This window comes from Vigna unguiculata, chromosome 9 (assembly GCF_004118075.2).
Source record: "Vigna unguiculata cultivar IT97K-499-35 chromosome 9, ASM411807v1, whole genome shotgun sequence".
Lineage (NCBI taxonomy): Eukaryota > Viridiplantae > Streptophyta > Magnoliopsida > Fabales > Fabaceae > Vigna > Vigna unguiculata.
Genome location: NC_040287.1, coordinates 33,394,715 through 33,518,155, shown reverse-complemented (window position 1 = coordinate 33,518,155; position 123,441 = coordinate 33,394,715). Strand labels below are relative to the sequence as shown.

The 123,441-nt window shown below is 30.7% G+C and overlaps 10 protein-coding genes across 15 annotated transcripts; 5 read left to right on the top strand and 5 right to left on the bottom strand.

The window, feature by feature from the left end:
• Positions 1-7,608: 7,608 nt before the first annotated feature.
• LOC114164240 (WAT1-related protein At4g08290-like) lies at positions 7,609-11,119 on the top strand. Its single transcript, XM_028048830.1, has 7 exons — positions 7,609-7,892; positions 7,987-8,049; positions 8,139-8,255; positions 9,878-10,121; positions 10,220-10,381; positions 10,470-10,621; positions 10,692-11,119. Exons 1-7 carry the CDS (start codon positions 7,708-7,710, stop codon positions 10,858-10,860), a joined length of 1,092 nt encoding a protein of 363 aa, XP_027904631.1. The 5' UTR covers positions 7,609-7,707; the 3' UTR covers positions 10,861-11,119.
• Positions 11,120-33,334: 22,215 nt separating this feature from the next.
• Positions 33,335-36,739, top strand: LOC114196095 (WAT1-related protein At4g08300). The gene is made up of 7 exons (XM_028086619.1): positions 33,335-33,637; positions 33,732-33,794; positions 34,888-35,004; positions 35,392-35,644; positions 35,823-35,981; positions 36,079-36,230; positions 36,313-36,739. Exons 1-7 carry the CDS (start codon positions 33,426-33,428, stop codon positions 36,527-36,529), a joined length of 1,173 nt encoding a protein of 390 aa, XP_027942420.1. The 5' UTR covers positions 33,335-33,425; the 3' UTR covers positions 36,530-36,739.
• Positions 36,740-45,728: 8,989 nt separating this feature from the next.
• LOC114164467 (DNA ligase 1) lies at positions 45,729-51,623 on the bottom strand. Its single transcript, XM_028049154.1, has 9 exons — positions 51,358-51,623; positions 51,154-51,259; positions 50,281-50,585; positions 50,070-50,175; positions 49,617-49,979; positions 49,282-49,358; positions 49,074-49,198; positions 47,073-47,351; positions 45,729-46,007 (listed from the first exon to the last, which is right to left on the bottom strand). The coding sequence occupies exons 1-9, from the start codon at positions 51,456-51,458 to the stop codon at positions 45,988-45,990; spliced, it is 1,482 nt and encodes a 493-aa protein (XP_027904955.1). The 5' UTR covers positions 51,459-51,623; the 3' UTR covers positions 45,729-45,987.
• An 8,515-nt stretch (positions 51,624-60,138) lies between these two features.
• Positions 60,139-65,863, bottom strand: LOC114196237 (general transcription and DNA repair factor IIH subunit TFB4). The gene is made up of 11 exons (XM_028086819.1): positions 65,753-65,863; positions 65,600-65,688; positions 65,256-65,526; positions 65,091-65,137; positions 64,476-64,513; positions 64,348-64,393; positions 64,116-64,169; positions 63,953-64,021; positions 62,176-62,252; positions 61,560-61,655; positions 60,139-60,479 (listed from the first exon to the last, which is right to left on the bottom strand). The coding sequence occupies exons 1-11, from the start codon at positions 65,781-65,783 to the stop codon at positions 60,419-60,421; spliced, it is 879 nt and encodes a 292-aa protein (XP_027942620.1). The 5' UTR covers positions 65,784-65,863; the 3' UTR covers positions 60,139-60,418.
• A 929-nt stretch (positions 65,864-66,792) lies between these two features.
• LOC114195994 (lysM domain-containing GPI-anchored protein 1-like) lies at positions 66,793-69,414 on the bottom strand. The gene is made up of 5 exons (XM_028086464.1): positions 68,469-69,414; positions 68,252-68,369; positions 67,923-68,084; positions 67,781-67,812; positions 66,793-67,247 (listed from the first exon to the last, which is right to left on the bottom strand). The coding sequence occupies exons 1-5, from the start codon at positions 69,118-69,120 to the stop codon at positions 66,964-66,966; spliced, it is 1,248 nt and encodes a 415-aa protein (XP_027942265.1). The 5' UTR covers positions 69,121-69,414; the 3' UTR covers positions 66,793-66,963.
• A 3,631-nt stretch (positions 69,415-73,045) lies between these two features.
• LOC114163118 lies at positions 73,046-83,105 on the top strand. Of its 6 annotated transcripts, none has more exons than XM_028047211.1 (16): positions 73,046-73,498; positions 73,713-73,847; positions 74,056-74,223; positions 74,381-74,671; positions 74,847-74,944; positions 76,327-76,411; positions 76,490-76,717; positions 77,556-77,615; positions 78,039-78,115; positions 79,374-79,684; positions 79,782-79,873; positions 79,954-80,083; positions 80,787-81,904; positions 81,996-82,291; positions 82,389-82,556; positions 82,648-83,105. In XM_028047211.1, exons 1-16 carry the CDS (start codon positions 73,265-73,267, stop codon positions 82,760-82,762), a joined length of 3,606 nt encoding a protein of 1,201 aa, XP_027903012.1. In that variant the 5' UTR covers positions 73,046-73,264; the 3' UTR covers positions 82,763-83,105. The 6 variants fall into 6 exon arrangements, with proteins under 6 accessions (XP_027903012.1, XP_027903010.1, XP_027903008.1 ...); XM_028047209.1 differs by having other exon boundaries at positions 80,766-81,904; XM_028047207.1 differs by having other exon boundaries at positions 79,374-79,690; positions 80,766-81,904.
• An 8,202-nt stretch (positions 83,106-91,307) lies between these two features.
• Positions 91,308-96,385, bottom strand: LOC114163674. Its single transcript, XM_028047969.1, has 5 exons — positions 96,290-96,385; positions 95,253-96,218; positions 94,837-95,060; positions 94,625-94,759; positions 91,308-92,121 (listed from the first exon to the last, which is right to left on the bottom strand). The coding sequence occupies exons 1-5, from the start codon at positions 96,383-96,385 to the stop codon at positions 91,308-91,310; spliced, it is 2,235 nt and encodes a 744-aa protein (XP_027903770.1).
• Positions 96,386-99,426: 3,041 nt separating this feature from the next.
• Positions 99,427-100,926, top strand: LOC114162775. Its single transcript, XM_028046749.1, has 3 exons — positions 99,427-100,007; positions 100,318-100,439; positions 100,574-100,926. The coding sequence occupies exons 1-3, from the start codon at positions 99,762-99,764 to the stop codon at positions 100,731-100,733; spliced, it is 528 nt and encodes a 175-aa protein (XP_027902550.1). The 5' UTR covers positions 99,427-99,761; the 3' UTR covers positions 100,734-100,926.
• Positions 100,927-101,279: 353 nt separating this feature from the next.
• LOC114163271 (UDP-galactose transporter 1) lies at positions 101,280-105,637 on the bottom strand. Its single transcript, XM_028047486.1, has 5 exons — positions 105,309-105,637; positions 103,906-104,155; positions 103,590-103,797; positions 102,161-102,392; positions 101,280-101,860 (listed from the first exon to the last, which is right to left on the bottom strand). The coding sequence occupies exons 1-5, from the start codon at positions 105,417-105,419 to the stop codon at positions 101,624-101,626; spliced, it is 1,038 nt and encodes a 345-aa protein (XP_027903287.1). The 5' UTR covers positions 105,420-105,637; the 3' UTR covers positions 101,280-101,623.
• An 11,930-nt stretch (positions 105,638-117,567) lies between these two features.
• On the top strand, positions 117,568-123,191 carry LOC114196114 (long chain acyl-CoA synthetase 9, chloroplastic-like). Its single transcript, XM_028086646.1, has 11 exons — positions 117,568-118,308; positions 118,381-118,461; positions 119,645-119,905; positions 120,073-120,204; positions 120,320-120,493; positions 120,617-120,846; positions 121,209-121,326; positions 121,415-121,546; positions 122,163-122,297; positions 122,362-122,568; positions 122,796-123,191. The coding sequence occupies exons 1-11, from the start codon at positions 117,865-117,867 to the stop codon at positions 122,964-122,966; spliced, it is 2,085 nt and encodes a 694-aa protein (XP_027942447.1). The 5' UTR covers positions 117,568-117,864; the 3' UTR covers positions 122,967-123,191.
• The last annotated feature ends 250 nt before the right edge of the window (positions 123,192-123,441 follow it).

Sequence of the window (123,441 nt, the reverse complement as noted above, 5' to 3'; positions counted from 1 at the left end):
TTTACAAATAAATTTTGTATTATCATTGAATCTTAAATTAAATATTTTGGATTGAAAACAAGTTTTCAAGCCTCAAACCAAATTCTCAGTGAACACGAATAATACCATTCAAAAAAAAAAAACTTAAGTAAATACATATTTATAGTTAGGAATTCAGGTGTGAGTCTAAGTTCCACATTGACTATAAATGAAAAACTAGAGTACTATATGAGGATAAAGACCCATAAATTTATTGCCTTATAAGGTTTTGGGTTGAAAGTGGTGTCAATGCCTTATGTAGTTGGACTCAGATCTCATTGGTGTTGTATCTTTCCACTGAAAGCACTTTGTAACCCTAACATTTACAAGCAATTTGTATTTTAGAATTTCAAATCAATATATATATAATATGTTTTTTGAACAAATGGTGTTGAATATTTTAATTATGTTCTTTTCAAAAAAATTTAATTTAAATTATAATTTAGAGGTGTCAATTTTTTTTTTTTAAATTCATTTTATCTAACTATAAAAACTTTAGAAAATTATTTTTCATTGTCTTTAATTACTGGATTCATATGAAATTATTAAGGTTTAATTGACGTAGATGCATTTTTTTCATGTTCATCACAAGTATTTCTCTTGAAAAGGAAATAATCAATTATTTTACCCATTATTATAAAATTTTCTAATATAAATTTATTACTACTCATCTATTTAAAAAACGATAAATTTATCACATTTGAATGATACACAATAGACAAATTTATCACATATAAAAAAGAAATTGTTTTATAAAAAAAGTAGAAATTGAATTTATTCAAAACAAAAATTGATTGATCCAAAATATTTCTTCACTTTTTCAATTTCACCTTGATGCAATTTTGTTTTGAAAATAACCATGCATAAAGTTTAAAAAAGAAAATAAAAAAGTTAATATAAATAATTTAATAATATACAAAAACAATTTTAAAATACATTTAAAAAATTAAATAATAAAAAATTGGAGGAGCCATGACTCCCCTATGTCACATAAGATCCGCCACTGACAGTGACGGACCTTGATAAAAAGTTTTGAAGGGGTCAAAATAATATATTCAAATTTAATATATTTAATCATTGTCATTAATATAATAAAAGTATATATAATTTAGTATTCAAATCTCCTTGTATGTTTTTCCTTAGAAAAATTGTAGTTTTGAAGTTTTATTTGATTTGGAACCCATTTTAGATAAATTTTTCTAATTTCATCTCTTCTCTTGAATATTTTGGTATTTGGGAATAAGTTCCAAAGAATTAATATGAAACTTCTCACCTGTAATTCCTTTTGAAACTTAAGGAAGGGTTATCTAATTTGAACCTTAGTATCATCCATGAAAATAGATGAAAAAGTAAATTTGTATTGTTTTCATCCTCACGAGTATCTTTCCTTTACTCACTTAAAACAAATAATCTATTATTTTATTCTTCATCTATATACCTAATTTTAAAAAAATACTAAGACTAAAAATAATTTATCAAAATCTAATAAAAAATTGAAAGACATAATTACTAAAAAAATAATATATGGTAATCAAGTCACATCTAAAGAATGTTATGAAAGAACATATATATAGTACATGTCTTTTCTTTCTTCATAAAGAAATAAATATACAAAAGATTCATAAAAGAGAAAAAAAATACTAAATATCAAACTAATATTTTTCAATCAAAAGACAATAGAGAGTTACATTTTTTATCTGAATAAGAGAATTGATGAGAAATGAAAGTTAGAAGAATGAACTTATGACTAACTTTTTATTTCTTTACTAAAAGAAATAATAAAAAAAGATATGCAAGAGTAATAAATGAATATAATATATAAAAAACCTAAAATGGAAAAAAAATATTCCAATAAATTTTATTATTTTTTTATTATATTTAATTTTATATTTTATTATCTATTAGCATTAAATATTATATTTTATAAAAAAGTTTAATTTAAAAAATTAAATAATTCTTTTTATAAAATTTAAAAAATTTTGGGGAACCATGACACACCTAAAGACCTTCTAAGATCCGCTGTTGACCACTTATCCATACCCGCTTTATTAAATATACATATAAAATATATTCATATTCATTACTCATTCATATATATATATATATATATATATATATATATATATATATATATATTATCATTTTTATTTTTTATCCGTAATGCTACTAAACTTTTTCACGATTTCACTTTCATAATTAAAGTTGTAAAAGACCACTGATATGAGAAACAGAAATCAATAATTCACACACAAAACAAAACGAGAATAGTAGCTGGGAAAAAAATCCAGATATTTCAAATATAAATAAATCACTTTTTTTATTTTAAATGATTTTGCTTTTGAATTTCCTTTTCACCAAAGGTTGGCATATAAAGTGGGATTTTTTTTCTTAGTTAATAAGTGACAGAAGAAGTTCACATCTTTAGATTAATTTTGTCCTTTTGTAGAATGTTTTTATACGATAGATAATATTATAAACGATACCTTTTTGCCTTTCAAAATACTAACATGTTATGTATGAAAATTGTTATGTATCTCCATTTCAAATTCCCTCTTAATTACTCCATTCAATTTTCTTTCCTATCAAAACTCATTTTGGAATTGAAAAAAAAAATAGTACGAGAAGAAATAAAAACAGATATTTAACTATCAATTTTGTGTAAAAAATTACATGCATACGAATTCAATCCATAAACTAATTAGTGTCTTCCTTTTGACTGAACTAATTAATTGATTGTGTGACACTAACTTCTAATAAAGTAAAAAGAGAATTACATTCATAAATTTAAATAGAATAGTTTAGAGTGTTATCCAATATATATAAATAACAAGTTATGTATTTACTACATTATATAAATAATAAGTTATGTATTTACAATTTGCTGATGAAAAAAAAAAGTATTTACTGTTCAAACATTTAGTAAAATTTTATTTAATATAGTTTGTAAAAGTAATGTCCGGTCTTAGAATCGTTAAAGTCATACCTTTCCTGAAAAAATAAAAAATCTCCAAAGTGGTTAATACATTTCAAAAGGGCAATCAGCTAAATATAACTTTTACTTAGAGCTATCGGTTCTTTATTTTTTATAAATTTATTATGAAGTATTTGTTAACTTTGTTGATTAATAATTTAAAAAAAATAATTCATTATCAATGAATATCCTCTTTTATTAAAATTTTATTTTGTTTTAAATTTGTTGTAAGTCCTACATTAACTAAGATCAGATTATTGTATATAAACAAATGTACATCTCACTTTACAATCCAGTTTTATTGGGTTAAGTTAAACTTAAAGTTCACTCTTTATCATATATTATAGTTATTGGTCAAAGCCTATCATAAAGAAATTAATTATTTTTTGGATTTATTGTGTCACTCGTTATTAAAAAATTTGTTATTTGTTAAACTTATTATTTTATTTATTATTGGATCCTTATTAGACTATTCGTTAATGTCTATTCTCAAATTTAATATGTATATGTCTCGATTCGAAGGAAATATGTTGAAAGTCATATACCAAATGAGTTTTCAATATATAAATATATAAGTAAATATATAAATCTCACCTAACAAAATCTAGAATTTTATTTAAAGAAACCGGTATTGTTTCTTCTTAATCAAACAGAGATATAATATTACTTTCTTTGAGATTTGTGATTTCATAATTTTACTTTGATTCTCTATTTTCTTTCCTGGTCCACCATTTCAATTCCTTTGCTATTTTCGTCAACAAAGCAATAAAATATAGTTCAGTCCATTTCTATGCTTCTTTTACTTTCTTTTGGTGGTTTTTTTGCTCCCCACTACAAGATCTCTAATTTGTCACAATCAGTAACTTAATCACTTCCAATTGTCCCAAAACCACTTAAAAAATCGCCTTTCATTAATCACTAAAATGTGAATTAATGATCTATATTTGCATTTATTTTATAGCAATAAAAAATATTTTATATACTTCTGCATATAAAATGATTGGGATCAAAATACATTAATAAATATATAATAACAGTAACAACATTGACAAGCCGTGATATTTTTTATTGTTTTTTGACAAAAGTTAAAACTTTTGTATGTGTGAAAATAATAAATTAAAAATTAATTTATATGATAGCAGGTGATTTTTTTAAGGAATAATGGGGTTAAATTAGCTAATTAAATAGGTGTAAATGACAATAACGAATTGAATTTTTTTTTCAACCCATGGAGACGTTCAATATTTGTGACTACAATTAATAAATGTTTACAGTGTGACAATTGGGCTAAGCAGCGGAGCCCAATTTTGTTTTGCGTTTGTTTGGGCCACGATGATTGTACTAGGAGCGAAAATAGAATGAGAAGAAAATGAATTGGAAACTAAATACTATATGAAATTCTTAGTACATCGGAATATTCTATTTGAGCCAACCAAACTTATAACATTAAGTAAGTCCCACACTATATTAATAATTAAGGAAAAAGATTCTCTCCTTCTTTATACTATTTTTATAAAATAAATGAAAGAAATTGGGGTGGGTCTATTTGCAGTTCGGAACCCTAAAACTTCGTTATGATTAACCCAATAATGATAAATATGTAAGTTTTAAAAAGAATAAACCAACTACTAACCAATGAGAAACTTAAAGAACAGGTAATACTTAATATAATAATTGCATTATACATAAATAATTCTAATCAATTAATAAAAGGAAATTAATTGCAAAGTGAGAATTATGTAAAATTTAAGAACAAATTAAGATGTGAAACTATTTCAGCTAGGATCTGTTCCTTTCATAGAATTTAATTAATACACTCACTTGCTAATTTTTTAATTAAGAAAAAAGATGTGGTGTAGTCTCAACATGTTATCTGGTGGCATGTTATGATATGCTATGCTTAGATTATATGTAATAATATTGTATTTTAAGTGTAGAAAATTTAAATGTAAGTCTAACATATTAAATAAAAAAATTGAGTATCCCGTACAAAAAAAATTCAAACTTATGTTAGAGGTAGAATCGATCCTTTATATGAATTGAATTTACATCTTATTGTTGTTGATCAATATTATGATACTATTTCTCAGATCAATTATTTCTTATATTATTATATGATCCATAAAACAAAACAAAAAAATCAACAATTACTAAAACTTTATTTTTAATGTGTGAACCTGGTCTATTTCATTAAGATAAAGCAACATGCTTTTTTAGTTTGGATTGTTATAACTAGAAGATTTCCTAAAATTCACATAAATATTTTTGTATTTGTGTAATCATTTAACATAGGTTTATTGCTTACCAAGCATAGACTACCTTTTAAGATGTGTAAGTATTCAATTTATATAGCTTTGTAATACTCTTTTATAAGATTATCAAGAAAACAACCTAAATACTTTTGTATTGTGTTTCGATATAATTTGAAATTCTTTTAAGGAGAATGACATGTTTGGACGAGAAAATTAAAAGAAAATTGAAATTGAAGAATTTTAATTTGATAACTAAAATAGTAGAATTTGAAATTCACTAAAAAAAAGAAGGAAATTGAAATTCTCTTAAGTTGTGGAATTGTCCATTAGTTAGGACTAAAAAAGTCTATAGATCCAAAGAATCGAGTTAAGCTGAGCAAAAGGTCGAAATGAGTCGATTCGGGGTCGAAGGTCAAGCCAAGTTGACCAGACCAAAGGTCGAGCCGGCCTGACCTGGGCCGAGTCGGGCTGGACCAAACGAAGGTCAACCCTGGGTTGGCCTGAGTCGGGTCGAAGGTCTAGTTGGGTCAGGCCGAAGATCGAGTCGAGTCGGTCTGGGCCAAAGGTCGAGCCGAGCGAACCTGGGTCAAAAGTCGATCCAAGCCCACATGGTCTGAAGGTCGAGACAAGTCAACTCGGGTCGAATGATAGAATTGAGTTTGCTTTAATATAAAATTAAGTTGTTTTATCCAAACAAGAAAATTGAAATATAAAATATTTCAATTACTCTGTCCAAACAAACTATTTAAAAAATGAAGAAAATTTAGTTGTAAATAATTTAAATACTATATATTTCAATTTCTTATAATTTTTGAAATTCCTCGTCCAAAGACAATGTTTGGATATCCAATTTATAGATTTCTAACATTTAAGATGAGTAACATCATAACTTGTACACAACATAACATTTTTTTTTTTTAACATTGTTTGATATGTAATGCTAGATCTTGACATTTTTTGAACAAACTTTTTGTATCCGTAAAAGGTTTAGAGCAACCCCAACTCTTTTACTATTAATATATTTTTTTTACCGATAAAAACATGACATACGTGAAACTACCAATTGCAAATAAATATAGAATTTTCCACATTTTTTTCTTTCCCTTTCTCACTTGTAAGATAAGTAGAGTGCTAAGAAACTTAAAATTTTCTGTATCAAATTTCCCTGAAACCTTTTTAATATATTTTTCTAAGAAAATCATATGCTCATGCTTTTGCAAGATCCAAATTCTTCGATGAAAGGAACTTGCTTCTCTCTGCTTAAACTAAGAAATTTATTGATAAAAAGAATGCTTAAATTGAGATTATGAATGTCTAGTTAAAGGTTGGAATGTTCATCATGAAATATGGGGATAGAAAATATGAACAACAACTTGTAGATAGTAGAGGCCAATCCAGAAGAAAATATTCTTTGTTCTATTCTTATTAATTAGGCATTTAACCTTTAGTTTGCTTCGTCTTCATTCCTCTAATTTAGCCTCCTAAATGTTTTGAATGAGTTAGATACTCTTCTTGAAAAACTATTCTTTGTTCTATTCTTATTAATTAGGCATTTAACCTTTAGTTTGCTTTGTCTTCATTCCTCTGATTTAGCCTCCTAAATGTTTTGAATATGAGTTATATACTCTGTTCTTGAAAAAGTAATTTACTTATAATAAAAGAAAGACAGAGATATTTTGATCGTGGAATTCTACCAATTCGAACCTAATCGCGGACCTTATACGCCAACATACATCATTAGTCCGCATAACTCTTTCATCTCGCTTTTTTCTTTTACTCTCAGGGGATCATATAAAGTGTTTTTCTAATCAAATAATAATTTATCATATTTTCTACCTTCTATCTTATTTCTATTTGTTAGATATGTAAAAAGAGTTTCATCGGAGAGAGGCAATATTAATGAGATTTGAGTCTAATAAGTCATTGACATCATTTTTAACTAAAAACTTTAAAATAATGAATTTATGGATCTTTATTTTTAATGCTTCACTTTTTCATATTTCTATCCAACGTGAGACTTAGATTGATACCTGGATTCTTAACGCTATTTTTTCGATCACATTTCAACATCTCGATTTTTTAAAACTTAAAATTATTATTTCATCCATATTTGACAGTAAAATGTGTTCTTGAATGGAAGTTTTACTGTATTTTTCTTAGCATCTTCCATTTCAAATATAATTAAAAAACTATTTTTTATCATAAATAAATATATATTACCCTGTGCTTAACTAAGATTTTCCTTTGAATGAAAATTTCCTTAAAAGAAAAAACAAAACGAATATTTATGGAGAATATATAGCAACTTTTAGGATTATGGAGACATTAGTAAATTAAGTTGAGGTGTTGGGTATAAATATTAAGATGGAGTGCATTGGTTTCGCAGATAAACAAAAAGCAAGCATAAGCAGCTTCACTTTGTGATACACAGATTGTGTTGAAGAGAGAGTTATCAAGAAGAGAAAGATGGGTACGTGGTTGAGAAATTCAAGACCGTATCTGATGTTAGTGGCAGTTCAATTTGGTTCTGCTGGCATGTTCATATTCGCCATGGATGCTATAAAGAAGGGAATGAGCCATTACGTCTTCATTGTCTACCGTAACGCCATAGCCTCCATAACTCTCGCTCCCTTCGCCTTTCTTCTTGAAAGGTATATATCTTCCTACTACACTCATGCTTTAATATACTTTTTAACTCAGTTTTTTTCTCCATAATTTCTCATCTAAATTAGTATCTTTTTGCAGGAAAGTTCGGCCGAAGATGACTGTTCGTATATTTTCAGAGATTATGGCACTGGCTTTCTTCGAGTAACCATTATCTTTTACACTTACAAATATATATGAAAATGAAATTGAAGTTTGAGTTTGTTATTGAGAAGAGATGGTGTTACTTGCAGGATAATACTGGATCAGTGTTTCGCTCTCTTGGGCATGAAATTTACGTCAGCTTCTTTTCTTTCTGCTGTCATGAACTCAGCACCCTCTGTTACTTTCGTCATGGCTGTTATTCTAAGGTACGTGGGTAGAGAGAATCACCATAAACACGAAAGGTTCACCCCTCATTGCTTTACACAAACTCTTCAAGAGGAGAAACAGACATGGAAGGAAAAATAAACAGATAATGCATTTATTCAAGAGAACTTTTAAAACGAAAGATTCAAAACAAAAGGAATCATTTTTTATTAGTTTTACCTTTTAGAATTTTATTTCCCTTCTGTTCTTAAAATGGCTCCAAAGAATCTAAACACGACACTAGAAAAGTTTTGTTTCAAGTTGCATAGGTGATAAATTTTTAGTACGAAGAATTCGTGAGAATATATATGATTTAGAAAAGAAAAGAAAAGAGATCGATTTTTTTTTTTAAGTTATGAAAATAATTAATGTTAGAACATTAAATTTGTTTACTTGTGTATTTCTTTTATTTTAATTAGTGTCTTCTGAAATATAATTTTCAATTCTAAGTTAATTGAGATTTATAGTGGAATTCTAAAAGTTTTTTAAACTTTATATGACGTAACCTTGGTATGAAGTGATGTCCTTTCTTATTAACTTTTTTTTTTAAAAGATAAAAAAGAAAAACTTTGGAGAGAGACTATGAATTCCAGTCTTTTGATCAAGGAAGCAAAGAAAAACTTTTCCCGATTATAACCTGTTATGAATTAAATTTAAATATTTTAATGGATATTTTGGATTAAGTAAATAGTTGTGTTTGTTAAGCATTTATTGATGAAACATAAGGTAAAAACCTAATCGAACATGTCGAGATTTACATTTTAAAGCAAATTTGCTGATAAAAAAACATTTTAAAGCAAATTATTTTGCATATATACATCTTTCAAAGTTTTTTTTATTTTTTACTTTTTTTTAAGAAATATTCATGGATGCCAAACAATACGTATTTATAAAAGGAGTAGATTCTTGCTATGACAAATTTAATCGTGAAACGAAATTATCTATATAAAATATAACAAGATATTACTGTAATTTTTCATATTTTTGTGAAATTCTTTTTGTAAATATTTCATGAATTTTATAAATTCACAAAAATTTTTAAAAAATCATTTTTTATGAATTATTATAAACAAATACCTCAATATCATGACATTTTTTTTAATAAAAAATAAGATTTGCAAGTTTTCTAAAGATTTGATAATATTTTTATTACTTAAAAATTATTCTATCAATGAAAAATTAAAACTATTTATTGCATTAAAATGTTTTTGTTTTTATACTTATTGTGTAGTCAGGAGGAGGATATGATTAAAAAAGGGATAAACATTAATGAAGTATATTAAAGGTATGGAATTATAGTGAGAGAGACAACACTACAAGTTTTAGCCACCTTATTTATAAAGGAATCTGGGAAACCCACAGTGAATCAAGTAAATTAACAAAAGAAATAGTTAATATTCGATATACATTTATGATTGTACGTGTACTAAATTCTTTCTTTAATTTTCTATCAATGACCTCGGAACCGAGTTGACTTTAAAATATGCTCGATATATATATATTGTTTTCTTGGGATCCGATTCATGAAACAAGTTTCACAAAGCAGCATGACGAAGAACATCATTCTTTATGTTTGTGAAAACCTAAGGAAACCAGAGAATCACACACGTAGCTTATTTTATAGGTTGGAGCACATGAAGATGAAGGAAGTGGCATGTCAAGCCAAATTGATTGGAACAATAGTAACTTTTGGAGGTACCTTGCTAATGGCCCTTTACAAAGGCCCTGTACTTAGCGTGATGAGATCTTCAACAACCCATGCTGCCCAACCTCAGAATGTGAACAACCCCACCACTAACCACTGGATCCTAGGGACATGTTTCCTCCTCATCGGTTGTGCAGGCTTTTCTGCGTTTTACATATTACAAGTAAGTTCATAACATGTTTCATTTTATTAGCGTAAAATAAAGTTACATGTGTGTTATCCTATGGAAAAATGATGCATGGTTGGGTGAAATATATGTAGACAATAACATTGAGAAAATACCCGACAGAGATGTCCCTGGCGACTTGGGTTTGCTTCGTAGGTGCACTTCAAAGCTCTGTTGTAGCAGCCATCGCAGAACGCCAGCACCCTCATGCATGGGCCATTGGTTGGGATACACGACTCTTTGCTCCAGCTTATGCGGTGAGTAACCATATTCTTAGAATCGATGTCAAATACTTCGATTATAACTTACGTTGCAACGTTGGTTCTTCCACGCCAACTCTTACAGGGAGTAGTTACATCAGGAGTTCAGTATTACATACAAGGCATGGTGATAAAATCCATGGGCCCAGTTATTGTGACTGCTTTTAATCCTCTTCGTATGATCATCATTACCACCTTGGCCTGCATCATTCTATCTGAGCAACTCTACCTTGGAAGGTACTACAAATATATGCATCTTAATTTTTCTCTTTTCAAAAATATATTAACTCCTTACAATATATATCAGTGTTATTGGAGCAATAGTTGTGGTTCTTGGGCTATATCTAGTTGTGTGGGGAAAATCTAAAGAATGCCAGCGAAGAATGTTACCATCTCCTGCAAAGGATAACTTTCCAGAAGACCAACGACAGCTACCTGTTACAGCTCCTAGGAATAGCAATGATAATAAGGGTTAACTATAAGGTTTCCATGTCAATAATAAACGAAAAGAGTGATGTGGAAGACACAATATGAAAATGAGAAAATGGTGTAGCATTCCCGTACGAGATTATTCACACTGATCTAAGATTCCGAGGTCAGTGTCATCAATATGTTATACCATGCAATTGGAGTGATAAGTGGCATGACGATCCATGGAATTTATTGTGTAAGGAGGGGTCACCTTATTTGCTTTTTGATTCACCTTCTATACTCAGCTTCAAATTTATCTTGTGACGTTTACAACTTTTCAGTATTCCATTTGAAAAAAAATACGTTGCTCTGTTAAGGTTCCAGATTCTGACACGAATGTAATAATAATAAGAACAATAATATTTTAACTACTAAATTTTGACAACTTTATCCTATAACGTGAGATGTTATTTTTCAAGTGATTTTGAAATATTAAAAATGAAAAAAAAGATAAATAAAAAATCACTTAAAAAATAACACCTAAGATTATAAGAAAAAATTGTCAAAATTTAGTCGTCAAAAAATCATTTTCCTAATAATAAATTTGGAGTACATATGTTAAGCATCACCTCTCTCACTTAATTACTAATTAGTGTTAAACACGATGGACGGGCCCAAAGCCTGTAAGAATGCTAAAGGCCCAAGTACCAGTGAGGTCACGCAGTGAAACATCATGCCACACGTACAAATGGAATAATTACGATTAAGCTCCAATAATAAAAGTTTGTATAAAATGGTATTAATGAAGTAAAATTTCTATTCTAATTGCGAGACGTCACAAGCATTTCATTTTATCCTTTAATAAATTCGTGCATCGTTTCAAGAATATTAGAGGCAAATATTTAGCTATCTTTTTAATTGTTAAACATGCCCGTTGGTTGATCGTACCTTTTTCTTTATTAATTCATGTTTGAGATTTCCAATAAGAAAAATTATTCTTTAATAATTAAATTTTGACAATAACGTGAGACAGCATTTTTTTAAATTTGATTTTTTTTTTACATTTTAATATCACTTAAAATATGTTATTCATGATATAAAATAAAATTATCAAAATTTAGTTGTGTATCGTTATACTTTTTATAAAACAAATAAAGACAACGTTCTGATCACCATTACAAAAACCCTTCTAATTTGGTTATTTAAGAACCAATTTAATACAAAATACTGTATCAGTGAAGTATTTATTGCAGAATTGAAGATTACTTAATTTATCATGTAATTATATAAGATTATGACAGTACAGATTCTGCATATATGTTACGTCATTTATTTGATGAGGATAAGGCTTCAAAGTTGTTGTCGGATGAAGTCTCCAGTGTTAAATTTGTTAATATTAGGAAATCGTTAAATAATATTATATGCGATAAAATGAAAAATATTACATGATTTCATAAAACACTTTACTTTATAATTTTTTAATCAAGAACATTCTGCTAATGCACAATACAAAGTAGCATGATCTGATTAATAAATCTGAACAAATTCATGATCCCAATTTGGATTTAGAGGTCTAGAATGAGAATTATTCTTATAGGAATATGAATATGAATATGAATATGATACCTGTCATGAACCCAACAGAATATATAAAACAATGTGAATATCTATGAAGTTGTAGTGATTAAGTATTCAAAAGGAAGTAACGGGATTCCAGCACCAACAATTCTGCTCTATGGATTACAAACTGTGTCCCTTCTCTGATATGGATTATTCTTGAAATTTGAACTGCACTGATTCTACTAACAATTTGTACTGTCACTTATTTATACTTTTATTTCACTAAACAGACTTAATACTTTAATACATTAATGATTCGTATGGTATGTGTGCACTTACTAAGGAATCTGATTAAGTATTTATATATAGGAGTTCTAATAAACTCCAACTGTATCATGTTCGATTTCTATCATGTTCTTATAAAACTTAATTGCAAAAGACTCGAATCTCACACTCTCCACCCAATAACCATGTTATCCAAATTTTCACAAACTCTATCATATCTATATATACTTTAAAGTTAATTTTTTTTTTCTCCTTTCTCTTTAAGTATCTTTACATATATATAAACTCACAATCGAAAATTGTAGTAGATTATTATAAAATTCGAAACAAATCTGCAATAATAATGAAATAATGAACCTCTCTTGTCCAACCCAATCTCCCTCATTTTATTCTCTCTGTATATAACAGTAATATTCATACATGAACGTAAAAAAAGTAAATAAACATAAATTTTCAAATAAACGAGCACTATAAAATAAATTATAAATACACAGTTTTTTTTTTTTTTCAAAACTTTATAAAATAGAATAAAATATTTTATTCATTCACAGTAGTGTGTGTGCTCGTGTGTGATAACAAAATTTTCATTTAAGTGATTTGAAAATTAGTTATGCCTTAATATATTTTTTCATCCAATACTAAACTAAACTTTAATTAGGTCAATTACCACTAGTACCTTAATAAATTAGTTATGCCTTAATATATTTTTTCATCCAATACCAAACTAAACTCATATAAACTTGATTCTCATTTATTATCTTAATTCAAGCATTAAGAAAAAACATTAAATATATAAATGTACATCTATTAAATAGATTAAACCATTCATAAAAATTTCATGTACTGATTCTTTAATATCTATTATGGTAAAATATTCATGTGGTATTTTCACTGATTTTACACGTGTCATACATGTTCCCTCTATTTCTCCGAGTAAAATTCTTCGGATTGTAATGTCTATTGTATCGGCTTGACCTTTCATAAGTGGGGACAGAATAAAGCGTCCATAATAATGACGCTTACTGTCTATTTGTGATTCAACACATTTCCATTGTAGTGTCCGAGTAGAGACTCTTAATTTCTCTTGAACCATAGTAATTATTTTGATAAAACTCTTGACTTATTTTGTTCTCTTGAACTATTTTTAATGTTTATTTTTAGTTGGGTACTTGATCGATTCACTTACTTCTATTATGTTAATATTAATTACTACGGTTGGCATTCTCGTTCTTATTTATAGTGATAATTATATGTCTCATGATCAAGGATATTTGAGATTTTTTGCTTATCTTACTCTTTTTAATATTTCAATGTTGGGATTAGTTACTAGTTCGAATTTGATACATATTAAAGTTATTTAAAATCTATAACTAATCAAATAACAAAATTTTCAGTTTTTCTTTTTGAAATATGGACTGTGAAATAAAAGTTTGTGGAGCAAAATGTGGTCAGAAAACATACTATTTTATTTTCATACATAACGAAATTTTGAATTTTTCATTGAAGTGATTTTGGCGAGCGAAATAAAATTTGTTCAGCGGAATCCTTTCATATAAACTCGTTTCATCACCAAATAAAAAATTGTTAACAAATTTTGAGACTTGATGAAAGATTTTTGGATTTATTGAGCGAATTATATAGAAAAATAAGTATTTGTATAAAATCCATAAATCAATCCAATACAACACCATAAATTTAACTCGTAAGCAACTATTCATTGAATTGATTTTGAAACTATAAGAAATAAGTAATACCGAAAAAAAAAACTATCTCTTATACACTCATTGGAAATTATTCTTTGCATGAATAATTTAAACTTGAAAAATCTTTGTGGTACAAATCTATTGTTGTGTACTACTTATAGAATGTGAAATCTGCCCAATGTATAAATATGTTTATTTGTAATAATTTGGAAAGGAGTAGAACCAAAATAGAATATATGTCTAAATAGATTTTTTTTTTTTAATGATTTGGGTCAGCACTGTCGGAGGTTGTTTTATTTGTGTGAAGTGTTTTTTTTAAAAGAGAATCTAATATTTAAAAGTTTCATAATTATATTCCCATTGTTTCTTTGTTATTTCTGTATACAGGTTAAGCATCTAATACATCATTCTTTTATTTCAGTCCAAAACCATTTATGACCAAATTTTCTTCAAGTGCTCAAAATGACCCAAAATCAAGTTGTAAAACACACATTCATACTTACATAACAATTTATCTTCCCTGAACTCAAATCCTTTGATATTCTAGAAAATTATTCAAAAATTATGTAGAGTTAGAGATACTATTGGTTCCTATGTCTTTTAATCATTAAAATATAAATAAAAATCGATCATTTTTTAAAAGAATATGAAAATGGGATACATATTTAATATGAAATAATTTGAATAAATGAATATTCAAAATTATTTATACATATGTAAATATTTAGGTTAAATATGTTTTTAGTCCCTCAAGTTTCAGTGAAATTTAGAATTAGTCAATTTTCAAAATTTTTGACCAATTTAGTCTTTTATCTTTAAAAATATATGAATTTAATCATTTTAATCAAAATTTATTGAATTTATCTAACGTTTCAAGCGCATTTCATGATAATATTTGAATTGTTTACGTCGTTTGACATATTTTCGCTTCAATGTTAAATCAAATATTATCATAAAATGCATTTAAAATATCAAATAAACTTAATAAAATTTGGTAAGAATAACTAAATCTATGCATTTATAAAGATTAAAGACTAAATTAGTATAAAATTTTGAAAAAAGACTAATTTCAAAGTTCACTAAAATTTGAGGGAACAAAACATATTTAATCCTAAATATTTATAATGTATAAAAAGCAATTAAGAAATATATTCCAAAAATATAATGGGATAAGAGTTTAAAAATTATAAACTTTAACATGCCTAAAAGATAACAATTATCACACTAGTGTTTGTGTTTAATTATAATGACAGGTCAATTTTCTTGAATACGAAAAAAATAGTTAGCTGAAAACAATGACTTAGAACAAACACCGACAACTGCATTTGGTTACTATCATGTCCTTACAAATTAGCAGTCCAAAAGTTTGTAAAGTTTTTACTTTTTTCAAATAATATGATCAATGCTTTGCCTTTTCTCTATTTTCTTCATATGTCAATTATTGGTCAGTTTCTAAAATTCACTGTTCTGTTTGGATTATGTTACCTTTTAAAACATTAACGCATAGTTATTATTAACATGGCCTATGTTTTTTTCACTTTCCACTTCCATGTTTCTCTTCTACACCCCATTTCATAAAGTATAGGATAAGATATAAAAAACTTTCAGGAATAACGTTAAACCTTGTTTTGAATTCTTAAAAACCAGTTCACATAACATTTCACACGTATATTTATATATACTGAAAAGAAATTGTTATAACACACTTCTTAAATAAACTTTAGTTTTGTAGATCTTTCAAAATTTACAGGTTACATCAACCCACGTACCTGTGAAAAATATATTTCAAAGTAATTAACGTATATTGTTTAAACATTTCACTCAAAAAAATATTTTATTAGTGACAAAAAATTATTAATCACTATAACTATAATGATCAATTTAGATATTAATTTATAAACTAAAAAATATTAATAACTAAAATAATTTCTAAATTGATCTCTAAATTAATTATTATATAGTAAATTGATCTTTAAATTGACCACTAATATTAGTTATCAATGTTTTAGCTAAAAAGAAATAGTATCTAAATTTACATTTAAATCAATCACTAATTGAGCAAATTTAGAAGTTAATTTTTATGGTAATTAAAATTTTGGTAAACAATATTAGTTATCAATTTATTAGAAATCAATTTATTATATTGACCAATTTAGAAACAAATTTAAAAATTATTTTAATTATCAATAATTTGTAACTTATAAATTAATATATAAATTAATTATTATAATAACTAATTATTTTATATTCCTAAAATTAGAAATTAATAAAATATTTTCTTGTGGTGTTTTAAGATTTTACAACTTAATCTAAATTTAATCAAAATAAAATAATTTAATCCAAATTCAAAGGATATTAAATATATTAAATTATATAATAAAATACAAAATGGTATCCAAATAAAAAAAAAATATCATCAACTTTTTAATTTAATATGTTTAATTCAATAATATTTTTAAAGTATACTGTGCGTAGTGTGCGAACTAAACTCGTTTAGTCTGCGATAATGCAAGTTGAATACAAAATATTCACATTAATTTATTTTTATTATTATTATTATTATTGTTATTATTATTATTATATGAGTTTGTCGGCTGTGGATTATACAAATAATATGTAAATGTTGTCAAAATTCTCAACTCTACTATTTTTCTATCTATAATACACGAATTCTATATAGTTTTTCAAAAACTATTTTTTTTAACTTGTAGTCAACTTTAATATGATTTAAATTAAAAATTTTAGTTCTTTAAGAATAATTAAATGTATCAACTTTAATATATATATATATATATATATATATATATATTATTTTTTAATTAGTTAACTGCATCATATAAAGATAAGAATTAAACTCTTAATTTTTTTCTAACAATATTATTTATTTTAAAGCTTAATTTTGAGAAAAATATTAATGACTTAACTATTGTAATCTTTTAAGAATATTTTGATATTTAATTTCATTATCTTAAGAATAATGATTAAAAAAACCCTAATCAAAAACACATGCCATATTTTGTGTTTGAGCTTTGACATTATAATATTGTGTATAGATATTAACAAGTGAGATCCGTACCCATAAAGTAAAATAAGATCCACTCTAACTGTCAGCACTGATTTGACTTTAGACAGATTGATAAATGCTATAGCATTTTATATTCTCCAAATGGAAGAATATGAATAAATAAATCACAGTATATTCAACCACAATTTGGAAAAGGAGATGCGACAACTAGAGCATGTTATTATTGAAAGCATATGTTATATTTAAATTAATCATGAACGAAATGGATAATACTTAGAAGCAATGAGATTATATAAGTAAAATAAATGAAAAATGGAATAATGAATTAGGTTGATTGACACAAATATAAATAAATAATAATTTGGGAATTGTTATAGTGCTTTGCATGGTGGGTGGGATTCCACCAACCGATGGAATCCAAACACGAAACCACCACCTTTAATTTCTGGGCCATCCATCACACCCACACATTTTCTAACCATTATTCATATAAATAATAAGTTCAAAACCCATGGTTTTAGCAACCAATGTATCCACCATTACACTTCTTATCTCAACTATAACAACCATTCCACTATTTAAACCCAACTTGTTATAATTAATAACACGATTATTTTATTTTTATATACTAAATTAGCTCTTACACTTTTCTTAAGCTGATTTTAATCTTTAAAATTAAAAAATAATCGTATCTATTACGATACTTTAAGATGTGGGTTAATTTATGCTATTTTTATTATTTAAACATTTTATAAAAAATTGTTTAAATAACATCGTTAGAATCAATTATTACATCGGAGATATTGTCAGTTTTAAAATTTGAAATTTTTTATCAAGGTTTTATGCTTAAGTATATTAGAGGATTAAACAAAATTTATGTATTTAAATTATCTTTTATTTTGACTTATATGTAATATGAGACTATTAAATATATTAAAATAAACCATCAATTGAAGTTTAAGATAAATGAAAAAAAATTATAATCACTTTTCCATTCTTTGAATTGAGGAATAAGAAAACAAGATTTTAATTATTTCCTTGAACATATAAAAAGAAAAAAATGAAGTTTTGTTGAAGTGGAATGAAGTTTTCAAGTAGAAGGACTAATTTATACAGCTGAAAAACTTTGAAATTGTATATTATGCAAGTCTAAGTCTCACATTGGATCGAAATGAGAAAGTTAAATAACTATATAAGGTTCAAGATCTACAAACTCATTACCTTAAAGTTTTTTGTTAGACTTGGTGTCAATCAGTGATGTGAGTTTAACTCAAATTTCATTGTTGTGTCTCTTCCATAAATTTTTCCCTCGATAGACCCATTAGTGGTGTCAAAGTTTATAGTTAGTTTTGGTGACGGAACTATACAAATACATTGTACCATGTGGGAGGAACTAATCTTTGAGGGGATGATTGTTAATGTCAATGTAAGTTTAAGTCTTACATTGAGTAAAAATGAAAAAGTTGAATATCATATGAGAATCAAAACCATAAACTCATTGCTATAAGATTTTGGATTGAAAGTGGTATCAAGTTAGACTCAAGTAAGATACTTTCAAATTATATTTTGATTGCGTGATTCTCAAGAGAAATTTAAATGTAAAAATTGAAATTAAATGACAAAAATGAACATGAATCAAAATAAAAGTGCAATGAAATGTTTTGATTACCACAATGAAATATGATTAATCTTACCGACTAAAATCATAAATTATCGTTTTATCATCATCAAAATGTTGTTATTATTTCATAATTTAAAAAATTTTCATGATACTTCCTTCAAGTATAAATCATCGATTAAATCGTAAAAATACGAACTTACACGTTAATCTCTGAAAATAAGATAATTAAAAATAAAACCCATATACAATATTTTAGTTTTCAAACCAAATTAAGATTAAATATGTTTTTCATGTTCTAACTATTATAAAAAATTGTTTTATTTATAAACTAAATTATAAAGTTCTCTCAGCACTTTATAAAAGTCATATAAAATATTTTTCACAGTTTTTTCTACATAACAGATGGAGTATGAACTATAATATAACATATCCACATGCTTTGAAAAAGATATTTTACTGAAAAATATTTTATAGTTTAGTTTGTTAACAATGATGTTTTATATGAATGAGAATAAAAGTTTATGAAAAAATACATATGAAAAATGCATTTAACCCACCAAATTATTTATTATCATATAATTTTATTTTTAAAAATGCTATAATGTTATGACTTAAGTCACGTGACTTTTTGAATATCAAACTAAAGCGAGTAATACATTATAACGTTTTCCATGCCTTCAAAGAACTGGTGATGATGATAAGTGAAAAGAGATTTTCATATTTTCATCTTAGAGTGATAAACGTTGATTAATTACATAAATCTATTAATTTTCTTAAGCATTGAATCTCACGTGATACATGCATGCGCAAGTACAAGTTTTGTTAGTTCAGTGGGCCTGGGGTGTTAATAACAGCTTTCAATAAATTTCTCTAAAGAAAAAAAATACTATTGATCTGAAAGTAAGTTTACAGAGAAAAGAAGAAGGTTTTTAATAGAATGAAAAAATAACAGAAAATAAGGAAAAAAAATGTTTTTTGATTCTAGTTTGTTGATGGAATTATCACTGTAAATTTTTTTTACAATCTTATTTATATTTTTCAAATCTCTCACATTCTTTAACAGTAGAATAGCTCCAACAAATAATCAAACATCTTGAATTTAAGGTCCATAAATATATGGGAAAAACATTGTAGGAAAATATAAGATATGGTTTTGAAAGGTGTTGTCGATTACATGAATCCAATAACTATTATTTTCCGATAACTATTATTATCTGACTTAATAAGAAAGGCACTTAAAGGATATGAAAGAGACGAAAATGTGAGTCCTCCCCTCTCTTTTTAGATGCCATGCAACTTAGATTTATAGTGCATATGTAACAGAACTTGAAAGGAAATTCCATTGATTTTTTTGTCAAAAACGGAAAGCTGTCTTAATTTTCAAACTCCATTATTTCTAAAAGCTTTCTTTAAATTCACAAACTTTGTTTAAAGTTCAAAAGTCTTAATCAAAATTAAACTCAAACCTTCACATTTCATAAAAATAGGTAAGATAAATGATATTTAAATAAAAAACTTATAAATCTATTATTTATTGTCTTTTCATTAAATGGTAATACTTGTGTTTCTTATATAGATTTGTAGGTTGACAATAATATTTTGATGTATTTAAGTGGTGTTTGTTTAGATTGAAATGGAGATGTAAAAGAGGTAGAAGGAAGGAGAAGTGAGATCGTTTTAATCCAAAGAAAAAAAAGTAAGTGAAAAGTTTGTAATAGATATAATTGATTTGATAAAAAGAAATTAAATTGATGGTAAATTAAAAAATACTCCATGTTTAATTTTAATAAATATTATTATAAAAATATTATCGACAAACATAATATGTCCATAATACAAAAATTTATTGTCAATTTGTGTTTATTATCATATTACAGACAATCAAAAAATCGTTGTTAAAATGGTCATCGATAAATTTTATCGACAAATCATAAAAATAATTACCGATAATCTCAAATTCGTCAATAATTATCAACAAATTTTGATTATCGATAAATATTGAAATTGGTTCTTAATCTTCATTTATCTCCTCTTCTTTTTCTTCTTATTTTTCTTCTTCACCTCTTTTCCTCCTCCTGCTCCTCTTTTTCCTTTTCCTCCTCCTCCCTCTGCGCTATCATTATCGTCACATCATTTGCTGCTACCGTCTCTGACTTCTCATCTTTTTTCTCTTTCTATTTTCCTCTTTCTCTTTGTCTTCATCTTCCTACCCATCCTCATCATCCTCCTCCAACCTCACTGTCAATGAGTTGTTGTCGTGCCATCACACCATTGTCGTCACGCCACCATGCCATCATTGTCGCACCTTCTCTTTTTCCTCTTTCTTTTCCTCCTTTTTCTCTTTCACCTCCTTCTCCTTCTCTTTTTTTTCTTATCTTCTTATTCCTCTATCTCCTCTTAATATAGAAAATAATCTTAAGAACTTTGTGAGAAATGTGTCACATATTTTAATGATAAATTTATCCACAAAAATATTTATCCATAATATGAAACACAAATTATCGATGTAATTGACCATCCAATATATTATCGAAGGATACTATAAATTCTAATTTACTGATGGATATTACTAACATATTCGTTACTAATAAAAATATTTGTCAATAATTTAATTTCTAAACTCTATTAATAAAATTTGTCTGTAAATTTGAGTTTGTCAACAAATTTATTTTGTTAATTTTCTTTTTCATAAGAAAATAGAATAAAAATCACATATCAAATTAAGAATACTACAAATTTTAAGATTAGAGTAATTCAATGATGAAATACAATAGTTTTTTACTATATTGACCAATGTATGTCCTTGTCAAAAGACAATTAATTTGTATATAATTTTGAAATGTAATTAATTTTCAATAGGAAAATCAATATAATATTTAAAGGAGTATAACAAATATTTTAATCTTGTAATTTTAACTTTTAAAATTTTTTAAGTTGTTGAAATTAGAAAATAATTGTATTAAACAATAAAATTATGAACCTCTCTATGTATAAAAGATTTATGGTTACACGTGAAAATGAAAATAAAAACCAAGGGGTATAAAGAGTTTTTAGCATCACCTTCTCCACCATGTTAATACAAGTGAATCCATGCATATGTAATTTCATAAAATTATGTTAACTATATAGGTAAAAGGGGAAAATTGCTCTTAGCACCTGTGGTTCTCCTCTTTTCTTGACACAAAAAAGAAAACTTAATTTTCCAAAAACATCACAATTAAGAGATAGAATATCAATAATTTTATATATTATAAAAAATAATAATTTAATTTTATCATTAACTTTTTAAATATTTTTGGGAATGAAGATTTAGATCTAATCACTAACAAATAAAATGATCATGAGCATCACCACCAACAATAATCAAATGACATTGAAGAATCTGAGCCACAATTACACAAAAGAAGGTCGTCATTTGTCACTTGCATTATTATCCCTAGCAGCATCATACAATCGAGCTCTTTTGTTGGACTTCATGATTATTGCAAGACTCTTAGTTTTATCAGCATTCAACTATGCTATATATTCAGTAAGGGATTTTTTTATTTAATACAAATATAAAAGAAAAATAAAAGATACAAAATTTAATATAATATACTATGTTGATTCATATATTTTTTCATGTTTATTTTATCATAGTTAACTAGAACACTCCATGAAAAATAAAAATTATCTACGAAAAAATTATATAATGATATTATTTAAGTATTAATATAATATTTAGAAAAATGCTAACATCTCTTAGGACACCGGTTAATTAATAACTAATGATCCTTGATTTCATTATTTTTACATTGAAAATTATAATAATTAACTCTATTAATTAACTAAAGATATAAATACAACTTTGGTCCCAATTTTTGTATACATTTTTTCATTTGGTCGTCTTTTTTCTAGGATCTTCAATAAGGTCCAAATTTTCGTCAAATTTATTGAATTGGGTCCTTTTTTGTAACAACATTTGAATAATTAACGGAAGGTGAATCATGTGTGTCATATGTTAGTTCATGATTTTTTAATATTTTTTTAATTTAAAAAAGGTTGTCCATGTGTGAAGTCAACATTGTCCTGATGTCACGTGTCAATTTAGTGTTAATGTCATATGTGAAGTCATTATCAATGTCACATTTCAATCAAATTGTTCTACATCTTTTATATTCAATTAAATCCCAAATTCAATTTTCGTTAATTTTATTCAATTCAGTTCAAATTTTTGTTAATTTTGTTTAATTCAATCCCAAATTTGTTCTTCTCTAAATTGAGACCAAATTTAATTTGTATATAAATGTTATACTTGAATTTTTATTAAAATTCAAATTTTTATTAAATATTTCTTAATTATTTTTAAACCAACTCTAACTATATTATTGGAATAATTAAAAATTGATGAAGAATTTTCCTTCTAATCGTAAAATTAACGAAGAATTTTCCTTCTATTTTTAAAAATAATGAAAAATTTTGCTTTTAATTTTAAAAATAATTAAAAACTTTCCTTCTAATTTTAAAAATAGTAAAACAATTTCCTTCTAATTTTAAAAATAGTAAAACAATTTCCTTCTAACTTTAAAAATAGTAAAACAATTTCCTTCTAATTTTAAAAATATTAAAGAACTTTCCTTTTAATTTTAAAAGTAATGAAAAATTTTCCTTCTAATTTTAAAAATAATGAAGAATTGTCCTTGTAATTTTAAAAATAATGAAGAATTTTCCTTCTAACTTTAAAAATAATGAAAAAAATTTGTTTTAATTTTAAAAATAATGAAGAATTTCAATCTAAAATTTAAAATAAACAAAAAATGAGACTGAATTAAATATAAGACACATAATACTTATATTGTCTAACATGTGGCACTAATAATGACTTGAATAGGGATGATATGTACCAAAATATAAGACACATAATACTTATATTCATCCCCGTAGAAAACATACATTCTCATCCACGTACCCAAATTTAACGGGTATCAAACTTTTGTTCAATCATCATTCCCACCGAGTAACGAGTATAATTTCTTACCATACATGTACTTGTCTTCTTACTACTTCAATATTAATTTTAATTAATTTTTATAAAATAATAAAAAATTACGGTAAATGAAACATATTATCAAATATTTAATATTAGGAGGATGATTTTTTCTTCAATATCAAATACTTTGAAATAAATAATAATTGTTTACATTTTAGATTAGAATACCAAATAAAATTTTATGAGAACCAAAATATTTATTAAATTTGCAAACATTAATGAAACCTATTTTAAAAATTATAAAAGGAAAACAAAATATTCAAATTAAAATATATTTTAAATCTTTGTTTACTTCATTTTTTTTTAAATTCTAATGAATCTTTTTTTTATACACTAATAAAAGTTATAAAACATCACTTGATCAAAATGACGCAAAGAACAAATAATAAACATAAAAATAAAATTTTGACATAGATCTTGTATCTTTTAAACTCCAATATATGTTGGATGGTGATAAAAAAATATTCATGACAATTACATTATATTTTTATATTGTAGTGAATAAAAGTTATTTATACAATTAAAAAATTAGAGTGTGATTGATAATGAGTTAGAAAATAAAAAATAATTAGATAAAATATATCGAAATAGTATTCTACATGATAAAAATAAATAACAAATAAAAATATTAAAAACTTATTGAAAGAAATCGTACAAAGAAAAATAAATGTATAATTAAGAATATGATAAGATGAAAAATACCTTAGCGATCTAAGAAAACTTTTCAAATATCAACATACATATTTAATGGTTAAGAAATAACAAAAATTGTTTTAGTGAAACAAAATAATTATTCAAATGAAACAAAAATGAATAATAATAATAATAATAATAATAATAATAATAATAATAATAATAAGTAAAGAACCTTTTTTATACTACCTAGTAAATGAAATTTTTATGCTATTAAACACTTAAAATGAGAGTATTAAACATTCTCATGTGAAAGAAAAATATACAATAAATAAAAATATTAAAAAATAATAGAAATATTCAAATGTGAGACATAAAAATTTCTTAATTGACATACATCATTTTAACATAATTACATAAAGATTATGATAAAATGAAAAATATATCGGAGATGGAATGAGTTTCATGACAAACCAAATAATTAGAAGAAAAAAAAAAATATATATATATATAGGGTTACTTAATTAATTGTGAATATTTTAATAATTTAAATGGGGACGGGTATTATCGTGGGATATGTATATTACCATACTCATCCCCATACCCAATTGAAAAAGTCAGAGATTCCCCATACCCATACCTATACCTAGTCTATGCGGGAATTTCCCATCAAAACGGAAACGAATTTTGACAATATTCACAAGAGCATGTTTATTTCTCATCTCTAGACTTGACACATGACAACACTGAATTGATATGTGACACAAACACTACCATATCACACAATGTTTACCTGAGAAGTGGACAACTTTTTTAAATTAAAAGAAATTAAAAAAATACAAAAATTAAAAAACAAAAATCACAAAAAGCTACCTATGTTTTGGCTACCAAAAGAATTGGTCCCTAAATTAGTCTCTCATTACAAAATGGCTAAATTGGTCTCTAAACATATTTTCTAGTCATAAAATAGGTCACTATTTGATAGTTTTTTTTAGTGAAGAAAGTTGTATTTAAATCTTAATTATATTATAAATTCAAATAACAGATTTTATATAAAGACAAAAACATTATTTGAAATTTTTAAGCAATATTTTTCTTACACCAAATAAGTACTTTGGAATTTCTAACGTCTCTACTAAAAAACGTGAAAAAATATCTCTATAACATTTGAAGAATCTCTCAGTGAAATCTTAAATGTGAAGACTTAAAACATTTGAAAGGTGCCATCTTAATTCTTGCAACAAAAAAAAAATCTCTTTAAAATTTCTAACAACATTAAAGTATAGTTATTTTATTATTTAATTCAGATTTTAATTATTTTTTTGTAAGCCTTTTAAATGTTTAACATTAACTTTTAGTTGATTTTTATGTTAATTTAAACTTTTTTATGTTTAATTATATTATAATTTTTCTCGGCATTAAAATATAGTTATTTTATGGTCCTTGTTTTATTAAAAAAGATTCAATTTGGTCATTGTCATCAATTTTGACCAAATTGATGACAAGGACCAAATCGAATTATTTTAAAAGAAAACAAGGCCAAATTGAAAAAAAAAATGGAGGACCAAATTGATCATTATTGACAAAAAAAATGACCAAAAGAGTATTTTAGCCTTACTTTATTATTTTCTAACTTTTTATTGGTGTGTATCAAATAAAATATTAAACACAGTTGTACAATAACTATAGACATTTTTTATTTTCTAAATAAAGTAAAATTGCATTAATGATTATTAGTTTAAAATTCATTTAATTAATATCATAGTTAACTACGAACTCTTGTAAAATTCGATACATATAAATTATTCTCAACCAGTACCTTTAAGACATTAGCTATCAAGACCCTAATATTTAATACTACAATATCATACTATCCACACACAAAAATTATCGGTAAATTAGCATGTACGGGTAGATTTTATTAATTAAAAAAACATGTTAGTAAAATAAAAATATATCAACAGATTTTATAAACATATTTTAGGATTTTAATTACTCACAAAATATTTGTCGATTATGAATCTGTTGGTAAAATTTGTCAATAATTCAATTTTTTTATTATCGACAGATATTTCTGTCAATAAATTTCGTCAGTAAACTAGGTATCAAAATTCTCACTTTAGCTTTTGTCATGTCTAGCAAATATGTCGATAATGATTTTTTTTTAATTTCTTAATGAATTCGTCGATAATTTAATTTTTTGATAATTCGTCGATAAATTTGTTGGCAGTTATTTTTTTAAAATCCATTGGTAAATCTGTCATTAATTGCATTTTTAAAATCTAATGATAATTCCATCTAATAAAATTGGGGTCAATTTTGTTAGAATAATGTCGTTGCGTGTGGAACACATAATTTATTGTTAGCTTGTTAATAAACCTAGTTTCTAGGAACAGAATCTTGTTGATTTTGTTAAGCCATGATCTAGTCATGGGCCCCGCATTTTATGCCTTTCTGTTTCTTTGTACAGGCTACATAAAGCCATTATTTCAATTGAATAAAACAAGCTTCATAGCTACTACATCTTTCAGTTTTATCAGTGGTATCAGAGCCAATACACGGCCTGACACAGAAAATTTAAGAGAGAGAAAAGTTGAGTGAAAACACAGAGAGAACGCATAAGAGAGAGAGAAAGAAAGGTTGAGTGAAAACACAGTGAGAACGCATAAGAAAGAGAGAGAGAGAGAGAGAGAGAAAAGCTTTTTGAACCACAAAGAGCACGTACCCAAAGGCGAGAAACCATGGCTGACGACAATAGTTTTCTTAGCATTCCAAAGTTTGATGGAGATTATGACCATTGGTCCATGCTAATGGAAAACTTACTAAGATCAAAAGAATACTGGAGCGTGGTGGAGCAAGGCTATCAAGAGCCCAAAACACTGGAGTCACTCACCGGAGCAGAACGCCGCACCTTGGAGGAGCAAAAGCTAAAGGATTTGAGGGCCAAAAATTATTTGTTTCAATCTATTGATAAGAATATTTTGAAAACAATCACCAACAAAGCCTCTTCCAAAGATCTGTGGGATTCAATGAAGACAAAATATCAGGGGAATGCTCGTGTTCAACGAGCTCAACTCCAGAGGCTACGCAGAGATTTTGAAATTCTCGAAATGCAAAACGGAGAGTGCGTGAATGATTATATCTCTAGAGTCATGATCATTGCAAATGACATGAGAGCAACAGGGGAGATCATGGACGATGGACATATCGTTGAGAAAATTTTGCGCACATTGTCTGACAAATACAATTATATTGTATGCTCAATCAAAGAGTCCAAAGACATCAACACGATGACAATAGATGAGCTGCATAGTTCGTTGCTTGTCCATGAACACAAGATACAAAGGAAGGAAGTGGCTGAACAAGCGTTAAAAGTCACAGACGACAACTCTGCTCCCCCAGCCTATGAACAATCTGGTAGGGGTAGAGGGCGTGGTGGATATAGGGGAAGAGGAAGAGGTAGAGGCAGAGGTCAAGGGAGGGCATTCGACAAATCCACTGTTGAGTGCTATCGATGTCACAAGTTGGGACACTTCCAGTATGAATGTCCCACCTATGCTAATTATACAGATCACACAGAGCTAGACGAAGGTGAAGAAATGCTACTGATGTCATATGTGGAAATGCAAGGAGCCACACAAGATGAAATATGGTTTCTAGATTCTGGATGTAGCAACCATATGAGTGGAGAAAAAAAATGGTTCACTGACCTAGATCTATCATTTAGGCACTATGTTAAGTTGGGAAATGACTCCAAATTGAATGTCATGGGGAAAGGCAACATTCGATTGAAAATAGATGGACGAGTTATGGTCATCACTGAGGTATTTTACGTTCCTGAACTTAAATCCAACTTGCTTAGCATTGGGTAACTTCAAGAACGTAATCTGTCTATATTGATTAAGAATGGATGTTGTAGCATCTATCATGATGAAAAAGGTTTGATCATACAAACTATGATATCTGCAAATCGTATGTTCGTACTTTTGGCATCTACTTCCCCTGTCTCTACTAATGTATCAAAAGCAGCATGTTTTAATGTAAGCTCTGAGAATGTCACAAGCTTATGGCACGAAAGGTTTGGCCATCTCAACATGAAAGGACTGCGAACTCTTGCCTACAAGAAGATGGTTCAAGGCCTGCCAATATTGAAGAATACATCTCAGGTATGCACCATCTGCATGACTGGAAAGCAGCATCGTGATCCATTTCGAAGAAATAGTACTTGGAGAGCATCCAAACCTCTACAACTTATTCATTCAGACATATGTGGTGCCATTAATCCTGAATCTTATAGTCATAAGAGGTATATTCTTACTTTTATAGATGATTATAGTCGAAAAATGTGGTCTTATTTTTTACATGCCAAGTCCGAAGCCTTTGATACATTCAAAAGGTTCAAGGCATTTGTTGAGAATGCAACAGGATATAGTATAATTTGTTTGCGCACCGATAGAGGAGGAGAGTTTACTTCATCAGAATTCAATGACTACTGCAGCACGTATGGAATTGCCAGACAACTCACGGCTGCTTACTCCCCGCAACAGAACGGAGTAGCCGAAAGAAGAAATCGCACCTTGATGAATATGGTGAGATGCATGCTTGCAGCACGAGATGTTCCAAAAGAGTACTGGCCAGAAGCAGCAAACCTAGCAACTCATGTTCTGAATAGATGTCCAACCTCAGCCTTGTCCAGCATGACACCTGAAGAGGCCTGGACAGCAAGAAAACCATCAGTGGAACACCTCAAGGTGTTTGGATGCATAGGCCATGTTCATGTTCCTGATGTCACTAGGAAGAAACTAGATGAGAAAAGTATTAAGTGTGTATACATGGGAGTCAGTGAAGAATCCAAGGCTTCTCGAATGTATGATCCCATCACCAAGAGGATTATCATCAGCCGCGACGTAGTGTTTGATGAAATGGGAAATTGGGATTGGAAGAAGTCAGGAGAGACTAATTCTCTTGATCTTGTGTATGAAGAAAGTGAGAAAAATATCACTTTTGACACTAATACCCAACCAGAAAATGACAGAACAAAAGAAGCCATAGGAGATAAAAGGGTCGACGTCCATACAAGGAGAAGAAGGCCGCCAATATGGATGCGAGACTATGAGTCTGGAGACGGATTGTCAGACGAAGAAGGAGTGGAGCAGCTCACCCAAGAAATGCAACAACTTGCTATGTTCATCTCAAATGATCCCACCACATTTGAGGAAGCAGCCAGAAGTCAAGTATGGAGGGATGCCATGAAATCTGAAATGGTCGCAATTGAGAAAAATGAAACATGGGAACTAATAGATCTACCAATAGGAGCAAAGAAGATTGGTGTTAAATGGCTATTTAAGACCAAGCTAAATGAAAAAGGAGAAATCGACAAATGTAAAGCTCGTCTCGTAGCAAAGGGGTATACACAACAAGCTGGAATTGATTACACGGAGGTATTTGCACCAGTAGCAAGATGGGATACTATTCGACTAACCTTGTCCATTGCAGCTAATTGCGGATGGAAAGTTTATCAACTTGATGTCAAGAGCGCATTTCTACATGGAGAGATAGAAGAGGAAGTGTATGTGGAACAAACAAAGGGATTTGAGGTAAAAGGTGCAGAAGACAAAGTATATAAACTCAAGAAAGCTCTTTATGGGCTTAAACAGGCCCCTCGAGCCTGGTTTAGCAAGATAGAATCATATTTTGTCAAGAAGGGTTTTGAAAGAAGCACGAGTGATCACACTTTGTTTACCAAGAAGGAAGGGGAAACCGATGTTCTTATTGTGAACCTGTATGTGGATGACCTCATCTTTACAGGAAGCAGTGAGAAAATGTTTGAAGAATTCAAAAGGTCGATGAAAAGGGAATTTGAGATGACTGATTTGGGATACATGAGATATTTTCTTGGTGTAGAAGTCACACAGACTTCAAGTGGAATTTTCATTTGTCAGAAAAAGTATGCTAACGAAGTTCTGGAAAGATTTGGTTTACAAAATTGCTCACCTGTCAAAAATCCAATAGTCCCAGGATGCAAACTCACAAAGGATGTTGGAGGGTTGAAGGTTGATGCTACTATCTACAAACAAATGGTGGGAAGTCTTATGTATTTAACTGCCACTAGGCCAGACTTGATGTATGTTGTAAGTCTGGTAGCTCGTTTCGTGGAAGCTCCAACAATTATGCATCAACAAGCTGTGAAAGGTCCTGCGCTATTTAAAAGGAACCACTGAACTGGGACTCTTTCACAAAAGAGAAGGAGGTAAAAATTTAGTAGCTTTTTGTGATAGTGATTACGCCGGAGACCTTGAAGACCGAAAAAGCACCTCAGGATATGTTTTTATGATGTCAAATGGTTTAGTTGCTTGGAGTTCAAAAAAGCAACCTGTGGTGTCTTTATCCACTACTGAGGCTGAATTTATTTCTGCAGCAGCTTGTGCTGCTCAAAGTATTTGGATGATTCGCATACTTGACAGATTAGGGATTAAGCAAAATAAGTGCATTATATTTTGTGATAACAGCTCAACTATCAAACTTTCAAAGAATCCTGTTATGCATGGTAAGAGTAAGCATATTCATGTTCGATTTCATTTTCTTCGGGATTTAACAAATCAAGGAGAAGTTGAATTAGTACATTGTGGTACTAAGGATCAACTAGCTGATATCATGACTTAGGCCTTAAAACTTGAAGTGTTCGTGAAATTGAGAGAAAGGCTCGGAATGTGCAGCGTTAAAGCAATAAACTGACTGTATTTCTCCTCAAAGACAGTTCAATTTAAGGGAGGGTTTGTTAGAATAATGTCGTTGCGTGTGGAACACATAATTTATTGTTAGCTTGTTAATAAACCTAGTTTCTAGGAACAGAATCTTGTTGATTTTGTTAAGTCATGATCTAGTCATGGGCCCCGCATTTTATGCCTTTCTGTTTCTTTGTACATGCTACATAAAGCCATTATTTCAATTGAATAAAACAAGCTTCATAGCTACTGCATCTTTCAGTTTTATCAAATTTTCTTTTCACAACTGATGAAATTTTTTGTTATCAATTAAATGAAAATGGGTGTGAAAAAGAATAGTAGAAGAAGAGAAGGAAAAGGAGACAATAACGACAATGATAGTGGCGATAGTAGTGGTGACAACATCAACGAAAACTGTGATTACAACAACATCAATAGTGGCAATAGTAACTGCAACAGTGACAACAACAACAGCGACATCAGCTACATAACAGACAATAACAATGACTGTAGTAGTAGTAGCAATGAAAAAGGATGACAACAACGAACCAAAGGTGGAGGACAGAGCATCAACATCGATGATAATGGAGGAGGAAGAAGAAGAAAAAAAAGGAAGAAGAAGACAAAGAGAAAGAGGAAGCAGAAGAAGATCAAATCATGATATTTACCAACAAATTTTACTGATGAAAAAAATTTGTTGATAATTATTGATGTATATTTATCAACGAATTGTTTATCATCCTTGATTACTAACATATTTTCATATCCATGTATCAAATTTGACCACAATTACCAACAAATTTTAATTGATAAACCATTGATAATTATATTTACCAAACATTTATGGGATTATTGATGAATTTTAACTGTCAATAACATTGTAAGGAAAAAATGTTACATTTCAGATTTTGAGTTGAGCAGAAACAATGAACCACTTGCAAACCTTGACTATTTGATTTTGGGTATACTCACCGTAGTCAAATTATACATGATGGTAAAATTAAATCTTGTGTTTTCTTTTCTTTTTCTTTTTTTTTTAATTTTGTTTCTTCTTGTCTTCCAAGTTATAGTCGAACAAGGATAAAATTTAGAAAAGAGAGAAAATATTATTATTTGAAAGACTTTGATAAGTCGTCGTCATTTAATCCAATAGACAAAAATACATATTTGAATTGCAACAAGAAGCTTTAATATTTCTGGCGTGTGGTATAACACGTATGTATGTTGAAATAGAGAATATTATTGAGCTATTTAATGGGTATGGAATAATTTTGTTTGAGTTATAATATCCATGTTGTAATATATCTTAATCCCACTCCAACAAGATTTGAGTATGAGATTCTATATATGTTAAATTTAAATATGATTACATTTACAATCATTAACACCCAACACGCATGTGTATGTAAAGATAGAAACAAGTGGCTTAGGATTAATTGTTATTATTAAATTTCGATAAATACTAAACTATATGCAGTGCGTGTAGTATATATTTAACGTAGGTGAAAGATGTGTAATTAACGAACGATTTTTCACTGATCCATCTTTCTAAATGGTGTCCACATATACAACACCCACTCTTACTTAACACCACATACAACATTTTTGCTTCCGTCATGACCAACCACTAAACGTAAATTCCATTCGGTGGTCAATGAATCAAACACCTCCCACTTCCCATAAATTAAACAAAACACAAAAAAATATACATTAAAGAAACAGAAATTGTAATAAGAAGACAATAAAAATGATTTTCTCCATAGACAAATAATATCTGCTTCACCTTTTCTGCTCCTTCGATTATAAACTTAAACGGGATTCTAGTAACTGTTAAGAATATGTGTTTGTATAGAGGAAAATGGGTGAGGGGGAATCATTGAGGGTGAAAACATTGAAGTGGAAGAATTAGTGGCTTTGTTTTAAATTATTTTGCTTTTTTGGCTTATAAAAAGGGCACTTCTCGTTTTGAGGGTCACCCACAAACTCACGAGTCACGACCCATAACTCGTTAGAGAGAGTTTGTGTGTGAGCTTGGTGCATACACAGAAGATGGAGGACCAAAATGGTGGTGGAAAGATGAGCCAAGGGCTTCGCAAGTTGAAGCCTTACCTTGCTATATTGTCCCTTCAGTTCGGTTACTCAGGGATGTATATCATCACCATGGTTTCTTTCAAGCATGGCATGAGTCATTGGATACTCTCAGTGTACCGTCACGTAGTTGCCGCCATTATCATAGTCCCTTTTGCTCTTGTCCTTGAAAGGTATCTTTTTTTCTTCTTTTTCTTCATCTTTCACACTCTGTTCCTCTAATGTTGTTCTTAATTAAGGTTTTGTTTTGGTTCATAATCTTTGCAGAAAAATAAGACCAAAGATGACTCTTCCCATCTTCCTCAGGATAGTGGCACTTGGTTTCCTTGAGTAAGCCTCTTATCAAACTCATTCCACATATATACCATATTATATTCTCACTCTCTTCATGGATTGGATTATTATTCGTCATAATAGCGATTTTAATCTCACATGCATGCATGCATAATAACTCACTAAACATATCATATAACCTTTTCTTTTCTATTCATGTCGTTGAAGTAGCATTAACTTATATTCCTTTTTGTTGTGTGACGAAAATTAAAAGATTCCTAGCGAATACGAACTTAAACAATTAAATAATCACCTTTGATTTGATTTCTTAATTTATTTTTTTTATAAATATTCATGCTTGCACTTGCTTAACCCTTACACTGTTTTCTGGTAACCATAAATACATTATTAAGAATAGAAATAAATAATACATGTGAATAACTCTTACAATAAACCCTCGAGTTATATATATTCTGCATAATCTATAATTTTTATTACCTGATAGTGACCTTCATGATGTTCTACCTTTTCTAGAGGACACGTACCGAGGAAAATGATACACCGGAAATAATCATTAACAAAAGGCAAAGTTTCCAATCATAATTTCATTACTTACCAATTATTTTAATACCTTTTATTATTTTAATGTGTGGAAATGCTATCAAAGTCATGTGTGTGTTGGTGGTAACATGGTCCGTACAAGGCCGAAGTGAAGATGTGAGCAACCAGCACTTACACATAAATAAAAATTGAGTGCGTTAGACTTAGAAAATAGGTATTTATTTCACAAATTAATTCGATGCAAACATTTCAAAGTGAGACCTAAAGGTGCTGTTTTTTTTTTCGAAATTCAACTGTAAGGAAAACATTTAAAACGAGAAGAGAGTTCATATACTTAGAAGAAAATCAATTTTAACTCCTCTCTAAAATTGAAGTTTGGCAACTAAAAAAAGTTTATGTTAATTAAATCAAATGATCACTAAATATTTTTATTTGTCTATATTGAAATATAATAAAAAAATATTTTTATTTTCTTTTTCCCCCCATCTAATTCTTTTTTTAGAGAATAAATACATACATACACACACGACGTTGATCACCTCAAAAATAAGAGATTTTGTTTATAATTTGATTTGATGAAATGGAACAGGCCAGTGCTAGATCAGAACTTGTACAACATGGGAATGAAAATGACTTCAACAACGTTTGCATCCGCCACAGTTAATGTCCTCCCGGCCATTACTTTTATTATGGCTCTCATTTTCAGGTAAAAGCTTCAATCAGTATCCACCCTTATAATTAATGCAAGTGTGTGTGCTTACGCAAACGAAAAAGGCTATTAGTTAGTTGCATTCGACAGAATAATAGGATCCGACATTGTGGAAGCCACTCTGCATGCATGACAAATGATGTCACAAACTATTCTGTGCCATATCCACACACTCTTTGCAACATTAATTAAAGCTTGATTTATGAGATTCCATGTAGTCCAATGCTATCGTTTATGCAACTTGGATTAAACAACACTATTTTTCTTCTGTCAAGATATATGGATATCAAATAAGATTCTTCCATTCTTTGCTTTTTTATTTACTGTACAAAGATTTGTTGTAGTGAATCTAATTGATGAGATGAAAACTATTGTACCGACCAGGCTGGAGAAGGTGAACCTGAGAAAATTTCACAGCCTAGCGAAGGTCATCGGAACGGTAATAACAGTTTCGGGAGCTATGGTTATGACTCTGTACAAAGGCCCTGCCTTTCAAATAATAAAGGGTGGAGGAGCCATCGGCAACCACCACAACTCTAGCAGTAGCACCACTGAACCCTCTGATCAACACTGGGTGGTTGGCACAGTCATGCTCATATCAAGTTGTGCCAGTTGGGCTGGTTTCTTCATTTTGCAAGTAAGCAAAGTCAAAACTATACTAATACGTCGGAAAAATTTGAATTAGGTTTAGAACCCATTAAATCGTAATCAATAAAACTTTACATAATAAAAACTGTGTTTTATGAAGTAATAAAGTAAAAGACGGAAACAAATTATGAATAATCTGACTTTGTGTTACCATTCTGTGGATTTAGTCATTCACTTTGAAGAAGTACCCAGCGGAGCTCTCACTCACGGCATGGATTTGCGTAATGGGAATCATTGAGGGTTCAATCGCATCCCTTATATTTGAACGAGACTTTAGTGTATGGGTCATAGGGTGGGATTCGAGGCTTCTCGCTTGTGTGTATTCTGTGAGTACCTTAATTTCATTAGTTATTAAATTAAAACTAATGCATGATGATAATGATGATGAATTAAAGTAAGTGATTTGTGATAAATAATAACCAGGGGGTGATTTGTTCTGGAATGGCATACTATGTACAAGGGGTTGTAACCAGGGAACGTGGACCGGTGTTTGTGACATCTTTCAGCCCTCTATGTATGATAATCACCGCTGCATTGGGTTCCCTTGTTTTAGCCGAACAAGTTCATCTCGGAAGGTTTGTGTTATGTTATCTCATAAAGAAACATTAATTAGCATCAAACAGTTTATTAAACTTGTGATGTGTGTGTGCTTTTCAGTATATTTGGGGCTATTCTGATCGTGTGTGGACTTTACACTGTGGTGTGGGGCAAAAGCAAAGACCGTGTGAACGCAACAGAAACAGGGAAAGAAGGAAGCCAAGAATTGCCAATGAAGGACAGTACAAAATCAGCGTCAGACAAGTTTTATGGGCTTGAGATCAATGTTTCAGATGAGGTGTTGAGGAAAGGTGTCCCACCAACAACGTTATCATGAAGGTCCTTTCATAGGACTACCACTATAAATTTTCCTTTTGGCTTCCCTAGATTGAGGTCGAGAAAGATTTTGTGCATTGTGAAAATCTTTACCTTCCTCACTCGCTTCATTTTCATCGTGTCTTTCTTCTTTCCCTTTAACTTTGTTCCGTGTTTCGGAAAGTATAATGTGAATCAAATCAAATAATGCAATAATTTATGTTCTTGTCTCTGTTTTTTCTCCTTCTAGTACTTATCTCTCACATGTGCTCAAAGCAAAGATTCTATTTATAAAACAAAATCAAACATGCGGGGACTTCTACCTGGCCAGATATAGCTGCGAATCGAGTCGAAAACGAATTTATTTTACTAGGCTGTGTTAATTAAAATTTATTTTTACGTGGATTAACTCAAGAGAATCGAGTCGAAAACGAGTTTTTCTGTTGGAAAAAGAAAATAATTAGACACCGAATGATTTGATCCTATATACGCGAACATGAGGTCATTCGGCGTATATTTGGTATACCAAATGTTTGTAGAATTTCTGAGGTGCAAAGTGTTCTCGGATTTGTCAATGGAACAAATCCAAACAGCACTCAAGATTTGTCAGAAGCAAGTTAATAAATTATATAGGAAAAAGATAAATTGTGGGAAGAGAGGAGATTCTTTACGAAAATTGTTTACATTAGTATGTGAAACGAACACTTCAGTTGAGTGCATTCTTTTTCTAAATATTTTCGTACCATTCAATACGAGATGTACAGAAAGAGTAATGTCATGTATTCTTTAAAGAAAACATAAATCTGTATATAACGTATTGTAAAAGTAGTTAGATAAATATATTTAATGTCTCAAAATATTAAAAAAAAAGAATACATATATATTACTAAATATATGGCTAAAGTCTCAAATAAAACAAATATTAAAAAATATTAGTACTATATTTGCCTAATGATGGGAAGAAGTTTAAAAGGCTTGGGGAGACTCAATGTTTTCAGCCTTGCGGCAAATCTCTAGAAATATTTAAAAGTAAACATATGATTAAAATTATACTTGAGTTAGCTTAAACTTCACTGACTAATAGTATTTAATATAAATTTGATATTGTTTAAAAATTAAATTTTACCTTTTCTTTATTGACTTGTGATTTGTTTTATTTGAATGAAATTTAAAAAACTTCTAGGCAAAATATGAAAAAGTTAAAATTAATTGTAAATTAAAATTAGATTATATACATATTCATTTTTATAAAATTCTTATATAAATTTTTAAACTTCTGTTTTTTAACTTGTATTTAAATTATTTTTAGCTTATAAAAGAATTATTATTCATTTTCATGTTTTCCTTCTTTAAAAAATTTAAAGAAAAATTGGTCCAAACGTACATTATTTCTTTTTGGACATTCAAACTGATGTCATTGTTTTAACATATATATATATATATATATATATATATATATATATATATATATATATATATATATATATATATATATATATATATATATATATATATATATATATATATATATATATATATATATATATATATGTAAATAGGTTAATATGAGTTATTCAATCATCATTTTGATTACCTACTCACCCAAAAAAGAACTAGTTATGTAATTCATCAATGCAACTATCACATTCAATCTAGCTCTTATATACTATTATTTGTATTTCTCATCTATACATATTTTTTCAAAAAAAAAGTATTTTAAATACTATTATGCAACATCCTTTTGTGTATTTTGTATTTTAACTGCGTTCGCGTTTTTTGTTGTTAATAAATTATTTTTTAAGTTTAAAGTTAATTTCTTGCACTTAATATTTGTTATAGTTTGCTAGCTTTTGAAGGTGTTGGTCGAATGATCACTTGGAAAAGAGTTAAGAACTTTCATGAATATCAAAATAGGAAAAATGATGTTTGTTGTGTGGACATACGTAATAATCGGACAACTTCAATTCTATCTCAAGATAACAATAAGTGGCATTGTTTTAGGGCTTAATTTATTTATTTTTAGACAACTTAAACACCTCTATCTAAAACCTATTATGAAAAAGTTTCAATGCTTTTGGAATCATATTTCCATACATTTTATATGCTGAAATTTTGAGACCGAGAAAGACTCAAATATGGGTAATGTTTATTTTTGTCGGTTAAAATATATATTTGATCTCTATTTTTCCTCTGTTTTATCATTTTAATCTTAATATTATTTTTTTTTTCAATCTGATTTAAATTTTCGCCAATTTTATTTAAATTGGTCATTTTTGTTAAACATCATTTAAATAATTAGCAGTAATGAGCAATAATCGTCATATGTCACTTAGTGTATTTTTTTAAAATTTTTAATTTTTTCTAAATGTCCACGTGTCAGTAGTGTGCCATGTGTCAGAGTCAATGTTTTATATCCAATTTAATCTCTATATTCATTATTTTTGTACAATTTAGTTCCAATTTTGTTTAAAATTGAGCAATTTTGTTCATCTAAAAATTGATACCAAATTTAATTTGCATATAAAAGTTATAATCATGTTTTTATTAAAATTCATATTTTTATTTATTTTTGGGTTAAGGTTACAATTAGTTTAAAACTATAACGAAAATTTTAAGATGCGAACTAACATTATTTATCTAAAATTTTAAAATTAGTTCTCATTCTTAAAATTTTCGTGCTAATTTTAAATTAATTGTAACCCAAAACCAAAATATTTAATAAAAATTGTGAATTTTAATAAAAACGTCATTATAAAATTTATATAAAAATTAAATTTGGTGCCAATTTGGAGAGAGACAAAATTGTTCGATTTAAAAAAAATTGGGACTAAATTGAATAAAAATAATGAATATATAAACCAAATTGAATATAAAACATTACTCCAACACACTGAAAAAAATTTAAAAAAAAATTACAAAGTAACCCGTGTCAATCACTATTCATTACCGATAATTATTTAAACATTTAAATGATGTTAGTAAAAAAGACCGAATTAATAAAATTGACGAAATTTGGAACTTGATGGAAAACAAAACAATATTAAAATTAAAATGATAAAACTGAACGAAAATAAAGATTAAATATATATTTTAATTTTTTTTATATAATGAAAGTGTATCGTTTTCTTTATTCAATTGTAGTTGAGAAATTTGATTGAATATTGATATAAAGAGAACTAGACAGCGAAGTCAAGGGACTTAAGTTCTCTCACTTAAAAGGATTAAGGTAAGTGGGTTGATGAGAAGTAAACCTAACATTAATTATTATCTGGATATGGCATTATGTGTGTGCATGTGTGAATTGTTGGAGGAATTTTTTGGTACAAAATATTCTAGGATTTGACGATGTGGTTTTCGTGTCAGCAATTCGATTATTGCTCCAAACAGTAGTACACGTACAACGAAGAGAATCAATTCAGATTCCTTCCAACTTAACTCTGTCACAAAGATTCCCCTCCTAATTAAGCAACACGTGAGGGATCTAATGTTCTACACCTCACATGCAGCAAGACAGACATCATTGAATAAATAAAAATTAATAACTTAGCACTGTAAAAATAATTAAACCTAATAAATTAATACTATATTTTTCATGAAGACAAATACCATGCATATATTTAGGTGTGTAAAAATAGGTCGGTCGGTAGTTCGTAAAAAAAATAGTTCCAGAGTTTTTAATCTCTCAGTTCGTTTTATCTGATCCGTTAAACTGATGGATCAATATTCTAATCTCTTAACCCATTTATATATATTTTTATTTAATTTTAAAAATTAAAAATAATTAAGAAATGAAACTTTTTATATAATATATTTTTATATAAATTTAAATAAACAATATTATTAAAATACAAATTACTGATACTTATAAATTAAATTCTAATTATTAATTATAATAGAATAATTTGATATGTAAATATAATAATTATTTTAATTTATCTAATTAAAAATATTAATTGATCAATTAAATATTTTAAATATTTATTTAAAAATATATAAATAAACAAATTTAAAAAAAAAAATAACGGAACGAATTATAATTTTTGACATATTTTTAATGAAGAACCGATCCAACCCAACCCGTTTCTTACGTATCAAGAAAGGACAAGACGGATCAAATCCGTTTTGCCACCTTATCGGTGTGTGTAAATAACTCTATCAAAAAAGGATGATAGAGAATAAAAATATGAAAATGTTATGAGAAACAGCCATTTAAACAGTGTATTGAGAAGTGAAGTATATAAAATAAAATATCTTGTTTGTGATAGTAAGTAAGTTTTGTTCCAATAATTTAGTGAGAGAGTATGCATTGAATTAGGAAATAAAAGGGTTGTGTTGTGAGAAGTTGAAGTGTACTGGTTTCAAGTTGATGGGTTACTTTTCCAATGTCCATGGGTTGTAGGTCATGACATTAGTATTATTAGCCCTCCCACGACCGACATAACCTTTGCAATTCACTGTTAAGGATCAATGTTCTCTCTTTGTTGTTTCCCTGTCATCCTCCAAATTCTTTTGTTCCGTTGGAAGTAGGCAAATTCAGACACACTTCATACACCTACAACTTAGGGGATAGGATATGCATGCATCATTATCTCACAATCTCAACTATATTAAATTATAATTCAAAAAACAAAAATGAACATTTCATATTTCCTTGCAATTGGTAAGCACAAAAGCAACATCTGCTAAACATCACGGCACAGGAAAGAAAAGTATGGGTAAATTAATGATGAGAATCTTGAGGGTAGATTCTGAGTTGAATATTTGCACCCCAAATTGGTGGATGATTTGGGTTTCCATTCTGATTTGCATGAATTTGATTGGTGGTACCACTTTTGTTCTGGAATGTCCTGAGCAATAGCTAGAACATGAGACCGAGATACACTTGAGTTTGACGCAACCCTACCTTTCTTGTTTAAGCATTCCTCCTATGAAAAGTGGTAGCTAATCCTCTCCAACTCATGCTCTTAATGCCTTGTAGGTCCAACCAACCCTTCATCATAACTTATCAAATCTCCCAACTTATCCATCACAAACTTCCACCCTTCTACTTTCAAATTCAAAAACATCTTTTATTACTAATATACCAGTGATTTGTTTTTTCTTTATCGACAAAGAAATATATTAATTGTGGAGCAATTGAGATGCTCCAACCCTCTTATATATCCAAACACACCGAAACAAAATCCTGCTAATAACATATCAGTAATTTGTTATGTGAGATTTCATATTCTTAATTTAGTTTGGACTTACTTAATGTAAATAGAAGAGTCAAATTAAATAATCTATCGAAAGAGAAGATTTATATCATTTATATATTATAAATTTGTGTTATTTTTAATCGATACGAGATCTTTAATATATTATTTACAACAAAACATTTCAAAAATAAAATTAGATATTAATAGTAGTATGACAGTTGTCCAGTAACATGTAACACAGTAATCCCAACAAACAACAAATTTTGTTAGGATAAATTTTATATTTAACTGAACTTTATAAACTTGCTTGTAAAGTAAAGTTTATATTCATTTATATATTATAAATTTATCTTATTTCTAATTAATGTAACATCTCTGATAAACAATTATCATGGCTATTAGTTAAGTCTGAATTAGAGATATATTATTCAATTTTTGAAGAAGTATTGAATGATAGAGAGATGTTAGAGGCTTCTTGAACTTTTGAAGTTCTTCAACTGAACGTGATAGATCAGTACAAATGGCCAATGCTGATAAATTAAGATGGATGCATCATCGATGGCGATTTCATTTATGTTCTTTGGAGTTCGGAGGAGACACTATAGCTACGATTGGCATAAGATGATGCATCTATTATTGTACAAGATTAAAGTGTGCATGTCCCAGACACACAAATTTGACGATACCTACTACTTTCTTGCTAAAGAAAACTCACCTTTTTGACCGAATATAAAGACCAGAGTACTTTTCTGGAGATAACAATGGCTTTATAATTGTTTAAAATCAGCAAAGTTCCAAAAAATCCAACATCAAAATACCTAGTCACGAACATCACTTTTTTGCATGAGCAATCTTAAACGAAACATAACATTATTGAGCGTGTTTTTGTGTGCTACGTTATTTGTCATAAAGTTTGTGTTCTGTGGCACGTATTTTATGTAGTGGTTAGGAAAACAATTCTCAAAAGTTACAATCACATCACACATTTGTAAGTTTAATTAATTTTATAATTGCATCAAAAAGCTCTTATTTCATTTTTTTTTCTTTTTCCTACTTTACTATTATTTTGTTACATAATGCAGAAGCTTTAATTTAGTGCACCACAAAAATATGTGCCTTTTTTAAGTGGCAGAGCCACATTTAGATGAATATCAACATCTACTCTTTAAGCTAATACCCTTTACAAATTATTTTGTGTATGATTCATTGTACGGGAAGAAAATAGTATATAATTTGTTCACTATTTCAATACATTTTTGCATTTAACCTTATTGGTTACAAAGCTAGCCATGAAGTTACTAAAAAATATGTATAAATTCGATACTACTTATTTATATTAATACATGCATTTCGGAAAAGAAAAACGTAAATAGTTTAAATTTTTCACAAAGTCACTTTTAAAGTGTCATTTAAAAGAAACTTTTAGAAAGTAGTTTGATCGATTTGAAAGGAAGCAAACACTTGCATTTAATACTCACGCTATGTGCAAAGCCAGTCATGCATGAAACCTAATTATCTTGAAAAAGAAAATGCATTTCTTTTCTCTTACAATATTCAATATGTAATTTTTGTTTTTTCGAATGCTTTTTAGTTGTCCAATTTTTAAAATTAAGAAAGTGTAATCATTTAGTTGTTGATCACTCGTTTATCATTAATTACACGTGGTGTCGATGATTGAATATAAAGTATAAAGTAGGATTTCTGGTCAAATTAATAATTAAAAATATATTTCCATGTAAAACAGAAAAATATATTTATGAAAATGGGTGATTTGGTTATGTATGATTTTTTTTTTTCTAATAAAAGATACAACTTAAGTAGCGTCTCGCTGCTCAATTTTTCTCTTATTAGGAATTGGCTTAAGTGATTAAGATATTTACAACTTAGTTTGGATAAGACTAGGAATAAAATAAAATTATAATTAATTAAACTTCAACAGTTTTGATTGATTAAATTTTTTGGCATAAACTAAATCAACCTAACTAAAATAGATTGATTCATTTTAAATCGATTAGGTTTCGCAGTATGTATTTGTTTTGAAAAATAATTATCTAAAATTTACATATAATTCAATTGTTAAAAGGTGCAAACAGTGTTTCATTGTAATTTTCTTACATCAACTTTTTAATTTTATTTTTTTAGTAAGAGTTACGATACTTCAAGCATCAATACGAATGAACAAATACATTGCAACTCAATTGGCACATGTTGATGGATTCATCATTTATTAGCGTATCAAGATAATATAGCATACAAGAAAAATAATACAAATATGAAAGTATTAGGCTAAGACTCATGTAAATGAGAAAAATAGTACTAAAAAATACAATAAAAACATATATAATTGTAGAAGATTATAACATAAAGTTTCATGCATAATAATCAACAAATGAAAAATTCATATCATTAGTTTGGTTTGAATTCATTTTATTTGTAAATCATTTATTTTATGATGAATTAATTAGACTAAAATGCTAACCAATTTAATTAATTCGTTTTGTATTATTGAGTTGATTTGAACCTATAAACACTTTTAGTTCTTGCCTAGATTTTTGTCTTATTAGGAGATATCAACATAATAAGTGGTGTCTCTTGCGTTTGAAAGGGGAAAATTGGAAAGTACGAGATGCAAGTTAAATGGTATTTTTAGAATTTAGTGTAGATAACGAGTCATTCACTACAACTTTTTTTTATCACCAAGTTAACAGGTGCAAAGTTTTTTATAACCATATTATTGGTATGGATTAGCTACCAATTTTATTAATAATATGTATAAAAAAAAACCGACTAGTCATTTTTAGTGAAATTTCTTTTTCCAACCTCCTTTTTATCCATTTAAAATATTCAAATTCAAGATCTGGATTAAAGAAACCAAATCCAATTTCATTTGAACCAACAACTTTTTAAAAACGTTATAAAAAAAAATATTTTAAAGAATCACAATCTAGATACACATCTTAAATAAACAACCCATTAGTTAACAACTTATCTTCGTGAGTTAAATATTTAGATGTTTTGATAGATTAATTATTTCTTTTAATGATAAAATCGTAATTTCAGATAAGAAGTTTTATACACGCTTGCATTTAATAAACTTCTAAGAACATTTAAAAAGGTATTAATAACTACTTAAAAATATTAAAATTATAACTGTCTTCAAAAATATCCTCACGTCATTCCCAAGAATCAAGCTTCACATTCTTGCTTAATATAAACTCGACCCATGACGCCTGAACCATTGTTTTGTTACTACGTTAAAAGACTTGCAAGTGCACTTGTATCAATAAAAAAAAAACATTTCATAAGATCAAATACTCTGTTTTGCTTTAAATGTTCATCTCCTTACCGTTTTTTCTCTATTCCAACGATTATACGCTATTAAATCAATAGTTTTTTTATTATATAAATGATGCTTATTTGACAGCATGTAAAGTTTCTCTAGTTCCATATGAAATTAATCAATTAATCAATCAAATACATGTTAAGAATTAGTTCCATATCAATGATTTCAAATGAAATTTAAGCTACCTTTTTCAGTCATGTTAAGAATTTTTATGCTGGTCAGTCTTGTTGATTTTTCTTTTCGAAAATGATAACCCAAAGTAGAATCCGACCAAAGCTCACTGAAAGACAAATAATGTCCATTGTTGGCAACTCAGAAATCAAGGCGCCCTGGCAAATACTCTAATCCAAAGAGCCAAAAAATACAGTCCAAAACGAAGTCAAACTACATAAACGGGATCCACCATCTGGGTTCAAATTTGATGTTATAATTTAAAATGAAATAAGATTTTTCTCAAACAGAAATTATGGACTTTAACAAAGAAGTTGAAGTGAAGTGAGGGTGCGCAAAGTTGTATCTTTCAAACTAATCTAATGATTTAAACAATTCAATTTCATCTGAATTCTCAGGTTTAGCTTAAGTGTGGACCTAAAAGCAAGATAAACAGAACTTGGACAAATATCAACAGACGACCATGCTGCCACCTATGGTTGAGATATGGTAATCTATCTGTAAACGTGTTTCCTAGGGGAAATCAAAATATACTAAATTAAAACCAATACTGTCAAAACAGAAGTACCTATCAACTGCCAAGGAAGAAACTAAATTAATACTTCTGCAACTAGCAACAAGTACTGGCCATTATCACACTGATATTTTGGAACAACAGAAAATAAAAGGGTAGAAGACCAAACACACTACAAGACATTACATTATACATCATCACCTCCTAATGAATTATGAAAAAATCTCCTTGATTATTGTGGAATCTCCCCGTGTTCAATCACTGTCTTCTTCGTCTGCATAAAACAGAGAACGTTAAGGACGACCAATTCATGAAAAAGCAAAAGCCATGTAACACATCGTCACAGAGAAGATAATTCACCATGGTTTCACTAGTGCTCCGTATAGCGGAGTAATAATATTTCATCACCCACCACTATTAGAAACTTCAGGGGAAAACTTGGAAAGAGTCTTTATTTTCCTAGAGTGATTCTTCAAACAAAGATTATTTAATTGTGCTGTGATTAGCTTCCATTGTCTGTTTTGTATTCAGCATATTCAAAAGCCCGGATTTCTAATCAAAGGCCATGTTCAATCCAAGTGTCCCAGAATACAATGGTAACACGGATATGACATGTGTATCAAATACTATGCATATCCCATACGATAATATATACTTATTCCTATTTTGAAAATAACAGTATATAATAGATACAACTTTAAAATGTATAAAATTTCTTAAAATATAATAAATATATAATTGCAATTGCTGGGGTTTAAATTAAGATCATATTTCTTAGACATGGTCAACATAAATAATTGTAAATAACTGTCATCATAAAAGCATCATCGATTCATAAGATTGGACACTTCATCAATAAAGTATCTTAGAGAATAGGAAACAGATATATGACAAATTACAATATTGGTTCATCAGATATGAAGACTAATATCTCGATATTTTAAATAATGCCTTCAATATCAGATAGATATCAAATGGAACCTAAAAGGGCTGGCCCAATGCTATAAAATGTTGAAATCATTTATACCTAGTGCCAAATGGAACTTTGGTTACATGGATGATGTCGCTTTGGATACAGAATAAACTACATTGGGAGGGGGGGAATACCACTAGTATTAAGCATTGCATTCGGAAATAAATAATTCATACCAATACTATGGTTATAAGAAAACTATACCCTCTGTCGATGACAATTCGATCCTATCAAAGCAGTTAACAGCAAACTACTCAACCACAACAAAAAGTACTACAGAAAACTTGATTCCCAAATCTATGATATCTGACATGACCAATAACTTGAAAACAGGGCAAAGCCTTAACATATTTTAAATATACTTACCATCATTAAATTCTTCACTCTGACTTCCATCATCGTCAGCTTCTTCGCTGCCACTATCCTCTTCCTCGTCTTCTTCATCCTCTTCATTATCATTGTCTTCGTCATTATCACCACCTTCAGCCCCGTTGCCACTAGTTTCAACTGGAACCTTGGGCTTTGGAGGTGGAGGAGCAATATAACTACTTGTTGACCTTCTACGAGAACTTGAAACAATATTACTTACGTCAATACCCTCAAGTTCTTTGGCTCTTGCCTTCTTCCTTTTTACTTCCTTGATTTCTGAGTAAGTGAGTAAACATCAGAAAAGTGGAAATAGTAGCCATTAAATCAAAGCCTGACATATCTACTGCTCAATGTAATACCGTTATGTCCTAATAAACAGGGAAGATTACACCAACCCAATCTCCTCTGAGGTTGAGTGAAATTACAATACCTTCCATCTGCTTTCAAGATATTAGGCATTTTACATCCAAGATATAGTGGCGTGCAGCCAGCCCAGAAACTGTGATATCAATGTAATACATAACAAGATAGCCGCTATTCTGAATTTTTTTTTGGTCATAATTATGATTTAATTTATGGTATATTGGATGTTATACTTTAAATAGTTTATTGCGCTTTCTCTTATTATTGTTGTTTAGTTAATTATATTTTTAGTGCTATTTGTGTTTAATTTAAGATATTTTGTAATGTTTTAGTTAGTTTTTATTACTATCATTACTTATTTAGTTTAGTATCTTATATGTTATGCTTCAAATAGTTTATTACATTTTTATATACTTATATCATTAGTTTATTTATTATATAATATGCTATGCTTTATTAAAAAACAGAAAGATACGCTAAACTAGACTCAAGAGGAGCCCAACAAACCAAAAACAAAAAAAAAGGAGAAAATCACTTAGGAGTGTTTGGGCCCATTGGCCCAATTCTAACATTTTCTTTGATATAACCCTAAGGCCCGGTTCTAACACTCCAGCAGCTCATCGCAGTCAGTCTCTCATCGTGAAAGTTTAGACAGCAAAGATGGAGAGCAAAACACAGCTTCGCAGCGACAAAGAAAGAGGGTAGAAGTATCGAATGGAGAAGAGGTAGAAGGGCAGTAGCAACAAAATAGTTTGAGGGAACAGCACAGCACTCATGGGAGTGATGTGAAAGTTCCGTGACTCTCTTCACTCCAGCCTTAAATAGCATCTACGGTAGCTGTAACACTTAACTGCACCACTCCCATCCTCCATAGCGCTGTAGTAGCACTATAGTGGGTTATTCTCAACCCTGATTAGAGTAACCTACCAAACTATAAAATTTTAAAGGACAAATACTCATTTTTAACTTTCCGTTCATTTACACTGGTAGAGGACATGTAATGCACAGGTAAAGTAGCACCTTGGTGGCCAATTGGTAATGGGTTTTAATCCGAAAATAGTCTCTTTAAGGGTAAGACTGTATACAATGACACCCTCTCATACATTCACATGGCGAGGGACGAGCCTTTTGGCACTATCATGGTACATTAGTTTTATTCAATTACACCCCCTCCATACATCTTATTCCTATAATATATTACTAGGAAAAAGTGTCCAAATTTTATTTCTGAGTTGCGATGTTATGTTTTCACTCCACAGTATACATACTGAATCAAGGCAATGCCCTAAAATGTCACGTAGCTTAATTCATTTTAAAGTATGGACAAATTATGGGACAATTTAATTTTGTTGAGAACACTAGCAAAGGTTTGTTGACAGGTTATGGGACAATTGATACAACACTAATAATTGATTTTGATTTCTCACATCTAAAAATTTATCATAACTAAACAAATACCAAGGTAAAACTAGCAAAGGTTTCAGTCGTTTGGGTTGCATGAAAGATAAGTGGACACAGCTGATAAGAACAACCCCAAGGGCTTCTTTGACAAAGGAATGCATATTTTTTTCAATCAGGATGAAATATTACAGCTGATACCCAGGGATGAAGGAATATTACTAAACATGAACTCACCCTTTTCAGATGGATTAGAAGATAATCCTTCTCTAGACAATATTTCCTCCAACTCCTTGATTAGTTGTCCTTCCCGTTTGTTTTCAGGCACTTGCTTGATCTTTTTGTAAATTGAGGGAGGAACACTGTGATACAAATATGTAACATCAAACTATCATCCTGAAAAAATATCCAGGATCATAAAAGGGAACCCAAAGACGAAAATTACCCCATTCCACATGCTTTAATGACAGACTTTAAGTGCTCCACACGTTTTCCATACACAGGGGCTGAAACCTCTTTTTTCTGTAGTTCAGGAGAAAAAAGAAAGTTATAATTCAATGAAATAAACCTCATATAGATCTTAACTAGTAGAAATTAAATAAAAAAATGTGGAGTACAGCTTCATGGAAATTCACTCACAAGGACAAGATTAATAATATAAGGGTTGTTATGCAGCAAATAGATAGTAATTTTTCAATAATTATAACTATGGCCATAACATTTCAACTTATACCAGGGGTTCCTATTGCAATCAGCACAAAAACAATAATTTAGTATGACCTTGGAAGCTTTCTCGGATGATGAATGGGACTGATCATCTTCAGAGTTTTTCCCATTATCCTCTGTATCACTGATCTCTTCTGAGGCTGCTTTAGCAGGCTTGATCCTTTTCTTACTGGACAGATCAGTCTCCTCTGCTTTCCGTTTTTTGGATTGAACAGGAGTCTTAACCTTTCCTTTAGGAACAACCTTTTTCCTAGGTTTAACTTCATCTTCCTCACTCTCTTCCTCATCAGTCTCCTTATCTGAAGTATCAGAGTTTTCTTCACTCCTGACCTTTTTAGTTACTTTGGTATCAGGTTTTTTCTTTTCAATTTTCTTAGCATTCTTTGCAGGTTCTGAAACTACAGAAGACGCTAAGACCTTCACATTTGAAAGAGACATGCTAAGCATCAGATAGTGAGTTTGTGCTTCTTATGGGCATCAACGAGACTTAAAAGATTTTTCACTCACCTCATCAAGCTGTTGACTTATAAACTTCTTATAGGGATCAAGTGTAAATTTATCAAGCTTAAGATCTTCCTCCAATTGTCGACGAAGACCAGCCATAGTGATTGACCTGAAATTAACAGTTGGTGTGCATAAATTAACCAAAGTAAGGACATGCAGTGCATCTCACAAAAAGTAATCAGAGTGATAAATAATTGAAAAAATAGCAGCATACTCTGCATTAGCCTTGATGTACGAAGATCTTTTTCTAACAGCTTTCATAATAAGGGCTTCACTTGGAACGACTTTGTTTCCATTGCCTTTATCATCCTTGGTTTCAAGTTTAGCCCTTTTTTGTTCTTTAAGAAGACCTAACACAGGAGAGTCTTCCATTTTCTCCTCATCTTCAGGGCAAACATCCTTCTCATCTTTTAATTCACGCTTTTCTTTTGGTTCTTCAGACTCTTGTGTATCTGCACCATTCTCCCCTGCCTTCTCCGATATCCTTGGGGCATCATCATCAACGACCCCTTCTAAGCACTACCAGCAATGAGGTAAAGAAAAACACATTGATATTGAGAAATAAGAACAAAACCCAAGCATTCTTCGCAACATCAGAATTCATAAAACTAAACCAATCGCAATACAAATATATTACAAAGAAAATTGTTACCGTCACTACTGGCAAATAGTAGCTGTAGTAGTAAATAATCTATTCGACACCATACTCTTGTCAATCGTACTTATACTAATAATCATAAAAACACCCCCACATTGAGGTCCGGGTTAAATAAAGAGAACGGCAATCCCTCAAGACCAAGTAAAGGCAAATGTGAATTTCACATGGTGATTGACAACCAACTTATTCAGTTACCACATGTTAACCAACAGTAGAAGAGACTCTGAATCATAGGATTTAAAAGAGAACTCTGCGACTCCAGAGCGCTTCTAATTGTAATGCGGACGAGGTTAATGGTTGGGCACTTAGGGTTGGTTATCGTGTGCATCCACTAGTGAATAACAGAAAACTATAAAGCCCTAGAAGCTTCCACTTATGCATTCTGACTATGTTGAAATTAGGGATTCGAATTGAGAAGAAAAGGAGTACCTTGAGCAAACATTGCTTAATAAATCTCTTGTGCACATCCAGAGCATACTCCTCCAATCCCAAGTCCTTCTCAAGCAATCGACGAACACCCTCGAACGTCAAAGAGCTGCATTCAAAAGGCGAAACATAAAGAACGATACATAAGATTTCAGAATAATGAGAATGAAGAAGAAGAATAAGAAGAAATAGAGAAGAGTTGCTTACTCGGATTGTTCCTTGAAGTGAGAGACGCGAGAGCGCATAGCGGTTTCAATCTGAGACTCTATATTCTCCCCTTTCTTCATCCCCTCACTGTCTTCGGCCATGTCTCTTTCTCTCACTGCAAATTCTCAACTTTCAATTCTCACTCCGCTAATTGGCGTGAAATTGCATGAATTGTATTCAAATTAGGGTACACTTTCTCAGTACTGTGTTCGTAACAACAGAGCTTCTGATGTACCCCAGTGGATGGATACGTATGCTTCTCCTATGTCACTAATTATTTAATTCTCAAACTTTCTCCCACTTTTCTTTTATTTTGCTATTTTCTCCTGATTTCTATGTGAGGACTTAACCCATTGTTCTATCTTTAAAAAAATAACTTTTATAACTCTCAAATTAATTACTTCCGAATTTTATGTTAAAAAAAATTATCAATGAATTATTTTTTTTCAAAATCTCAACTATTTATCAATGAATTTTCTCTAGCGTGTTTTTCTCTCTTTTCTAAAATTTTGATATATTTTTTAATTTATAGGTAATATAATAAAAAATAATAAAATTATTATTATTATTATAAAAATAAATATAAATAATTTTTACAATTTATTATAGATCAAGTATTTATCTTATAAATAATATTTTTATTGTAACTATTTATTTTAGTTTAAAAAACAATTAAATTTTAAAAAAAATCAAATCAAAAATATTAAAATAAAGAATAAAACTAATAAATATTTTTTTAATCTTATCATTATTATCATGATCATCATCTTTATCTAAATTTTCTCTTTAAATAATAAATTTTAAATTAAAATAATTACATTAACATCTTTATAAAAGGCATTGGTGTCTTGTCTTTTTCATATACAGTGAGAATCCCAAAAATTTATTATTCAGAAAACTCTTTTCTTTCCTATAAACAAACATAGCTCTCCAAACAAATTTTCTTTTTCATCCAAAATTTTGAATTAGCTTCCATCCTTTCTAAAGAATCAACACGGCTGAAGTAATCTACACAAAGAATCCTATCAAAACCCTCAATCAATTTCTCTTAATGGTGAGTTCGAAAATTTTACCCATTTTCTAAGAGCAACCTATTTTCCCTTACATGCAAGGCCATATTCAATTTCATGTCGCCTCTTTCCTTCTTAACTAAACCCTCTCTCTTTATGATCCTGAAAATTTTGCTTTGATCGTTCTTAATTTTGTAGATAGTAATTTTTGTGTGTGATGTTGTTTAAGGGATGAGAATAGAGTTAGATAAACTTTATCATTAAGGGAAGCTAGTCCTTTATAAATATAATTGAATGGTTTGCATGTTTTCTTCTTCTTCTTTTTTAATAAATTTGTTAAATGGATTGAGAACAATGAGAAAGAATGAGACCAATGACATGGAGATTTATTTTATTACCATTATTGAACTTGATAATACATGTGATCTTCTTAAATGGGTTCTACGAAATAAATGAAGAAATTTTATTGTTGAATGTGATTATAGGGAGAGTTTATATTGAATTTATATTGTATTGTGAATGATAATGGAAAGATATTGAGAGAGTGGGTTATGTTGGACTTATATATCCTATTATGTGAGTTGTTAGTTGGTTTGAGTGATGATGGAAAGGTATTGAGAGGGTAGGTGGTGTTGGGTTTACATATATGTGATTTGAGCAATTGGTTGGTTTGAATTAGTTAGATATCTATAATTAAACTGGATTGATTATGAATCATGAGAATGTGTTGAGAATTATTAGACTTGTATAATTGAATTAGAGTAAAATGAGGGTATAGAATTAATGCTTTGAATTATATGTGGTACTGATATGGATTGATGGCATGAGCTTGCAACCATTATAAGACTTTGACTTGTTAGAATAGTGATTTATAATTTACTATATAACTATTCTTTTCATGCCACAAACTGTAATAATGATTGTATTAAGCTATGATGGTTAATGTAAGAATGTTTGTGAAAATTTGTGTGATATTAATAATCAAATTAGTTATTTCCAAGGAGAATGCTAATCTATGATGAGTCAAAATGTATTGAAATGAGATTTGTTATATGAGATTATACTGACTCAATTAGTATCCAACTCAAATATAGAGGAAGATATCTAAGTGGGAAGAATGGAAGAAATATTACAAAGATGATGAATTGTAGTTTAAGAAAAATGTATTAAGTTCCCTAATTTATATTTTGAAGTATTCATGAATTCATTTTAAATGCATTTTTTAGTATTTCATTATCAAATATAAAAAATATAAAATGTAAATTTATTTTGAAATACCTTATTTTCGAATATAAGTTTTGGTTGTTACATATAAAATAAATAAATAAATAATTACAATAAAATTATAAACTATATAAAACACTTTTTTTTTTATTTTACTCTTTAAATTAAAATATTTTAAATTAAAAGATGAGCATTAATAATTTGACATCATTTCTATTTAAATAATTTTTTATTTGAGATTTTTTCTTAACTCGGTTACTATTTTACAACTAAAACACGTACATATAATAAATAAATTATATGCAAAATAAATAAAAATTATTTACAAAAAAATTATAAAAATTATATATTTTTACTTTTATATACTTATAGTAAAAAATTATTATTTTATTATAAAAATAATGAAATACAAATTTATACATTATATAAAAGATAATTTTCTGTACATAATTTTTTTTTATATATATAGACCTTTTAATAACGATTTTTTACATTAAAATAATTGTATTAAAAAGTGATCCGTTTTTCTAAATTTAAATATTTTTTATTTAATCATTTTTTTCAATTTAACACTTTTTTAAAATAAATAATTACTTATAATAAATTATTAATTATAAAATAAATAAAAAACTATTTATTTTATTTTTATAATTATAATAAAAAAATTACTTAATAAATAAAATACGAGATAAAATATATATAAAAAAGAAAATATTTTTATATAACATATAAAATATATATATATATATATATATATATATATATATATAATGTATTGCATAACACATGTTATTCTTGAATTTTTCGTTAAAATTTTAAAAATACTTAATTAAAAAGTTCTTTTGTAATATTATTGTATATTTTTAGCGTTTTACGTAAATTAAATTTAAATACTTCTTTTATAATATCATACATTTTGAGTTTTATTTATTTTTAAAAGATATATACGATAGCAAAGATTAACCAAAATATATGAGCCTATGCTTAAATTACAAAGAGTCTGGGATAATTAAAAAGCCTCAGACAATTTCTCCTGCGACATAAAAAAATGAGTATTAAGGTATATACGTTGAGTTGGTTGAGTGGACAAGAATAGTGTTATATGATTCATGATGGAGCAGAAAAGTTTTTACCATGAATAAATTAATAATGATTCACTAGTTTTGATTAATTGTCAGCAATTATTAAATTAAAATTTAGTGATTAAAATTTACATATTTATCAATTTTTTTCTTTATATATTCTTTTTCAACAACCATCTACTATTACCTCCATTTGAAATTAGTTAAAGATTTAAAATTATATTATTTATATTCAATAAAGAGGAGATTAAAACTAAAAAAACAAACGCAGGAAGGATTAAAAAGAAATGCAGTTTTCTTTTAGAATTAAAGAAAAAACAAAGGAAAACTTTCAAAAAAAGAGTGCTGAAAAAGGTTTTTAATCTTATTAAATGTTCTATATCATAATATATACAACGTACATAAAGAAAATAAGACAAAAAGGTAAATAATAAGAAAAAAATATACCTCATGTTCTAGAATATTACATAACAAATTTCATAGCATATTATAAAAATTCTCTTCAGAGGTTGTTTCTGTTGTTGCATACTACGATTATTTGCTTGGAGGTTCAAATAATTCATGCAGCTCAAACTTGGAAATATTGAAATGAAACAACTTTGGAGGCAAAGCTTTAGTAAAAATGTTTGTTAGTTGATGAGAAGAGGAAATTGAAAAAAGTTTCATGAGGCAAAAAAAGTAATTTCTTCCAAATAAGGTGAGAGTCTATTTTAAGTGTTTAATTTTTTCATGAAAGATGTGATTAGTACTTATGTAAAAGCAATTTGACTGTCACAATTCAAGACATAATACTTCTAAGAAGGAGCTTGCAAATCACAAGCAAATATACATGGAGCTCACAAGTAGCTGATGCAGGAGCTCAGTATTCTATCCCAGCATATGAACTAAAGATTGTGGATTGTTTATTTCTTTTCCCGAAAACTAAGGAGTTGTCAATAAAAAAAGCAGTAGTCAGTGACGGAATGACGAGCGTCAACACAAGTAACCCAATCAACATCACTAAAATCAAGTAAATGAGACGATGAATTTATGCTAAAAATGAGATCATTTCCAGGACAAGGAGAAAGACGAGAATAATCAAGAGAAAAGTAAAAATGATAAGATACCTTGAAGATGAATGGAGAGAGGACTTTGAAGAAATGATTGAATTACCAAGGCAAGCAATACCTTCATAGTCATTAAGTTAAAGAAGACGATGATAAGGACGGGTGGAGCAGCGAAGAGGTTACAATTTTATTACAGATGGTGAACTTGGGTAGGTAGGGGAGAAAGTGTAGGTGAAGAGGGATGAGGGTCAGGGGATGTGGAACATGATGTAGGATTGGGCCGAAAAATGTTGAGATTAAAGGTACAGGTGTCAACAAAATTGGATGGAAGGATGTGTTGGGAATTTGGCTCAGAATTATTAGGTTGAGAACTGATGTTTTTTAAAAGGAAAGTTGCTTCATCAAAGAAAACATTTTTAGAGAGATAAATTTCTTTATTATAAAATAAGATAACATTTTGTGTTTGTTTGGTATCCTAAAAAAACCCACGCCTAGCACAGACATCAAATTTTTGATGAGGAAGATTGGTGGAACCATAGCTCAAACAATTAAACACTTTTAAAGTGGAAAAACTTGGATTTTGTTTGTATTGTAATTCAAAAGGAGTTTTATTCGCGGTGATAGTAGATGGACTAGTTTTGGCTCTACCAGATTTCTCTAAAGTTTTTGTAGTGGAGGTGTACAGTTCAGGTTTGGGAGTGGGCACGGTGCTAATGCAGGATCGTCATCCCATAGCATTTATCAACAAAAGTTTAAGTCAACAGCAACAATCCCTGTCAGCATATGAAAAAGAATTACTCGCGGTGGTGTTTGCGATCCAAAAGTGGAGGCATTACTTGCTTCACAAACAGTTTGTAATCAAGATCAATCATAGAAGCCTTAAGTACATCTTGGAGCAAAGGTTATCAACAACTTTCCTACAAAAATGGTTGGTGAAATTAATGGAATACGACTTTATAATTGAGTATAAACAAGGTACGAAGAATGTGGTCGTTGATGCACTTTCTAGGGTGCAATGTGATGCCCTGGTGATTCACCAACCTGATTCATACCTCATGGACAAGATCAAAGCATCATGTCTAGTTGATGCAGACTTACATAAGCTCATTGTAGAACTACAACAAGACCCTTTATCTCATAGACATTATAATTGGGTAAGGGGGAACTCAAAAGGAAAGAGAGGCTAGTGATGGGCAAAGATCAAGAGTTAAGAAAATTAATTCTTACATGGTTACACTCTACAACTTGTGGAGGCTATTTAGGGCGAGACGCTACTCTCTAAAGAATGAAGGTTGTAGTATATTAGAAGGGCATGACTAATGAGGTCAAAAGATTTGTTCAATAGTGTAGTACATGTCAGAAATACAAATATGATAATGCTGCATCCCCTGATTTACTACAACCACTACCCGTTCCTGACTTAGTTTGGCAACACATTACCATGGACTTCATAGGTCTTCCCAATTCGTATAGAAAACATGTTATATTTATGGTAGTTGATAGATTGAGCAAAACTACTCACTTCATGACCTTGCAACATCCCTACCTTGCTGCAAATGTGGCTCAATGCTTCATGGATAACATCTTCAAATTACATAGGTTTCTAGCCTCCATCACGTCTGACGGAGATCCCATTTTTGTTAGTCGATTTTGGAAGGAGTTCATGGTTTACCAAGGAGTTCAGGTGCAGCTCTCTACAATCTACCATCCTCAAACATATGGTCAGACTGAAGTAGTGAACATATGCATTGAAACATACTTGAGATGTATGTGTTTGGATGATCCGAAGCAATGGTCAAAGTGGCTTCCTTTGGCGGAATGGTGGTACAACACTACGTATCACAATATTGTTAAAGCCAGCCCGTACGAGATTGTTTATGGTCAAGTTCCACCCGCCTACTTACCATATTTGCCTGAAGAGTCTAAGATTGAACTTGTTGATAAAAGTTTCCAGAAAATGGAGGAACAACTTAAGCTAGTCAAATTCCACATGAAACGAGCACAGGAGAGAATTAAATAGTTAGCTAACAAACAAACCTGAAAGATCATTTGATATTGGTGATTTGGCTTTTGTCAAGCTACATCCTTATAGGCAACTATTTGTGGCCTTTCAGAACAATGCCAAACTAGCTCCAATATTATGGACCTTGTCTTATTGTGGATAAGATTGGGGCGGTTTCCATATTTTAATCCTTGAGGACAAGGATTTGCTTAAGTGGGAGGGATTGATACAGGACTTAAAATAAATAAAGAAAATGTTAGGAAAAATTGTAATTACAAAGAGTTGTAAGGTATTTCATTAGACAATTAGAAAAGGAATATATAGCAAATATATGAACCATGGGCGGTGTTTGTTGGATGGAAAACAATTCTTGTAATCTGTGAATATTCAATACGATTCATATTCGGTTTCCATTCTACAAATTGGATTCCCTACAATCCTTGGTAGTTCTTCGAGAGAATTGATTCATCTCCTAGTTCTACTATTACATTGGTATTAGAAGTAACTTTCCAACTACGCTTCCGCCATGGTTGATAACACAAGAAATCAAGCTCACCTTCGCAATGTTGAAGAGCGTCTCAGTTCAAAGATGGAAGAAAAGTTCATGACCCTAGGCACTTCTCTACAGCAATACCTTTAGGAAATGTTTCAGCGATACGAACACCAAAAAATTGATGATTCGGGTAACAATGTTAGGCCATGTTCTTGTAATATGCGATTGGCTCGTTTGGATAATTCAATGTGAAACGTTTTTTCCATTGATCAAACACCTAACAATTACAAGGTTAGGCTCGCAGTGGTGCATTTTGAAGGGAAGGCACTTCAGTGGCATAATGCATATGTCAAAACAATAGGTTTGAATAATTTACCTTCGTGGGAAGACTATACGTGTACTTTGTTGGATCATTTTGGTGAAATCTGTGATGATCCCATGGCTGAGTTGACGCAACTTCGACAAAAAGACTTTATCACTGAATATATATCATGAAGCATTTGATGCAATTGTATCTCGAGTTGACTTGTCTCAATCACATCAACTTAGTTGTTTTCTTGGGAGTGTGAAACATGATGTGCAGATGATGGTGCTGATGTTTCAACCAACCACCATCATGAAAGCCTTTTCCTTGGCCAAAATGTACGATTCTGTCAATACTAACTCTTCTCCAACACCATCCAATCCAGTATTAAACACCCCACTATTATCAACACCATCCAATCAAGTTGACAAGTCCAAGCCACACACACAACTTACAAAATCCCTTAACATTATTCCCTTTATCATTGCTGACAAAACCAACAACTTTGATTGCATGTTATGAGTGTATCTACCTTAAGGTGTTGAACACATAGTCATTACAAGAGGCAAGTCACAATGTCTGATGACCGACTTGAGGCAGACCTAAATGTTGAGATCTTTTATGATCTCAAATTTTACTCAAAGAGGAAGTGATTAAGGCAGTAGGGAACAAATTCCTGTGGTTGCAAGGTTGAGATATTTGAACGAGAAAGAAACTGAGAAAGATGGGTGAACTTCAAATTAAAGTAAATGGACACTAGAGTTTCATTTACGAGGACTAAATATAGCCACTGTTCTATCTTTTAAAAAATAAGACATTGGTGCTAAATTATATTATATACTAGTGAACCCTTTAAGTTAACATATTAGTGAGTAATTTCTTGCGAAATTTAGTTAATGCAAATTCGTCCCAATGGCTAAAATCCAACTGAACTTTTAATATAATTTCATGTATTGATATTAAAATCAACCATTAAAATATTCTCCATTAAAACAAGACCTGTTTGAATACTTCCTTATGTCAAGCATCAAGAAACAAATGAATCAACTAGCCTTGGAGACTCGACATCTAAATCCACTTTATTTATTACAATGTCTTCTATACCTTTTAATATAGTCTTGTAGACCTTCTACAATACAACAAAAATTCACCATAACTCATCATGAAGCATTGGATGCTCTAAAATTAGGGATGGCAAAACCGGCCGACCCGACCCATTTTGGACTAGTCCACCCAACCCGTTTTGAACTGACCCACCTGTGACTCGCCAAAAACAGGTCGAGCTAACCCACAGGCTAACCTTTTTTTTTAATTTTTTTTAATTTTTTTAACTTTTTATAAATTTTTGTTTATAAATCTATTATATATATAAAATTATTTATATAATATAAAAAATATTATTTTTAATTATTTTTAATTTTAAACATAAAAAAATTAAAAAAAAAAACGGGTTGACAGGCTGACCTGTTTTGGTCCACTAAACTGGTGGGCTAGACAGGTCGGATTACAACGGATTGACGGGCTGAAAATTTTAACCCGACCCACCCTTTCTTTGGTGGGCTGGCGGACCTGGTCTATTTTGACATCCCTATGTAAAAGAGAAGAACTTAGCCAACATACTGAACATAATCCAAATCATCGATTTCAACAGCAAATGAAATTATCATATAAAATGCCTTTTATGCAGCCCCAATATGAAGAGATCCTGTTAAGCAATTAATGAAACTTTCAGATCGATGATCACTTTTATAGGCCTGCAATAATTACACAACGAACTTCAGTTTCCCACCAAGACAGACGGGAAATAAATTTGACGCCAAAATTTCATTATGCCACGTGTATGAAGAGAACTTAAATCGATCAGCTCTCATGGTGTGACAAAGTACGCTGCGCACCCAATTCACGCCTTTCTTTTCCTGTTAGCTGCTGAAGCATCTAGTTGAGCTTGACCAAATACAGACCTGCAGAAGTGAAAAAACAAAACATAACAAATAGGCAAATTATAAAAATGCAGCGTCAACTGATCAAGTTTCCATTCAACATCCTGAATGTTGTTTCCGTCTAATATGCATTCACATTTGTGCTTCTCTTTTCTATTTTTTTTAACATTCTTGTGTAACCAACTGTGAAACTTCAACTCATGATTAACAGAACTTGATTTTCTATTTTCAAACTACCAGACGCACAACAATTTATCTATCACATATTTCAAGACTGCTGCTTTTGACTAGTCTTTCTATATTCTCATTAAATTACATCCTCCTGGATGATAAATTCACAAGGAACTTATTTTTCCCTTAAAACTCTCAAGCATGTCAAAAGTTTCATTTCAGATCTCACATTCTAATTTGCTTTAGAGATTAGAAATAACGAGCATACTGCATATACAAGTTTGAATTGACAAACTTAAACATGAAGAAAAGCAAGTATAGTCAGGACATTCATCTACCAATAGAGATCCGATGGCAAACTAGTACATGGCTAAACTTTGTATGCTAAAAACTACTATTGAATTCATTAACAAGTTTTTATGTGATGAAAAAAATTTATCTTTCAGTAACAAATACGGTCCATAGACTAAATTTTAACTTTCTTTAAAAATGAACACGGTTGAACATAATACAAAATATACATAGCACATGCCGATTCTTGCTTCAAGAGAACATTGGGTCTGTATTATCATGAGATCATTCAAATAGAGGGCTGAAAATTTCACATTAATCAGCTGGGTTTGTCTTCCTCATCTCATAGCTATTCCTGACATGCTAAACCCTATATGAGACACAGTCTTTCCCCTACGGCTATAAAAATCAGCTAAAGAGAGAAACTGATAATTGTATCAAATTATCTAAAAAGTAACAGCAGTCTGATAATAAACTAGTAAAGTAATACAATTCAAAAGAAAGAGTTCTGTAAAAGTTGAACCGATTGCTACTCTGCTAACTAAATAATGAATATCTACACCCATTTGATCCATAACATGTGGAGGAACTGTATGGAAACAGAATGAAAAAGGCTAAGTTGAGGAAATAAACACTTACCCACAGGTTGAACACTTATCATGATGCTCACAGAATATGGACAAGCATACAGAACATACGAATCCCATGTCAATTGTTCGCTTATGGCAGAAGCACCTGCACAATTCATACAATTTAGGAGTAGGACTTCAACACACACAACTTGTAGATAGCCAATTCTACAGTAAATGAAGAAGATTGCCATGATTAAAATGCAAGACTAAGTACTTTAACACACTTTGTTTAAATCCACTAAAATTACATTAAATATATCATCCATCCAAAGAAATCCAATGCTCGGTGCGAATAATTTTAACAATGTACTAATCCGTAACAAGGAGGTAAACTACAAATGTCCCTTGGTTATGTGTTGATATTAAATGAATTTAGGCTTTAAAAGTTGGGTTAGTGATCGCATAAATTGTTGTCTTGTTTACAAAAACAGAGTCTTCAACCGATCACAAATTCAAAAGGGAAGACAAAAAAAAAAGAATAATTGGAGAAAAAAACAAGTTTAAAGATAACTGGTTTTGTCCGAATGTTTGTAGTTACAGAAGAGAAAGAAGAAACAGAGAGGGAAAGAAAATGAAAATACAAAAAACATAAACAGGAAAAGATTAACTATGGAAAAACTTACGATGCACGAAAATCCACACCCACAGATTTAGGAAGCCTTAAAAATGCACGAGAATGTAAATCAGTTGCAAAAACTGTCTGCATACACAAGGTTAGATTAGTGTCAGAAGTAAGACAAAAGGTAAAATTGAAAAGACATAATTCAAACCTGATTTGAAAAAGAATGATAATTTGTTTATTCCCTTTCATAAACCAATCTTTTAAGTTTCAGGTAATGATTTATTTCATTAGGTTTTCACTTTTACTACATTATTTGGTTGCTGATTTGCTTCCCTAGAAGAAAACAACAAGTTAATTGCTTCATTCTGTTTTAGGAACTACATACTCAATAAAACAAAACCTAAACTTGACCAGTTAGAACCCTAAAAGAAAATTAGACCAAAATTTAGCATATCACCTACCCATGCCCATATCAAAGAGATATAAAAAATAAGAAGGCGTAGGGAGAGCATGTAGACATGACAGAGAAAGAGGAATGAGCTGATTGTGTAATGGGTTGGAACAGATAGAAGAGGGGAGGTATGAAGATAATCATTGAGTTTGATTTGCACAGTGTGTGCATAAGCCCTTTGTAGAAGTTTAACCCTGTGGTAGCGCAATACTCATTCCACTGTTAAGCCAAGTAACTAGGACTGTGTTTGCCCACTTTGCACACAACACCAAAATACCTGATTTTGAAAGATTTTCCAACATTTATGCTGACCCAAAAAGGACCTCACCACCACTAAGTAGTTTGTACCAGACCAATATGATGTAACCACCTATCTTGAGGAGCAACCATGAAAGAAAGAGCTCCAGTCCCACACTATAAAAAACTTGTATTATCAAATAGATTTTTGCCAATAGATTTAAGGACATATTTGTTTAATAGCAACTAGCTGTGTCATCAAATTTTAAACTGATTATGTCTGTAAAACAACTTCCTCACCGGAAAGAAGACATACAACAAAAACATAAGAGCATGCCAGTCATTTTTCTTGCAGGTCTTTTAAAGTCATCGAGGTTAGTAACTTATTTCACAATGATGCCAATCCTAATGTGAGAAAAAAGTTTTCACCAACCCTAAAGCAGGGAATGAAGGTGACACAGCCATGATTTCAGTCCTTGTTTTATTGACAGATTTAAGCAACACACCAGTATCAGCAATATATATTGTGTCTCACCATCTCAGATGTCTCCATACCACAAATAAATCTTTTAAATTGTATATGATACATGGTTGCAAAACAACTTCTTAACAATTGCATTCAAGTCGGTGTATGGACTTTAAGGAAGTGACATGCTTCTATGAATCTCAATTTATGGATTATTTTCCCTGTCTTCCAGGTTTATAGACGGGGTTTCACTGAGGAGATACAAACACCAATGAGACTTGAGTTCAACCACATAAGACATTGACACTACTCTCAACCAAAAACCTTAAGACAATGAGTTTATGGGTCTTTATCCTTATATAGTACTCTACTTTCTCATTTCTAACCAATGTGAGACTTAAACTCACACTTGGATTCCTAACAACAGAATTAGAAGAAAAGTATTATATCCCCATAAACCATAGTTGAATTCAAGTTTCAACAAAAAGATAAAAGGGAGGACTGTTTTGGCATTACACAAACAAGGGAGATGAGTTTGGATTTTGGTGAGGAGAGGCCAGAGCCACTAATATTTGGTGACCACGGCTTTCTCAATGGTAAAATTACAGCATTGACTGACTAGCAAAAAAACTATACTGCAAGACACACCAATGCTTAAAAACAGACAATTAAAAACAAGCTTACTGAAAGATATTGATAAAGCCCGTCCAGTTGAGGAGGCTTGTAATATATTCCACCAGTTATGTATGAAGCCTGTCATTCATAACACAAGAAGTGACCATATTCAGTTAAACATATTCTACAACTGCAACATCAACTCATTCAATGTGTGTGCGTGCTTTATTACCTGCTGGAGGAATGCAGAGTTGTTGGAGCCAATATAACAAGAATCTATAGGAACCTACAATATAAAATGTTACTTGGACATAAATACTAGTTTCAAATAAAAATACAAACAATCTTCATGCATTAGCTAAACAAATATATTGCTCAAAGATGCCTGACTACTTAACAGTCTCTTGCCAAGAAAAAAGCCAAAGTTTGAAGAAGAAAATTAAAGGCAAAGATTCAGTACATACAGTAGAACGCTGTGCAGAGAATATTGCATTCATGATTGCCACATACCTGAAAAGGATAGAAGGTTTTATTTATAGTGAAAGGTCAATGCAATATTAAATATATAGAAGGTAAAGATTGTGAGTCACACTGTTCTGGTCCATCGGCAGTCCCTTGCAAACATAAAATCTGTTCATAAATCAGTAAGTAGGTAAAATAGCAATTATTTATAAACAAAAAATTGGAAACAAAAGCCAAAATAAAAGAAAAACAACAAAACTGGAGATTGGCTGAAAAATACAAGATTACTGAAACATAAACAGCCAAAGATAAGACAAAACATGTAAACGAGGTAGCAGCAGGAGTTTTCAAAAATTGTCTTGAGTTTATTGTAGCTCAAAATCAACTAGATATTAAAATAATAACTTGTAGTATCCAACTCAATTTTAGCCATGGAAAAGTTTACAGAGGAAACAAAACCTTAAAGCTTTCTCATATTACAAACAAGCAAAAACAAAAAGTAAATGGCATATTTAGCATGAATGAAACTTCCAGTACCAAAAAGAAGAGTGTAACAAAGTGTAAGTCCCGCAATAGCAACATTAGATGACGGAAAAAACAAGCATATCATTTGCAAAGTCTAATATCAAACTCATAGGAATCCCCATTAATCATAGTTGGCTAACAGTTCCAGTGGCCGTTGCAACTCATCACCACATTCAAGTAACTACAAAATGCAATATCAAATTGACGCATAAACACATACCCGAGGCTGCGGAGGCATGGGTCCTAAACGAAAAGCTCTCTGTATATCTGACAATCCAATCAGGTAAAACAAATAAAAGGTAGAGCTTATTAGCAACATAAGGTGTTTTCAATTTCATAAGCGTGAATCCAAAGAACTTGGAAACTGAATCGGCGATAAGGATACAACAAAGCGCCATGGACAAGGAGCCCGATAAGAGCGAAGAAGGCACGGTTCCCGGTTTTTGAGAAGCGTCTAATTGCCGGTCCTTAGCGAGAAACTCGTTGAGATTGTGGAGTAGGTTGGAATAAAGCGCGGGCATTGTACCGGTGGTGGCACCGTGGCTCCGTTCGGAAGAGGAATCGTAAACATAGGCGCAGGAGTTGCATCCAGTGGCGATGACGATGACCTGGTTGAGCTGGCCGAGGAGCAGGATCGAGTTGAGAAAGGCGAGTACCTGGGAAATGAAACAAGAACATTGAGATTGGAACGGAACGGGAGTGGTGAAGTGGTTTGGGAACGGAAATTACTTGGGAGAGGAACTCGGCGAAGGGGAAGGGGAAAGTGGCCCAGAAGAAAGGATTGGTGTCTAGCGTCACAACCAGAAGGCTCACATCGTCTGCAACGAAAGCATGGTGAGTGGAGAGAATAAGAGAATAAGAGATTGAGAGAGTACACAGAACCTGCGTAGATTTTGGAAGGTGCAGAAGGCATGGTGTGTGTGCTGGTGCTGTGTCCCTTCAACTGCTTTTGCTTTCACTTTCAATTCATTTCTTGGCAGCTCATGTTTTATTGGAGCGCATACAATAAAACATCCCGGGCTTCAGGCCCAAATGCCATTTTCCTAATAAAATAGTAACAAATAAAAATATGGGACTAATTTTAGTTTGGTCAAGTGTTTTTAAAATTTTGGATTCTATTTAGATTCTAGTTTTTTTTTTAATTCTATAAAATGTTTTGATCTTATTCTTTATGACGAATGTTATTAGATGTGATACTTTGGAGAAGAGACAAAGTGAAGGTAAAACAAAATAGGAAAAGAAAAAAAAAAGTTGAGCATAAGTCCAAATTGGATCATGAATTAAATTTAATGTTTAACCCATGTATTTCTCTATGCAAGATTAGATCAAACTTAAGAAATTGAAGGATTGATTTTATAAGCCTTTTGGAATTCGGTAGTAGGTTATAAAACTGGATTTAATTTATGTTAAAGCCTAAGTATTACTTTTCATCTAGTAAGCTTATACTATAACTAGTTAAGTAATATATATATATATATATATATATATATATATATATATATATATATATATATATATATATATATATATAATAAATTTAAGCTTGTAATATCAATATGTTGAAATTAAATTCTAAAAAATGCGTATTCTTTCTTACCAAAAAATTAATTTGTGTTCTTTCCTGTAACGGTGTGAAGTTCAAAAATGTCCCATGGTTATTAGATTTGTCAGCTGAAATGTCACTATTTCAGTAACATGTGTTTTCGTTCTTATTTGCATTATAAAGTTACACTCCTAAATTGGACCATGCTACAGAAAAATGTTATCAAATATCCAAAGGTATTTAAGATCGGGGAGAAACCAAGAATGTTAATTAACTTGGCGCTCCATTAAAAAGTTAATCACTGAATGGCGACACAGTCAAATTCAAAGCTTCTATACAGATTATACCAAGAATCACTGACAATAGTTAAACAAGATAATTAAGCAAAACGGAAAACATAAATGGCTAAGCTTGTGATGAAACCCGAAATTCCATAGTTTTCCAGATTCACGAATGAGTACAAGAGTACAGAAGAATATCAGCAACTACAAGGAGCACCCGTGACAAAGAAAGTAGCAGGCAAACTGAACCCACCACAAAATTGATAAGATTACAATGCCACGGGTATCATGAACTTTACAAGCAATAACACAAGTGCATACGTCAAAGTGGGCAATGGTTTCGCCAAGGAGCATGCAGCAGAAGCACCAGAAGAAATGCCGCTAATAGGACCATTTGCAGGAGAGAATCCTGGAAGCCCCGTTGAAGGAACCACTGAGGATATAGGCGACATAGGACCTGCTCCATCGAACAGTGGTGCTGGTGCTGGTCCAAACACTGTGTCTTTTGCAACCGTGGTAGGTGGGGCAACAAGAGGAGGAAATTCCTGTGGACCTGCAACATCATTTGAAATATGTTTATAAGACTTTTCAGGGAATACAAGGTATCTTTGTGCCACCAAGTTCTCTTTTGGGGGTGAGTTTCATTGGAGTATGTTAAATTAGGAACTGCAACTGGAACATCCCTGATGATCCATCAGTTTAGTCCCGATAAAAATGCTACACAACATCAAACCTAACTAAATTTTAGTTCTGCAAATAAAGTTATAAACTCAAAATTTGCATGGACATCCATCGTTTGTATATCTCTAACATGAAACCAAATTAAGAATTTCAGATATTTAAAGTTGTTATATACTCAGAAACAAGGCATGCTTGGCCCAAGTGGCTAAATAGGAGATGCAATGCTCTTTTGTCATCTTAGAATTTGAGTTTACAAATTTTAACTCCAAAAGTAAGTTCAAGAGGTAGGAGGTCCCTTTCCTTCGACTTATGTACATTGTTTTTGTCATATCAACACATCTCAGTAAATAAATCATTCAAAATAAAATGCATTATGCATTTGAGCTGTGTTTATGTAACACTAACCCGGACATCGAGGCTGAAGAGAAGGGGACAACCTGCAAGACGAAAACAGAAATTAAGCAAGCTTAAACTCAGAATAGTACAACAAAATACACAATGTAGAAAAGCTAGGTTAGAACCACATGTGCAAAGAAAGTAAACATACGTTGTTGCTATGGTGCCATTAACAATGCCATCATAATCGCAAGAAGTAACATTGCAACCACCACTAGTCTGCTGCACTGTAACATTCCCAAGCATAAGGTTGCTGCCTCTACATTGCATGCTGGAGCAAGAAACAGCTAGAGAAGCCGGCATACAGTACAGACTACAAGAAAATTAAGAAACCATTAAACACCAGAAGAAACAGCACCTCCTCAAACACTATAGAGACCATTTTTCACTTCACACCCAAAAAGAGATTCTAGGTTATGCAGTAGTGGAAGAGGAAAAAACAAATTAAGAACAGAAAACAAACGGTTGCTTAGTTAGTACTTCAAGTTTTTCGGTCCACAGCTACACTGAACGCAGTGCCCCGCGGTAATGGCATAGCTGCCATTAGGGACAAGCAAGCCAAAATCAGAGGCGGATTTAGGAAAATTCGAAGCACATGCTGCAACACGAGAGATAGAGAGTTAGAAATCGAAGAGAAAATTATAAATTGCAGAGAAAAAAAAGGAAAAAGAAAGAAAAGCAAGCATTAGTTTATTACCGGGTATTGGAACAGCAAGGATATCTCCGTCGTTAATGGCAGTGCTTCCCATGGCATTGACATTCATCAAATCTGTAAGCGTGGTGAAGTACCTGGCAGCAATGGCAGCGAGGGAATCAACGGGGCGAACGACGTAAGAGAGGTAGATGGCGGGGAGAGAGTTGTCGGAGCCGTTGAAGCAGGTGCAGGGGAGAGGCACGACGAGGTTCTGTCCGACATCGAGGACGGAGGGGTCGGGAATGGAATTGGCCTCGCGCAGCTGGTCGGAGGAGACGAGGCCGCCGTAGACGGAGTCGGCGATAGAGGAGAGGGTGTCGGAGGGGCGCGTCTTGTAGTTGGTGGCGACGGACTTGCGAATGCCGTCGACGCAGGAGCAGGAGATGGGGATCTTGAGGAAGAGCTTGGAAGGGAGGATGTGGTGCTCGACGTCGGGGTAGGAGATGTCGATGGCATTCGCGGTGAGAAGCGCGATGGGGTCGATTTGGAAGAGCGAGGCCACTTCGGAGACTTTGAGGTCAGTGTAAAGGGTGTATCCCAGAAGCGCGTTGCATGAGTCGGAGTTGGAGCATGGCTCGATGGTGGATTTGCACAGGGCCTGAAGAAGTAACGAGAGGAACAGTGTAGCCTGCAGAAGGTGCTTTGGGTTTGGCATTCTGAAAATAGAAAGAGAGAGTGAAGGTAGTTAAGTTAAGAGGTTTAAGTTTTCAGGCAACAGGGTACAATGTGGGAAACTGATTCTAGGATGTCGGAGTGTAGGAAGAGGAAGGAGTTTAGGGTTTTTTGAGGAGTGTTCTCCCTCTCTGAGAAGTGAAGGCGCAGAGAGAAGAGTGTTGTGTTGGGTTGTGTTGGGGAGGGGAAAAGTTTCTCTTTGAAAAGCGAAAGAGAGTTTAGAGTAGAAGACAGGTGTGTTCCATAGAGCCACAACACAAGGACACTGTTTCTCACTGGTCATACTCTCATCATAGAGATTTCAACCTTTTAGTTGCTTCGCTGGACATTTTTGTCCTTCTCTCTCATAACCCAAATTAATAAAATGTGAATCCAAAAATCCACTGATTTTTTTTTTTTAAATTTTACTTACTGGAATGTCAGATTCAAAATTTGAAATGAATTATTATGGTTTTGTCCTTTGGAGCAACGAAGGTTGGGGATGTTTGGGTAATTTAGTTGTTTGGTTTTCGATAATTTAACATGTGGTGTGGTGTGGCCCGCATTGTCGAAGTATATTGGTTGGTATAGTTTGCTTTTTGAGGCGTTTGGGCAAGGAATTTTAGTTTTCTTGCTGTCTTTCTCTATGCTGATACAATACGATACCTTGGCTAATTGAGAGTCCAATGATGGAAGCAAAACTAAATTCTTTTTTAAAATAATAAAATAAAATTGGGAAGTTGATCTACGTTTTGACGTGTTTATTGATTTCTTTACTACTTCTTGCAACAGTTTTAGGGGTTCAACTGTTTTAGGTACGTCCGCTATTTAAATTTGCATAATGTAAAATGAGTGAAAAGTTTGACGATGGGAATTAGAGCAGTTAAAATTTAAATGACAGTTTAAAAAATTCATTCGATAGTATATTGGATATCTATTAGACTCTAATTGTTTGATGAAAAAGTTTAAATCAGTGGATTTGTGAAAATAAATAGAAAATAAATTTCATGTTCCTTAAAAATTATTTGAATGAAAAATTACAGATGAATTTGAAAAATTAGTCTCAAATTTCATTCGTTCAATTGTGCAACTATTTGAAGAGATTAATAATAACTTTATTTGTAACCTTCTTCTTAGTTATAACCATTATATATATTAACGTAAATATAAACCTTATCGCAGTGTATGTATTTTTTAAATATGTGTGATATTATATTAATAGGTGATAATATTATAATAATATTAAGTTAATATATAAATTAAAATTATATTTATTAAGAATAAAGTGAAATAATCATTGATAAATAAAGAATAAGAGAAGAAGTAGAGATAATCGATTTTATAAAAAACTTATAAAAATAATGATCAATTTTTAAAAATTTAATAAATTATTATATTTAAAGGGTAAAATTAGTATTTTGAAATGTGAACACAAAAAGGAGAATCCCCTTTATATATTGTTATAGATTATTATCAATAATTATATTTTTATTTTAGTATATATAATAAAATAATAATAATAATAAATAATAATAAGATATATTTATATGTATATATATAATAATTATAATTATTATTAATAACATATATTTATAATGATATTCTCCTTGATATTCACATTTTGTTTTAATTTTAATTATTATTTTATAAATTAATTATTTTATAAATAATTTATTTTTAACCGTTATTTTAAAAATTTATTTTATCTTTAATTGTTACTTTAAAAATTTATTTTGTGTACATATTATATTTTACTTATTTTACATTTAATAATTATTTTAAAAATTAATTATATATTATTTATTTATCTTGACTAAATTTCTATAAAAATAAAAAAATGTGAATACTGCATTTATTTTCATTAGTAATAATTAATAATAAAAAAATATATAATAAAAATATTAGTATAATATTTATATTTATATATATATATATATATAATCTTTTAATAATATATATATATATATATATATATATATATATTATAATAATTAATAATAACATACAATAATTAATAATATATGTATATAATAATTAATATTATTATTAAAATTTAATATTTTAAACTTATTTAAAAATTATTTATTTTTATTTTTATCTTAAGGGTAATTAGATAATTTTAAAATTTTATCTATTATAATTTTTTTTAATTTATCATATCACTCAAATCATTTATTAATTTTCACAAAATTTATTTTTAAATTTACTATCTTTACCCTCTAAATCTACATATTCATCCACTCAAATCTATTAAAATTCATCATATTCTCTCTAAATCCATTTCTTCGAAATAACGATTTCTATAATAAGAAAATTCAATTCATATATTTCCTTAGAAGCCCACAAAAATAAATTTTTAGTTTAAGAAAATATGGTTTTTAGATTGTTTTTATCCTAAAAAATCATTAGTCAAATTATTTGCAGGAAATCAGAATATATTATAAGCTTAAAAAAAAAAAATCACCGTAAAAGTATCTTGTTATTTTTATTCAACTATTTAGCGTGATGATGTATTAAAAATATTTATAACAATTTCTTTTGACCAATTACATAATCCCAATTTCAAAGATTAATCTCCATGTATAAAAATATATTTCAATTGCCAAATTCATTTCGAACAAATACCCTTTTGCTTTTGGATTGAACCAAACTTTACCAAATGATTAGTCGTGGGCATAAATTCTGTCCAGTTGGCTAAAGTTTCCCACAACCAATCAAATTTTACCTCCCACCTCGTAAAAAATTTCCCAAAAATATTTTTCGTAAAAGTAAGGGGTAATTGATTTCCGAAAAAGAATTTTCAGAATTATTTATTGTATTTTGAAAAATAGGTTTTGAAAGTGATAGGGTGCAGGAAACAAATAATATGATGCAACAATAATTATCTGTCACGACGCGAACACAAATTTAAAAATGGCACCCAACAAAATCTGGAAACGGAAGGACTTTTACAATTTCAGAGTAAAAAGGAGATTTCAAAATAAATTATGGCTATGAACCTATAAACAACTTTATTTATGTTTGTTACATATTTAGAAGAAAAAACATTTTCGAGATTACTGTTTTTAATTTATTTTAAAAAACCGAAGTTGCTATTTATATTACGATTTTCATAAAAAATGTAACTAAAATCATTATTTCATTTGAATAGCTACTTCATTATTTAAATATTTTAAAAAGTAAAAATTAAAAGTCAAAATACATTGATTCCTTGAAAGGGGAGACTAAAGTGGTTGTATACCACTTTTAAAGGAGTTATTTTAAAATTAAATTTACATTACGATGTGTTTCCATGTATCTATAATTACATTAAAATACTACAACTTTAAAAATATAATTTTAGTTTTGTTATTTATATAAATTTACTGTTTACATTATATAATTATATAATTTGATTATTTTTACGAGTAATCAATTAAAAAAACGAAAATAATATAATTGTATGAGAATAGTATTAAAAAAGTTACCGGTCATTTTTCTTAAAACATGATTATTTTATTAAATAAATGAATAAATTATCTTTTTATTTATTAAAGAAAAAAATTTCAGTTTAAAAATGATGTAAAAGGAAATTATGAAGTAGTATATCCATTCTCTTTATACAAGTGCAAAATAGGCATTTCGTCTATATACATTTAAGGAAAAAAATGTTAATAATAATAGCTATGTAAAAAGATTAATAAATACTCACAGATATTTTTAGTATTTAGATATTTATTTAATGGTAAAAAAGTAAAATAGAACTATTAAATATATATCTTCTTCATATATTATCATAATTTATATTTTAATTTTAACACATAATTAATATATATATATATATATATATATATATATATATATATATATATATATATATATATATACCTGAAGGAAGATTAGTTTATGTATTGTTATAGGTTAAAGACAATGATACTATGTATTTTGTAACTTACTTCCTATCTCATAATGTTTTCAGTAGAAAAACGGAAAACAGAAAAGAAACATATTCTGTATGTTCCCTCCAGATCCATGAGATAGAAACTGATTTCCCCCCAAATCGTTATCGCCCTAAATTTCAATTGGCAGTAATGCGCTCCCTTTCCTTTATTCCCAATTCCCAAAACCCTATCCAATAGATCTCACCAACTCAACTCGATTCAATCCAGATGGAGTCCACCGTCATGGACTGCAGTCCTTCCTCCAGTGCCGCCCCGCCCCGCCGCAGTGGTCGCAAGAAGCTGGTTCAATCGACGCTCTTCCCTCTCAAGCCACCGGAGCCCGTTGAGAAGAAGGACAAAGAGGACGAAGTCGACGAGGATTACTCTGAGGCTGAGAATAACAAGAAGAAGAGGAAGAGGTCCAAGGCAAAAGCCACTCCTCCGAAAAAAGTTTCATCTAAGGTAGTTCCTTTTTCTCTTAGTTTCTCATTTTAAAGCTTTAATTTATTTTTCTTTGGAAGCTTTACTTGTGAAATCTATAAGCTTTATCTCTCGTGCTTGATAATGTCATGGTAAAATAAATTGTTGCTGGATGCGTTGACATGCATTGAGGGCAGAGAATCGAGAGCTTCAGTTTCTGATTGTGGTTTTGGTATTGTTCTTTTTCCTCTACAAGCAGCGTCCAACGCCAAGGAAAAAAGCAACTGCTAATGGCACTAAGGGGTCAACTTCGCAGCAGGTGTTGACTAATTCCGATCAGGTTAAGGCACCTGTGTATGATTTGTTTCTAGAAGCAAAATTGGCTGCTGAGGTTAGTGTGTTTGGTTTTGCTCTGTCTGTAATAGCTTAATCCTTCGCTCTCGTGTGCTTTAAATTGTGTAAAATTACAAAATTAGGAGAAACATGTGAATGCTCTAAATATAAAATGACACTGGCCTGAAACTTTCCTTGAATTGTTGCTTTAACTTCAGTTCTACAATCTTTGATATTTGTGTAATTTGAAACTTTTCTTTAACCAGGAAGATTCGAGGATATATGCGGGACGTCAGATACATCCGTTTTTTTCATTATGGAAAGAAGGAAAAAAAGTTCAAGATGTGAGTGAGTCAGGAAGTAATTTACCAACAGCTAAGAGTAACCATAAAAGGGCTACTTGCGGCCCTATTCATGTATTTGAAAATGTTAAGGTATGTTACTTTCGGCTGGGAGCCTTGGAGTTGCTATTGCTTTGCTTTCATGTGATAAAAGGAGTGTTATATATGTGTACGTATGTACGTATCTTGTTTGGGTTTTGAATTCTGTAGCATCATATAATTGAGTTAGGTGTAAAATTTGTTCATGCAGGATGATACGTTATCCGTTGACTGGAGAAACTGGACGTTTGTGGAGAATATGATCTCTGTGAACTATGGTCAAGAGAGTGTAAATGCATCTGTTTTAGAGGGATCGGTTGAATCCTTAAACTTTGATAAGCTTCACAGTTCTTTGAATCGATTAGGCATTTCAATTTCTCAGAATGCCTTATCTTCAGACAGACTTTCTATAATTCGGAAAAAACCGGAAGAAGTATCACCATCAAACCCATCTTCACTAGTAGAGCAATCAGCATGTCTGACGTGTGAAAATGCTGAACTGGTACATCGTTTCTTCTTTATTTTTTGTGAATCACTTCTGTAGCCCTGTCACCAGTTACGTACTCTCTATGCATAGCTGTAGTATGTCGATAATCCACTAAAACTAGTTTAGAGGATGAAAGGTACTTTCTTCTTTGTCTAAATTTGTGGTTGACTGTTGGCCAAAAATTATCAAGGACATGAAGGTGGATGAATCTGTTACTACAACTGTGCAAGCTGGCATTTTTAGAAAGTCTAAAGATACCGAACCACTGAGTAGATTTCTTCAAGAAAGGTTAGCAGAGGCATGACACATGCCACACAAGTATCTTCATTGCAATACCATTTGTACATTTGGCAATGGCCCGTTAGATAAATATACTGAAACCTTTAAGTGTTATATAAATGACCAAGAGTATGAATGCACACTACTTTTTTGGACACTTGATTACTCAGTAATTTGTATTGTTGATTATTCTTGCTTGGTTGTATGGTCGGCATACTTAAAAATAAGAAATTTCTCATTATATAAGTCCCATATGCTTACAGCTTTCTATCTCTCTCTCTCTCTATATATATATATATATATATATTATATTCATTTCATGCATTTGCAAATTCTAAGTAATTCCTCTTGCTGCACTTTATCTCCCGCAATAAATAAAAGCTAGAATATTATTTGGATGGAATATGTATAAAGTGCTTCCAAACAATATAGTAAAGAGATATTTTAGTAAATAGATGTTTGAAGGTTGAAAAAATTTAAGGGAAAGTTCATTTATTGTATACTAGTGTATCACCTCCTGTTCATCTGATTTTTTGTTGAGTAGTAAGATGGAGTATAAGCTAAATATAAAGAGTATATATAAGGACTTTTGGGAATCATAAATTTAATGGCTTATAGTGATGTATGCGGTTAGTTATCTGTTTATCAAATTTGTCAAAATTTAGCCCTAATATTTCTCTATCTTTGTCAGAGCTAAAAGACGATGTTTATTATTGAATCAAAGTAGTTGCCAAAGCTCACAGAATGAGTCAGAAAATTGCTTGTTCCATATAAATCGCAACTTGCTAGAGAAGTAACTCATTTCATAAACTATATTTTTTCAATTTATGATCATGATATAATAAGGAGTCTCCCAGCTGATGTTTTCTTCCCTTATATTGAAATAAACTCCTGACTAATGCCAAGTTATGAAAGATCCATTCTGTCAAAGTTGTTTGATTTTGATACAATAGAAAGTTTTGCAATTGTCTCCCTATGTCTTTATCTTTTCCACTGGTTAGGCCATGACTGCTTTTTGGTTCCAATCAAGAGAATCTTATGCCTAAGAAGTTATGTGTCCTAACCGATTGATTGACTTATTTGAGATTATATTGTGGCTAAAGGCAAAATGGTTTTTGATAGTTTTTACTATCCCTTCTGATAGTCAGGGTTTCCTGACGACAGCAATTATTTCTGCACTCTTGGCTATCTTTCTCCTAGCCTACTGTGAAGTATACTTGTGATCTTTGGGCCGTTAAGCTCTGGGATTTATGAAATGTAAATGAGAAAATAATTATACTCTTGCTTTTAAAAGAAAAACTGACTTCATCAGTTCAACATGCTTAAGACATATATAGGAAGTTTATTCCTTTTAGTGAGTTTAACCTTGTATTCTGCCATCTGCATTGCAGTATGAGATCATACTACCGTAGCTGTTTAGATATGGAGGAGTGCAACTTATGGACAAACAAATACAAGCCAACGAAGGCTGTTGAGGTAACTTTTAAAAATGTTAAGGTTGCATGCCTTTTCAATTTTATGATCTAATTTTTGCCTTTTTTGTTGTGAATTTAGGTATGTGGTAATGATGAATCTGTTAATTTCTTGAGTGACTGGCTACATCGTTGGCATGAAAGGCAGTATAAAAGCAGGAAGGATAACACTGGCACTAATAAAAGTGGCATGCAAGATGTTGAAGATGACGACGACGATTATAAATATTCTTATAGTGACTGTGATTCAGAAGATATAAATGAGAAGGATTCCCTGCCAAAAGTTCTTTTAATTACAGGTCCAATTGGGGTGTGTAAATCTACTTCAAAACTTCTGCACATACTTTACATGAATTGTGGCCTGTGCACCTCATTTATGCATACACTGCTGGCTACTATTATTCTGTAATATAATGGATAGTTTCTAAAATTAATATTAAAATTTTAAAATATGAATTTAGGATAAGTACTAGAACTTATGGATTTTTCAAACAGAGCTTATTTGAAATCAAGATGGTAATGCACTACTGATTATTTTTCTGACAATTTTTTCATTCCTCTTGAAAACCACCAAAGCAAACTAGATGTGGCTCTTTTTATATTCTGTTCAAAATTTCAGGAACGAGTAGAAGCTTGTGAATTTTTCTGTGCCTATTGCTAAGTCACAACTCTCTGCATGCACTTGTACTATTTGTACTACTAGTGTTAAGGTTATTACTTATTAATGATCTTTTACCTCGCCAAGGTTAATCTGGCGATAGCCAAGTCCCGATTCTCCTTTTAGTTATTGATTTTTGAACCTCTGTCTGTATTTTGCCTTTTTAGCAATTAATTTCCCCTGTCTATTTTTGAACCTGTGTATGGTCGTAATAGTTAGAAAAAGATCATTAATAATAATTTTCTCTGAGTTCTAATAGTATTTGATGGACTCAGGAATGTTGATCTTTATTTTTCATGGTAATTCAACACAAATTATTTGCATAACATCTAAAACGTTACTATTCATGTCTTCTAAATGCTTCTTTCTTGGGATAACTTTATCCTAGTTGCAATGCATTATCATTATCACTTTATCTAGAACCAGGCTCATTTCCTGCATAAACACTTCCTGTTCAAGTTGGTAGCTAAATATAAGTTTGATGTTGCAGAGTGGCAAGTCTTCAGCAGTCCATGCTTGTGCCAAAGAGCAAGGGTTTATTATTTTAGAGGTATAACAGTTTTGTAACATATTTGGTTAATTTATGCTTTTAAACGGATATACTTTTTGGTAATAATATTCATTGATGGATCTGATGGTCTTGTAAGTAGCCACCTTAAAATTTTCTTATAAGCAATACTCAAGATCATGTACAGTGACTATTTACCCAGATTTGAATTTAGCCTGATGAAAGTTTGCTGTCTTCTCTGAAGTTTGAATTTGAGCTTTGTCTTTGCTCCCCAATGGGGGAAGCATGATTGTCTGAAGATGGCAATTTTTGGTTTAAAACAATGAGAAGGAATGGTGGAAACAATTTCTTGTATTTGTCCCCTTAAAACATGTACTAGTTAAAAAATTTCTCTCCTTGTCATATATCTGTCTTTTGAACCATGAATATCGCCAAACTTAATTATGGTTCATGTTGTCTTAACAGATCAATTCATCAAATTCTACAAATGGGACTGCTATCAGGAACTTGGAACATTCTCTTGATTCACTTGGGTTCAAAAGGTTTGCTTATTTATTGTAACCGTGCTTGCTATAACTTCCAGTCTTCTAGAGCTATGCAATTTTAACTAACTGTAAATGTCTTACATTTACTTTCACTTTCGTGCAATATCATTGGATTAGTTGATTGTTATAATTTTTAGGAGCATTTCAAATTTCTCAGAAATCAATAGGCTATTGAACATGGAAATATAGATGCCTTCGTTCAACTGTTATTGATAAACAATACTGTATGCCAGGTTGCAAAAGGCAATCTGTCATTAGTTAGGATTCAAAAGTACAGTAGTGTGATTATCCAGTTTGGCTCAGAATAAAATTTTGATGTTAAAGAAGTGAGTAGAATTGTTAAACAACTATGAACTCAGCATGGGATAGTGGTGTTGGAGTCCCTGGAGATCTTGGGTTGTAGGCTTTTGATGTGGGGACTAAATTTGTGTAAAATAACATGCTGAATTATGTTCATGTAACCTAATGTAATTGATTACCATGGAGACATTTGTTTTCCAGAAGCCTAGAACATGTTTTGTAATCAATTACAACGTAAAGTTAATCTTATTCAAAAACCAAAACTCATGTAAGTGTTTATGAAACCTTTTTAACCCATTAACATTTTTGAAAATTATCTCTTAGCCACGAAATAATTTCTTTATTTACAGAAACCGACTGTATTGATTTTAAGGGTATGTTTGGACAAACTTCTCCATAAAAACTAATAGGAGAGAAAAATATGTGGAGTAAAATGAAATTGACTTTATATGAATTAAAGTTAGCTTATGTGCAAGTTAAAAATAGAAATATGAAGAAGCTACCAGAGTCGTTGTAAATTAGCTTGTGCATAAGGTAATTTTAACTTTTGAAAATCAATTTAGGTTTTCTTTTTGTTTATCTCTTAGAAGTCTCTGTGCATAAGTTTGTCCAAATAGACCCTAAAATTTCTTCCTTGATCTTAATAAGGTCTTTTTAAAATCTCCTTGTCGTAAGCTACCTCAACATACTATGAGAAGCCAAAACAATTCTTGAAGACTTGTAGTTTTTGCTTCATTCTTCAATCACTTGTTATTCTCTGCGTTCATATGTAAAAACTGGTTCTTCCCTTCAAGTTAAAACCTCTAGGTCTAAGTAAAATAAGGGTGTGATATTTATTGAAGTTCAGTATTACACGATTTGCCTTGATTCAATTGTATTCAAGTAAAATCAAGTTACTCCACAGAAGCTTCTGTCAACCTGTTTTATGATAATATTTGATATGTATATATTTCAGGCAATCAGGAAACTCTGAAAGTTCACATAAGACCTCTACAAAATCGGCCCGAGCTCTGGCTATGCTCAGTGGTAAAGCTGCTGATGAAGCAAATGGAGTGGATGAACTGGTAACCATATCCGATGATGAAACTTGTACCCATAGTGGATCAACTTTAAAGTTACATGGGGAAAATGATGATACTGAAAAATATAAAATCCGTCGACTAGTTCTAGTTGAGGATGTGGACATCCTTTTTGCTGAAGATCGTGGATGTATGGCCGCCATACAACGGATTGCTGAGACATCAAAGGGGCCAATTATATTGACCAGTAATAGTAAGACATTTGGTTAGAATGATGCACTTTTTCTTAAGTCACTGATTTTCTCTGATTTTCATATTTATGGAGACATATTGATGTAAATTAGGTGATAATCCTGGTCTGCCACATAAGTTTGACATGCTCCATGTTCCATTCGTGTTGCCATCACCAAAGGAATTGCTTTGCCATTTGTACAGTGTATGTTTTTCAGTTTATGTTCTCAGGTAGTAAAAGAAACTTGTCCAAATTTATATTAATGTTATGTGAATTACCTGTAGGTTTGTCTCGCTGAAGGAGTCAACATCCATCCTCTTTTACTAGAGAAGTTTATACATTCTTGTGATGGAGATATCCGAAAAAGCATTATGCATCTTCAATTCTGGTTTCAGAGTAAAACGTTTCAAAAAGGTATACCTCACAGCATTTGGTTCATTTCTGTGTTTGTAGACCATATTAGTTCGTTGGTGGTAGGTTGTAGCATGTACATGTCAAAGCAAAGCAAATATTTGCCATATGTATTTATTGACTTTGGAAGCTACATTTAAGGGTAACATGGACTAGGAAAAGCAGTAAAATTAATTGAACACTATTTATTACCAATACAGATTAATTTTGTTTCTATAATTATTGATTGATTTGTCTTCTCAGGTGTAGTCATGATGAACTTCGTTTTTAAATCATGACCATCACGTGATCATTATTCACCCCGCACCCTTTGGTCTTTAAGTTTCTTTTGCTGTTGGGGACGTTGCTTTTCAGTTAACATGATTTAAACGTGTTTAGGAAGGGATTATAAGAAGTGTGGAGTACTTAAGAATGTCTGTTGTTGTCATCTAGTATTTCAGCACAATAATCTGTTTTTAATCTTGCGAGTGAATAATAGTTCTCTCCTTTTCTTTTTTACTCCCCGTTTTCTTTAACTGTTTTGTCATGTTGGCAGATTCCCCCCGATTAGGTCCTTTCAAAAGCTTACAACTCTAAAAGCTGTTTTTTGTTATTATATTTGTGCTTAGGAATTAATGTTGGAATGTGATGTAATTTGTAATTCCATTTATCTTCTTGCCATTGTATTGATTTACAAAACCTTTAGATTTCTCCCGTTGTTGTACAGATGAAAAGGCACAAACAGGTTATGGCTCACGTCCATTTGATCTTGAGCTTGGCCATCAGATTCTTCCGAAGATAATGCCCTGGGATTTCCCCTCAGTGATATCCGATCTAATTGAAAACGAAATTGCCAAACAAACAAATATAATGGAAGAAAACTCCAAAGGGTTGATTACCGAAAAGCTTAATGTAAGTGAACAGCAAAAAGATTTAAATGTGAATTATATAGGGACTGATGATATAGAGGCCATGAAGGTGGAGATGATTAATAGGAATGGATCGTTGACGGATTACTGTGAGCTTGAAATTCAACGTAGCACTATTTCCGAGTTTTCCAATTCTTCTGGTTCCCCTCTTGCATCTTCTAGGCATAATGGTCGAAGGAAACATGTAGTCATGTCTGATGACGAAGATTCAAATTGTGGATATCCTGTAGACTCCCACGATGAAGCTAATATGAGGCAACTGATGAAAGAAACTAATGGTTGTCCATCAGAATTTCAATTAAATGGAAACTACCCGGGCACATCAGTTGACAGACTAGTTTGTTCCGATTTGGAGCACTCAGAGGCTGATAGTGCATACTTGAATGAAACATGTAAATCATTTGATGTATCATGTGTGCCAGAATCAACGTATGTTCCTGAAACTGAAATTGAAAATGGAACAGAGACATTGTCTGGAGCCGTGTCTTCTGGTCCTGCTCTCCCTTTTGTTAGTCTTCGAGAAGTATCTGTGAATAATGAGTTGAAACCATTCAATTTCAATGTTCGTAGGCGCTTAACAAAATTGTTACAGAATCCAGATTTGTTGGCGGATACTGAAATTCCAGATCATTCTTTTCAAGGGGTTCAGCCTAATGTTCTAGATGAACATACGGAAACAATTGTTAAAGTGATGGATGAATGCAGTCGAATGGATTTCAAACCAAAACCAACATTGTCGCAGTCCAATCCATTAGACGAGACAGAAAAGATACAAAACGTGTGGAGAGATCTCCGTGATCACCGAGTGGATTTAAGACAGCATTCTATCTCAGAAGAGCTTGGTGCTTTTCAAGTTGTTAAACTTGCTAGTGGACTGTGCAATCTAATTTCAGATGTTGACTTGTTTCCTTACTTGGTAAGTGTCTTTTTCAGCTGATAATAAAACTTTGAAGTTTTTCTTACTTTGTGTATTTGGCACTAAATTATGATAGTATATGCATATGCAGGATAAAATGGAACCTTCAATGTTCCTTTCTAATGAAGCCGCATCAAATGGGTATTGTGAACAAATGATGTCCACGGTGGCTGAGCATGGGTTTTGCTTTTACGCTAAGGTTATAGCAGATGAAGGATCAAAGTTGGGTTGTGCAAATTGTGTTGATATTACTTCTGAGATGTTGGCTTCCTCCACTGATATTATGGCTTTGGGGAAATTATCCCGACAGGATCTCTCGAAAATGAAAGCTTTCCGTACTGGAAATGAAGTAGAGTGGAACACCCCAATAAATAATATGCAGAAGAGGTATTTCACCTTGCCTTTAGTGACAAATTTTCTCATGATTTTTTAAAATTATTTTTTTCTGCGATATCAAACCTTACTCTGGGAACCTTTAATACAGTGAAAAGAAAAGATCTCTAATCGAGGTCATCCAATCCATTGCTCCTGCAAGAACATCCTTGGCAATGAAAGGTTATGCATTCAACGAATATCTATCTTCATTACGCCAAATTTCAAGGTCTGAAGCTTTCCGTATTTCACAAGTGGTCGAAAAGAAGAGAGGAGGAAGGTAAATGTTGAACAATTCAGTTTAGCCTTTTGATTTAATCCAAATTAACAAGGTTTCCTTGAATATTTGCTCAACTACGTTTTCAATGCAGGGTACGGGGCGTTCACCATTACTTGAGCACAAATACCGAGTTGTCTCCAGAAGATATATCTTTGGTGACCGATGGTGATCCATACAGAAAAATTTCTTCCCAACATACAACATAGTAGGCAATTTATAACTTCAGTATAGGTTTAATAATGCACAAAAAGCCAGCTTAGAAGAGCTTGTTGACGTTTGACATAGGATAGGTTCGTGCAATTTGTTCTTGCCTACCATTATTGTGAGGGGCTAAGGTTGTAAATTGAACTGGGGTTAACCCAATTATGAAAAATGATTTTTCATCTTTGCAAAGCATAAATTAGTTTCTGTATGAGGGAAAAAAGTGCGTACTGTTAGGATGTAGTTTTGTGTTAGAGGTCCGTATTTACATCCCTTGTTTATTAATTCGGTAGAAGTTTGTGTATACGAGAACTACGATTCTTAGAGAATCTTGCATTTTGGGTTTCATCATTCTTTTAGAATATTTGAAGTTAAAAGTATAGATGACTAACCTGTTTTCAACCTCATAAGATTCAATAGTCACATATAATAGGAGGTAAGAAAATAAAAACAATAAAGAATATAAGATTAAAAAATTAAAAATAGTATATTGAAAAGGCATGTTTTATAGATGGGTGATGATAGAAAACACCCAAGTTTTAATTCAACTCCAATCCCACACCTATAAAATAATATTTTTACTTTAAAATATAAAATAATTTAAAATAAATCACCTAAAAGAATAAAAATGATGCTTTTTTAGTAGGTGTCAAATAGGGATAAAAAACTCAAAGATGTCATCAAAATTTTCCCATCTTAATTCATATAGAAAGAAGGATTCGTTGTGTATAATGTACTGCTCACTATATTAAAACGAAGACATGTATGGATCAAGAACAGGCATACAGATTCCTACTTTCATAATATACAACGACCAAAACATCAACATCACTCATGGAGTTTTTTTTTTTTTTTTAATTCTTAAATTATTCTTAAAAGTTATGTTTTTGTACTTCAACTAAATTATGTATCTATTTTACAGCTATACTTTACGAAAGTTCTAGTAAATGTTGATGAAATGTTTTTCTCATTACATGTGAGATTTATAAGTTTAGTTTTTTTGGTACATTGATTTATATATTTACCTTAGTTTATCAAAATATTTATGAAAAATTAAAGAAACGACTTATAAACCCTAAACTTATACTTTCCTATTGGATTGTGGTTTTTTCTTTAGAAAAAAACGAATTAAAAATAGTTGAGTTAGTCTTTGGTGATGAAGGAGGAGAAACAGAGGACGAGAAGAGAAATTAAACACACTAGAAAAAAAAAGGTGATTAATTTGATACTGAAAAAAAAAAAAGTTACTCACGTACTTTTCATAAATTCTATGTTTTATTTGTACAAAAGAACATTTATTTTACATTTTTTTTTTCAGACAGATCCTTGAAAAATGGTAATACAGGGAGTGTTTTCGTTAGAAAGGCCATAAATACAAATTTTTGTAGTAACGAAATAATGATTATAAGGTCTTAAAAAGTGTTGGTGTGTGGTGATAGAGCACTATGATTGTGTTGTTTATTTAATATTTTTGTTACATTGCTTTACTCTGCTCAGTCTCTCCACAGAACTTCGGTGGCATAGACAGCCATAATTGCCATCACTGCTTTTTACTTTTCGTTTTTCTTTCCCTTTTCAAATCTCACCAACACCATTTGGTCACTGCTTTTATATACAACACAAAAAAAGTTAATTTTGAAAAAACTAATAGCTTGATTCCTAAATAACCACTTCACAGGCTACTTTTTAAGGATAAATCGACCACTGAAAAAAAAAAAAAAAAACTCTTACAAGGATAAAGAGAAAGCAAGTGGAATGACAAAATAGGGAATACGAACTAATTGTATGGATTTGAGTCTAAGATATTTTACTCTTAATTTTATTGTTTGATAAAGGATTAATATGAAAATTTTAATTTTGAAATGGTAGTGCAATCTATTCTTTATTTGTATTAAAGTTATAACACTATATAACTTTTATTCGCTTAATTGTTTCTACATTATCAAATAATTAGATATTCAATTTTGTTTCTTACTTGTTTTCATCCTTGTATTTTCTTTCAAATCCAAACAGGTCATATATATCAGCATGAAAAGAGAGAAATATAATAAGAGAGAAGTTATATATTGCAATAAAAAGATAGATATGGATTCAGTATTTCAATTGTTAGTGTTTAAATACGTAGAAAAGTGTTAGAAATGTTTTAGACTGTACCAGTTAAATAAGTTACCTTGAATTGAATTAATTGTTTTAAGTGCCGATAAAATAATAATAGTAATAATAATAACTGTTAACTAATGACAGCTATGATTTGTATAAATAAATTATTTGTAAAAGACAAAATTAGGATTCGATCACAGATTATTAGAGATGCTCTTTTACTAGGTTTGGCCTTTTTAATACTTTTATCTGTTTATTAATCATTTACAAAAATATAAAAATTTATTAATTTAAATAAATAAGTAAGTTGGCTTATTATATTTAACATGTTTTTCATAAGCTCAAGCCTGACCTATTTAGTTAAATAGGTTTTTTTGAAAGTTCAAACCTAAACCTTCTTTATTATTAGGTCACGGATCAGATCATAGGTTCCTATTGGGTGGTCAAACCTATTTCCACATCTAACTTTTACATTTTTTTTTATCTTGAAAGAATTCTTTTAAATTTAACCGTGATTATAGATTTATTAATAAATTAATGTATTGTGCATGATGAAACAATATCGATGCGATTTTTATTTGAGTACTTGACGAGATGCTGAACGCTATTTCGTCTCTACTCTCTTTCTTTGCTCATTTCAATGTTAAGGTGAATGAATGAGATGCATATTCTCATTTAACGTTATATACACAAAAATACATTCTCTATGTTCGTCTATCAACAATGCATTGAAATTTGTAACTTTGTCATATACGTATAAAAGATGTTAGGTTATGTTTCTTTGGGGAAAAACAAGAACAGAACGTTAAGATTTTAATTAATAATAATTATTTATCTTTTTTTTATACCCCAATCGTTCAATTTCACGTATATACTTAGTAAAGATATTTCAATAACAACGAACAATTTCAAATAATAATATTGAAATTTTGAATGACATGGAAGACTAATTCAAGTAACGGGGACACAGTAACTCCGCTGATCCTTTACATATTATAATAGTTTATCAATTTTACATATTCCAATACGTAAAGATTTTTCATTTTCTAGTAAAAGCTTACATATTCAAATAAGAAATAAAAAAGGTAGAGAAGTTCGGTTAAGTTCAATTTCCATTATGTTTTTATTTTTAGCCACCCAAACAAATCTATTTTTCATTTTTTTTCTATATTTATTATCTTTACTTTATTTATTCTCATTCAAATAAACAGTGACAGGCTTAACTAAAAAAAATGAAATTAATTTAAATATAATAAAAACTACCTATTTAAATTCGTCTAAATTTTATAATTCAAAACAATATAAAATTCAATCTTAGTCATTTTCTATGTAATTTCTTACTCTATATAATGATGAAATTATATATATATATATATATATATATATATATATTTAATTCACTCATGTTTATTTTTTATTTTATTTTTATTTTTTTCACTCGTCTTCTTGAATCAAAATGTCACTTTGATTCAAAATTATAAAAACTAATTTAATTTATGTAAGTTAAAAAGTATTACCTATTAAAAAAAATAAGATTAAAAATTAATTATATATATATTTTCAACTTATGAAAACAATTTTAAAAAATAAAATCCCGATAGAAACATACAACTTAAAAACAATCAATAACTTAAATAAGATAACTTATTTAACAACATTATTTTAAGACGAAAAAAATCAATTTATATCTTTTATCTTGTTTAATAAATTTAATCAAAATAAGAATAATTTACATTATTTATACTAAATAATTTTATTTAAGTTGAATAAATTAGGTTTAATTATGCCTTTGATTCCCATTTTGGACTCGAAATCTCAAATTGGTACCTATATTTTTGGAAATCTCAAAATGGTCCCCTTTTAACTTTAAAAGTCTCACTTTTGCCCTTTCCGTCAAGTCTGGACAAACGGCGTTTGTGGTTGCTGAGGTGACTTTCTGTTACTGAAACGTGTCAAATACAGGTGTATTGGTGTGGAAATGTTTATTTATTTAAGCCACCAGCATTGCAATGTAGAATCCCTAATTTTGTCAACATCTTCTCCCTTCTTCTGTGATGAATCCAACCAGTTGTGTGTCTTGTGGGTCTTGTTCAAGTTCAGATGTTGGAGGAAAGCAGAAGAGCAGCGTCAATTGCAATGAAGGTGGGTGTAGAAGCTCCAATGTGACGCCCATTTGTTATTGTGGTGCTAAGGCAGTGTTGAGAACCGTGAGAACAGCCAAGAACAAAGGAAAAAGGTTTTGGGGCTGTCCAAACTTCAAGGTAATGTTGTTTGTATTTTGTGTTTTGTTTGTCTTATTTTTTGTGTTTTGTGATAAAATCTGACTTTAAGGGTATATTTGCATCAGAGTGGAAGTGAAGAGTGTGGTGGGTGTAGAGATGGCAAATAAACCCGTCCCCGTGGGTATTGTCCGAACCCGTCCCCGGTTTGACGGGGAATCTCTGCATTGACTGGGTATGGGTATGGGTATGGGTATGGGTATGGGTATGGGGAATCCCCGACTTTTTCAATTGGGTATGGGGATGTACATATCCCCGCCATAATACCCGTCCCCGCCATATCTCCATTCTTGTTTAAATTATTAAAATCTTCATAATTAATTAAGTAACTATATATATATATATATATATATATATATACTTTATATTTTTTATTTCTTCGAATTATTTGGTTTGTATGAAACTCATTCGTATCCAATATATTTTTCATCTTATCATAAATCTTTATGTAATTATGTTAAAATGATGTATGTAATTAAAAAATTTTATGTCTCACATTTGAATATTTATATTATTTTCTAATATTTTTATTTATTGTATATTTTCCTTTCACATGAGAATGTTTAATACTCTCAATTTAAGTGTTTAATAGCATAAACCTTTCATTTACAAGGTAATATAAAAAAAAAATCTTTACTTATTATTAATAATTTTTGTTTCATTTAAACAATTTTTTTTGCTTCTCTAAAACAATTTTTGTTATTTATTGACCATTGAGTATATATGTTGATATTTGAAAAAAAAAGTAGATCTCTAAGGTATTTTTCATCTTATCATATCCTTAATTATACATTTATTTTTCTTTGTGCGATTTCTTTCAATAGACTCTCAAATTATTTCTAAGATACACATTTGTTGTTTTTTAATACTTTTATTGTTGTTTATTTTAATCATGTAGAATACTCTTTTGATATATTTATCTAATTATTTTTTATGTTCTAACTCATTATCAATCATACTGTAATATTTTCACTATAATTGTATAAATATTTACTACAATATAAAAATTTAATGTAATTCGCATAAATATTTTTTTATCACCATCCAACATATATTGGAGTTCAAAAGATCTTTTGCGGCATTTTGATCAAGTGATGTATTATAACTTTTAGGTTAAATTTATTCTTTGGTCCCTATTTTCGTAGTAAAATATCAATTTGGTCCCTCTATTTTTTTTATCTCAATTTGGTCCTTATTTTGGGAAATTTGATGCAATCAAGTTCTTTCCGTTAATGGTGTAGTAACGGTGTTAAATGGGATGTCATGTTGTTGTTTTTTAATACTTTTATTGTTTATTTTAATCATGTAGAATACTCTTTTGATATATTTATCTAATTATTTTTTATGTTCTAACTCATTATCAATCATACTTTAATATTTTCACTATAATTGTATAAATATTTACTACAATATAAAAATTTAATGTAATTCGCATAAATATTTTTTTATCACCATCCAACATATATTGGAGTTCAAAAGATCTTTTGCGGCATTTTGATCAAGTGATGTATTATAACTTTTAGGTTAAATTTATTCTTTGGTCCCTATTTTCGTAGTAAAATATCAATTTGGTCCCTCTATTTTTTTTGTCTCAATTTGGTCCCTATTTTAGGAAATTTGATGCAATCAAGTTCTTTCCGTTAGTGGTGTAGTAACGGTGTTAAATGGGATGTCATGTGTCAGTTTCTGAATTTTTTGAATTTTTTTTGAATTTTGTTTGAATTTATTTTTTATTTTTTATTTTTTTGAATTTTTTTTTAAAAAAATAAAAATTTGCCACGTGTCAAACTGATATCGTGCCACATGGAAGTGATAGTGTCACATGTCACAATTATGCCAAGTGTCATTTTCCTATTCTCAATTTGGTCCCAGTATTTTAATTTTTGTCTCAGTTTATTCCCAATTTTTGTAAAAATGGTGTAATTTTGTCCCTCTCCAAATTTAAACCAAATTAAATTTATATATAAATGTGCACAAATATTTCTATCAAAATTGATATTTCAAGTTAATATTTTTAACAAGATTAAGTTTATTTTAATTTATATTTTACATTAAACATTATTTAAAATTATTTTAAAGTTGTTAATAGAAAATAATGATAATAACAAAAAAAATCATAAATTATATTGATATTTTATTACATCATACTTTACTATTGTTTTTTATTTGATTTATATTTTAAATAATTGCATATTTTAAAATGTGTAAAATTCAATAATTTCTATACAAATGTTTTAGTTGGTGTAAAAAGAATAATTATATAAATTTAAGAAAAATTAACTAGTTTATGTAACAAAAAACAAATAAATTTAAAATTTAAAAATAATTTTAAGTAAAATTGAATGTGAAACAAATTTAAATAAACTTAGTTTTGTTGAAAATATGTAATAAAAATGTCAATTTGAATAAAAAAAATCAAATTTAATAAAAATATTTGTATAACATTTATATAAAAGTTAATTTTTGTTTCAATTTGGAGAGCGGCGAAATTGCACAATTTTTACAAAAATTAAGACTAAATTGAGACAAAAATTAAAATATAGGGACCAAATTGAGAATGAGAAAATGACATCTGGCATAATTGTGACACGTGGCACTATCACGACCACGTGGCACGATGTCAGCTTGACACGTGACAAATTTTTAATTGTTTTTAAAAAAATTAAAAAAAATTTAAAAATTTTAAAAAATAATAAAATATTCAAAAAATCTAGAAACTGACACATGACATCCCATCTAACACCGTTACTACACCACTACCGGAAAGGACTTGATTACATCAAATTTCCCAAAATAAGGACCAAATTAAGATAAAAAAAATTGAGGAACCAAATTGATATTTTGCTACCAAAATGAGACCAAAGGAATAATTTAACCTTACTTTTATTAGTGTATAAAAAAATATTGATTAGAATTTAAGAAATTGAAGTAAACAGACATTTAAAATATATTTTAATTTGAATATTTGTTTTTCTTTTATATTTTTAAAAAATATTTTTAAATTTTATGAACTATGTTTGCAAATTTAATAAATATTTTTGTTCTAATGAAATTTTATTTGCTATTCTAATCTAAAATGTAAAAAATTATAATTTATTTCAAAGTAATTGATATTGAAGAAACAACAATCGTCCTAAATATTTGATAATATTATGTTTCTTTTACCATAATTTTTTATTATTTTATAACAAATTAATTAAAATTAACATTGAAGTAGTAAGACAACGGGTATGGGTATGGGTATTAAATTATACCCGTTACCCGGTGGAGATGGGAATGAGACAAAAGTTTGATACCCGTTGGGTTTGGATATGGGGATGGGGATGAATTTTTTTATGGGGATGGGTATGGGATAGCGAAACCCGTCCCCGCCCCGCCCCGTTGCCATCCCTAGGTGGGTGCAATTACTTTAGCTGGTTTGATCAGTATAGGATGGGAGAAGGGGGTTTTGCAAGCATTGTAGTGATTGAAGAAAACCTTTGGAAGCATGTGAAGAATGAAGAAAAGCTTGGTGGCAATGTGAAGATTGAAGAACATGTTGTTGGTGGCAGTTTGAATACCCAAGAAATGAGAAGAAGTTGCGTGATGTCTGAAGAAGTAGTTGCTGATATCAAAATATGTATTAATTCATTAGAAAAAAGGGTTAAACTGTTGATTGGAGTGGTCTGTCTTTGCGTTGTATTGAACATCTTTAGTGTGTTTTTGTTAGTGAATTAGAATTAGTGTGTGACCTGTCAAAGGGGTAGATTTTGTTGTATGTTTTTCAGGCAGGGGTAGATTTTGTTGTATCTTGTTCAAGCAAACCTTTAATGTAGTAGATGATTTTGTTTATGTAAGGTTTAAAAAGCTAATGAATGATATCAGTATCTGTTTAACTAAAATTGGCAGGAAACCTTTAATGCGCCAGTACTGAATATGATAATTGGACATGAATACAGCTTTTGATATATAAATAAGGTGTAGTCAGATTTTGATTTCAGCAGCAAATGTTTAACATCTGTGAATAAAGTGGACCACTACAACATAACTGAAACGGATAAAAAAGTGGTCCCTCAAATACCAATTACATAGATTGACAAAATATATTCATCCAGTAGTACCTAAATTGTTTTTCAAAAAGGTAATTACAGACCAAAGCTACAAAACATTATAATATGGAAAGCACATGTAGTCAGGGTTTCCATATGCGTCCCCTCCTTGCATTCAGTTTTGGTCTCATCATTGGTCTTCCACGCCCACGTGATCCTTGGTGAGAATGTTGAGCTGAACTCCTTGGTGCTGCAGTAGAAGGTTGTGGAGGTTGTGAACTTGGCTGTGATAATGCAGGGGTTGGTTGTTGTGATGGTGGTTGGGATGACTGAGCTGGAGCTTCAGTTGCAGGGGTTTGTTGCTGTGATGGTGGCTGGGATGGCTGAGTAGGAGCTTCAGTTGCAGGGGTTGGTTGCTGTGATGGTGGCTGGGATGGCTGAGTAGGAGCTTCAGTTGCAGGGGTTTGTTGCTGTGATTGTGGCTGGGATGGTTGAGTAGGTGCTTCAGTTGCAGGTGCTTGAGGGCAGTGTCTTCTATTATGGCCAATTTTCCTACATATGCGACACCTCTTGCGTAAGCCTGCTTTGGTCATTTGTGTGTCATCTTTGCATAGCTCCCATTCCTGCAATCTCCTCTTCTTTTTTGGTCTGCCTGGTAATGATCTTTTTGGAGGAGGTAAAATATCTGGATATGGTGTCACCTCCCACACCCTTTGGCCATTGATTGGGTATATGATGGATGCGTATGTCTCTTCGTAGGTGGACTTCTTGTACCATGTGGAGATGAAATCTTTTCCATCTATGTTTAGAAACCTCATGGCTGATAGGGCATGACAACAGGGTATCCTAGTGATGCTCCACTTCCTGCATGTGCATGATGCTTCATCGATATTGACCACAAACTTATCACCAACATGTGATGCATGCCTCACCTCAAAAATTTTGTCTGTTGACCAACTGCAAGGTTTTGGCATATGATAATATAAGTGGTTATACAAAACCGGGTACATACAACAAAATCAGAACCACAGGAAGATGTTTACCTAGGAATCCAATGCCTTGTCAAATTTGCTTCCAAGTTATACCTTGTCAGGATTTTGGGACATATGTTCCCCTCATAAGATGCAACCTTCTTTCTGTTCTTGGCCCACCTATGCATCATGTACAGCTAGGGATGGCAACGGGGCGGGGCGGGGACGGGTTTCGCTATCCCATACCCATCCCCGCATAAAAAATTCATCCCCATCCCCATACCCAAACCCAACGGGTATCAAACTTTTTTCCCATCCCCATCCCCACCGGGTAACGGGTATAATCTCGTACCCATACCCGTACCCGTGTTCTAACTACTTCAATATTAATTTTTATAAAAGAAAAAAAATTACGGTAAAGAAAACATAATATTATGAAATATTAATATTAGGAGGATTTTCTTCGATGCCAAATACCTTAAAATAAATTATAATTGTTTACATTTTATATTAGAATACCAAATAAAATTTCATGTGAACCAAAACATTTGTTAAATTTGCAAACTACAACATTGATGAACTTAGTTGATAAAATTAAAAAATATTTCAAAAAAATATAAAAGGAAAACAAATATTTAAATTAAAATATATTTTAAATGTTTGTTTACTTCAATTTTTTAAATTCTAATGAATATCTTTTTTATACACTAATAAAAGTTATAATATATCACTTGATCAAAATGACACAAAGAATAAATAATAAACATAATAATAAAAGGAAAACAAATATTCAAATTAAAATATATTTTAAATGTTTGTTTACTTCAATTTTTTAAATTATAATGAATCTCTTTTTTATACACTAATAAAAGTTATAATACATCACTTGATCAAAATGACACAAAGAACAAATAATAAACATAATAATAAAATTTTGACATAGATTTTGTATCTTTTGAACTTCAATATATGTTGGATAGTGACAAAAAAATATTCATAGCAATTACATTAAATTTTTATATTGTAGTAAATAAAAGTTATTTATACAATTAAAGTGGAAAAAATTACAGTATGATTAATAGTGAGTTATAAAATAACAAATAATTAGATAGAATATATCGAAATATTATTCTACATGATGAAAATAAACAATAAATAAAAATATTAAAAGACTAACAAATGTGTGTTTTAGAAATAATTTGAGAGACTATCGAAAGAAATCGCACAAAGGAAATCAAATGTATAATTAAGGTATGATAAAATGAAAAATACCTTACAGAACTAATTATTAAATTATGTTTGAAGTGGTTAAAATTAAATAGAAATATCATTAGTGACCAAAAAATTTGTCATTAAATTACATATAAATTAGTAATTAAATTGGTCACTAAATCAAGTACAGATTCCATCATTGAATCGGTCACTAATTTAGTCATTGATTCAGACAATAAATCAACTATTACCACCAATGACGAAAAATAGTGACTGATATGGGTTACTGACTAAATCAGTCACCATTTCATGTTTTTCTTGTAGTGAATTATCATATACTATTCCTAAATATCATTATATATATATATATATATATATATATATATATATATATATAATTTTAACCACTTCAAACAGAATTTAAAGTGAAAAAATTACATTATGATTAATAATGAGTTATAAAATAAAAAATAATTAGATAGAATATATTGAAATATTATTCTACATGATGAAAATAAAAAAAATAAATAAAAATATTAAAAAACTAACAAATGTGTGTTTTAGAAATAATTTGAGAGACTATCGAAAAAAATCACACAAAGGAAATCAAATGTATAACTAAGGTATGATAAGACGAAAAATATCTTAGAGAATTAAGAAAACTTTTCAAATATTAACATATAATTAATGGTTGAAAAATAATGAAAATTATTTTAATGAAACAAAAGAGTTCTTCAAATTAAACAAAAATTAATAATAATAATAAGTAAAGAATTTTTTTTATATTATCTTAAATTGAGAGTATAAACATTCTCATGTGAAAGAAAAATTTATAATAAATAAAAATATTAAAAAATAATATAAATATTCAAATGTGAGGCATAATTTTTTTTTAATTAACATACATCATTTTAACATAATTACATAAAGGTTATGATAAGATAAAAAATATATTGGAGATGAGAATGAGTTTCATGACAAATGAAATAATTAAAAGAAATAAAAAATAGAAAAAAATATATATATATATATATATATAGGGGTTACTTGATTAATTGTGAATATTTTAATAATTTAAACGAGAATGGAGATATGGCGGGGACGGATATTATGGCGGGTATATGTACATCCCCATACCCATCCCCATACCCAACTGAAAAAGTCGGGGATTCCCCATACCCATACCCATACCCAGTCAATGCGGGGATTCCCCGTCAAAACGGGGACGGGTTCGGGCAATACCCACGGGGACGGGTTTATTTGTCATCTCTATGTACAGCCTTATTTCCTCCAACATGGTGATTATTGGCTTGCCCCTACATTCCACTAAGACATTGTTAAAGGCTTCAGACATATTATTAACCAACGTATCAGATTGTGCAGTTGTTGTGAATCTAGATCGTGACCAAAACCTGCAGCACAATAATTAGATTAATATTATCCCAGTTAGTAATGACAACTACACACAATAACAGTTTTGAAAACATACCTAGGTGGAATGGCCAACAAATATTTGAAGGCATCTTCGTTTAGCTCTTTGATGTCCCTCATATCTTGCTCCCAACCTTCTGGATGTGTGCAAGCAGCTGCCTTCCACATCAATCTCTTCAAATTTTTACCTGGGAATTTTTTCCTAAAATTGGCATATAGGTGCCTAACACAGAATCTTTGATCTACTCCAGGCAGTAGATCCTGAATAGCTGGTAACAGTCCCTGATGTTTGAATGACATAAAATAAATGTTAGTAGGCAATTAAGTTATAAAATTGGATCTAAAAGCTTAATGAAGATATCAATGTACCTTTTGTTGGTCTGAAATTCAAGTACATCCTGTACACAATTGTGTCCCACCTATGTCCTCAATAAGGAGCTCCAGAAACCAGGTCCATGAATCCTTATTTTCCACCTCCACAACTGCAAAAGCAATAGGTAACATTTGATCGTTCTCTTCTCTTCCAACAGCAGTTAATAACTCTCCTCCATACTTCCCTTTCAAAAAGCATCCATCTAGTCCAATTATGGGTCTGCAAGACATAAAATTGTCTTTGCAAGCTCGGAAACATGCGTAAAACCTTTGGAACATAGGTTGACCTTCATTCTCATGCACTTTTAATTTCACTGTTGATCCAGGATTAGTTCTGAGAAGTTCATGTGCATAATCATAAAGCCTCTTGTATTGTTTTGCAAATGACCCCTCAACACTGTCTTCAGCCATTTCTTTTGCCCTATAGGCCATACACCTAGAAATACCTATGTTATATTTCCTGCTAACCTTTTCTCTAATTTCCACACCATTGGTTTTTGGATTGGATCTAACAGTCTTCTCCAACCTCTTACTTAGCCATTTAGCATTAATTAAACGAATATTGAACTCTCTGCTGCAGGTGTGATGGTCAATTATTATCCTTAATTGCCACATCTTCATTGAACTCATGTATCCACAGTATGCATACCACGAACATTTTCCATCTGCACCCAAACATTTAACTCTAACTCTTCTTTTATCACTTTTAAAAATTTTCAGACTTCTTCCATTTTCCAAAGCATAGGTCCTAATGGCTTCCACAAATTCTGACTTCTCAGCGAAACATGTACCAACCTCCCACTTATATTCACTCATGGATTTGGGCATCGAAAATGTATCAAATTTACCATAACCTTCCTCACTATCATCTGTGTCATCAAGATCACCTTCACCAATAGGTGCATCACTGTCCAATTCCTCTGAATGCCACTCATTATCTGATAACCCTCTATCTGCCATTACAGGGGGGATATGACTCTCCTCACTTGTTGAATCAGAACCCATGTTATTGGTAGATGGACCACCCAATTCCTCTCCAATGCTTCCCACCTCAACAGGTACAGTACCCTGCCATTTATGATGTCCGTGTTCCACATCTGCATCAACGGAGACATCTACTAATCCTTCATCATGAATACCATGAACACTCTCTTAAGTACTTCCATGACGGCCAGAATCACTCCAACTGTCCACATGAGCAACTCTAACACTTGTACCAACAGTATGTTCCCCATGAGGTTCAGCTTGTAAAGGTTCAGGTTCTAAACCTTGAGGTTCTTCACCTTCAGCTTCTGAAGGTTGAGGTTGAACAGCTTCACCTTCAACACCTTCACCTCTTTGAGGTTCACATCCAACAAGTTCATCTTCAACGGTACAGTATGAACACCTTCAGGTTCAGCTTCAACATGTGCAGGACCACCCACTCCCACCTTATCTAACTCACACTCAGCCTCTCCAACAGGTTCCGATTGACCTGCATCTCCCACCTTATCCACAACATCCTCTTTTTCACCACCCAACTCACCAACTTCGCCCACCTGACCACCATCTGTTGTTCCAACATTATACTCCAACATTTCTATTATTTGTGGTTCGTCACACATCCTATGAACAACAAAAAGATGAACCTCACCAAGTATCCTAGCAATGGTTACCATGTGCATGGCCCCACGATCATCACTTAAGAGCTCTAACCTATCCTCCAAAACCGAACCACCTCCCACACAATACCACAAATCATTCCCCCCAACATATCCCATCTCTTTCAAGATACTTAAGACCTCAAAATAACTCCAACGATCCGGGTCACAAGAAAGCGTTCTACTTTCCCCATAAGCATATATAAGTTTCCCCTCATTCACAAATTTCCCTCCGTGATGGAACATTACATCAAACTTTTCCTCGTCCATTTATAATACTCACCAACTACACCTATATAATATTCATATACAGACAAACATTAAAAAAATTAAAAAATACAAAGTACAGAAATACACGATATCACTTTCAAAAAAGGGGGACCACAACGAAAAAATAAAGGACCACATGCTATGACACAGACCCATGCTCAAATAAGCACATTATTCAATAATACACTGCATTTCAGCGACAGCACTACCATTTCCTTTCCAAAAAGCAAACTTTTCAACCGACAAACAAAAGGCACCGAACAAATGCACCCAACAAAAGCATCGAACCAAAATAGGGAAAGTCACTAACCTGAGATTGCTCCAGCGTTTGAGATGAATGCGATGAACTCAATATCCACAGATTGCAAGTGTAATGACGATGGAGAAGGACTCACTATCGCACTCCACAGCTTCCACCACAGTTTCCCCAATTTCACCCCAGCTTTCTTTTTTAAAAACCCTAAACCTAATTTCGCAATTCTAATTTTTTTGAAAAATAATTATCCCACCTTAAATTATAAAAACCCTAAACCCTAATTTAATTTAACATTTTTTCTTACCCTAAACGTAATTTAATTACAGCTGCCCATTCCACGTCAACGTTTTCTTGCCAAGTCACTGTTCAACAAATGGTAAACCTTGCTATGTCACTGTTCACCTAACGTCATTTGCCCAGACTTGACGGAAAGGGCAAAAGTGAGACTTTTAAAGTTAAAAGGGGACCATTTTGAGATTTCCAAAAATACAGGTATCAATTTGAGATTTCGAATCTAAAATAGAGACCAAAAACATAATTAAATAAATAAAATATTACCCATATTAAAAAAAACACTATATAGAATTTCAGTCATGTTTAATGTTCCATCTTAAATTTATATTTAATACAAAATTACACTAATTCAATGGAATTTTTTTATGGAATACATAAATAAATATTAATATTAATGATATGAATGATGCAGATGCAATAGTAACTATCGTGATTCAATAGGTGAATGAATGAATCTGACACCAAATTATCACCCCACCCTTTCATTAATTAATTAGGTTTGAGTTAGGATAGGGTAAGTGAGAAATGATGAAAAGGGTAAAATGGTAGTTTTGATGTATAGTGCAGAGTTGGTTCAGCGAAAGTTACTGGAGCAATAATTTGATATTACCGATTTTTGTACTTCCTCCAATCTCACCTTCCATTACCAAACAAATCAAACCCAATTCACGATGCATCTATTTATTTCTGACACCTTGTGCATAAATAAATAATCATCATATTAATGAATTAATAAAATAGACAAAACCCTTTTATTATTATTTTATTCTTTTCAAATTTGTTATTATTATAGTCTGTGTCAGGTCAGGTTTCTTTACTGCTCTCTGAACACTGACGAGTGAATGAGAAGTAAAGCAACTCTTATTTTATTCAAAAAAATATAAACTGCCATTATCTTCTCATTTAGGTTTAATCCAGTTTAATTACTACGGGTGCTAATTGAAACCCCTCAATGATGCCAAAAGCGCGATTTCAAGAAACACAACACAACCACATTTGAAATCCTAGATTGATTAGTAGTTATATGTCGGTATTTTTATATGTTTCTTCATGCCAAAATTTATTTGTTTTTATTATTAGTTTCTTCCTGTGCCCTTTTGCTCTGAATCTGATCACTGAGACCATCATCAATTGATTTTATTATGGAAGGTGAAGTGATCCAACTCATGCTTTCACCCTATGTTCAATTTGAAAAGCTACTAGTAGATAGAGTTAAAGCAACGAAGCTAATGACAGTTATAGAAATACTGTTTCTGTAATCGTATTTAAAAAAAAATGTTTAATTGATCTACTCTGATAGAAATAAAGAAATTAATCTAAATAGGCACAAACGATTCCCCAGGCAAACCCAGTTGGGTACACTGTTTTGGTGAAAGTGGGTTGCATTTAAGTTCACCCCCAAACAGTAATAGTGTTAAATTTCAGCAGAGATTCACTGTGTATGGTTCATTCAAACAATATTTGTTCCTCTTGTGGCTAATTCTTAATCCCATCAACATAATTAAAAGTTAAGTTCATGGCTTTTTGAAACCATTTCTAATCATATTCATGATTTGAGATTATTAGAATGCAACCTGATATGATACAAACATAGATTACTGATCTGACTAGTGATGGACCACTAAACATCATGCGGAATGAGGTAAGACATCATATGTTATGGGAAAATTGGTTTTTATCGTTATTGTTATTAGTTTAAATCTAGACAAAACAAGTATTACTACAATGGTACAAAAGATTCTGGAATAGATAAAAAAGATTTCCCAAAAGATCCTGTTTTGCATCATGCATAATACAGACCTCAGATTCCCGTGACACTTTAATCTACGGAAAAATAAAAGCCCAAACCTTCGCCATTGGCATCACATTTTACCCTCTACACATCACCCTCTCTACCTACTCTGCTGCAACTCTCTCTCTCTCTCTCTCTCTCTCTAGGAAGTAGCAAGTGCAAGTGTGTTTTCCCAACTATAGTAATCTGTCAAACAAAACCCCTGCAACACTCTAGCACCTACACCCTCTTTTTCTGGAAATGATAGTACGGTGCTACACTTGCGGTTACATAAATCAAGTGTCGCGTGTGTTCTAGAGATCAATGCTCGGTTCTTCGGCTTCGTTTCTGAGAAAGAGTGTGGGGAAAGCGTGAATCGAATGGAAGGGTTTAACATTCAGGGAAATGAGGAGAGTGGGGTGATGGGGAAGAAGAGGGTGATGGTGTTGGTTGATGGAACTTCACATTCCAAACATGCAATGATGTGGGCACTTACTCATGTAACTAACAAGGGTGATTCTTTGACTCTGCTTCATGTTGTACCTCCTCACAAAGGTCCTGAATCTTCTTCTTCCACCTATCTCGTCAATTATCTCGGCTCCCTTTGCAAAGATTGCAAGCCAGGGGTAAGATGGTTGTGTTTGTTTGGTAGATCTTGATTCCAGTTGGTCTTTGATTTTTCAGTGCTGTTCAATAATGGAGTAGGAAGTTCCTTCTTTTATCTTTTTTTTTTTTTCACATCCCCTCTTTTGCCGTTGTTTCTTTTCCGACTTTTCTTTTCTTTGGATGGGCTTCTTGTATTGCCCCCTTTTCACTTTTCAGAGAGAAATCATGAGAAGTTTTCAGATGTTTCAGCTTTTCTTTTGACAGTTCTTCCTATGTTGTTCCCACCCTTATTGAATAAAGAGTTACTGATGAGGTTATGGTCTGACATAGGTTGAAGTGGAAGCGCTCGTTATCCAAGGACCAAAACTGGCCACAGTAATGAGCCAAGTAAAGAAGTTGGAGGTCTCTGTCCTGGTACTGGGCCAAAAGAAATCATCTTCTCTTTTAAGTTGGTGAGTTCTATTCTATCATCCACACAACTGCAATAAAGAACCTTTGAGGCCAAATTTTAAATTTCTTGCTACTCAGTTCGAGTTTTTAAGCGATTCGGTGTATGCAGTTTTTGAGTTAAGAATTATTTCTGCAGTATCTGTGGAAGCAGCGGAAGCAGTTATACGGAGGAGTTTGTGAAGCATTGCATCAATAAAGCAGAGTGCTTGACAATTGGGGTGAGGAAGAGAAGCCAGGGAACAAATGGATACTTCATTAGCACTAGGTGGCAGAAGAACTTCTGGCTTTTGGCTTAGATTGAAAATTTAGATACCGCTAGTTCAGATCCTAGAAGGGATAACAGGGGTAAGTGGCTAAAGCAACCTTTGTATCTGCATCGTCATCTATAATCTATATCGTGCACCCTGTAACTACTTCTAACTATATCGTGTACTAAAATGTCGAGTGACCAAGAATTCTGACTTTTAATAAAAATAATCTAATTGTCCATGCTTGTGAACAGTATGTTTTGTTACTGTGTTCTTCAGTGTTTAGAGCTGGTAAAAAAAAGTCATCGTCAGAGACCCACTAATTTTTGCAGTACCATTCATTGAGAAGTGTACCATACCTATTATAAATTATTTAAGTACTATTATTCGATTTTAAAAAATAAAATGTTTACATTAAATTTTAATTATTTTCATAAATTTAAATTTATATAATGAAATAGTAGTATTATAAAAAGTAGCACATTTCAATTTATCGTTTACGTTATCTGTATTGTAAATCACATGCAGTTTATCCGGTCTTCGCGATTCACTAAAAGAAACAGGCATTTCTTTTTTGTCAATAAACGTAGATCGTAAACATTGCTATTATATGAATGAATACGTATTCACTTTCAAAAATAACAATAAGTTCACTACTAATGGGCCGTGATTTTACAGTGCATATAGCATCAAACGGGAAAAATATAGAAAAGGGTATTGGAGACAAAACAAACTGAGCCCTAGGTGGTGTGGAGAAGGGAAAAACAGAGAATTGAGAAAGATGGAAGAGAGGTAGGATAGTAGAAGAAAAACGAAAGAAAGTTGTATTTAAGAATTTTGGGTAATCTAACAATAAATAACGAGAAGTCATTTGTACCTATTGCTATTACTGCCTTCTAAAAAGGCTGAAACACGAGTTTCATGCGTAGCTAAACAAACTAGACCTTATCTTCTAATTTATCATTTACAAGAGGAAGCAACTCCATCTTACTACGGGGGGTCCTGGGAGTCCTGGGGGTCCGAGGAGTTCCAGGGACTGCTGGCTGTTGGGAGAGCATGTGCCTCACATAACCGTAGAATGTACAGCCCACAAGAGTCACGGCACATCCAACACAATTTAAATATGAAATTGGGTTCCTAAATATCAGCCAAGAAACAAGGACAGCCACTGCAACCTGCACAAAAAACACGATTCTCATTAATTTCAAAAATGTCAAATAATTCGTAAGACTAAAATGCTCCAATAAAATGAAACAGAGTTATAGACGAAGTGAGATTTAACATGTACTTCAGATCCACCGACATTAGTTATCCTTTAACACGAGCACATTAATGACTTACAAGCAAAGTCAAAGAATGAAAATTAATTTAATAAATCCAAACTAGGGAGTAAATGTTAAGCTAGAATGAAACAAAGTCCAAAAGGAGAGAAACGCATCTCGTGCAGGAATGATGATATACATAACAAATCTCACCTTAAGATTTCCGGCAACATTAAATGTTACAGCAGTGGTGGAGTGAATCACGTAAAAAATGGAGAAGTTAAGACAGAAAGCCAACACCCCGGAGCTAAAAATAATGATGAGAGCCGACCAAGGATATGGATGGGTACCAAACCATTCGAGGATTCCATTGCCTTCAAGTAACAGGGCAGGAAGCGCCAAGATCATGGTTGCAAAAGGTGCCATGTAATAAACTGTGTTTATGCTAAAGATACATGCAAACAAAAGTTAGTCCGTGTGCTGCAGAAAAGTCATGGTAAAGCTATTCAGAGAAACCAAGACATGACCCGAGTAGAATAAAACAGCCAAGACAATGTTAAGTCATTGCCCCAAAAAAACGTCTTCGGTGCAATTTCTACGGAACAATGTTAAGTATTTCATTTTACTCGATGCGGAGCTCTACGTTGTTGCGAAGACATCAACTCTACCCAAATCGAATATCGAACCGATGGTAGCTCTTCTTTTTCTGTCAGTTTCACTCATCTATCAGTTTCTATTTTTAACTTAATTCAGTCTATAAATAATCCTTTCTTAACAATATTAAGCAGTTCATTTTACTAATGTAGAACTCGTGGCATTGTTACTCCTTTTGGAGGGAGGACATCCACAACATCACTCAACCAATATTGACCCAATTATATCTTTTTTTTCTTTGACAGTTTCACTCAATTATCTGTTTCTATTTGCTCCTTAATTCAGCCGATAAATAACCCTTTCCTAACCCAACTCTCAACAAGAGAATAAATTGTTAAGACATAAGCATAAGAGTCACTCAACTCAAAAGACAAGTCCATTAGATGGAAAACCTCAAGACTGAAGTTCATAGCTCATCCTACTCAATGTAGGACTCCTAACATAAAACTTTTACAAAGGCTTGAGGCACGCCCCTGACCTTGGAATGAGGTAACGCCTCCCCTTTGAAGCAAACAAAAATACAAAGGAACTCATGAAACATTGTTGTAAACTTGGCACCTTGACAGATGCTAATCATATAGCACAAATATTGATCATTATTAATAAATAAAGTCACCGTATAAGGGGCCTTCTACATTAACTTAAAGGTGAAACCCAGCAATTTTTTGCTTTGGTTTAGTTGCATCTGGTTCTTAGTGATTGACTTGTTGCAATCAAACTAAACACTAAACGGTACCCAGAGATGTTCGGAGCACCAATATAGAATACTTCCTAGCTCTACATGTGAGAAAAAGGTTAATAAAAAACGCAATGTATGAGGTAAAACCCATTTTCCATAATAAATAATATTACGGACATGGAAATAACGGTCAAGTGTAAAGTCTATATACTGGAAAATCCAGAAAAGGCAAAAAATAGAGAAGGGGAAGAAAGAAAACCAAAATACAGAGTTATGAACAACAAGGGAAGTCAAGCGTAAAGATGGTACCTGTCAAATTTGTATCCATGCAGAAGAGATTCTGCAAGAATAGTCTTTGTAGAAGTAGCCAGACAGCCAAATAATGCAGCACAAAATCCAAACATATTAAAACTAAGCTCTGTTACAGATGTCAGAAGAATCCCTCCAACAATGGGTACAAGAGAAGCCCAAATACGCCAGTCAAAATACTTCCTCCACACTAGCCATTGCAAAACAACTGCACCAGTTTACCAAGATTAGATGTAATCGTAAACATCCTCGAATCTTAATATAAAGCAAGTAGCAAATATGTGGCAGAAATGTTAACACCGATTATTAAACCCACCTGTGGTGGCAGGTGTGAATGACTTTATTGTCTGCATAAAAGAAACTGGAATGTATCGTAGGCTCACATTCCCCAACACGATGTTAATACAGAACACAAACGACATTGGAAAGATTCTTCGCCAGCGATCTTCAGGGTCAACAGTTATCAGTGGCTTAAGTTTCAACACCTTTATTACCACATATCCCCCAATGGCTGAACAGATAAAGTGGACGCATGAAACTGATAGGGGAAACTTGAAATCCAATTTCTGCAACAAAAAAAAAAGGTAAACTGTTTATAATCCATACCCTGAATCCTAAATACACATGGATCGTAGAAAATAAGTGGTCAATATAGATAAATTTATTATTGATTATAGATGGAACACAAGCATAAAAGATATAAACAGTCGGCGATCACAAAACTTTATCTACAGATCCATTTCATCATGAAATGATTATTTTACAATAATTCCTTTCCAAATGGAGTTTTGAGAACCAGGGATGAAACGTAAGAAAACCGCAAGACCTTTACTGACAAGCAAAAAACAGAATTGCATCTTGTAGAATATACACACCAATAGAAAGCCCAATCTCCAAGGAAAAAAAACAGAAAACAGACTTTAAAGACACAATTACTGCTGTTCACAAACTAAACCACACATGCCACCAGTTAGAATAATTTTTTGTTTTATTTTAAAATCATACTAAGCTATGTTCCACATTAGGAAAGTAACATTACAGTAACAGTATTTTTCACATTTTAGTTCAGTTGTTAAAACTCACACGAAATATTCCAAGATTCAAAAACAGACGAATTTTGCAATGATTAACAAACTATAGTCTCGGGTCTATTGCACCATAAACAAAACATCTAGCTCTAAATTAAATCCATAGCACGGCCAGAGAAAATAAAATCAAACAAAGCCCAGACAAATAACTCGATAAATTAAGAGAAACCTACAACTTGCACGTAGAAGTACCGGGCAATTAACTAGATCAGTAACGAAACAAAATTTCTGAATTACAATCGTACTCGGTGGACAGGCTAGGATCACGTGTACTTTTTTTTTTAATTGTGAGAGAAGAATCACTATCTTGGTTAATTTTAAAAGGCGCTTCAAAGACACACAAAAACTCGATCCAGACACGCAACATGGATTTCGACTAAGATATGAAACTCTACAAATTAAAACGCATCGCCGAAAATAGCAATCTACAGAAACACTAAGAAAAACAGTAATCCATGGCAATTTCATTCTGACAGCATCACGATACACGAGGCATCCGTGTGGAACATCCTAGCGGCGGAATCTAACAAAATCGACGACATGACAGAAAAGAAATCTCATGAATTAGAAAAGAAGAAGCGAATCGGCGAGTGTTTGGAAATTGAAATGAGAGGAAGAAAAGTGCGGGAACCTGGAAGATCCACTTGTTGACGATGATTACGGTGACATTGAAAGCCCACCACTGAATGATGGACAAGAGAGATCTGATATCGCTCCACTGGAAAACGAAACTATCTTCCATCTACGGTTCCAGAGGCGCAGCTATTGCGCGTTGTGTCTACGATAATAGGAACGAAGAGAACACGAAGAGAATGAAGAGCGAGAGGAGGGTCGAACTCGTAACGGTGAATAACGAGTAAGAGGCACCTCTTCTGCTCTCTGCAATTTGCGTTCCCTCTCTCTCTATCTCTCTCTCCCTTTTATTATGCCAGAGAAATTTTTCGAAACGTTTCGGTTCGATTTCGCTCTCTCCCTGTCACGCCATGGAAATTTTATGTTTCTTTCTGCTTTGGTTGGTGGGGCATGTGGGTCCCACGGTATTCCAGCTCTGAGGTTCAGGGTCAATTTGGTCAGAAATCAACATTCCCCACTTTTTCAAAACTCATTAATTCTCACCTTGTTTTTCTTTCCCTCCCAATACCGTGAAGTCTTGGTTTCTTTTTCCTACAATACCTTTTATTCGGATTTTAGTTAAACTTAATGAATGGCCGATGAATTTAGCTGAACAAAACATATTGTTTTGTTTTACTTGCTTATCTTCTTTAGGATAAAAATATTAAATATCGCTTTTGTAATAAATTATTATCTTAATGTTTCTTTTAAGGCTTTCATATTATACTTAAAATTAAATTTTTGAAATTTAATTCAATTTAATTATTTTAATTAAATTTTGTTAAATTTTTAATATATTTTATGATAATATTTAAATTATTTATATTAATTAATATATTTATATTTTAATATTAAACGAATTTATTTATTATTAAAACGAAAATATTTATTTATTATGAAAAGAGTTTGAAATATAAAATAAATTTAATATAATTTGATAAAAAATATTAAATTCATATATTTTTAAAATTGATGAACTAAATTAAACAAAAATTAAAAAAAATTAATAGTAATTATCAGACTAAAAACATATTTAATTATTTCTTTACGAATGTTTAAAAAAAACTATTTTGAAATATTCGTAAATCACTGTTTCCTTGTACCGCAATGCATTAATAGCAAAATTGGTATTTTAAATATTAATCTGGTAAATTTTGCCATGCTTAACAAAACATAGTAAAGGTTTCCTTAATTAATTGTTTCCCAGTATTGTAATGCATTTGTGTATTCTATGCAAGCGCAATTCAATTTGATGTTTTAAACATGATAAATGCTAATTGGTGCTTAATGTATAATTAATTATTATTTTCACTGTATTTATATTAAAATTTAAAATAATTAATTACATTAATTAAAATAAAATACAATTTAAGAAAAAATTAATAATTATTAATTTCATTGCATTTATGTTGAAGTATGATATAATTAACTTCATTAATTAAAATAATATAAATTTACATAACATATTTTTTAAGGAAAAAATATTCTTTTTGTCAATAATTTTTTAAATACAAAACAAGTATTTTACACTTTATAAAGTCAAACAAAAATATTCTTACTGTCTCTTTGTTTCTCAGATAAAATATAAAGTGTGAAGGTTTAAAAGATGAAGGCTTAAAAAATCTTTAAAAGGTATAGTTTTTTATTTTTAGTTTTTCCAAATTTTCCTTTTCTCATACAGTATTCTCTACTCTTTCAATTTAATTTTCTTTTATTTGTTTTGAATATGTCAAATCACAAATAAGATGATAAATTTTGATACGTATTTAAATAAATTATCAACTATATCTTGATAATATTTATAGATATTTTTATCTTTTAAATAAAATAAAATTACATCAATAGTTGTTGAGCTTAGAATTCAATTAAAGTCACACCTAATTATAAACTTTTATTAAAGTAAAACTATATTATTAATGATTCTTAACCAAATACCAGTTATAAGATCATTTAAATATTAATCTAATTAATGTTAAGTTAAGTGATTTAATTAATTAATTAATATTGAATCATGATTGAGTTAGACAGTATTCGAATTAAAACAAGGAATAATTAATTGACATTCTTAATTTTAATTCCAGTGTGTGTGTTTGAATTAGAGACCGTCATTTTAATTAAAATTGAACTGGTACAAACGTGATTTATGTTTGAATAATTTATTTAAAAAAAAATAAGTGTTATTTAATTATATTGAAATAAAATTCAAATTTATATCGTAAAACACTATTTTTAAAAAATTGGTATCGATCAAAATAGTTTAATTCTATCTATAGTTAGGGCATAAAGTTAATTACATTGTCGTTATATTCAAATCAAAATCTTAGCCAAGATCATGGTCGAATAAGTAATCATAAAGAACGAGACTTCTTTTATAATATAATGTCAAATTACCTTATCTTTAAATTGTATTTAATGTAATAATACTAATGCTGCTATTTTTAAAAATGGTAATGTTATTAAATTATTAACAAAAAATCTTAATTAGGGAATATGCTATATTTTGATATTTTCTTATGAGGATATATCATATATTTTAATCAATCTAAAACTAAAATGAACGGAAATGACGACTGTGGTTGCCTTAAGATGATTTATCTTTCTCTGTATTACTTTAAGCATCATCATTGACTGATTTTGTACGTTTTACTTTTTAATTAAATTTCTAAAAAGTAGAGTTTAATGTTAAACATCTTTATTCTAAAGTAAACGTGTTTTGATAAAAAAAATTATTTTTTTTCAGAAGTCTTAAATTGAAAAATACGTGTCCATATTTGATTTATTATCTCGCACAGAAATAATATTCCTATAAAAGCAAGTTTTTAAATAATTAACTTTAATCAACATTCTCGCGCAAAAAATAAAATAAAATTATGCTATAAAAAATTATTTTTTTAATTAAAATAAAATTTTAATGAAAAAATATTATACTATCCTTATTAACTCATGAATACATTCCTTACTGAAACAATTCATGAACTTTTTTTGTATAATGATAAGAATTTGTACTTTGTGTTTTTATTTTACTATCAAACATAATCTAACTTTTTTCTAATTTAGTTAAATTTATTTGGTTGACTTTGTCATTAAATTGGATGATATATATAAAAAAAGTTATCACCCTTTAAAAAAAGTTTACCTTAAAATAGTTTTTTAAAAGAAAATAATATCTTAACATAACTATTTTTAGTTGTTGTTTGTATTTTTATAAGGTAGCTGCATTAATTAACAAATACATGAATAATATTTATACCACGAAACATAAAATTATTAAACAAATAATAGTTGAGTCTTGTTCATCATATTTAAAATTCAATGACGTGAATTACAAAAAGTACAATTTAATTGAATTTGACTCATTCAAAAGTTTAGTTGGACGAGCTTACTAATTGAATTCAACATGGTTAAAATATTAAGCAGAAACATACAATATACGCTGCCCTCAGACTTTGATTAATAAATTAAAGAGAGAGTGAGATAATCACACGTAACATCATGGATCTAAACAATATTAATGTAGTAAAAATAAACTTCATCATTGATTCTATCAATCGTTAAATTATTAAATTACAGATTGACCTACTTTATTTAATTTTTATTTTAAACATAGTTTATGTATTAATAGTGTTATAAAATATTAACATATAAAGAAAATTAATATATGAGTAATTCTCAATTCAAAATCCAATATATGGTCACGATAAAATAATTAGTACCAACATAAGAATGTGGAACAATATTAATAATAACACTATTTCATAAATAAATTAAAATCAATCGAAACACAAATTTTGACCAAAAAAAATATTTTTCTTTCAATTTCTTTACTATCATACAAAGATGTTATCAATTTTATGTAACTCCCATTTAAACACTGGCGGACCTATGTGGTGACAGGGGGAGCCGTGGCTCCCCCATTTTTTTTTTTGTTTTTTTTTATATATATTTATATATTTTTTAAATTATATTTATATATTATTTATATTAAGTTTATATTATGAAAAATTATAATAAAAGATAAAATAAAAAAATTTAATAGAGACATTGATTTATAAAAGAGATTAGGATTTTTTTTTTCGTCATAAGATCTTTCCACCATGTAAATTATGATGAAAGTGTGTGAAGAGAAATAAATACAAAGAGATAGATTGGGAAATAGAGGTTGAAAAACACATAAATTGAGATTGAAGTATACATTATTGCATGATCTCTCAGATCAAGGTTAATATTTTATTATGATTTCTGTATGTTAAATTTATGATTTTTTTAGAATGTTTATCCCAAATTAAGTTGATCCCAAATTAATAAAACCCTAATTATGATTTGAGGGATTCTTTTATGAAATTGATATGAACCCTAGTTATAATTTTTTCCATATTATTATAATCCTTAATTGTGAAATTTAGGGATTTTGTGTTTTTTGCTGTTTATGGTAAATTTTTTTAAAAGTTTTGAATTCATACGGTGTTGCTTTTTTAATTAAAGTGGTATGAGTTTTGTTATGTTTTGCATTGTGATTTGTGAATATAAATTTTATTTTTTTTAGATAGGCGAGAGATGATAAATTTATATTAGAAAGATTATGATAAAAAGTAAAAAAATTGATTCTCTTTTTTTTAAGAGGTAGGTTTTATGAGAACCAAGAATTCAAGACAATAAAAAACAAATATCTAAAGTTCTTAGAGTTATAATATAATGAATTTAAAAATTCATTACAACGCGAGAAAAACGGTCTCAAATTTGACAATATCACAAAATCAAATTGATAAGGTATGAAGAGTTTATCTAAAATGGTATTCATGGTTTGGTATCATAAAATAATAGCATGATATAATAGTGAATGATAGTAATATTTTTTTTAAATTCTACTATTATGTGTGCTTATTTTAAGCAGAGAAAATGAAGAGAAAAGATAAAGAACTTTTTTTCTAACTAAAAAAAATTATATATAACAAATCTATTTGGTTCCCCTACATTTTTTATCCAAGTTCCGCCACTGCATTTAAATAAAAGACGATAATTTAACCCGACATTGTCTTTTAACTCGACACGACAATTATAATATAATTTCATTTCCTTCTCAAGGAAAATTTATACATTTTTATAAAATTGAATTGTACAAGTTGACGGTTGTAATAATATAAAAAATAAAACAGTTACAACATAGATAAAATAAGATATGTTGCAATATACTTTTATAACTATTTTTTTATTGTCATAAAAAATATGAACAAGTATGATAGCGTTTGTATTTTACCGGTTTTAGTAATCTTTTAAAATATTTGGTTTAAACTTAAAAAATGCTAGGAATTTAAAAAAAAAAAACATTATTGTTTTTCAATGCTGTAGTAAATCTTTCCATACATTTTCTTACAATCTTTTTAATATATACTCTATGAACAAAATATTAAATAAAATAAATAATAAAAAAGATAAAGTTATCTATCAAATTTCAATTACAATTTCTCATCGCCACCCAACTACCCGACAATGGGGATTTGAACTTTATCACTTGTTTTTAACTAAACTTAACAAATTGCATCTTTATTACAATGCTTTGAAAAATTTTAAATATTGATATATGATTAAAAGGAAGAATATTCTCTCTCGCATAACATTTTGATTAGACGAGAACACAACACTTTAAAATATGTACTAATATAATATATTTTCAATATAATAAGAAAAAAAATATCATCTCTCTTAAACTATCTAGTGTGACATCCCACGTGAGAAAATCCCTCCACATGTTAATAATATATTATTACAGCTTAAAAGTATTAAAATATTACTATAAATATATACATATTAGCCATTGTACTTGTAAATAAATAAATGAAAGCGTACACTAATGCCGCACAGAGTTACCACCCACCAGCAGAAGGACCTTCCCTAGTTAACTTCATTTACAGAAAGGACAACATAGAATGAAATTATTTGGAACCAAATTGTTATTATTACTAACTTTATTCGTACACTCATAAAATACAGAGGTTGTTGAATAAAATTCATCTTTTGGGCAAATTTTTGTTTATTTTTTTGTAATTTAAAAGTTGTCGAGTAGTGTGTTAGAAATCTCAAATCAATTAAAGACGAGACAATTTTACAATATATAAATAGAGTGCAAAATTTCACTTCACAAATCAGTTTTATAGGGTTGAATTAAGTTTAAATTACACTTCTAACATGGTATCAAAATCATTATTCTTTTAAAAAAAGTCTATATCTCGATGAAAAGTGTGTTGGAAATTCTATATCAACTAGAAATAATGTTAATGTGATCGAAAAGTTGAAGAGATGGAAAGGAAGATGCAAAGTTGGGTAGTGAATGCAAGTGTTACTGATTAGGGAATTTAAGGGTAGTGAGAGTAATTGTTCATATGCTTTGCCTTGGATGATCTAAGGCATTACTCTATGAGGGGTTATCAGTGTGTACTTTGAGATGTTTGAAAATGTAAGTAAGCGAGTGTGTTGAGACTAATGCATGTGAAGAAACAAAAGAGTGATGTGTGATGTTAGGGAAAATACGACTTTGAGGTCAACTACCTCTTTTGGCTTTGGTAAAGCAATAAGTTTTCTTTCAGTTGGATACGTATGACTCAAGAATAGGTAAAAGAAAAGATATCTTTTTATTTATTTATTTTTGAAAACTCTAATCAATAGGATAAGTTTGTAGTAATATTAAATGTTGTAATGTATTGAAAAAAATTGTACCATAAAACACCCTATTAACATATAAATAAAATCAATATAAAAAATACAAAAATATAATGTAAAAATCTTAAAATCGAAAAAAAAAATTACGATCATTGTATAATGAATATTGAAAACTAACTTTATGTAAAAATTTGTACATCATATAAATTACTCTTTTATGTTCCGACAAAGAAAGACGATAGATTCTCTTATATTACAACATATTTTGTTTTTTTTAATACTAAGATACTAAGTGTATAAAAATAAAGATTTTTTAGGATATGTAGAGAGATATATGAGTATCGAAAATAAATTGATATTGAGAATAAATTATTTTATTATAAATTATCAATAATTCTTTTGGTAAAAAATCTTTTTTTTTTGTAATTTAGGTATTCGATTGGTGAGAGATTCAATTAAATAATCAGATTAGATTTTTTCAATTAAAAAAATGTAAATGATGAGAAGGTCCTTTTTTTTTCTATGTATTTAAAATTTTTAGTATTGGAATCCAAGACTTATATGATTTTATAAATTGTTAAAACGTTTGAATTTTAGCTTTTTGATAAATTTTGAATTTTTTGAGGAGAGATGACTCAATGGACTATAGTGTTGGATTGTTAATTTGTTGTACAAATTCTTATATATATCTATGTTTTCTAAAGTAATAATTTAACTTAAATCTTACAACACTCTTCTTTATATGTATGGATTGAAAATCCACTCAACCAATTTGTGAACTTTTTGGCGACATTTATTTTTATGTGATTATTTTTTGTTTTTTTTTAATTAGATAATTTTCTTAGCAATAATTTTCATTTAATTTCTTTTAAGTTTTTAGTTATCATAGCAGATTTTTCATTTCTTATTTTATAAAACACTTCGTAGAATCAAAGAACGAACGAAACGTAACAAAAATGAGAAGATAACAAAATGATAGATTATAAAAAATAAAAAATAGATAGACTTTAGAAAAATAACGGAATAGCAAGTTGTTAGAAAAATAAAAAAATAATATATTTACGGGGAATTGGGTTTATCGCTTTGATACGGAAAGGGGCAACACCTCGTCACATGGCTACAAATGAGCCATAACACAGTTCTACTATGTTCATTTGCAGCATAGTTTTGTTGGGTGGAGTTTCCGAAGTGAGGATAAATAAACCAAATGTATATACCCAAACTTGCTACAAAAGTAAAAAGACAAAATTAAACATCAACTTGATACTTCTTTCATTTGCATGCAGATTGATTCCAAACACCGCTTCTGCAACGTTTCACAAAGTCTATCATTGGCCGTTCTTGTATTTCTCTTGCTACATGTGTTAAGTGTTTGAACAATAATATTATAATTCTTATTTTTTGACTTTTATTTTTTATTCTGATATGATTTAGTATGAATCATTCAATAATATTCATCATATTTATTTCGGTTATAAGGATCAAACACCTATTTAAAATACTTGATTTGTCTTTGTTCAGACGATTGGGGTATGTACTTATGGATAAGACTCTGATACTTCAGTTCAAGTATGTTCGGGTGAATGTAATTAATGCTGTAATAAATGCGAAGTAAAAGTTCTTACAAACTTACTTTCGGTTCCTAATTATAGTGTTTGACATGACATGGGCATCTGATTAGGTGATTAGGGTTTTCTTAATCATGGCCCAATTACTTTTTAAACTTGATTATTGACTTGTTTTATTTTAATTTGCATATTTAATTCTAATGCACCCGCCCAACCGAAGGACCGTGCGTGCTGTCGGAGGCCCCATATTTATGTTATGGCGACCAAGTTCCACTGTCACGGTGCGAACTATAGCTGCTCGGGTCTAAAATCACTCTGGAGAAATTGTCACATCAATAACCCACTGGATTATCCGTCTGTAATGGACGACCTTCGACTGCTTATCCTTAGGTTGCCTGACCGAAGGTCTGACTAAGGATGTTGATAAGTCATACGATACAATACTAAATCACATCAAGAAGAAAATGATGATAATACAAAAATAAGAATCATAGTATAATTTTCGTACAATTTTCATACGTAGAATTAACAGTGGACTAAAGGAATAATAAATGTTTGAGAAGATTTAAAATGTAATGAATATTAAGCATGTGATGTGAGTATACTAAAAAAAGGTAAGAAATGTGGGGATAGAAGTTTGGCGAAGGTAGTGGGTGCGTGATTTGTTTGGAGAAGCTATGAGATAGAGATACATATAGTGTGAAATAAGGCGCGGCGTCAATTGCGTGTGTGAAGGGGGAGTTAACTCATTGATGCAGTGCAAGGTGGCCCAAACTTCTACTAGTTAGGGAATAGAAGATGGGACCATGCTATAAGGCGCTACAATTCTAATTTATCTGCATAAAATTTGGAGTAGGTATGTATACTGTGATTTCTCTATCTCTGAATATAGTAAAATGAGAATGTCTGATTGAAATATCATTATGGTATTGTTGGAATCATGACAATTCTGCATATAATTGTTTCAAATTAAAAAAATACAATTTAAAAGAGAATTATAGTTTGATATCCAGTGTTGCATCCTAATTTTTTAAAAAGTATCTCGATCATGTATCTTTCAACAAAATTTAGTAATAAAAGTTAAAAATAATAAAACATTGGTTAACAATTATAAAAATATAATATGATATAACGTTATTTTCAACAAAAAAATAGTATAACATTTTTAATAATACTCATAATTTTTAATTGAGATCTAATTAAAATACTTTTAAAATAGTTGGAATACAATTGACACTTTTAAAATAATATTAAACTGATATATTTCAACTATCCAACTAATTAAACCTAAAATAAAATATACTGGTAAGCATATTTTGATATCAAACCTTACAAGAGATAGAATTTTGCATTCAACTGAGACTCACCCTTGGTAAAAACAAGTTGGCCAATCATCCCTGAAGATACACTTGCTAAATCAAACCCCATTATTAAATTCATCATCATAGCTTTATTTAACTTCTCAATCACTGTCACGGTTCTCACCATTTTCTCTCATGAGTACAACCCCAGTAGCATTGTTGATTTAAAATATTTTAAGACCATTTTTCGTATAAAGATTACATGGTTGTGTCAATTACGAGAACATATTATAATCTATTATACAGACTCACTTGTAACACCTAATAAAACCACTTTCGTAAGCGACATCTTGTAAATTTTGTAACTCTAATAGGTATTACATTGCGTCACTCTAAGATGTGTAACCTTTTTCAAATAGATTTTCCACTAGAATGATGGGCTTATTTCACTAAAAAGGTTAAATCATAAGATTAATACTTAAGAAAATGAGTTAATGTAGTGCTGGTCGACTGAGAAACGAAAAAACAATATTGAATACATCGATTTTTATCGTACAATGAAACATATGAAGAAAAATGATTAATCATAGTAATAAAAAAAGTCTACAGATTCATTCATTGATATCTATAAGAGTGTGTTGTGTAAATTATAACTCTCAATTTAAAGACATAAAATCTCCAATTTTATTCATGAAAGAAGCCTATGAGTGACTTGGAGAATAATTCATAGGGTAACAGTGAAAGAATTTGCAATAGCTGGGACTTATGAATGCTATGTGATACCTTATGGAAAGAGAGAAATGTATATTAAAATTGTTAAGATCGGAGGAGTATTGTTGTATTTAACACACCTTATCGATGTGCAGAGAGAAATCATAAGATACAGATAGTAATAGCCTGGATCGTGCAAGGCAACCCAACTATTTCCAAAGCCCACACCAGCTTCTACAGCTAAGAGTTATTTTTCAATTTGGACTTTCCAGGTTGACCCAAAGAAAAAAATGCACATGAAAGGAAATTTCTTTCTGCACCTCCGTGATTTTGATTTGAACCTCCATAAACTTTAGTATTTTATACTATACGATTTGAAATATAGTTTATATTTTAAAATATAGAATTTAAAGTACATTTTTTTATTTTGTATTCTAAAAAGTAGATTTTAGAATATATTTTTTACTTTATACATAATTTACTGACTTGTATACCAAACAGGCTAATTTTTTTAAGATGACAATTCTTCTAAGATAATATCCTCCTGCACCCCATATTTTCTTCCAACACCTCTGTATTTTTTAAAATTCCAATTATATCCTTGCTACCATATTTTCTTCCAACACACCTATATTTTTTTAAATTCCAATTATACTCGTGGTGCAATTATAGTTTTGGATTGTGCAATCTGTAAATATTCTGAATTTTACAATTTGTAATGCAAAATTGTATTATGGATTGTACAATCTAAAATGCGCACAGATCGTCGTGAAATTCTTACATTTCACATTATTTTATTATTGATTTCCATTTTTTTTCTTGTACTTTATATTATTATGATTTTTTCTTTTGTTTTAATGGACACATGTGAATGTTTTTTATGATAGAAGTGAAGGTGGAATAAAAATATGAGGTGGAAGTGAAGATGCAGATGGAAATGGAGGAAGAAGAAGATACGGTGAAGATGGAGGTGAAAGAAGATGGGGTTGAGGTGGAGGAAAGTATATAAGTGTTGTGGGAGAGGACGAGGGAAAAAGAGTAGAACAAATTTGACTTGTTAACTTGCTTATGAGGTGCAGTAAGAAAACACGAGGTGCAGGAAGAAATTGTTATGAAATTAGAAGTGAGTGGAAAATGTAAAGCATACAAAATAATAGAAAGCTGAAAATAGGTGCCCAAATTAGTTACATTAATTTTAAAATACAATTTATATTTTCAGTTTGGATTGGACTGATTTTATACTTTTAAAAAAAGTAAACAAATATTCAAATAAACAGTAAATCTACATATTGAAATATAGTTTACATATTTTTTCAAATACATGGACATATAAATGTTATTAAATAATACATACAAAATCAGTTCGATTTAAAAGGAATAAAGTTTAATTTAAATTTTGGTGATCAACGTTTCGATTGATTCCTACAATTTGTAATGAATTGTATAATATGAATATTTGTAGACAGAAATTTCATAATGATATAGACTGAGAATAAATCTGTCATTGCCACTTTTATTTGACTAAGAGCGATATCCCTATTCATAGTTACACTTACACATTACATGCCAGGGCCACATTTTTACTGATTTTGGCTAATGTAGATACCTAATTTTTTCACAAAAAATATATTTTAACAAAGTTTTATTTAACAAACTTTAACAAATAATTATTTTTAATAGAAAAATTTAAAATTTTTATTTCTTTATTTATGTAATTTCCATAAAAAATAAAAAAATATTCTATTTAATAATTTTGTCAATAAAATATTTATCAAAAATATTTTTGTTTTTTCCACATGGTTATTATGAAAGGCAACACGGTCTCTTTCACATTCAACATTTTCTTCAAAGATACACCGCTCGTGTTTGAATCACTAGTTAAATCACCTAAGCATAAGATCTTGCGATTAAAAAATTAATTTAGTTACATACTTGCAATTATATAATTTATTAGTGCTATTAATAACAATAATAACTTTTTTATTTCAAATTTCGCACAGAATATATATATATATATTTCAGAGAAGTTCTGAAATTCCAAACCAGAATGCCCTTTGTTCTCTCCGCCTCATTGCAGTGACCATCACAGTACTCTAAAAGATCTCCTATGCATTTATGCATTTACTCCTTCGTCTTTCTTCTCTTCGATCTTTGATCCTAATGCAGCCTCATTCCCACGCCCTCTCCCTCGCAATCCAAACCTGAAACCAGAAACTATTCGATCCTCCCAATTATTGATTGCACCAAACGCCATTCTCGGGCCTCACTGTTTCCTCCGATCGCCGCCACAGAACAATACAACATTGCTTTCAATTGAATTCACCTATCTGGATCCAGAACAATGAATGCCTATATTTTCGGTATCGTCGTTCCTCTCCTCGTCATCCTCTTCCGCAGCCGCAGTTCCATCAAGCGCCGCGGCCTCCCAGCTGACGTTGGCGGCGAGCGCGGCCTCACGCTGCGGAACCACCGCTTCACTACGCCGCTCACTTCTGCCTGGGAGGGCGTCACGACCCTGGCGGAGCTCTTCGAGCGCGCATGCAGTGAGCATCATGACCGTTTGCTGCTCGGTACGCGCGAGCTGATCACGCGTGAAATTGAGGTCTCTCGTGATGGTAGAAGCTTCGAGAAGCTTCACCTCGGGGACTACCGGTGGCTTACTTACGGGAAAGTCTTCCAATCCGTCACGAGTTTCGCTTCCGGTTTGGCGTTGCTCGGTCATCGCAGGGAAGAGCGCGTGGCTATATTCGCTGATACCAGAGATCGTTGGTTTATTGCACTGCAGGTTTTTGCTTCTCTGATTCGGACGATTTTTCGTTCGATATTTGTGTTTCTCATTGTTTTGTTTCTTATGCAGGGATGCTTCAGGAGGAATGTGACAGTTGTGACCATATATTCGTCGTTGGGAGAGGAAGCTTTGTGTCACTCGTTGAATGAGGTTCGTTCTCTGTTTATGTTAATCGTTACATACTATTATGTTAATCATCGTAGACTAACTGTTACTGTTATATATGTTTCTATGGTTATGCTGCATTTGCTGTGCCGTGTTAACGAGGTTCGTTGGTTTAGTATTATGAGGTAGAATCGGTTCTTTGTAACATTGAACTAAATAGTGATATTACAATTTTGACGGCGAGGGAAGGATCTGTAAAATTTCTAAACCTGGAATAAGATATACTCGTCCTCCTGGTTTGATTAGAAGAAAACCACTTGCAGTAACCTGCTTCTCAAAATTCCGCATGTTCTCCTCGCCAACCATGCAATCTGATTAAATGCTATTGGCAACTTTTAAGGTGGCGTTGCGTAAATGACTGGCACAGTTCTCGTGAAAGACAGTATCAACAATGAATTTTCAGTTTTTTCTTTTTGGGGATCGGGGGGACAGCAATGATTACTGTATTAAAATCTCGTGTCAAACTTCCCATTAAGTAATAACTAACAGTTGAAAGATACACACACTTATGCAACTAGACTTGTCTGCGAAGAGGTTGAAAAAGGGACAATGATATTGTTTACTTTATTAAGTAATAACTAACATTGGAAAGATATACACACTTATGCAACTAGACTTGTCTGCGAGGAGGTTGAAAAAAAGGAGGGGTAGGACTCGCGGGATGGGAGCTCACCTGGTATATTCTCACATAAAACTACAGGGGATAGGTATCATGAGACACGAGCCAACCAGAACCAAGAAAGCACCTTCAATCCAAACCTTTAAAACTATGTATTTGTAGGTTCTTTTTCTTTTTCTTATTTACTCAAGTGAGACTTTTGAAATCCTAATGAATTATTTAAACTAAAAGAATAGGAACAGAAAACCTTCCGGTGGAGGAGGATTCTTTTAGGTAAACTAAGGGATTAATTATTTTCCCTTTTCTCATGATGAAGTTCTTCATTTTATTCCTACCCTCAGTTTCCTTCTTTTCGTTTCAGCTACTCAACATACAATTCTGGTATTCAAAGTTTATGTAATGGTTAAGAATTCAACCTTTTCACAATATTTTTATGTACTTATTGGATCTTGTCCGTGCTTTCAAACGGTTTACTAAAATTGATGTGCTTCTTAGTTCATGTGCTTGTTCTATTTTGTAATCTAATCTAACATGCAAAATCTATGCCAGACAGATGTCACAACAGTGATTTGTGGGCGCAAAGAATTGACATCACTAGTACATATCAGTGGTCAACTTGATTCTGTGAAACGTGTTATATGCATGGATGACAAAATTCCATCTGATTTGTCTGCTCAGACTGGATGGGAAATCACTTCCTTTTCTGACGTTGAGAGGCTTGGTAGAGACAATCCTGTAGAGGCTGATTTACCCCTTTCAGCCGATGTTGCAGTTATAATGTACACAAGTGGAAGTACAGGATTACCCAAGGTTAAAAGCATCTTTGAGATATTTAGTTAAATTTCAACAATTGTATCATTGCACTGGATTGACTTTCCTAAATAGTAATCTAGATTCTTGATAGGAGCAATTTTTACTTATTTTTTTAATCCTTTTTTCTTTTCCTTCCGCCCTTTTCGGCTGTATTATTTTGACAGGGTGTAATGATGACACATGGCAATGTCTTGGCAACAGTCTCTTCGGTAATGATTATAGTTCCTAACCTTGGGCCAAAGGATGTCTATCTTGCCTACTTACCGATGGCTCACATCCTTGAATTAGTAGCTGAGGTATGAGTTTCTACTTCAGTGATTGTTGAATAATTATTTCCGTTCAAACTACATTTTGATTGTATTATATTTTTCTTATCTTGCACGTTTTGACAATGTCAAGTATTTGTTTTAGAATTTGATTGCAGCTGTTGGAGGTAGTATAGGATATGGAACTCCCTTGACTTTAACTGATACATCAAACAAAATAATGAGGGGGAAAAGGGGGGATGCCACTGCATTGATGCCAACTGTGATGGCAGCTGTACCAGCAATTCTTGATCGTGTACGCGAAGGAGTGCTCAAGAAGGTATTCGATTTGTGATTCCATTGAAGAATATACTTTTCCATATCAATATTATGCATTGGTGTCTGTGTTGGTGAGTTTGTAACCTTTTACTTTGCGTAGTAAGGCTAAACCCTGATCGTGCAGGTAAATGCAAAAGGAGGAATGTCAAAGAAATTGTTTTATTTGGCCTTTGCACGAAGGTTGCATGCACTTAATGGTGGCTGGTTTGGGGCTTGGGGCTTAGAAAAAGCTCTGTGGAATCTTCTTGTGTTCAAGAAGGTTCAAGCAATTTTGGGTGGTCGCATTCGGTTTATACTGTGTGGTGGTGCTCCACTTTCTGGTGACACCCAAAGATTCATCAACATTTGTCTTGGGTCAGTAACATTGCCTTGTTATTATTTTTTTTTTTGTAAATAAAACAAATATCATTACAGAAGAAAAGGTGGAAACATGATAGTAGAGGATTTGATATTCTCTTAAAGAAACCGAAAAAAGGAGCCAACACTGCAGAGGTTCTGAGTAAACTACAAAATCACGGCTTGATAGTTGAAGTTTACAACAACTTTCACTTTGTGCATTTTGCCTAATTTTCATGGGAAATTCTAGTTCTACAGATTGGCCTTCTAAAATAAATACTCTAAAATTGTATAGTTTTACATGCACTTTTCTTTTATTGCTTTTCTAGTTTCCAGTACTGTCTTTTCCTATCAAACTGATATTTGGTTGTCATTTTCAGTGCTCCAATAGGTCAAGGATATGGTCTCACTGAGACGTGTGCTGGTGGGACATTCTCTGATTTCGACGATACGTCTGTGGGCCGTGTTGGGCCACCTATTCCTTGCTCATATATTAAAGTAGGAATTGATCAGATGTAATCCAACTCCATACATTTTAAGCTCAACGAATATTTACAAACATAAACTCTACTTTTTTTTGGCTCAGCTAATTGACTGGCCCGAAGGTGGATATTCAACTAATGACATGCCCATGCCTCGTGGTGAAATTGTGGTTGGCGGTGCAAATGTCAGTCTTGGCTACTTCAAAAATGAAGAAAAAACAAGAGAATCTTACAAGGTAATGCTATATATGTTCTTTCTCTTTTTTTCTTGTAGCGGATCACTTACGATTCTCCTCCATTGTCACGTTAGTGATTTTTCTTTTTAAGACACAAAACCATTCCCAAATCTTTACCTAACAGCCTGACCATTTAGGAGGTTTGATCCTTCACATATTAACAAAGTTTATATGACAAATGATTAAATTAGGCGTTTGATCCTCACGGCCTCTATTTTTCAAAATAGAGGTCAGATTAGGTCCAGTGCATGGGCCATCCATGCTTTAAGCAAGCCTTCAGTGCCGTGAGGAACCATTAACGACACTTCATGTAACTGTTAAGCTTTTAGAAGTTTGGTCCTTGACAATTTTGCTTAGTCATGTTTAGATTTGGGACAATGATATATTTACAATCAATTTTGACAATTTTCTTTTAAAATCTAAGATGTCATTTTATAATTGGTTTAGAAATATAGAAAAATGAGAAAATAAAAAATGCGAAACAATTTTAAAAATGACACATCAATTTATAAAAAAAGTTGTCAAAATTTAGTTGTTAAAAAATCATTTTCCTAAGATTTGTGGTTTACTGTCACTCCCCTGTCTCATATACATCTACTTTTCTTTTGTTAAAAAGGTTGATGAAAGAGGAGTAAGGTGGTTCTACACTGGTGACATTGGGAGATTCCATAAAGATGGTTGCATTGAGATCATTGATCGGAAAAAGGACATAGTTAAACTACAGCATGGAGAATATGTGTCCTTGGGAAAGGTATGATGGATATTAGTTTGTCGACTGCTTCCAATATATATAATGACTAATTAATTTAATACAGGTGGAGGCAGCTCTTTCTACCAGTCCCTACGTCTCCAATATCATGTTGCATGCTGACCCTTTTCATAGCTACTGTGTGGCACTTGTGTCAGTTTCTCGTCCGGCATTGGATCAATGGGCTTCATACCAAGGAATTGCTTATTGTAGTTTTTCAGAACTGTGCGAGGAAGAAGAAACTGTGAACGAGGTGCATGCATCACTTGTAAAGGTATGCCTTTTGTATCGAAGTTCTTTTACAACTTATTGGTAATGTTTTTGAAAGAATGTTTTCAGTTTTAGAAAGTACATTTGTCTAAATCAACGGTAAAATCTACAATTGAGGTTAACTGAGTTAGCATTGAGGTTAACATAACTGAGTTAGCTTATTCATTGCCTTTATTGTTGTTAGTTCTGTATCATTCCACTTTCTTACTTACTATCATAAACCATTTCCAGGAAGCAAAGAAGGCTCGTTTGGAAAAGTTTGAAATTCCTGCAAAAATTACTTGCCTTTCTGAGCCATGGACTCCTGAAAGTGGCCTAGTCACTGCAGCTCTTAAGCTCAAGAGAGAGGTAATTAGAAAGACTTTTCAAGAGGAGCTTGCAAAGTTATATGCCTCCGACTAGACCAAAATTGGATCTGGTTACCAGTCTCAATAAAAGTAACCACTTATAATTATTTTTAGATTTTGTAGGGAGGGCTTTATATATTTTTTATTTATAATCATATGTCCATTTTAAATTATATTTCTCATGCACACAGCGAGGCTTATTAAGAGTAGAAAGCAACCATCTTTGAATAGTCTGAATTTGGCGAATGATGAAATTTATCAAACCTTGTCTTTCACAAAATTTTCTATCATAAATTTATCTGATAAGAATTTAAAATCTTCAATTTTTTTTTCCCAATAGACGCCCTTATTTCTTAATTCTGGACAAAAAGCATTGTCCCTGCCCTTTGGGTGGCCAGCCGGCAATGTACCTTAATTCTCCCATGAATACATATAGTTTATCGCAAATCGGAAAATTGTTGTACACCTTACACAAATGATTAACCAGTTGAGTAAATATGATTATCTCTGCATTGGAAATGTAATTGGAT

Excerpts from the sequence above, each read along its gene's own strand:
- LOC114195994 (XM_028086464.1), bottom strand. The coding sequence starts at position 69,120 with ATGCCAAACCCAAAGCACCTTCTGCAGGCTACACTGTTCCTCTCGTTA. Across the intron at positions 68,370-68,468 it reads CCTTGCTGTTCCAATACCCG|CATGTGCTTCGAATTTTCCT; the intron begins GTAATAAACTAA and ends CTCGTGTTGCAG. Across the intron at positions 67,813-67,922 it reads AATGGCACCATAGCAACAAC|GTTGTCCCCTTCTCTTCAGC; the intron begins GTATGTTTACTT and ends TTCGTCTTGCAG.
- LOC114163674 (XM_028047969.1), bottom strand. The coding sequence starts at position 96,385 with ATGGGGAACATACTGTTGGTACAAGTGTTAGAGTTGCTCATGTGGACA. Across the intron at positions 94,760-94,836 it reads TTGTTGGCCATTCCACCTAG|GTTTTGGTCACGATCTAGAT; the intron begins GTATGTTTTCAA and ends ATTGTGCTGCAG. Across the intron at positions 92,122-94,624 it reads ATGTTGGAGGAAATAAGGCT|TTGGTCAACAGACAAAATTT; the intron begins GTACATAGAGAT and ends AAAACCTTGCAG.
- LOC114196095 (XM_028086619.1), top strand. The coding sequence starts at position 33,426 with ATGGAGGACCAAAATGGTGGTGGAAAGATGAGCCAAGGGCTTCGCAAG. Across the intron at positions 35,645-35,822 it reads CTGGTTTCTTCATTTTGCAA|TCATTCACTTTGAAGAAGTA; the intron begins GTAAGCAAAGTC and ends CTGTGGATTTAG. Across the intron at positions 35,982-36,078 it reads TTCTCGCTTGTGTGTATTCT|GGGGTGATTTGTTCTGGAAT; the intron begins GTGAGTACCTTA and ends AATAATAACCAG.
- LOC114164467 (XM_028049154.1), bottom strand. The coding sequence starts at position 51,458 with ATGGCCGAAGACAGTGAGGGGATGAAGAAAGGGGAGAATATAGAGTCT. Across the intron at positions 50,176-50,280 it reads TACATCAAGGCTAATGCAGA|GTCAATCACTATGGCTGGTC; the intron begins GTATGCTGCTAT and ends TGTTAATTTCAG. Across the intron at positions 49,359-49,616 it reads CATCCGAGAAAGCTTCCAAG|AAAAAAGAGGTTTCAGCCCC; the intron begins GTCATACTAAAT and ends CCTGAACTACAG.
- LOC114164240 (XM_028048830.1), top strand. The coding sequence starts at position 7,708 with ATGGGTACGTGGTTGAGAAATTCAAGACCGTATCTGATGTTAGTGGCA. Across the intron at positions 7,893-7,986 it reads TTCGCCTTTCTTCTTGAAAG|GAAAGTTCGGCCGAAGATGA; the intron begins GTATATATCTTC and ends ATCTTTTTGCAG. Across the intron at positions 8,050-8,138 it reads ATGGCACTGGCTTTCTTCGA|GATAATACTGGATCAGTGTT; the intron begins GTAACCATTATC and ends TGTTACTTGCAG.
- LOC114163271 (XM_028047486.1), bottom strand. The coding sequence starts at position 105,419 with ATGGAAGATAGTTTCGTTTTCCAGTGGAGCGATATCAGATCTCTCTTG. Across the intron at positions 104,156-105,308 it reads TCAACAAGTGGATCTTCCAG|AAATTGGATTTCAAGTTTCC; the intron begins GTTCCCGCACTT and ends TTTTTGTTGCAG. Across the intron at positions 102,393-103,589 it reads CATGGATACAAATTTGACAG|CATAAACACAGTTTATTACA; the intron begins GTACCATCTTTA and ends ATGTATCTTTAG.
- LOC114196114 (XM_028086646.1), top strand. The coding sequence starts at position 117,865 with ATGAATGCCTATATTTTCGGTATCGTCGTTCCTCTCCTCGTCATCCTC. Across the intron at positions 120,494-120,616 it reads GCGAAGGAGTGCTCAAGAAG|GTAAATGCAAAAGGAGGAAT; the intron begins GTATTCGATTTG and ends CTGATCGTGCAG. Across the intron at positions 121,327-121,414 it reads TTCCTTGCTCATATATTAAA|CTAATTGACTGGCCCGAAGG; the intron begins GTAGGAATTGAT and ends TTTTTGGCTCAG.
- LOC114196237 (XM_028086819.1), bottom strand. The coding sequence starts at position 65,783 with ATGCCTTCTGCACCTTCCAAAATCTACGCAG. Across the intron at positions 65,689-65,752 it reads ACCTTCCAAAATCTACGCAG|ACGATGTGAGCCTTCTGGTT; the intron begins GTTCTGTGTACT and ends CTTTCGTTGCAG. Across the intron at positions 62,253-63,952 it reads GGCTTTATCAATATCTTTCA|ACAGTTTTTGCAACTGATTT; the intron begins GTAAGCTTGTTT and ends TTGTGTATGCAG.
- LOC114163118 (XM_028047207.1), top strand. The coding sequence starts at position 73,265 with ATGGAGTCCACCGTCATGGACTGCAGTCCTTCCTCCAGTGCCGCCCCG. Across the intron at positions 74,224-74,380 it reads ATGTATTTGAAAATGTTAAG|GATGATACGTTATCCGTTGA; the intron begins GTATGTTACTTT and ends TTGTTCATGCAG. Across the intron at positions 79,874-79,953 it reads TGCTTTGCCATTTGTACAGT|GTTTGTCTCGCTGAAGGAGT; the intron begins GTATGTTTTTCA and ends AATTACCTGTAG.
- LOC114162775 (XM_028046749.1), top strand. The coding sequence starts at position 99,762 with ATGGAAGGGTTTAACATTCAGGGAAATGAGGAGAGTGGGGTGATGGGG. Across the intron at positions 100,008-100,317 it reads GCAAAGATTGCAAGCCAGGG|GTTGAAGTGGAAGCGCTCGT; the intron begins GTAAGATGGTTG and ends GGTCTGACATAG. Across the intron at positions 100,440-100,573 it reads TCATCTTCTCTTTTAAGTTG|TATCTGTGGAAGCAGCGGAA; the intron begins GTGAGTTCTATT and ends TTATTTCTGCAG.